Below are 121,626 nucleotides of genomic sequence, written 5' to 3' on the forward strand. Positions count from 1 at the left end.
GAGTCATACCGCAGACGGCTCTTGTAGACGCAACCTTTCCATACGAGACAGGTATGAGATCACCGAGCCGTAATTGAAGCAGAAGACATCAGACTCCCCCATCTAACTCTGGAGGGAGATGTGAAAGTCACACTCCACCAGAGGTTCACCGGCCTCGTAGCTCGCTAGCACACCACTCACAGAGAATGGAAAGGTATGTCTTAGATGTTCCGACCTCAGAGTGAAAGAAGAACTCACTCTGTGTACGCATTCTTGATAGTAGGATCTTAAGGTCCCATAAGAAATAGTTCAATGGTACATGGGATTTAGACGAACACGTCGAACATACAACATGTTAGATTATTACCACGTCCGTGGAGTTATGAAGTGTAAGCTCTTTGTGTTGACCTCTAAGGGAGTTGTCATGACCTAGTTTAAAATTCTCCCAGACTAGAGCATAGATTCATGGAAGGAACTGTGTGATTCATTCACCGCTCAAAAGCAGCAACCCACCATTATGATTGTACTCTGTGATGATCCAAAAAATAAAGAGACCTACATCGATCGGAAAATTATAGTAATTTCTTAATATGTAGTTTAGTTTAAGTAAAGCAAATACTACCAAGTAGGGCTGGACAAATTTGAACCGCCTGATTCAAACCGCTGACCGATTTTATTTTTTTGTACAAATGGATTGGATCGGGTGGATCCAATTACATAATATTGTCAGATTATTATCATTTTTATAATTTAATGGTGGCATTGTGTACTCAGAAGAATACAAGACGTGCACTATGAAATTTTGAGTATTATTTAGTTTGTGGTTTAAAATATGATAATAAGAAAATTAATGTCAAATGATATTAAAAATATTATGAAATAATAAAATTTAATAGTAAAAAAATAGTTCTTTATCTGATAATTTTTTTAAATAAAAAAATATATTTGTGAATTTTATAAAAAAATGGACTATCGGGTTTAGCGCAACAAATATTAAATCGATCAAATATATCTGATATATCTGCTAAATCAATTTAATCGAATCTATCAGAAATCAAAATTTTATCGGTCAAAATTTAATTTTTTTTAAAAAAAACTGCAGTTTGCGTTGAATTTAAGTTTTAGATCTGATATCGACCTAAACAGACGAATTGTCCATGTTAAAAATGCATGTTAAAGAATTAAACATGTTCTAGACTGGGCCTATGGCTGACCCACCTTCGAACATAGCCCAATCCATGTCCATGTCGAGGAAGGTCCAAAGTGTTAGCCCAATCTATTGGGACCAGTGGAGAACATGTTCCTCACGAGCTCCTCATTCGGGAATACGTCACCAACCGAACCCGCACACCTCGCGTGACTAGAGAAATTGTTTTGCCCTTCGTAATGGGCAAACTCACCCCTTGTCTGTGGAGTGCGGAGCGGTTGACCCAGGACAATGAGCACGAGATGTTCATCCCTACTTTCACGTGAGAATTCTGACAGTCATCCGTTGTGGGCCTGAACACTCAGTCCATAAGGGAGACCGTTAGCCAAGCGCTGAGGCTCACTGTAAAACTCTCATTTGCAGGATGGTCAGGTATTATATTCTTTATTCTTTCATATTTACCTCTTCACCTGAACTGACTTAAGCATTGAAGTGTTTGCAGGTACAATCTCTTTTTCTGTTGGTTGTTAAGAATCGCGGACCTGTCCACTCACCTACTTTGATACAGGTTAGATCAAAACATAAAAAATATAATCTCAGAAGTTATTATTCATTCTAAAAGTTAAAAATCAACACAATTTTTTTATTAATGACAACGTAATGATCAGAATGTTTCCAATTTTCATGATAAGTTTAAGCTGAGAGAGGGGGAGGAAGGGAATCTTGCTTGCTTGTTTTTCTTGTGATTTCTTTCTTCTTTTTATGACAAATTTCTCTCGTGATTTCTGGAAAAGCCAAATGCTATAAACAAAAATGTTTGTGCATATGATATGACCCATCATTACACAATTCACATGTATAGTTAGGACACTCTTGTAATTATTGCTTCCACACACACGCACAAATTAAATATCAACAATTTAATGATTGTGGATAAAATTATTAAACTTTGCCATCATATACAGTAGATATTTATCGACTATACACACATGCATAGTTTAATAATCAATCATCCAAGAAATATGTAATAGAAAAAATATTTTACAGAATAAAAATATGACATTGAATAATGTAAAAATTAGTCTCTAATTTTAATTGTGGTTAGGGAATCAATTGTCCCCACATTGTATACCCTACATAATCCCTAAACTGATACTCAACTTGTTTTCATCCCCAAATCACTCAACATCTTTGTAAGGTATGTGCTATGACAGATCCTTTTCTGTCTTTTAAATTTTCCTCTTTGTTTGCTTTCTTCATATTAAAGTTCTCTAACAATTATTTTATCACACAGTTAAAAAGTCACATAATAATTACTCAATGATTATTAATGTAGGTTGATCTAATTGGTAAGGATTTTCCTCATTTTACTTAGATCTGAATTTTAAGCCTTTCATTTATTCTAATGAATAATATAAAATAATAATGAATGATATATAGTATTCCCTCCGTTTTTTATTATAAGTCGGTTTGGAAAAATATTTTGTATTTAAATATACAATTCCAATGAATAATTAATGTTGTTTTTCCTATTATATCCTTAAATATTTATTATTCTCTCTCCTTTCAATTATATAAATTTATCTTCCACGTGTCATTAATGAAGGATAATTTTGTAAAAACCTTCATAATTTCTCATTTTCATATAACAATTATTATTTTTCTTAATCTGTGTGAAAAGTCTAAAACGACTTATAATAAAAAACGGAGGGAGTTTTTTTTTTTCCATAAATAACTCTTGCATTAAAGAATAGAGTACTAGGGGTACTCAACCCTTACAAGAGAAAAGAAATACAAACAGTATGCAACCCAACCATGAATGCTCTCTTCTTAATTACATAACGACGGGTTTTTGAACCATTCATAGAAGTTACACAAAATTCTCTCTTTAGCTACTATTGCCAACCACCACCAAGAATGCCACAGAATTGAATAGAACAGTTCAACGCTATCGAACTCCGCATTTTTGAAAATTATTGCATTACGGACCCTCCAAATGCACCACCAAACTGTCATCCAAATTGCTGCAGCTCTATTGCTCTTCATCTTTCCCTTCAAGTTCGAGACACCCAAACGAATTTGGCTACAACAGTCCACCGCCTCCACACTGTCCAGATCCAACCACTTCATAACAGCCAGCCAAACCCCTCGGATCTTATGACAAAGCATGAATAAATGGTTCGAGTCCTCGGTGATTAGTCCACAGAATGCACACAAAGCCTCGTGATTATGAACGATAATTCCTCTTCTAATTAATAGTTTCCTTGTCGGTAAGCCATTGTTCAATAATCTCCAGCCAAAGATTTTTATTTTGGATGGAACATGGGCCTCCCAAATCAGTTTCAGACCGTGACCTATTCCCGGATCCTCCACACCAGATTCTAGCTCTTGGATTAATAAATTATAACATGACTTTACTGTAAAACATTTGGACACAGCAAAGGGCCAGACAATAAGATCTGCAGAATTCAACTTAATCTCAATCCCTGCCAGCACATTTTGCAATTCTGACATTTGTAAAGATGCCTCCTGCCCTAGGACTTCAGAATGTCTACGCAGCTCCCACCACCATCGGCTACCTCTCCAGCATCCCAATCCGTTTACCGTGGAAGATTTGGAGGAGATCTCATGGTATAAATTCGGATACAGTGCAGCCAAGCAATCGTTACCGATCCACCGAGAATTCCAAAAGCTAGCCACATTACCATTTCCAATTTTGACGGTTATATTATGCAGAATTCCTCTAGGCTTGTCACACAACGCCACGAGATCCCTCCACCAAAAAACGGAGGGAGTAATAATACTAATTTTTTGAGACCAATAAAAATCCATGACCCAGATATCAAGAGCTACATCTCACCACAGGGTATGCACTAAAAAAACAATTAAATTCGCTTCACAATCTTCACTTTCATATCGTTAGAATTAAATCAATATTAGTAGTACTGTTTAAAATATCCATAGAATCGAACCGTTGTCAAATAATTGAACCATTCCATTTAAATTTCATGTTTCATCCTTAACTCTATTTTTAAAATAGAGTAGAAATTTCTTATTTTAACTTAAGAATATCATTTGTTTGAGTTTTTTAATAATTTAATTATAGTTCTGACTTATTATTCAAGTAACTTATAAATATTATAATTAAGAAATGTAAAATAACAAGAAGATCAAATATAAATGCAATAAAAAGTTAAATAAAAGATGTTTGAAATGTGGTTTTAATTAATTTTGAAGAAAAAATCTATCTAATCTAAAAAAAATTACACCCAATATAATTTGATTTTAGATGACTAATTTGAACATATAAACATATGAAATAGTAAAAAATTAAGTTAAATTAAAAACTAGTATTACAAGAATAAAAATATATGAAAAATAATTTTAAAAAAATTGGTTTTTTTTTTTTTTTTTGGTTTTAAAACATTGATCTAAAATTCAATATGAGCAATGACAGTCCAATAATATTTAATTTTCTATGATTTTTAATTTATTTTTAATAAACTTATTATTTTAATTTAAATACCTTTACATTAAATATTAGTGATAAAATAATGTAAAAATAAATTACTTATAAAATGTTTTAAAAAATCTAAAATAGTTTTTTTTTGAAAAAATATAAGGTAAATTCTATAAGAGAAGATTCTCTTAAATAAATTGTTTACTAAAGGTTTGGAATTCAGAACTGATATATTAAACCAAATGTTTAATTTGGTTTGGCTCCGAACAAATCGAAATAGTTTGGCTTTTTTTAATGAACCGTAGCATGAACAATCTTTATTATTAGTGTGAATGAAAGCAAGGTTCATGTATTTAACAAGTGCACTAACTGACTTTCATTATAAGAAATAATTCCATCAAATAGGTGATTTTGAGATCTTATCTTACTACCATGCACATATGAACAGAAAAGATTGAAGCTTTTTGTGGTTTCTACTACTTTCTAGTTTCTACCACTTTCCACTTATATATATGACTTCGACATTTGTTTATTTAACGATGCTTAGTCCTTCTCAATATTCGATTCTTATGCCAAGTTAGATGAACCATCATCATGAATGCTTACAAAATTCATAGCAACTTCTGTCACTTGCACCTAAAAAGAAAACAACAAAATTGAAAAAGAATTTAATACTTTCGGCAAATCCATCTTATTCCTTTTTTATAAAATTAAACTAAAACAAATGTATTACTCCAATCTCAAATATAAACAAAAATTGACGTATCAGATCTAAATTTGAACTAAATATATCAATTTCTCGAACCTTCGTTCCTTAGCAGGAGCTCGTTTACCATTCGAGTTCAAGTGTTTGGTTTAAAAGTTTTTTTATTATTATTAGGCAATTATGGAATAGAGATTTATGAGTTCATTTATTCTGTGAAAAATGATTAATATAAGGAAAATAGATAGGATGGGACTATAAACCACACTACCCTACAAGTTTGCTGAATAGTACATTTTTATGTGTCAATGTTTATGCACCATAAGAATGTTCCATCATATAATAGTAGTTTTTTTTTTTTCCTTTTGTATTGTCCCAATTGGTATCTCCATACAAATAACAGCACATGCAGAGGACCCATTAGATACTAAAAATGCCATTTCAGTCATTTTCATACATGATTTTTTATTTTATTTTTGCATTACATATATATTGTACACTGCATAATCTTGTATCAAGTTTGGTCAATTATTTGTTACAGAACTTGTTATAATTCCGTTTTAAATATAAAAGATAAATAATACGATGATTGAGGATAAAGGAACGGTCTACGTCTTCGTTGGTGAAACTTTAAATGAAGATACTACAATATCAATATATCCATGATACAGAGAAAAACTAGTGCTGGTTTTATGTTTAGATGAGATAGAAGAACAGTAACAGTAGCCGAACACCGATCTAGTCATGTCGAACAATGCATTAAATTTTCTTATCTTGTTTCTAAGTATCTCTTTGTTTCCATTCGTTTCTTCTCTTAACCAAGAAGGTCTCTCTTTACTTTCATGGCTTTCGACTTTCAATTCATCGAATCCGGATACTAGTACTGCTATTTTCTCGTCATGGGATCCAGCACACAGAAATCCTTGCAGATGGGACTATATAAAGTGTTCTGCAGAAGAGTTTGTTGAAGAGATCGTCATAACGTCTATCGATCTTCGTAGCGAGTTTCCTACACAGTTTCTTTCTTTTAACCACCTTAGAACTCTTGTTATCTCGAATGGAAATCTCACAGGTGAGATTCCGAGTTCTGTTGGAAACTTGTCGTCGTCACTGGTTACTCTTGATCTTAGTTTCAATAGTTTAACAGGAAAAATACCAGAAGAAATAGGAAAGTTATATGAACTGAGATGGTTGTCTTTGAATTCGAATTCGTTACGAGGTGGAATTCCAACAACGATTGGTAACTGTTCGAAGCTTCAGCACTTGGAACTGTTTGACAACCAGCTTTCTGGTATGATTCCTGGAGAGATAGGACAGTTGAAGGCTCTTGAGTCGCTGCGAGCCGGTGGAAACCAAGGTATTTTCGGAGAAATTCCAATGCAGATATCAGATTGTAAGGCTTTAGTTTTTCTCGGACTTGCGGTTACTGGAATTTCCGGTGAGATTCCGGCAAGTATAGGAGAACTTCAAAATCTGAAGACACTTTCAGTCTACACAGCACATCTCACAGGTCAAATTCCAGCAGAGATTCAAAACTGTTCAGCTTTGGAAGATTTGTTTCTGTATGAGAATCAGCTTTCTGGAAAAATTCCTTACGAATTCGGTTCCATGCAAAGCCTTAAGAGGGTATTGCTGTGGAAGAACAATTTAACTGGAACGATTCCGGAAAGCCTCGGAAACTGTACGAATCTGAAGGTGATTGATTTCTCTTTGAATTCTCTGATTGGTAAGTTACCTTTGACTCTAAGTAATCTTCTCTCATTGGAGGAATTTCTTTTGTCTGATAATAACATTTACGGCGAAATACCTTCATATGTTGGAAATTTTTCCATGCTAAAGCAACTTGAGCTCGATAATAACCGATTCTCTGGCGAGATTCCGTCTGTTATGGGGAACTTGAAGGAGCTCACTCTTTTCTATGCATGGCAGAATCAGCTTAATGGAAATATACCAACAGAATTATCTAACTGTCAGAAACTCGAAGCAGTTGATCTTTCGCACAATTTCCTCACCGGTCCAATTCCGAATTCTCTCTTTCATCTGCAGAATTTAACACAGTTTTTGCTGATATCAAACAGTCTTTCAGGTCAAATTCCACCCGATATTGGAAAATGCACAAGCTTGATCAGGTTAAGACTTGGATCAAACAATTTCACCGGTCAAATTCCGCGAGAAATAGGCCTTTTGAAAAGTTTAACCTTTCTGGAGCTGTCAGATAATCAACTCAGTGAAGATATTCCTAATGAGATAGGTAACTGTGCTCATTTAGAAATGCTTGACTTGCATAAAAATGAGCTTCAAGGAACCATTCCTTCATCATTAAAATTCTTAGTCGATCTCAACGTCTTGGATCTTTCATCAAACCAAATCACCGGAAGCATTCCCAAGAGCTTAGGCAAGCTTACGTCGTTAAATAAGTTGATTCTAAGCGGAAACCTTATCGCCGGTTCGATCCCTCAGTCGCTAGGACTTTGTAAGGATTTGCAGTTGCTTGATTTAAGTAACAATAAGATCATAGGTTCTATTCCCAATGAGATTGGTTACTTGCAAGGATTGGATATACTCTTGAACTTGAGTTGGAATTCTCTTACTGGTTCAATTCCAAAGACTTTTTCGAATCTCTCGAAACTTTCAATCTTGGACCTATCTTACAACAAGATCACAGGTACTCTTTTTGTACTTGGTAATCTTGATAATCTTGTGTCTCTAAATGTTTCATACAATAGATTCTCTGGTACTCTTCCCAACACGAAGTTCTTCGAAGATTTACCTTCTTCTGCGTTCGCCGGTAACCCTGATCTTTGCATTAACAGCAAGTGTCGTGCGACCGGAAGTCTCGAAGGAAACAAATCGATAAGAAATATTATCATCTACACTTTCCTTGGTGTTATTTTAACTTCTGCTATTGTCACTTGTGGAGTTATTTTAGCACTAAGGATTCAAGGGGACAGTTTTTATGGGAGAAATAATTTCGATGAAGTTGAAATGGAATGGTCTTTCACTCCATTCCAGAAGATTAACTTCAACATCAACGACGTGGTTTCAAAGTTGTCGGATTCAAATATCGTCGGAAAGGGTTGCTCGGGCGTTGTTTACCGCGTAGAGACTTCGACAAAACAGATTATTGCGGTGAAGAAGCTATGGCCTATAAAGAACGAAGAGCCACCAGAGCGAGATTTTTTTACAGCAGAAGTTCAGACGCTTGGATCGATAAGGCATAAGAATATAGTAAGACTTTTAGGATGCTGCAACAACGGAAGAACTAGATTGCTGTTGTTTGATTACATATGTAATGGAAGTTTGTTTGGATTGCTCCATGAAAAGAGATTGTTCTTGGATTGGGATGCAAGGTATAAGATCATACTTGGAACAGCTCATGGTTTGGAATATCTTCATCATGATTGTATCCCTCCAATCGTCCATCGCGACGTTAAGGCTAACAACATCTTGGTCGGTCCACAGTTTGAAGCTTTTCTTGCTGATTTCGGCCTTGCAAAATTGGTCATTTCCTCAGATTGCTCAAGAGCCTCGCATGTAGTTGCAGGTTCTTACGGATACATAGCTCCCGGTGAGTTTAAAAATTTTAAGATTCGAAAAAGACCATTTCATACGAGCTTATCAGTCTTGCATCAATTTTGTCAAAAAGAATTTAAAAAATCATGAATTAAGAATCAAGTATTATGCAGTTATTTTAAAAAAATATATGGTTATTGCATAGGTTTACAAGGCGATATGATGAGTTCTCATTGGACGTCGGTCTAATGAGAACTCAGAGCATGTTCTGTCAGTATAAATTAGTTTTATACCGATGTCTAATAAGAATAGAGCATTGCAGTTATTTTACATCCATTTTGGTTAATGACAGTATCATGTGTGAAACTGCAGAATATGGATACAGTTCAAGGATCACGGAAAAGAGCGACGTGTACAGTTACGGTGTCGTGCTTCTCGAGATGTTAACCGGAATGGAACCAACCGATAACAGGATTCCAGAGAGTGCTCACATTGTAACATGGGTTATCAGTGAAATCAGAGAGAAGAAAAGAGAATTCACATCCATTCTTGATCAGCAATTACTATTGCAATGTGGAACAAGAACACAAGAGATGCTTCAAGTCTTAGGAGTGGCTCTTCTCTGTGTGAATCCATCACCAGAAGAAAGACCAACAATGAAAGATGTAACAGCAATGCTCAAGGAGATTAGCCATGAAAATGATGATATGGATAAACCCAATCTTCTGCATAATAAAGGCATGGTTACCAATCCTAAAGCAGCAGTTCATTGTTCTAGTTTCTCAAGATCATGTGAACTTTTGATAGAATCATCATCTTCTTCTTCATAGTCAACAAATTAAATATTAATTTCTTAAGTCACAGATTATTTATTTGTATAGATTATAGTATTTATATTTTATGCAAATTCCATATTACAATTGTGTTATTTTTTTTAGATAAAATCTTTCTCCTATCACATGAATAAAAGCAATACATCTTTTCAATATGGAGTGCACTAAAATTCAGGAAGAAAATGATGCATTAGTCTCAGTCATACCAATCTAAGATCCTGCTTTTGCCGACATGAGTGGTCAGAAGAAGTAAACTAATCAAAAGTTCACAAAGGGCTTATCATTAATTGTGAATAATGTATGTATTTATTTTTTGAAAAATATTAGTTATTATTTTATCGTATTCTTTTAGTATAAATCAGATATTCTCTGCAGCGCGTGCAACTGCAGAGACTAACCCTTGAGCCGGGGAGTCTTATTTTGTTGTATTCTCTTCCTAAGTAGGTTTTGGAATACCTTTAATGTTCAATATTCCCTTGTTGAAAGAAGTTGTGGTTATGAGAAGTGGTACTAGTAAGAGGTGTAGGTTCAATTAACCTTGGGAATGAATGACTTGTTAGAGAAGGGATCTCATAAAAGGACATAGGTTTTCAAGGGACGGGGAGAGATGGGCAAGAGAAAAAGCAAGAATGAGTTGATGTTGTCTTCATTCGTGGCATTATAAGGTTATAGGGCACAAAAAAATATGAAGAGAAAAGAAGCAAAAATATGGGCCACAATCTTTTAGAATTATTAATGTAAAGATAAAGATAGGTCGTGCTCCATGTTATTGAAAAGATGTCTTGCTTTTATTCATGTGATAGGAGACCATCCCTGGTCCACACATAGTTTGATACATCTTATAATTCATTATATCTCCCCTAGGCCATAGTTAGAAAAACAAGCAACATCAATGTTAAGTAATCATTATCTTCCCATACAAGAAACATGAAAATCAAGAATTATTCATTTTGGAAGGTGTTATGTGATATGAGGTGGACCAAGATTGACAATAACATGGGTTGATGAAGTGCGGAAGAGGATGAAGGTTTGTGCTATATGGCAGGAGGTGGTGTACATGCAAACACTTCAACGTTTAAGTCAATTAATGAACAAGATGAATGAAAAGTTTTACATGAAAGAATGTGTACATTTTCTTGGTGCATGTGAACTTTTATAAGCGGGTTTCAGAAGAATGGGACGAAAACTACTCGAGTTCATTTTGAGATCCTCGACGTGATTCATAGATCGGCATTTGATGCTTACTAATGCAGTGATTGATCGACCAGATACACTAGGGTATGTTGGCATTGCATTTTCGTACACACATCTATGTAATAAAGTTCATTAAGAATCGGGCCTATGTCCGGCCCATAACAAAAGGTAAGAAGATTAATGCTCAATCTGCCCCTATATGCTCCTAAATAAATAAAAAAAAAAAACGCATATTAGGGAGTTGGATTTAGTAACTATCAAAAGGTAATGTATGTATCTAGTTCTTTTGCCCCAAAAATATTGTGTACTCAGTTCAGTTAACTTCATGTGTTTGCATTATCATCATACATACACCATGGTGAAAACAGGTTATAATTTTAGGATTTTAGATTTAACAATACAGTGGGAAGGAAAGGACAGTAGTGGCCATTCACGTTTTCAGTGTCATATTCCCCCTTTTAGTGATTTTCTTTTTCGTTTTTTCGGTTCTAACCAATACGAAAATTGGTCAGCCTTTACTTTAAATCTATTCTCAAACTTCAAATGTCACTGTCTTCATTCAGTTGCTTCACCAGTGTTAGGCCAAGCATGGAAAGAAGTTTGCATTTTCAAAAGAATTTTAGAATAATTTCTTATTATAACAACTTACAACATACAAGAAACAGAGAACGGGAAAACCAGAACCTCTTCTGACTAAATGCTTTCACATTACATATGTTTCTAATCATCAACCTATACAACTTAATGACATGACATATTCAGTAAATATAAGAATTACATATTACACCAGTTCCTTTCAAATGGCACTTTCGGAATTCAAGTTAACCGAGACCACTGAATGGAAGGAAAAGAATAAACAGGTGTATGTATTACATAAATATAGAACTAAAAGGAAAACTTGAACTCACTGATTGATATCTCGTACAAGATAGCTACAATGTACAGAACAAAACTTCTTTCATGGGTGCCACTTTATGCTGCATCCAACACTTCATACAAATAGGAAAAACATGACCATGACAGATACCATAAATTGAAAATTTCTCAAACATTCAAAAAGGGAACTATATGTACAAAGTACCTAGGTTTTTGCGCTGCTGGTACTGGCTGGCCACTCAGAACACGATCTATCGCCAAGCTCAAGTCTCTTTATAATTCAATAAACATATTAAATCAAAAGGTTAAACTACTTTGAAGAGATTAAAAATGTTCATATAAATGTAAAATGTTAATTCAGTTATAAGAAACTAACCTTCCAGTTACTGGTATGTTATTATTACTTGGCCTTGAATCATCAAACTGACCGTGATAAACCAGCTCAAACGGCCTTCGACCATCCTGTTACTATTTGATTAATGTATAGAAAATACAACATACCTCAACATTTAGAGGACAACAGTAACTGGTTGTAATTACCTTTTTGAAAACGTAAAATTCTGGTGTGCAAACTGCTCCGAAATCTCGTGCAACTTCCTGTGACTGCAATAAAGAGCATTCCATCAAAGAGTTTTACAATTACGGACATATATAACCTCAGAGTTTTAAAGGGAATCGTACCTCATCGTATAGGTATGGGAAAGGATAAGCAAACAATTTAGCATCTTCTGCCATAAATTCTGGTCCATCCTGTGACACGGAATCCCCAGTTGAACAAATCATTCAATAGTTTCAACGTAGCTATATTCAGGGATATGATTCATTTCATATATAGTTACTATTACCTGGGGGTGTGTAGCTGCAGAATTTGAAGATATAGCAACGACGGCAAGTCCTTTCTGCAGAGAGAGAGGATAAAAAAAACAATTTTATAATGGTTTTAACTTTACAATATGGACCTGCTACCAAAAAAAGAACGAAATTTCTACCAGGGTAATTTGTTTGGCTACCTTCATATAGAATTTAGTAAGCTTTACAATATCCTTTTTCAGGTACTTAACAAATGGACAGTGGTTGCATATAAACATAACCTGCATGACCACATAAAGAAGGAGAAAATACAAACACTATCACCATCGAGAACGATATAGTTTCCACTAAATAAGCAAAAACAAGAGAGAGGTCTTAATTAGAATTTCCAAAACACTAATGTTTTATGCATCATATAGTAGTTCATAGAGAATAAGCACAAGAACAATCCATAAAACTTACCCACATACAACAAAATAGTCCATGAAGTAAGGACATTTTGCACATTATAGCTGGACCTAAATAGCTTATATGCATGAAGACTTCGTGACACCGACATTGATTGATGGTTACATTCAAATTCAATCACTTTTCATTAGTGAATATGATTAGAGTATAATGGACATGCGTTGACGGTGTAAAATAGTTTTACGGTCAAATAAAAAATCCTACCAATAGAGCTGGATGAGCCTCAAAATCTTCCAATGTCCAAACCTTCCCAGTAAGAGGCTCTGGAAGCTATATCATTTTCAATCCATCCAAATAAAAAGAGTAATTAATCTCATATTTGAAAGAACAAATAAATTAATAAAAAGGGATAATCCAAGGCAAAAACCTGAAATTGAGGGGCTCTGAAACCCAAGGTGACACCTTTAGACTCGGTTCTGGCAGCTCTAATCACGAAGCCTGTTGGGTGTGAGTATTTTCTTTTAGTATTGAGTTTGAAGGGCAGAGGATGTTTGGAAAAAGAGCATGACTGAGAGAGTGAGAATCCAGAAGCATTAGAACCTAACTGAACAAACGGTGACGAAAAGGAAGTGATTCTCAGTCTCAGTGCCATAATGGATTTTACTCACTCCAATATTCACCTCAGCCTCAATTTTCCAGCATCATCTTCTTCGCCGGTCACCCCACCTATATATCCCACGCCCAAAAAAAAAAAAAAACAAAGTTAAATACATTTTTGTCTCATAAATAGACCATAATTAGACTTTAGTCCTTAAAAATTTCATCAAATAATAGTTTTTTTTTATGTTTTTGGAGTCCTCGTAAATATATCGCAACATTCAATTTAATTATTAAAAAAAAAAAAAATTAAAGAATGATCTTCTTAAAAGTTTTCATCCACAATTTTAGTCTCTACCATCTATTTGATCTAACGGAAGCTAACGTGACACGCTATGTTGTTTGCCACGTCATTTAAAATCAATATTGTGTTGGACTGCAAAAAAATGTGTTATAGTGCGGGGGTTAGAAACCTCCTTAATCACTTAAAAATTAGGGGTGTTCGCGGGCCGGTTTGGTTCGGTTTTGAGAAAATCCGATACCCAAACCGATTAAAATTACATGGATTGGTTTGGATTGGATTTACAAATTTTTTCGATAAAACTCAAACCGAACCGAACCGAGAAACAGCGGGTTGGTTTGGATTGGATTGATCGGGTAGATAAAAAATACAAAAATATTTGAAAATATAATTTATTTATGAAAATTAATTTTCCATAATAATATTATAAATATAGTATTAATAGTGTTCAAATGTAAATATTAGACTAACAATTTTTTCGTATTAGATTCAAAATATCTAACATAAAAGGTTTTGAATATATAATAGTATTAATAGTGTTCAAATATAAATATTAGACTAACAATTTTTTTCGTATTAGATTCAAAATATCTAACATAAAAGGTTTTGAATATATAATTAGTTATTTGAATTAGTATGGTAATGAATGTGTTTCATAACACTATGTTTATGTTTAGTTACCACAATACACTAACAATTTTCTAATAACAAATTAAAATAACATAACTTGTCCATATACTAGATTTCACTTTTTTCTTGTTGAAGTTAAATGTTTGGTAGTAATTTTTATGATAGTTACTTATGGTTGGTTTGGGTTGGGTTTGCGGGTAGAAATTTAAAAATCCGATGCCCGAACCAATTGACATTGGATTTCATTGGTTTGGTTCGGTTCTTGCCCGAACTGAAAAAAAAGCCCAACCCAAACACTATGGTTTGGTTTGGATTCCGGTTTGGTTCGGATTTACCCGAACCAATGAACACCCCTATTAAAAATTTAACAATTCTTAACACCATATTGTCTTTGTTAATTTCAATTATAGATTATGAATATTGTTATTGATATTTTTATGCACATAGTATGTTCCAATCCAACATCATGAACTACATCACTTGCTTCACCTTTTTTTTCACGAATGTCTTCATCACTTTCACGATCAACCCATTATAATTTAATTTCAACCTCTTCATGACTTTTATCTCAATTCCACTAATTATCTTCTTCAAATTTTGCACCTCTGCACAAAATATTCTCATGCATGTAAAGCTTTGGTTTCATTGTATAATTCAGTCAGTCAAATAGTTATCTCTCTACGTTGTTTTCTTTGCTACCAATGATACCAAAGCTTTACACATATGATATAGGGAATAAAATTAAATGTTGAGTTATTTATAAGGACGAAAAACATATTTAACCCAAGAATATATAGATTATATGTTGAATGCATTTTAATACACTACCCAAATATAGTATTTTTTTACCATTAATGTCAAATTTAACCCTTATCATATGTGTTATATATAGGACAATGGTTTATTTAAGGCGGTATTCTACATCAATGATTGTTTTGCAAAAGACCCTAAAGTTAAGATATGTATGTGATGAGGTTTATGCATATAATGGACAAGATTCTGATTATTGATTCTATTTTAAAGCATGTGACTTAATTAAGGGGATGGACACAGAGTTTGATGATGAGGTTGTAAAAATGATGTAGAAACATGAGGGTTGGAAGAAAATCTAAAACCCTTTAAGAATGATGGGGATACAACTCAACTATCTAATTTTAATGAGAAAAAATAAGTCTGATGTTGAAATATTCATTGAGCTCAAACCATCTACAAGTAACTCTACATTTATGGATAGGGTGGGAGAGAAAAATAAGGGAAATAAGTGTGATGAGGATGTGATAAGGTAAAAGAGAGGGTGAATGGATTTAATGAAGGTTTTGATGTATGGTTTAATGAAGGGTTTCACAAAACTCCTTCAACAAATTCATAATTTCCAAACCATTCATCCAGCTCCGATCATCATTTTCAACTTCATAAACTTCTTTTGCTTGCATCATGTCTTCATCTTATATAAATAAATAACATGTATCATCATCGTGTAAACAAAGGCAAACATGTTTAAATATAATATAAATAACAACCATCTACGTATGTTATACCTTCCAAATTAGAATCTTTAGAAAAGCCTCCCTCTCTTATGCATTTTCTTGCAATGGTAAAAAACCATACGAGCATGCCACCCACATAGTCTTTCAGATCGTCTTTTTATAGATGAAGAAGACATTAAAATGAGTTTGGTTCGCCTTGATTTGGAATAAGGCATTGAAACGAGTTTGGTTTGCCTTGGTGAGATGTTAGTCTGAGATGAAACAAAGATGTAAAAGAGCGAATGAGTTGTTTGTAGTCTGCGCACAAGTTTAAGACTTCTATAAATATAACACTACATTATCTCTCTCATACCCATTTCAAATTGTCTGAAAAGAAGAAAGGTAAAAGGCAAGTTTCATCATCATCTACTCATCTTCCATCATTTCCACAACGAAAAGTGAAAGTCAGCAAAGAGACTCCAAATGCTCGTGTGCATCATGCTCAGAGTAAGTAATTGAATGCTCAAGCATCTGCATCAATTGCTCAGAATCAGAAGTTGTTTGTAGTTTTTCACAAGGTTAGCCATTTGTTACTTGAGTACAAGCTTTAGAGGTAAGTTGATAACTTTTTGTATAAGCCTATAGAATTTGAATATTATGTTGGTAAGATTGTTGAGTCTAAGTTGAAGTTGAAGCATAAATTTCTTAATTCGTTTTAAAATCACAACTTGCTGAAATCTATTGGTGTAAATAAAAAGTTTAACTTGCATCATATCAAAGCTTTTTATTACAACTTTAAGTTCACTCTTGAGGATTTCGAGCATCACTTTGATCTTTAATACACAGGAAAAGAAGTTTGCATTCAAATGATACTAGTTTTGACAAGGAGGATTTTGTGAAGTCTATTTCAAAGTTTTTTTTCAAAAATTATTTGGATTTGGCTGATTTCCAAGTCAGTAAAGTTAAGTTAGAAATGATTGTTCTCCACTGGATCATTGTAAACATTTTCTACATAAAGCCTCGCAGTTGGGCTAGGGCTGATGACCTTGATCTGTACCTAATGTGGCTTCTCTTGGGTGAAATGAAAGGTAATTAGGTGAGGTTCATCATGGACAGAATTCATAATTATAGCAAAAGGTCGAAGATATCGTTGTTCTTTTCCTCTTTTATTTAGTTTAGCTTGGAAATGAATGGAATTCATTCATATGAGGTTGATTTGTATGAAGCTCCAAAGGTTTTTTATAAGTCAACAATCGAGTTGATGATATATTATCCCGATAACAATGGTGTTTACTGTTAGACGATGTGACGGATATAGAAAGGGGGTTGAATAGATCCCTTGTTTTAATTTTAGCGCTTTTTAAATTTCAAATGAAAGCACCTCGAATTTGAAATCGTCTACAAACAATCCGTTATTGGAAAACCAGATATGTTAAACTGAGTGATCAATGAAAAGCAAATCAATGCTTTTGCTTTATCAATTAGCTTACTTATGTCACTTTAGTGCTTATTACTACCAATGGACTATTTCAAAATTACGACAATAATTTGTGTGTTGGTTATTTTGTCAAACACTTGGTGTGCAAAATTTCACCAAATTCTAACAGCACACAACAACACAAATTATGATAAATGAAAGTAAAGTGCGATAAAGAAAAACAACACACGATTTGTTTAGGTAGTTCCCCTTATCGTCCTAGCGTAGGGTACGTCTTCCCCTAATTCTAAACTTAGAATTAGGATATATGATATTGAATTGCAAAGTGATTACAAGAGAGGAATAGTTACCAACACACAATTTTACAATTGCCGAAAATTGACCAATTACTCTTCTCTTCCCTTGATTCACGCTGAACGAAGTGTGTCACCGATATTTGATAAACCTCCGGTTATAGCTACCTTGTTGAGAACCAAATTCGTTTCTCAAACCCTCTGCTCGGTTGATTTCATCCCAAGATCGTGACCCCAAATCTTCCTTCTCTATCCTCCAATTGTTGCTACCTTGTAGAGCGAACCTATTATTCATCAATCCCTTAAGCACGGATGAATATTGATGAAGCGAAGAATTGTCAAACACCCCCAAATCACAATGATCTTGGAGGACAAAACCCTAAGGGTTTATTCAAGAAAAATCCACAATCTCTTAACTCGAACAAGATCGCAATCTTCTACTATCGGACGTTATCAACACACACTCCTCACCTTGATTAAAAAAATTGTTATGTGTAGTTATCAATGGATGAGAGAGAGGTTGAAGATGATAAGAGCCTTGTGTATCTATGTCACTTTTCTTGTTCTGATCAAATGAAAGAACCAACCAGACTTATATGTGTTATCCAAAGCCAAAGCAACAAGTGAAAAGCAAAAATCTAGTTTTCTGAGCGACGGGTCGACCTGAGCAGCTGAGGGGGTCAACCTGAGCATACCCGAGACTATTATGAGAGAAAATCTGCAAGCTATGCGTCGACCTATGGGTCAACATGAGCAAACCCGAGACTTTCCCAATTTAGTATGCGTCGACCTAAACAGGGCCATGCATCGACCTATGATTTGCAATTTTAATTTCCAGGATGCGTCGACCTATGGGTCGACCTGAGCATTCCCGAGGCTGCACCAAAAAACCATGAGTCAACCTGAACAATGTGTAGGTTGACCTGAGCTTATGAAATATTCAAAGTTGCCATTTTTTGTAACCATGAGTCGACCTGAACAATGTGTAGGTAGACCTATGCACCTGAGACATTCAAAAATGCTAATTTTTGTGATCCTTCATGCTTCCTTCTTTGTCCTATCGACTAGAGTCACTTCCAAACTCGAAAGAAACGTTTTGACATCATTGAAACACTTCATTGCCCTCACGTTTACTACTTCTTGGACAACCATGGAAGATATGTTTACGAAGATAGAATTGAATATTCATATGAAGTATTAGCAAGAAGGAAAAAAGTCTTCTTCTTCTCTTGATGATATTGTTTCATCATCAGATTCGTCTACTTCACCTGATGCGTTGTTATGTAGTGATGCTAAGGCTTATTTTGATGAGTGGTTTAGCAAGATCTTAGCTAAATCCCAGGCCAGAGATACCCGCAATCATAAATCTAAGGAATGGTAAGAAAATATTAGAGAGGAAGCAAAGGGGAGTGAAGCAAAGATTTTGGCAGAGCTCACTTCTTTGAAAGATGACATAGCTCACGTTTTGGGTTCGACTCTTCTTAACCTTGAAGTTGATCATGTTGCTACTCCTGATCCTTTCTCTACTTATTTAGCGTAGTTTAGCATGCATCACATTACATATAATCATTTTCATTTTTTTGTTGTTTATCTATTTACTGTTGAATATTATTTTCTATTATTTTTTGAATATTGCTTCTGGTGAAAGTTGTTTACTAATATATTTGGTGGCATATTTTGGCCATTTTCTGAGTATTTTGATCCTCTGTTACTTATCATAAATTTTATATCTTATCTTGTAAATTTTCTAAAACTGTGTATGTTGTTATCATGCTTGTTTGTAATTTTCTGGTGCTTGATTAGTTTGCTATTGTATTACATCGTGTTTTGGCTTTTGATTATCGTGGTTATCTGTTTGCGTATTATATTTTTTTCTTTTCTCTTTTTGATATTTGTCAAAGGGGGAGAAGATTTTCGAGATATTATTGATATATTTACATGCATTAAGTGTTTAATGCAGGGGAGCGTAAGAGCTCAAGAAATGTTATCTCAAGTATCAAAGTATTGTGCCACCATCTGTTGTGTATTGCTGGATAATAAAACCGGATTCCCTGATTTTTATTTCTCTTTCATATTCAAATAACTGATCAAATCAAATCAATAAATAATATCTCTAAATTTGCTATACGTTAAAAAGGGGGAGAGTGAAAGTATAGTAATCGGTATTACTTTATTTATGATTTTGTCAATTTGTGTGTATGAGCATTATTCGATTTATCGCACTTTGTAATTTGCTTTAATACGTTTGTATTTGTTCACCTCGGCTATGTTTATTATTGAACCTATGAGATCCTCCTCATTCAATAAATTGGTAATTAAATCCATGATAATGATCCCTTTTTTAGCCTAGCAATTTGATTCAAGTCAATGTATTGAGTGTAGTTTGAATCATAAGTTAGAATACTTAAATAAAAACTCTTGTGATTCTTGATTCGAATCATACATGTTGTGATTCGAATCATACATTTCCTTAACAGTTAGAATTTGGTACTGCCTCATTTGATTCGAATCATGAGAGTGTGTGATTTGAATTGCATCACTTTTTGACTCGAATCATAAGAAGTAGATGATTTGAATCATGATGTTGAATTGTGTATCGAATCATAACATCAAATTTCCTAATTTTCAACCTTTGATTCAAGTCATTTTTTCTTTGATTCAAATCATAAGCTCATGGCTTTGACAAAAAAAAATCCAATTATGTCTTGTTTTTCTTTTGTGTACCTACCCTCTAGCACCTCATTATTACTCTTAACTTTTGTCTATCATATAACATAGAGAAAGTGGGTGGGTGGGACTATATCAATCTTTTTACTACACAATTTGTGTGTGATTGTTGTAGAAAAAACATGAGAGGAAAGTTGATCAATCATGAATTAAATTGATCAATCTCAAGATATTCACCAAGAACCTTGAGAAAACCCAAGTTTGTGTTCTTCATTCACCAATACGTATTCCTTATTGATACCTTGTGATTTAACCTCCTAGAGTGTGGATTTGGTGAGAATTAATTGTGTGTGTGAGATTCTTTAAATACTATTCATCATCTTCGACCTTTTATCAAGAAACCATTATTATGGATCTCCAAATATAAAAATTTAATGTGAGAGGTATATTAAAGGTAAATTAGGGAATCTAATATATTTTTTGTGAAGTTTTTGTTGCATGTATCAAGTGGAAGAATCATTTTTTTACCATGGATATTGGTTATGTGTTATCTAGCAAGAGAAGAGTTTCTATATATCTCTCAATAGAGTGAAAGCTTAGAATAAGTGATAAGTTGGTTGAAGAAAATGATAAACTTAGAAAATGTAACTTAGACTTTCATAAATATTTAGGGATCCTTGAAGGAAGTAATAATTTAAGCTAGAAATAACTAAAATTAGAAACTCAAATGAATCTTGTGACACTTCTGTCTCTTTGAAAAAGGAAGTAGTTGAATTACATGAAACTCTATGTAAGTTTATCCAAGGGAAGGAAAAGCTTGACTTGATCCTATCAAGTCAAAGACCTTCCATAAATAAGAATGGACTAGAATTTAAAAAGGATAGAAAACCTAATATAGGTGTAGATCACATGAAGAAGAATCATCCTGTTTATAAATGCCCACATAGCAAAAAAACTTGGCCATCTAGTGCTCTTCTGTTTTGACAAATTGAAAAGGTTTAAAGGTAATTACCCTAGGCTTTATGGAGAAACTAACACACTTAGACCCAATAAAATTTAGGTACCAAAGGTGAAACCTTAGTATATTTTGCAAGTATGCTTTACAGCTCAACGTCTTAATCATCCATCATCACCTCAAATGGCACACAAGAGAACTCAATCCCGGAAAGTTGAGTTATATCACCACGGTTATGTAGTTAACCGTAATTATAGCCTTAAATTTTTTAATAAAAATAAAAAACAATCGTTAGCGTTTGAGTTTAGAAGTGTCACCACAGTTTTGGACAAACCGTGGCAACTTTGACGTTGTTGTTTGCACATTTTGTAGTAGTGAAGGAGTCACATCATTAAACCGATTACGAAACTTCAATTCATCATAGCTTCCGCAATCTTCTTCATTTCTGATTTTGGAACAAAATAATTCCAAAAAAGCGATAGATATTTTTTTAACAACGCATAACAGCTCTTAATGTCAGTAGCTTATTCTTCAATATTAATAAAACAATATAACTATAACACCAAAAACTTAAAACAAACACACAAAAACACCAAAATAATTATAAAAAAAAAAACTTGTTCTCATCATAATATAGATATAAATACTAACACAAATATAATTGTTACTTGTAAGAAATATTGAACCACATAGAAAAAGTGTCGTCACAAATATAATTGTAATTGCTATCTGCAGAATTATATTTTCATCTAAGCACATAAGTGGCCCTTTTAATGTATTAGGATTTGGTACATTTTTTATTGAATCACGTCTGAAAGCCTACTTGACATGTTACTCGTGCATGTTCTTTATTTATTGATAATCAATACCCCTCATGAATTTCTCGTAAAACAAATGTTTCAACTTTAGTGATAATGCAGGTGAGTTATAGTTGTTAAATAAAATCAAACAAGAAGTGCCTTTTAGGGAGAAATTACTAAGTCCAATTATAGTTTTTATGATCTTATTAAGGATTCGTTATGGTTTCTTTCGTAATTAAAATTGGTTGGTAATTTTTCTGTTTTGGGGGTTTTGGCCGCTTATTGTGTAAACAGGTTGGAGAACCTTTTGTTCTCCCTTTTAATAAATTTTTGATTACTCAAAAAAAAAAAAAAAAAAAAAGGAGGAGCCAGGAGTTTTTAAATGTGGGGCAAAATTTATACATTGGTTATGTTAAAAAAATAAATTATTTATAACTAAATATTATAATTTTTTAATTTCATTTTTATATTTTAAAATTATTAATAATTTTCTTATATTTTATTTATTATACAACGTATTTTATCTTCACGCATCAATTGATAGTTCATTGTTTTTTTTTTCTTTAATTCTAAGTATATAGAATAAAAGAAGATAAGATAAAAACATTTTTCATATTAAAAGCTTTTTATTTTGGAGTAAATTTTGAAGTGAAATAAAAAAATATTGAATGCAATATACATTATCATTACTATTACTATTAATATGGGAGTAGCATATTACCAATGAAATTTTAATGATCTAGTGGGGGCATGGTCTACATAGTGATGTATGTAGCTCTTGAATAAAATATTTATTTTATATTTTTTTAGATTTGTGTTAATCTTGTTATTCATTTTGATTTTTTAAGATAAAAAAAATATTTTTATTGGTATTTGGTTCTTAAATCTTCAAAACATATTATTTTAATTTTTTTTGTTATATTAACGACGAATTTAACGATTTATGAATTTTTTATTGCTAGTTAGACAAAAAAACTAAAATGATAAGTTTTTAAAAATTTAAAAATTAATATGAATTTTTTTAAATTAAGAGATCAAAATAAACAATAAAACTAACATACACGACCAAAAAGAATATTAAATTTAAATAAAAAAAATCAGGCTATGTTTTGTACACAAATAATAGTGGTATCTTCTAATTTAAAAAAATAATATGTTACACAAATAAATTTTATTTACAAGAATTATATTTGTACACAAATAAATTATATTTTAGAGATTTGACTTCCCGATACACTGTTTAATTTTTATTTTAAATAAAAAAAAATTTAACAAAAAATCTGCGGACAAAATCTATCCCGTTCTATTCCGTTTTGTTTTTGTAAGCGAGTTAGACAGGACAGAGCCAGCCCAAGGGTCAAACAATCTAGACTGAGATTTTAGGTTTAAAAAATTTGTGCTTTAAAAAGACCTCAGATTTTTTTATTTAATTATAAAAATATATAATGATCCATAAGTCACATATATTATTATGGTTAAGTTAGTAAAATGTAGTTTATTGAATCGAAAGCTTCAACTCAACATATAAAAAATAGTGGGTCAAATGGACCGGTTTGGATCCGTTTTCACCCCTATAAATATTATTTTTCAAAATATAAAATAAAATTAATTTTTTTAATCTATAACTACAACATAGTCTTAATGTCATGTATTTTTTTTTATATTAAATTATTTTAAATTGCTTTTGTCTAAGATATCAAATCGGTATCAAACAAAATTTTAAGAAAATTTTCAAGAGTATATTTATTGTGTCAGCTGTCTGATTATAGAAAGTATACTCTGACTATATAATTACTATAATATAGTTAGTTTTTTATTTAACTTTTAAATTGAAACTAGTGCCGTCTTCTTGTTAACGGGATCGAGTGTGAATCAATAAAACAGTAGAATATTAAGATTCTTTCAAAAGAATCTAGCACGTTCACACTTGATTATGTTTATAAAACAAATTTCTATTGAAGAAGATGAAGATAAAGATGAGTATTTCTTATATGAATTGTTGGTATCAACACTTCGGCAAGTTGTGTTATATTATATGTGAAATGTTTATGTTGATATCATGTACGATTTGATAATAACATGTTAACATTTTGGAGACTCACCTATAATAAAATAATAAGTAATTTTATTTAACTACAATTTGATTTAAAAGTGGTTTTTTTTTTTCAAAATTCTATTAGTTAAAGTTTATAACTCTTTTTATTTATATCATGAGTTGAATATCTCCTTTAATAAAAAAATTATGATAAATTTCGAATTTTGTATGCTAGTTTACTTTTTAAGTCCTAAAAAACAACCTTGTCCAAAACGATCAAATATAGATTTTTTTTTTTTTGGAAAGAATAGATGTTTTAGAAGTCATATTTTCTAAATGTTAGAATTTAAGTGTAAAAGGCTATATCAACATCATGGACTATCGATGGTTGAGAATAATAAGTTTGAGTTGAAGACTTTGAAAAATAAAGTGTGGGAAGTCTCACGTTAATTAAAAAAGAAGAGACTTGAACAATGAATTTTAAAAGTTTGTATGTTTGTCTCTAAATTTTTTTTACTAGGATTTCACATCTTCCATAATACCACAAAAAATGACAAAGAATCACTTTTATAAAGGCTTAAAACTAAGATGGATCATATTTCCATACATAATTCGCGACCTAGCACGCTCGACCTAATTGTGCTAAAAAAAAAAAAAAAACTTAATCATTTGAGATTTTGAGACATAATTCTACAATTTGGCGTTGTATGTTGTAAAACTGAATAGCTCAAACACATAAAGACCTTTTGATGTGTGGGACAAAGAACAACGACAACCAAAATAAATGGATTCAAGCGAAATTAATTTGTCAAACAATAAGAAAAACTGTATGTGTTGTGAAAATGATGCCAAGAACTAGGGGTGGCAAAACGGGCCGCCCGCCGCCCATCCTGCCTTAAGCCCGCAAAAAAACGAGCGGGGCGGGCATGCCCGCCAAGTGAAATGGGCATAAAAATCATGCCCGCCTATTTTTATTTATATTTTTTTAATAGATTAATAGGTTTTTTTACCTTTTAATTAACTTTTTCACTTATCTTTTAAAATAATTTTTTATAAAAGCAACTTTTTAACAAATTTTACTTAAAAAAATATTACATATATTTACGAATAAATATATAAAATATACCATGAAGAATTGGAATTACTAAAATTAACTAAAAAATAAGGAATTTTGGAGGAGGGGCAGGCTTTGGCGGGCGGCGGTCATTGGCGGGGCGGGTTATGGCGGACGACGGATTTTGGCGGGGAGGGCTATGGCGAGCGGCGGGCCTAAAATCCCAACCCAACCCGCCATTTATTGGCGGTGTGCGGGCCGGCCCGGCGGGCCACAGCCCGTTTTGCCACCCCTACCAAGAACATAGTATAATAGGGAACACAATGGGAAGCAAGAAGAACAACAAGGATTGATTATAACCACTATTCTTTACTTTCTCTTCTTCAAGATTATAAGTGTTACAAGAATAACAAATAATCCTCTCACCCTAAATTAGGATTTACAGTATGCAATGATGAGAGACTAGTATGGTATTTATAATAAACCTAACATACTAAATTAATAGGCTTTTTCACAAATACCCATTACAAGCTAACTTAGGGTACAAGCTAACTTAAACAGTTGGACATAACAAACAATCCCAATTTGAAATACTAACACCTTAGCATTTTGACCCTCCCCATACTAGAACACACTTCTACTACAATATGTAGGTCTTTGACACCAGCATGTGAGCGACCTTTGACTGCATGCTAACCTCTATTGAAAGCGAAGCTACTCTTCGACCCTCTAGAGTTTGATCCAATATCTCACAAATCTCCACCTTGGAACAAACTCTAACATCAAAGAACAAACTAGCTTTTGTCATGCAACTATATCAACTGCATACAGTGGAAAAAATTGCAACTCGACAATGTCTTAGTGATCATATCAACAACATTATGATCTGTCAAAACCTTCAGCACCTGGACTTCTCCGTGCTCGATTACTTCTTTGAAGAAATTCAACCTCACAATGATATGCTTGGTTCGCTCATGATATGATGAGTTCTTCGACAGGTGTATAGCACTTTGACTATCACATTTAACAATGATACCTTGACCTTGAAGTTTCAGCTCCTTCTCAAAGCTTTCAAGCCACAATGCTTCTTTCACAGCTTCAGTGAGGGCAATATATTCCGCTTCAGTGGTTGATAAAGCAACAACCTTATTGAGTTCAGGCTTCACCCTCATCACATCTTCGACATTGTTGTTTGCTATGAGAATATCATCCACATAAAGCAACAAAATAACAAATGAATTACCAGGTCGAAATTTGAAGTAAACGCAATGGTCGAACTGACTTCTAATGAAATTTATGCGTGTCATGAACTTGTCGAAACTCCTATTAAATTGTCGAGGAGATTGTTTCACTCCATATAAGGATCGCTTCAGCTTGCAAAAATATTTTTCTTTCCCCTTTTTGACATACCCTTCAGGTTGCCTCATCAGAATTGTTTCATCTAGATCACCATACAAGAACGCAGTCTTCACATCCAATTGTTCCAATTTAAGATCGAATTATGCCACCATGGAAAGAAACATTCGATTGGACCCGTGCTTCACGACAGGAGAAAACACATAATTGAAGTCCAAACCTTATTTTTGAGTGAAACCCCTTGCGACCAACCATGCCTTGTATCTCTTCGACGCCACTCATTCGATTCCTTCCTTAACTTTGAAAATCCATTTACAACTGACCAGCCTTGATCCAGAAGGTTTCTCGATCAGTTCCCAAGTGTGATTATAATGAAGAGATTTCATCTCATCATTCATGGTCTTCAGCCATTCAGTCTTATTTCGACTCCTCATAACTTCCTTACAGTCTCTAGATTCTTTGTCTAGAACCTCACATGCAGAGATTACGACATACACTATAAGATTTGCATACCCAAGTCTCTAAGGTGTCCTGATGAATCTTCTCAATCTATCTCTTGACAATAAGTAGTCATTGTCGCTACCGCGAAAATTAACAGAGTCGCCACTAACATATTTATCCTGAAAAGGAAGGGAATGCCAGCAAACCACAAAACAAAACAACGGTCTCACGACCAGAGAAAAAGGGTAAGGGAGTCGGTTACGCGAGGGGAAGGTGTTAGCACCCCTCGCGCCCATCGTACTCGATGGTATCCACGCTAGTGTCTAAATCTATGGGTGTGTAACAAATCTACGCTAATCTGGACTAAAATGAATGCAGAATGTAGGGAAAGGAAAGGATTATGCTCGCACGGGCCCTACCCCGCTGCCTACGTATCTGTTTTGCAGAATCAGAGCTACCGTAGCTCGGCTAACTAGTTTTTGTTTGTTTTGTATTTTTTAGGTGAACGAGTTACATTCGCACTCCGCTGCTCGACCTTTGGAGACTTATGCTGGGAATGGAGCGGAAATAACAAGCTCTTAAGAAAAGAAAAATCAAAGAGTGTGGTTTGTGTTTTAAAGAATGCATGAGGAAGACCTAAGCTAAGGGGGAAAGCTTGCTACCTAATGTTATCATACAAAGGGTACCAGTCTAAACTAAACTAAACAAACTACGGGGGAAAAGCGAATGCAAACAATATAGCACACAAACGAGCATCCACTCGTGAAGCAAACAAACCAAAGGCACTGGCCAAGTGGTAGAAAGGCGGTCCCGCCATAGCCAAGGGGAGCAGCTCAACCCAAGTCAACCAAGCATCAGACCTCGCGAAAATGATCGGGCCATAGACAAGAAGGCGGACCCTTCTCAGCAACCAAGCCGTCACGGATCATAAAGGAAAACGGTGCGTGCGTACACCGAGCATCAACGTCGAGTGACATGAGCTATAGGAAAGGCGGGGGTCCGACTGCATGAACCCTTTACCTGACATACTCGATAACAAGATCTTTTGCACGTTCGGAAGCAAACAACGCGAGGCGTGCGCATACCAAACAGACTCGATGAGACTAGGCGGGGGTTGATTACGAACCCTTGACCGCATGCCTTCCATGAGGACTTAACGGAGTGCCATATAGGACTTATTACACCGTGACTCCCTGCCGCAAAGCACAAATGTAAACACACCAACAAAAACAGAGCCTCTTTCGAGGGCTTGGCCAGATGCATGTCTAAGTCCTACTTCTCATGTTATAGGATGATGCGAGAAAGCGATAGAGTGCAAGAGAAATAAAATGAAACGGGAGACGATACCGAACGGATAGCAAATCCGCAATGAGCTAGCAAGCGTAAGCAGAGAAGAAACTTCACGTAATCTAACATCCATCAAAGCCAGGAGTCCAGCATAAGCGTCAAAGCGATGCGGTGTGAAAATAAATCACAACCGCTATGTAGTGCGTATCAAACACAACCACATAAGCAACCTGCAAGAGAAACACAATCCAGACAATACAGGAATATGCATCTCAATGAATGAGAGATCAGGTGACTCGCACTGGAAATAGGTTCGTGTCCCACAAATAAAGTGGAACACGACGCAAATCAATCGCACCGGAAGCGAACTCGTATCCCACAAGTAAAGTGGAACACGAAGCAAGTCGAATCGCAATCAAAGGCTCTCTCGAAGTACCTCGCACATCTCAACACCCAAATCAGTAATAACAAGGAGGCATGCACCCGCCATAGAAAATAATAGAAATTAAATTCTAAGTAAATTCTAAAACAACATCTAAAAAGAGAAAATTGTTTTTATGGCGTTTTATCAAAGAATAAGAACAAAACTATGTAAAAAAGCAATTAAATTCTAACAAGAAAAATACATGTTTTTGATTATCTTTTTTATCATCTAAAACAAATATAGAAAACAAAATTATTTCTAACAAGAAAAAAAACATGTTTTTATTCATATTTATCATGCAAAAATCTAATAAAAAAAAATCAATTATTTTTATACATTTTCTTACCTAAAAGAAATAGGAAATAAACTAGTGAAAACGATTAAATCTAATATGAAAAAAATGCACACAGGGGGGGGTTAATGCTGAAAAACCATGGTGCAGTCAACAAATGGGGCGCAGGGCCCAACCAGAGTTAGTCCAAATGTGTTTTTGTACAGATTTTTGAATTAGCACCAAACACATGGGATGCATTGGGCTCAAAGGGAGGTGTAGTATGCAGCAATTTCGTAGATCAGGCCCAACGTTATTCAATGGTTCTTGTCCAATTCAACTTAATCCAGATTTTATTTCAATTAGTCTAACTAATATCCATTAAGTTTGCAATAATCCATTAATCCAATTAAACAAACTAGGCAGAAAGAGGAATTAGGGTTAAAGTTTGGGACTAACTTTCTCACGTGAAAAAAAACTCAGAACTCCTCCCTTTCATGTCGGCACGACGGCGCGGCGGTGTGGCTCAGCCTCCATCTCCGGTTCTCCGAGCGGCCGGCGATCTCTCGTCTCCTCTCACTCTCAATCGATTCCCCTTCGTCTCAACCTCTCCCGTTCTCTCTCGATCTCGCTCTCGATCTTCAGTGATTCAACCATGGCGGAAAGTGAACACGAAATCAGGTTTGTCTTAGAAATTGCTTCTTCGTCCTTTTGCTCCTTCTTCTTCTACTCAATTTATATTCTCTTTGCGTTTCTTAGATGATGTTGATGATGTGAGTTGGCGATGATGAGATTGATGTTGATACGTTGATGTTTGCAGATGTGAATTTCAGAATCGATCAAGATTGAAGATGTGTGAACCGCGCGTATTGAAGCCATTCGGTGAAGATGATTGACGCTTGAAGGAGTGAAAGAGATGAAGGTTCTTTTTTCTGAGTTTCTTCGTATGTCCTCAAGATTGAAGAAGATGAAGGAGAATTGAAGGTGATCTTTCTGTGTGATTGATGAAGAGTTTGTGATTCGTTGAAGATTGAAGCGTGGTTGATGAATGGTTATGGTGAAGAGTTCTGTGATTTGCAGAAAGTGATGAAGAGATGATTGTTGAAGTATGAAGATGAATGAAGGACGGAGAAGATTGATGAGAGGAAGCGATTGGTGATTGAAGTTTGAAGGAGCAATGAAGATCCGAATCGGTGAGTTCCAATTCTGTTGCGTTTTTTCCTTCCCCCCCAATTCTGTTATGGTTTTCTCTTTTTATTATTTTCCGTTTCTCTGCTGAGCTGTGAAATCATCTTGCGGTTTATCTTTCAAACTCATTTATTCTTCTTTTTTTGGTTAATAGTTGCAAGCGGTTTCGGTTTGATTGTGACCAAGGAGTTTTATGCTGCTGGTTTTCTTTATGCAGCCAGATCTTGGCTTGGTGAATTGCAGGATATCACAATTGTGAAACTAGCGCAAGACCGTTTGTCATGTCGGTTTTGGATTTTCAGTCTGAATTGTAAGTCGATGAAGTGCAGCTTGTATTAGGCACGGTTCAAATTGTAAAAAATAATTGTTGAGTCAAATGTTCCAGTAAATTTCTTTGTATGGTTTCTTGTAATGGGCCTCAATTTGTTCTGTAATGAATATTTGGATCTTGGTATGTATGGACATTTGAGTATTTTTGTAATGGCTTTTGAATGAGAACTTGAATTTTTGGATGAATAATAAACGTCTTTTTTAGAGAATGAATAAATTGTTTTCAAATCGTTATTTCAATCCACACGACAAATTCCAACTACTCTAAGTAATCATCTCTTTCGAATTGATCTTTAAATTCCCATGAAGTTACTTTTGAATATTGAACAATGAATCTTTCACTTCCACAAGAAAATAAATCAAGATTAATCATGTATCCATTATCTTCGAAGCAACATACAAATCCATGAATGATTAGAGATGAATACTTGAACTTGAGACCTTGAACAATCAGTGAAGATGAATTTGACTTAATGCATAAAAGCAAACTCAACATACAATCCAATTAACCTCGGTTGGATCTTAACAAACTCAAACACTCAGATGAGAAACTCTTCATTATTTTTTTAATTTTTGGATGACGAAATAAACGTCTTTGATAACTTATAGTACAGTGAAGAGGGCAAATTTTGGGGTGCAACAGCTGTCCCTATTCAAACTTCTTGAACCTGACGAGTGAGAAACGAAAGTTTCGAACCGTTGAGGTGGAAGGAGATTGAATATCAGAATGAACTCGAAAATTTGCGCTCTTGATCAATAGAAGATTCCATCTTGCAATAAGAAGGAATGTACCACCCCGCAAGCAGGGAGAAAAAACTTCAATTGATCTGGATAATTAAATAAGCTCCCACTTGTGATAAGAAGGAACAGGCACCCACAGGCAGGGGAAACACTTCAAATGATCTGGGCATCAAGAGAAGGAACATCTCGAATGATCTGAGTATCAGACGTAGCAGATGTCTCCGAACATGCATCGGGACAGATGTCTTAGGTCGATCTGGGAATCGAGGGAGATACATCGGTTGAATCGGACATCAACGGGTAATAGGTATCTCTGATCTGGGAATCATGATCTGGGAATCTGGGCAGACATCTCTTCTGATGCAATTAAATCATCAGGTAGATATTCCTACTAATCTGGGAATTAGCGGCTAGCTCCTTCGTAAGACCACGGGGATCCGGAGGCGGTTCCTTCAACTGAACTGGTAATCAGGATAGGAACAATATCTCTTCCGAACTGTGTACGCCGGGGAAAGAATGCCTTTAAACTGATCTGGACATGATGCCAGAAAATAAGTAGGACAATCTTCATCTGAATGAAAAAGTCAATCAGGCAAACATCTCCATCTGATCTGATGATATCAGTGGCTTGCTCCTTCGTAAGACCACGGGGATCCGGAGGCGGTTCCTTCAACTAATCTGAATCTGAATATTAGGATAGGAACAGATGTTTCTTCCGAACTGTGTACGCCGGGTAAAGAAAACGTCCTCAACTGATAGTAAGGTATCAGGACTGGGCAAACGAGTTTCTTCTTCTGAACGAACTAAATCGTCAGGGAGTAGATATTTCCAACTGATCTGATGTATCAGAGGGCTTGCTCCTTCGGAAGATCTTGGGAGATCCGGAGGCGGTTCCTTCAACTAAAAGTCTGATTTATCAGGAATAGGAACAAATATCTTCCACCGATCTGGGGGCATCGGGAATAGGAATGTCTTTGAACTGATCTGAGCTGCGTCAGAAAATAAGTAGAACAATCCTCTTCTGATTCAAAACATCAGGATAAGCGTCTGTAATGACTAGGCGAATTGCTCTCTGGGAGGCATTTGTATCTTGATAACTTTCCTGTAGAAAGAAACAGATATGATATGATTTATGCATGATGCATGTATGAATGTTTGTGGAATAACGTTTCCGATAAGGAAGACGCTACACGCTTAAGGAATGCAATGCGAATGATGCATGGTTCGGACGCTGCTTAGGAGAACAGCGGAGGAGCACTGAATTGCTGAAGTAGTCCTAGAGAGAGTATGGAACTCTGCGGGGAGGACAAGATGAGTGACCAGAAGTCACAAACTGCGAGCTGACAAAGATGGATCGGAAATCTGCTGGAGATGATCAAATCTAGACGTGAGCTCTGATTGGGGAATAAATCCTGCTTGGGGATTAGAACATCCCAATTATCTGCTTAGGGAATACCCTGGCAACTTCACTGGAGAAGAAAATTCTCGACATTCTGGGGATGTGGAGATAAGAGCAAGTCATGGAGACAACTTTGATGGGGAGTAACCGACTTGCTTGTGTAGAACGCATTCCGCTGGGGAAATCCTTGAAGGACACAGATTCTGCTGAGGATGCAAGTGAAACTCTGCTGAGGAGAGACTCAGTGGAGAAGATGAATACTTCTGCATAGTGGTCCACTAGGGAGATGAGAGATCCTCTGGGGATAAGGAACTTAGCATAAGAATATTTTGTTAAGACAACTCCACTGGGGAATGAGATAACTCTCCTGGGGAAAACAGGTCAATCTGTTGGGGAGAGAAAGCCCTCTACTGGGGAAAATGAGGCATTCAGGCAAGGAACCTCATTAAGAGCTTGCTGGGGAATCAGACCATTCAATCATGATTCAACTGGGGAGAAGATATTCCACTGAGGAATAAGGCTTCTGAAGCACGGAGATTGCATTGAGATGTGCTTTGTTGAGGAGATGAGAATCTTGGAACAAAGAAAACCTCATCTAGATGCACTCAGCTGGGGAATGAGAATCTCTCACTCGGCTAGATCCGCCAATGTGTTGATATGATGCGCTCAAAAGGATGTACCCACGACGGGAAAATGCAAGAGCAAATAGGTTGTCAGACATCTGAGCTTTGAAACTTTCCATACAGGTGTTGGATTCGAAGAGTTGACAGGCAAGCACTGATTAGAACACCAAACAAGTATCGACCAGAGCATCCAACAGGCATTGGTTCTTCAAGAGAAAGCCACCAGGAAGTGGGATCAAGGGGTCAAGCAAGTGTTGACTTCAAAGGGACCAAACAGGCATTGGCTTTCATAGTGTTCGGCATATTCATATTGATTGTAAGGATGCCAACAAGTAATGTACTTTCAGCTTCTAACTGCTGAGGATGAAGACCCTGACGGTTCTCAAGTTCATAAGTTGTTTAGCTCACACCTGAACTTTAAACTGAACATCTCCTGATGAGGAAAGAATGCCACTGCATAGTGTTTTGCCCCAGCCTTAAGGACTTTGAAGAAATTTGTCTCGTAAAGACTTCTTGAGATTCGTGCTATCATAGAAAACTTGGCACAGTATCATGAACTTTGAAACCGTGCCCCTGATTGATAAGCGTTGTAGGTAGCTTCAAATGCACTTGGGTGAATGCCCCTGATTAATCAACGCTTTGAGAGATTAAATGAATCTTGACCTCATTGCCCCAGATTGAGTGAAAACTAACTCGATAGAGTATTCAAATGCTTCTGTGCCTTTGAAGGTGATCAGACTTTGAGATATTCTTGCTTCAACTCAACGGAGTTCGGAAGACAACCTGTCCTTCAGGAGGATAAAACTGTTCATCTGAAGTTCATGATGGAAACTTCCTTGATGTTAAGCACTTGTTCACATGCAAAGAATGTTTATTATGAGAAATATAATTCTAATGCAAAAAGTATGTTTATCTTGAAGTTTAAAGAAACTTTTTGAAAGGATGTCGTGACATCGAGTTTTTTGTTAAAGAAAGATGGTGTGATACCAACTCAAGCGTTTAGCGGATCTCCTAGGAGTCAGCTTACCGTATTCTCGTGTATAGTCTGCTTTCGAATTAACCCTGCTTCAATTAGGACTTTTGAGGGTTGTAACGTGGCCAGGTTCACGGTTTGAGAAAAAAAGATTTTTAGGCTCAAATTATTTAGTGCCCACCCCCTTCGCGATGTTCTCCAGTCCTAAGTTCAGTTAACTCGATGCGAGCATTCATCTTTCAAGAGGAGTTTGGAAATGATTGAGGAGTCAATGAGGTCTTCTGGACACGGCAGTCATTTTACCTTTTGTTTTTGGTGTCTGATCACACGACCTTGTTCTTTTGCTGAGGATTCTTAGTTCGTAATCCTTGTTTTTCGCCTTTGCTTTTCTTTTTTTCGTTTCCCTAACTTTTGCCTGGACAAATTCTTTTGAATTTTGATTTGGATGTCCAGCGGGATGCCCTAATTTTTGCCTAAGTCACATGTTCTCAAGTTGTTGACTTAGCGGGCTTTCTTTTTTTTTCATTTTTTTTCATTTTTTTTTTCTTTTTTTGAACAAGTCGTGTGATCCTGAATCTCTGATTTGTTGGAAGTGATTATGACTGCCTGAGTCCTGGATTGATGAAGAATTACCATTGTGGTATCGTCATATTTTGACCTCCTGATGTGAGGGATAAACCACAGCGGCTTTGATGTTGGTCTCGACCTCCTGATGTGAGGGATAAATTTGATGTCTCGACCTCTTAAGGTGAGGGATAATCGTTGTGGATTTGACTTTCCTCAATCTGTTGAAAGATAGCCATTGTTGTATCCTTAGATGTGCGCTCCTGATGAATTTTGAATGCTCGATCAGGTTAACTGAATACTACCCGCCCCTGGGTTGAACGTGAGGGTTTTTTTTATTTTGAGAAAAGAAACTCCTACTTCGAAGGCTCAGAGGGGTTATCGAGGGTTTCACTCCCTTATATCTCCAGTGTTTGGGAATTTGAAACAATGCCTGTACATCATCAACAGGGTTTTACTCAAAAGCATACCATTTGAGGTTCTTGGTATTATGTTCATCATTCTCCCTACGGAGTTATCATGCTTTATTAACAAGAGTTAGATATCACAAAAAGCATAGAAAAACATATAAGAGCAAAAGCGAATGGATTTTTTCAAGACAAACATATCCAATGCATTATGATTATAGTTCAAAAATAAACAAGTTTTACATACACATAGTATTGAACAAAACAAGAAAGCTTAAACATGAACATGCATGATGACTTAAGAACCGCCAACATTGAGGAGATCCTCTCCGTATGGACTTATTGCTTCCGAAGATCCGTTAAGTCAAATGAGAACTTCAATTCTGGCCTTCAAGTGCGAATATGATAGCCTTTGAGTCAATCAGGTCTTGAACCTTGTCTTTGAATGACTTACAGTCTCCAATCAGATAACCAAGTGTCCCCAGAGTGGACAGAACACCAAGCACTACGTCAGAACACTTTAGACCACTTCCTGGAAGAGGATTTCGGCAAAGTCATACAGAAGTTGCAAGTGCTCAACTTTAGGGATTTGAGCCATGCAAGTGGTGCACAAACTCAAGATACAAGGCGTCTTGCTTATCCCTCGGTCGGGAGCCCCAAATAACAGTAACGGGAGTTTGTGAACGCTTTAGGGATTTGAGTTGCCGATGATGCAAACTCAAGAACACAGAGTCTTGCTTATCCCTCGGTCGGGAGCCCTAAATATAGTTATTGAAACAGAAAACACCATCATGAATGGAGGAAACTTGTATTACTATCAGTGAACAACATTAACCTATGACTCTTGGCTATCAAAGTCCTAACTTGGAACACACAACAGTTGTTATGAAGGAAGCCTCTGGCGATACAAGTTGCAAGCGATTCTCATGAGTTACTTCCCCGAGGAAGAACAAACATTCTACTTACAGTAGATGAAATGGGATTGACCAGTAGCAACCATGATGAATAAACTCAAACATCTTTGCATCGAGCATGTCCTGGACTCTTTGAACTTCAACACCTTGTAAGGCTTGACATTATGATCAGGTGCCCCGAGAATGGAAGACACAAAGTATTATCATCGAAATTAGGAGAGCTATCTGTGGTGAGCAAGAACCAAAGCATGAATCTTAACCAACTGAAACTCCTACAAGCAAGGATGCAACTGATCATAAGGCATTGGGATTACATCAACTTACTTCTCACATTCTCTTTCCGTCTCTGTTGACAAGCAAAGGTTGTTGAAAAGGAAACTCCAGGAGGAGGTGACCCAGGATATGAAACAGAACCTTGAGAATGAGAGGTGTCTATGTAAACCACTTTTGATTACTGCTTTGCAGAAGATTCTGACGAAGTCACACGAAATTTGTAAGTGCTTTAGGGATTCGAGCAATGCGAATGGTGCAATGCTCAAGATAGACAATGTCTTGCTTATCCCTCGTGCGGGAGCCCCAAGCAATTTCAAAGACTTGTAGATCCTAACATCACGACCAGGTGTCCCAAGATAGAATTCACACCTAGTGTCATCGTCATCAAGCATAGAATCTGTAGATATCCACACAATACAGAGCTTAACCAGTTGCAAATAAAGCAAGCATGGAAGCAAATGAGCATAAGACAAGTCTTCAAAAAGAACCCCAACTGAGCTTTCTTATCGGTAGAATCCCCACAAAGTTGTTCCATGACCCATCTTTGAACACACAATAAGAACAAATCAAGTCTCTGAATCTGGTGAGAGTACCAAGTCTGAATAAGAGATCCTCGACCCTGAACACCTGTTATGCATGAAATGTATGAGATGCATGATATGAATGCAATGCCAAGTTCATTCAATTTCCAAGGAATCCTCGTATTTTTGATTTTTTTGCAAGCAAAAGATGGAAAAGCTCGACACGAGGCTTAAAGATATGATTCCTTTGAAATGGAAGGAACATGTATGCTAGTTATTTTTTGTACATCATTTTTTTCGAAAAGTAAATATGCAATGATGCAAAGTGGTGGGACTTTTGATGTCTCCCACCAGACAAGTCTGGATTTCCTCAAAGTTACACGATCCAGGTTCAAAGGTTCGGCACCAATTCAGAACTCCCCGTAGATCACGGGCCATAATCAATAGAAACAGAACCATAGTCACCCTCAAACAAGAACCACGGTAACTCTCGAACAGGAATAGCGGTAACCCACGAACGAGAACAGCGGTAACCCACGAACAAGAACAGCGGTCACCAACAATGTACCTGTTAAATGATCATTGATTCCCGCCCCACTCACGGGTGAATCTAGGCCAAGGTAGGTCAAAAAAGCCAACAGAGGATCGAATGTAGGCGTTATCATACGATATTGCCTCATTCCACCAAGCTCTGCCCGTGGATACGTGATCAGATCAATCAGGCATACGCCTTCTGTCCGTCACGGCCACTCTAGTCCTAGTTCCTATGGTATCACTCATAGCCTGGGTATTGGGCCTCTTACCTCTTGAAACACCCACCCACAGATAGAAATCCAGACAGTCCAGAATATGATGCAGAAAAGTAAAAGCGCACATAGAATGCAATGCAAACAGGTAAATATGCAAAGCAGTAAAGCACCCAAAGATAAACACACAAGCGCTAGGATCGACTCGCTGAGTCCGGACCAGCAACAGGTCGAGACGTCCCCAGCAGAGTCGCCAGCTGTCGCTACCGCGAAAATTAACAGAGTCGCCACTAACATATTTATCCTGAAAAGGAAGGGAATGCCAGCAAACCACAAAACAAAACAACGGTCTCACGACCAGAGAAAAAGGGTAAGGGAGTCGGTTACGCGAGGGGAAGGTGTTAGCACCCCTCGCGCCCATCGTACTCGATGGTATCCACGCTAGTGTCTAAATCTATGGGTGTGTAACAAATCTACGCTAATCTGGACTAAAATGAATGCAGAATGTAGGGAAAGGAAAGGATTATGCTCGCACGGGCCCTACCCCGCTGCCTACGTATCTGTTTTGCAGAATCAGAGCTACCGTAGCTCGGCTAACTAGTTTTTGTTTGTTTTGTATTTTTTAGGTGAACGAGTTACATTCGCACTCCGCTGCTCGACCTTTGGAGACTTATGCTGGGAATGGAGCGGAAATAACAAGCTCTTAAGAAAAGAAAATCAAAGAGTGTGGTTTGTGTTTTAAAGAATGCATGAGGAAGACCTAAGCTAAGGGGGAAAGCTTGCTACCTAATGTTATCATACAAAGGGTACCAGTCTAAACTAAACTAAACAAACTACGGGGGAAAAGCGAATGCAAACAATATAGCACACAAACGAGCATCCACTCGTGAAGCAAACAAACCAAAGGCACTGGCCAAGTGGTAGAAAGGCGGTCCCGCCATAGCCAAGGGGAGCAGCTCAACCCAAGTCAACCAAGCATCAGACCTCGCGAAAATGATCGGGCCATAGACAAGAAGGCGGACCCTTCTCAGCAACCAAGCCGTCACGGATCATAAAGGAAAACGGTGCGTGCGTACACCGAGCATCAACGTCGAGTGACATGAGCTATAGGAAAGGCGGGGTTCCGACTGCATGAACCCTTTACCTGACATACTCGATAACAAGATCTTTTGCACGTTCGGAAGCAAACAACGCGAGGCGTGCGCATACCAAACAGACTCGATGAGACTAGGCGGGGGTTGATTACGAACCCTTGACCGCATGCCTTCCATGAGGACTTAACGGAGTGCCATATAGGACTTATTACACCGTGACTCCCTGCCGCAAAGCACAAATGTAAACACACCAACAAAAACAGAGCCTCTTTCGAGGGCTTGGCCAGATGCATGTCTAAGTCCTACTTCTCATGTTATAGGATGATGCGAGAAAGCGATAGAGTGCAAGAGAAATAAAATGAAACGGGAGACGATACCGAACGGATAGCAAATCCGCAATGAGCTAGCAAGCGTAAGCAGAGAAGAAACTTCACGTAATCTAACATCCATCAAAGCCAGGAGTCCAGCATAAGCGTCAAAGCGATGCGGTGTGAAAATAAATCACAACCGCTATGTAGTGCGTATCAAACACAACCACATAAGCAACCTGCAAGAGAAACACAATCCAGACAATACAGGAATATACATCTCAATGAATGAGAGATCAGGTGACTCGCACTGGAAATAGGTTCGTGTCCCACAAATAAAGTGGAACACGACGCAAATCAATCGCACCGGAAGCGAACTCGTATCCCACAAGTAAAGTGGAACACGAAGCAAGTCGAATCGCAATCAAAGGCTCTCTCGAAGTACCTCGCACATCTCAACACCCAAATCAGTAATAACAAGGAGGCATGCACCCGCCATAGAAAATAATAGAAATTAAATTCTAAGTAAATTCTAAAACAACATCTAAAAAGAGAAAATTGTTTTTATGGCGTTTTATCAAAGAATAAGAACAAAACTATGTAAAAAAGCAATTAAATTCTAACAAGAAAAATACATGTTTTTGATTATCTTTTTTATCATCTAAAACAAATATAGAAAACAAAATTATTTCTAACAAGAAAAAAAACATGTTTTTATTCATATTTATCATGCAAAAATCTAATCAAAAAAATCAATTATTTTTATACATTTTCTTACCTAAAAGAAATAGGAAATAAACTAGTGAAAACGATTAAATCTAATATGAAAAAAATGCACACAGGGGGGGGGGGGGTTAATGCTGAAAAACCATGGTGCAGTCAACAAATGGGGCGCAGGGCCCAACCAGAGTTAGTCCAAATGTGTTTTTGTACAGATTTTTGAATTAGCACCAAACACATGGGATGCATTGGGCTCAAAGGGAGGTGTAGTATGCAGCAATTTTGTAGATCAGGCCCAACGTTATTCAATGGTTCTTGTCGAATTCAACTTAATCCAGATTTTATTTCAATTAGTCTAACTAATATCCATTAAGTTTGCAATAATCCATTAATCCAATTAAACAAACTAGGCAGAAAGAGGAATTAGGGTTAAAGTTTGGGACTAAATTTCTCACGTGAAAAAAAACTCAGAACTCCTCCCTTTCATGTCGGCACGACGGCGCGGCGGTGTGGCTCAGCCTCCATCTCCGGTTCTCCGAGCGGCCGGCGATCTCTCGTCTCCTCTCACTCTCAATCGATTCCCCTTCGTCTCAACCTCTCCTGTTCTCTCTCGATCTCGCTCTCGATCTTCAGTGATTCAACCATGGCGGAAAGTGAACACGAAATCAGGTTTGTCTTAGAAATTGCTTCTTCGTCCTTTTGCTCCTTCTTCTACTCAATTTATATTCTCTCTGCGTTTCTTAGATGATGTTGATGATGTGAGTTGGCGATGATGAGATTGATGTTGATACGTTGATGTTTGCAGATGTGAATTTCAGAATCGATCAAGATTGAAGATGTGTGAACCGCGCGTATTGAAGCCATTCGGTGAAGATGATTGACGCTTGAAGGAGTGAAAGAGATGAAGGTTCTTTTTTCTGAGTTTCTTCGTATGTCCTCAAGATTGAAGAAGATGAAGGAGAATTGAAGGTGATCTTTCTGTGTGATTGATGAAGAGTTTGTGATTCGTTGAAGATTGAAGCGTGGTTGATGAATGGTTATGGTGAAGAGTTCTGTGATTTGCAGAAAGTGATGAAGAGATGATTGTTGAAGTATGAAGATGAATGAAGGACGGAGAAGATTGATGAGAGGAAGCGATTGGTGATTGAAGTTTGAAGGAGCAATGAAGATTCGAATCGGTGAGTTCCAATTCTGTTGCGTTTTTTCCTTCCCCCCCAATTCTGTTATGGTTTTCTCTTTTTATTATTTTCCGTTTCTCTGCTGAGCTGTGAAATCATCTTGCGGTTTATCTTTCAAACTCATTTATTCTTCTTTTTTTGGTTAATAGTTGCAAGCGGTTTCGGTTTGATTGTGACCAAGGAGTTTTATGCTGCTGGTTTTCTTTATGCAGCCAGATCTTGGCTTGGTGAATTGCAGGATATCACAATTGTGAAACTAGCGCAAGACCGTTTGTCATGTCGGTTTTGGATTTTCAGTCTGAATTGTAAGTCGATGAAGTGCAGCTTGTATTAGGCACGGTTCAAATTGTAAAAAATAATTGTTGAGTCAAATGTTCCAGTAAATTTCTTTGTATGGTTTCTTGTAATGGGCCTCAATTTGTTCTGTAATGAATATTTGGATCTTGGTATGTATGGACATTTGAGTATTTTTGTAATGGCTTTTGAATGAGAACTTGAATTTTTGGATGAATAATAAACGTCTTTTTTAGAGAATGAATAAATTGTTTTCAAATCGTTATTTCAATCCACACGACAAATTCCAACTACTCTAAGTAATCATCTCTTTCGAATTGATCTTTAAATTCCCATGAAGTTACTTTTGAATATTGAACAATGAATCTTTCACTTCCACAAGAAAATAAATCAAGATTAATCATGTATCCATTATCTTCGAAGCAACATACAAATCCATGAATGATTAGAGATGAATACTTGAACTTGAGACCTTGAACAATCAGTGAAGATGAATTTGACTTAATGCATAAAAGCAAACTCAACATACAATCCAATTAACCTCGGTTGGATCTTAACAAACTCAAACACTCAGATGAGAAACTCTTCATTATTTTTTTAATTTTTGGATGACGAAATAAACGTCTTTGATAACTTATAGTACAGTGAAGAGGGCAAATTTTGGGGTGCAACAGTCATCGATAATTTCCTCAACTTCTTCAGCATCTTCTGCTTCTTCTTCGACTTCATCTGAGATATGTAATTCAGCATCAACATGCTCCACCTCAACAGGAATCTCTACCTGTTCCAGCTCTTCGTCAGAAATTTCTGCACTTTGACTAACATCATCAGTTTTCTTAAATTCCATTTCAGTTTCATTAAAAACTACATCTCGACTGGTGATACTCTTCTTGTGACCTGGATCTAGCCACCATAACCTATAAGCTTTGATTCCTTCAGGGTATCCCATGAGCATGCATTTCAGAGCTCTAGATTCGACCTTGTCTTGCCTAATGTGAGCATAAGCTACGCGTCCAAATACTCTCAGTTTGTCGAGATCTGGAAGATGTCCCAACCAAACTTCTTTAGGTGTTTTCATATCTAACACAGTCGAAGGACATCTATTTATCATATATGTTGCTGTCAAAACAGCCTCAACCCAAAACACCTTCTTTTACCCAGCACTAGTCAACATGCATCTGACTCTCTCCAAATCAGTTCGATTAAACCTTTCATCCAAACCATTTTGCTGTGGAGTACTTGTAGTAGTTCAGTGCCTTTCAATACTAGAGGCAGCACAAAAACTGTCAAACACCTCATTGCAAATTTCAAGGCCATTATCTGTTCTTAGCCTCTTAACCTTTCTGCCAGTTTGATTTTCGACCATAGTCTTCCAACTTTTGAAATTCTCAAAAGTTTTATCCTTAGTCTTTTGGATGAATACCCATAATTTTATGGAATGTTCATCTACTATGGATAGAAAATACCTTGCTCTAGAATGTAATGGACACCTTGTAGGCCCCTAAAGATCAACATGGATGTAATCAAGGGATCTGTGTGTTCTTTTTTTTTTTTTGCCTTTGTTGAACTTCATTCTGCAAGATTTTCCAAGTACACATGATTCACAAAATTTCAATTTTTCGAATTTGTTTCTACCAAGCAGATTTTGTTTTCCCAATTTGACCAGAACCCTTTCACTAACATGGCCCAATATCATGTGCCAAATTTCTGTCTTCGACAAAGGTTTCGTGGATGCAACATTTGTCAAAGCACTTACAACTTCAGCCTCAAGGGTATACAAGCCTTGTTTCTTCACGCCTCTCAAGGCTTCTTTCGACCCCTTCATGACTCTTAGAATACTTTTCCCTCCTTGGAAAACATATCCTTTCTTATCGAATTCACCAAGAGAAATCAGATTTCTCTTTAAATCAGGAACATACCTGACTTTAGTCAACAACCTTATTGACTCATCATGGAGCTTGAATCTCACAGATCCAACACCTACAATTTGGCAAGCTTTGCTGTTTCCCAGCAATACGGATCCACCATCTTGATCACATAATTCCTCGAACAAGTCTTTTTTTAGAGTCATGTACCAAGTGAAACCTAAATCCATAATCCACTCCTTACTCGAGTCACTGCTTGAAACCACAAAAACATCAGATGTTTCAAAATCATCTTGAACAATGGTTGCGTTGCCATTATCCTTACCTCTATGACCTTTCAGGTGTTCAGGGCACACCTTTCTTGGGTGGCCCTCCTTCTTACAATGATAGAATCAAATACCATATGCTTCGGCACTGTAAGACTTCTGCTGAATTTTACTTTTCTTCTTGTCGAACTTACCACCCTTTCGCAAGAATTTTTCCTTAACGGCCAAACCTTCACCAACCGTCGAAGGTTTATGCTCCTTTTGTTCGTTCAAGTTCTTAGAATACAAGACTGATTGAACTTCTCCGAAGGTTAGGGACTTCCTTCCATACAAGAGAGTTTCTTTAAAGTGAGCATGTGACCTAGGCAAAGCGCACAACAACAACAACGCTTGATCTTCATCATTGATCTACACATCAATATTTTCAAGGTCAAGAATCAGCTTGTTGAACATATCCAACTGCTCATCCAACACTTTATCTTCAATCATCTTGAATAAATACAAAGCTTACTTCAAGTAGAGTTGATTTACCAACGATTTGGTCATGTACAAACTTTCAAGTTTCACCCATAACCCTGATGCCGCTGTCTCCTTTGATATCTGTCAAAGAACCTTATCACCAAAGCTCAACAAAATTGCGTTGTGGGCTTTTTCTATCATGTCCGCCTTTTCTTTTTCTGTTAACGCAGCTTCCATAGCCGCCGCTCCTTTCAACGCTTCCAAACAACCATGCTGAACCAGTAGGGTTTTCATCTTCAGGTGCCACAGACCGAAATCGTTCACTGCGATGAAATTTTCAATCTCATACTTTGTTGAAGGCATCTTCTCCACGCTCACCGCACCAATTTGTTGTGAAAATGATGCCAAGAACAGAGTATAACAGGGAACACAATGGGAAGCAAGAAGAGCAACAAGGATTGGTTATAACTGCTATTCTTACTTTCTCTTCTTCAAGATTACAAGTGTTACAGGAATAACAAATAACTCTCTCACCCTGAATTAGGATTTTCAGTATGCAATGATGTGAGACTAGTATGCTATTTATAATAAACCTAACATACTAAACTAATGGGTTTCTTCACAAATACCCATTACAAGCTAACATAGGGTACCGACTAACTTAACAATTGGACAGAACAAACCAACCCAATTCGAAATACTAACACCCCTAGCATTTCGACCCCCCACATACTATAACACACTTCGACTACAGTATGTTGGTCTTCGACACCAGCATGTGAGCAACCTTCGACTGTATGCTAACCTCTGTCGAACCCGGAGCCACTCTTCGACCCACTAGAGTTCGATCCAATATCTCACAGTATGAGTAATAGTAAGATAAAAATAAGAACACAAATTTTGCTTACCTAGTTTGATCAAACCGATCTACCTATGGAAGAACATATCTCTGATTCACTATACTTCAAACATTATTACAAGAGATTACCAAAACAACTGTCTTTCAAGTTTACAAGAACATCTCATATTTTTTATCCATATACTTTTCAATCTTTCTTTCTTTTCTTCAATATGTGAATCACACTTATCCAATATATTTAGAAGTGATTTTCAATTCCTTTATTATCCTCAAAAGTCTCCCAATTCTTGAAACAATGAATCTCGAAAAATTCTACTCTTGTCTTTTTAAGTTTCTTTCACTATGATTTCACTTCTTTCTTTATACCACAATATGAGACAAAGAATCACTTTTAGAAGGTTTGGAATTAGGACCAAATTTCATGGTCTGATTCTCGACCCAGCGTGCCTGACTTGGCAAAACTAAAAGAAACAATTATAAATTTCTTAGATTTTAAAACATATTTCCAATATTTTGTCAAAAAGAAAAGAAGCATATTTCCAATATTATATATAGTTAAATGATGAAATTAATTGTGCATAATACATATGATGCATCATTTTTGCATGATACATATGATGCATGGTGCTTAATAATTCCTTTCATCTTTTAATTGGATTTGATTAATCCATATATGAGCTATAACTCATATAATGAACCCTTGACATATTGTTCTGGCCATTGGTTCCATTTGTAGAATGTTTATATTTATCACTTGGTGGAGGAGTTCCCACGGTATATGTGTGAATTAATAAATCTACTCTAAAGCTTTAAATTAATTGTGTATTATTATAAAATTAATTATCGACACATATACATCATCATATCCATCACTTATAGTACATGTTAGCTATTACTTCTATTTCTTACTAATTTTAAAATTTGTGAGCATATTACCGTTCATAATGTGATTTTGACTATTAATATTTCAGTACTATGGATCAATTTTTCTATTATAAGAAAATATGTGGATGATATGACAATTAAGTCCTTACTAGATAAAAACAAAACTGGAGACGAGGATAAAATATAAAAACTTATTTAAGTTATTTGTCATTGATTTCAATGAAGATATTTAAGAGACATTTTATGTTTTTTATCAATATCTTTTAATTACTTTTTTTTAAATAAGGATTTGGTTAAAAAAAATATTAAGGATACTCAATCCCAATTATAAAATCAAGACAAATTTGAAGAAAGAGAAATTACATTTCAAATAAAACTTAACTTATGAAATGCAAAGACTCCTTGCAAAATTTATAAAAATTACATTTGGCATAAATAATTTCATTATGGAAAGATCACTAAAACCTTAAGACTTCAAACCGTATCAGAGACACTCCAACTCTCTTTTCTAAAGACCACTGCGTTCCTCTTAGAGCACCCACATCCATGCCACCTAAATTGGTGGTATAAATAGACCCTACTCAATTAATTATATTTCTCCACACTTTTCAATTATTTAAACCATTTTACTATATTTTCTAAACATTTATATCACTCACTTAAAATTCTAAATTGGGTCCCACTAATTACAAAATATATTCCAACTCAATACATCACTAGATAAAATTGAAAAACTCTGCCATTACCACGTTGCTGCAGAAAGCAACGGTGCTTTATGAATATGTGTGCAATTGATTTAATTAATATTATTTTCTGACATCGGGTGGCTTTGCACAGTTAAGAAACCACCGATGTGTATGCTCTTAATCCGTATACTCCAACAGACCACAATTCAAATAATCCCTTCGAAACCCTTCTTCACTATTTTAGATTTAAAACCTTCAAAAGCTTGAAGGAAACTCCTCCATACATTGGGCTCCTTACCCAATTCCACCCCAATCTAATCTGAAATCAGCCCCTAAACTTCCTTCCCAAAGCCACAAGAAAAAAGAATTTGTTCTAAAGACTCCTCATTAGCATTACAAAAGACAAAATAATTCGGATTGAGTCGAAAAAATACCTCAAACAAAAAGCAAAATTTTCGTTGGAAGTCTGTTAATCACACTTCTCCAAGCAGAAACTTTAATTCTAAAAGGAATTAAAGCCTTCCAAACAAGCCCCACCGCCTTCTCCCTTTCGAAAATAAAAACATACTTAAGATGAAAATCAGTTAAAACCTCATAACAAAATTTGACTGAAAATCCTTCCTCAAGCCTCGGCTTCTAATCAACTGAATCCTCCATGTCTCGAATCGAAACCGCCTAACTCAAAGAATTCTTTAACACCTGCAATCGATTCCAAATTTTCGAATCCGGTGCAACCTACTCACCCAAATCACTATAAATCCAACAATTATTAACTCAAACCCCATGCCCTGCACTACCTCTTTCTTTAAAACAGATAAAAAATATAAATCCGGAAAAGTAATTCTAAGATTCACCTCTCTACACCAGTTTACCTCCCAGAACAAAATTGAATTCCCCTTTCCTAACACAAATTTGCACCTTGTTTCGAAATCTCCTTCTTTATGCCTTTTCTCCCCCCATGAGTTGGCCTAGTGGTTAAGGCTTGGGTTTTGAGAGTGTGCTCCTCTCAAGGTCTCAATTTTGAATCCTATTGAATGCAAATAATTCATGTGTTAGGCCAGTATATACAGAGCTTTGCTATGACTTTAAACGGGGCCCCTGCAAGTTGACGACGGGATTGATCCCCTTGGATTAGTCGGTCGTAAGGCCGAATACCAAGATTTTAAAAAAATATCTTTCCACCAGGTAGAAGAATATCTGCTAGGTATTTCGGAATACTCGAATAACACCTGCAAATTCGACATCCCATATCTAGCCCTTAGGATCTTCTTCCAAAAAGAATCCTTTCCTTGAAAAATTCTCCATCTCCATTTTAACAGCATAGCCACATTGAATTCTTCCACCAATTTCAAACCAAGGCCTCCCTTCTCAATAGGCAGACAAACTATCTCCAATCTCACCCAATAGATCTTTTTCTTTTCTTCAATGCTGCCCCACAAGAAGAAGTCTCCCAACAATATGGTGATAGGCCGCCCAATTGGGCTTGGTCTATCTTAGGTGACCCATTCACGCACTATATGTGGCTAATAAAGTCTGAAAGCACTAACCAATTGTAGGAAAGATTCAAAGAGGAATTGCTCCCCCACTATCCAAGGAAGAGACTTGTCTTCCAACGTTCCCACTCTGTTAACTAGAAAGATAAGGAAACCGCTCCTTTTGGTCATCCACACTAGGTCAAAGAATCCTTTTATATATACTCCAATCTTAGAGTGGGGAAATGGATCTCAAGCCTCTCTCCCAAAAAATCCATAACTGAGCTTCTCACAACCTCAAGTGAGTTAGTTCTAAACATTGCCAAATACCTTAACCACCACAAACAGTCCTACAAACACATGACTATCCTCATCGTACCAAAAAATTATTTACTTTGAAACGTTTCGGGCCCCAATTGGTATTTGAGTTTTTGAGCCAAACTAAGCAATGGTATGATATATCCTACTAACGTAGGCTTATCCTACTAAGTGGGATCGTTTACTTGGATTAACTTACACCATAATATTCTATCAAATACCATATTCCTATCCAAATTGTTAATCTCAAGATCATTTTTAATAACTTATCTTATAGTTTTTCTAGATCTTCTTTTACCTCTAGTTGTTTGACTCATCTCCATCTGATCTACTATCATTATCACAGAATCTACAAGTCTTCTCAATGACTTGAGTCTCTTTACTTAACCTTCGTTCAATCATTATTTTCCTTAACTTCATGGTATGCCTCGTAATTTTAATCTCCCTATAATTTGCACAATTTTGTACATCCTTATTGTTCTTATAGATTGAAACTAAAGTGATTCTTTTCCATTCATTCGATATTTGTTTTAACCTCATTATTTCATTAAAGAGTTTGGTGAGTCACTCAATGCCTTTATATCTAAGAATTTTCCATACTTCAATAGATATATTGTTTGACCCAATTACCTAACTATTACTCATTCTTTTCAACTCGTCTTTTACCTCTTGTTTATGAATCCGACGATAGTAATTATAATTTCGATCCTCTTTTCTAATGTTTAGTTTGCTAGAGTCCACTGAGATAATATATCCTTCATTAAATAAATAGTAAAAATATGTCTCCCTCGTATCATTTATACCTTTTTTCTGAATCAAAACTTCGCTTACTTTATCTTTAATACACTTCATTGGATTCAAATCTCTTATATTTCTTTCTCTTCTTTTAACAAACCTATATATAGATTGTTCTCCCTCTTTAATCCCTAAAAATTGATATAATCTGTCCAAAATTTGAGTTCTTGAAAAAAAAACACAACAAACTATATTAGCATGATCAAACAAAAAGCATTGAATGAGAGGATTGACTCCTATTCAACATCTAGGCATGTTATTGGAAATGCAACCACGTTACACTAAAGAATAAATTTATCTTCTATTGTGGTTTTTTCCAACTCAAATAAATTGTATTAGGGAGGGAAAAAAATAACATTAGGAGAACAAACAAAGCGACTAGTTAATGCCTGTTCAAGATAAAAAAAAAAGGTTAGATTGTTTGGCCCAGACAAGTTAAGTCATGGATAACATTGTTTCATTTCATTATTATTAAACAATTATGAAGATTCCCAGCCTGATATGTGACTGGGGGAGGGTGATTGATGATAACTATAAGGTCAAATATATTGTCACTATCATTTCAATGACCTACATAACACAATAATATTACTACAAGCAAACATTAATTACTTTAAAATACAAAGTACTCAAGTTAAGTTACTATATGTGATAAAACAATTAATAATTGGCATTGTTCCTTATGAATCTCTATCCCTCTTTCTCTCTCTCTTTCTGTCCTAAATATTTGAAACAATGAACAATAGGAATGAAAGTCAACGATGTTTCACTTATAAATAACATCTGTTGAGTTTTATGAGGTATGTGTGTTTGTATCAGAGAGCATATAGCATAAGAGAAATGAAGAGGAGTAGAGATACTGAGAAGAGATCAGAGATAAACTCTGCCATTGAAGAACTTTCAGTTCTTGTTATAGTCAAACCTGGAGAAAATCATGAAGCTGCACCTGCACGCATCCCAACCAAGCCTTTCCTATCTCTATGTTACATGATTCTACAATTTCTTGGTTATTTGTTGCTAACTTCTTCTCCTTATTTTCAAACATGATAATGATTAAAACCAAACAAATTATTGATTGTTTGTTTCTGTTGCAGATAAGGTAGGCCCAACAATGATTGTTATTAGACAAGACATTCACCAGAATATTAAGGTAACAAAAACAAAGCATGAGATAGTTACTTTTTTTCGGTTAAGACTTACACATTGAGTTGTGTGTCATTGTAGAGGTTGGAAGCTATGTATGAATCAAACCCTTTGATCAATTCAAATTTGGTTGAGATATTGAAATCAGAAACTAGCAAAGGCATTGCAAAGAAGAGGATTAGTGGCAGTAAATCCTTTGTTTGGCTTACTAGGTGAACAATCATTAATTTTTTCAAGAAAAATTTGATTGTATAATTTCCATATGAAAAAGTTTTTCTGTTGTATAATTTTTATTTAAAGATGTGCGATTATGCAGATCCATTGATTTCACATCAGCATTGTTACAAGCATTACTAGTAAAAGATCCTAAAAAGAGTATGGAACAAGCAGTTCAAGAGTCTTATGATGCAACTTTGAAACCGTGGCATGGATGGATTGCATCCGCGGCTTTCAGAGTAATAATAACCATTTCTTCCTTTTCTTTTCTTTCATTTTTCAATATTGAACTATTGAGTATAGCTCGTAGTTCTTGATGAGGAACTACAGTCGCAGACGTAGACACAATTGGCCGAACATCCTTAAACATGGTCATTGTTTGTGTTCTTCAGGTTGGTATAAAGCTAGTACCTGATACTAAAACTTTCATGGATCTCATCAGTGAAAAAGGCGAAGATTGTGACATCCTAATGGAGAAAATTCAGATTTTGGTTTCATTGCTAGTACCATTTCTGGAGGATATCCATTGTATTCTAGTAAGCTTGATTTCATCCTTTCTGACATAAGTTATGCTCATTGGATTTTCTGTCATATATTTATCTGATGAATATTTATTGATGTTGCAGAAAGTGTATAAATTGGACAAGCTTAAATCAAACTGAAGTTAACATAGAAAAGCTGATTTAGAACTAGAACTTTTCTTAGTGGATAATGTATAGTTTGGTTTCATGTAAAGTACTTGTACAGTAAAATTTTGTATCATCAAGCTTTGTAGTTACAAGTTTGCATCAGTGTAAGACTTTCAACATAGCCTAAAATCAAAATAAAATAAAAAAATTCAAACAATGAATCATGTCCATTCCCACAATGAGTTTTTCAAGTCATTTGAATTATTTGAAGGATCTTGAAGTGCAATCAATGCTGCAACTAAGCCAGCATTGCTTGCTATGGTTGGCTCAGTAAATCTTTGGTTGCTTCTTTGATCGATGAAATTGTCGTGTGTGTCTGGTCCTCCCACCATGGCTCCCAAAAGAACTTGCGGATTCGGATTTTTAGAGTTTAGCCATGTTTTACCATCATTGCAATTGTAGAGCCGTTTATCCCAAGGGATCGACGCACTTCTATGATGAACCTGGACTGGAAACTTGTCGCCGTATCCCACTAAATAACTCATTTTCATAGGATTTTGTCCTAAGATGTATTTAACCTGAAACACAAGGAATCTAAATTTTAGACTATTTCCAATTCATATGTGTTTCCATACAAAATGGTTAGAACTCAAGAAGGCTAGGAATTTGCCTGAGAATTAGCGAAATCACGAAGCATTGCAACTGAGAATTCATCGGTTTCGCAGCTTGCACCGGATATTTTGAGATGATCAATGTAATCACTATACAATTTACTGAGAAAAGATGCTGTTGCAGCATATTGGAGTAATGGCCCATTATCAGGTTTTGGAAGAATCAATCCACCTACAATCATGTTTTACATGAATCATATACTATTATAAATCATAATGTATATTTCATTTAATCAAAGAACTAATTAACTAATTACCAGCTGTTCTGCTCATATATTTTTTGAAAAGGTAAGAACACATGAGGGAGTGAGTAGAATTTGATGAAAGTTTCAAAACATCTTCATAAGGAAAGCCAGGATCACGGAAATATCGAATACCAGCAAGCAAAACCTGCAAATATTACATCAAAAAACATGAGACTACTAAGTTACTAACAACCTTTTTTACTCAAATTCGTCTAAAATTCATCTCGAGTGTCGGATTAAAGTTACCGCAACAGCATTGAGCTTGTTATTCCAGTAAAACACTCCTTTGTCTAACATTGTTTCATCACTCTTTGCTGATAAAAAAAACTGAGTTGCATTTGCAAGATAATCAGTGTTCTTAGTAGCAAGAAACAACCAAGTAGCTCCCCAAGCCAACTCATCTTTGTAACTAGATGAGTTATAAAGCATTCTTGCTTGTTTTCCACATGCATCAACATTGGTGTAGGTTCCTTGCTTCTTAGGATCTTCCTTTGTAACTACCTCATATAAACTTTCTGCTGCTTGAGCTAGTTTCCCTGAGTAATCTTTGTCTTCTTTGAATACCATCGACGCCGCAGATAATGCTGCAACAACTTCACCACCTAAATCTGTAGCTGAGCCATCACAAACCGAAACTGGTCTACCATAACTCATGTCTTCAGGTCTTTGCCAGCAATTTATATCATTTGGTTCATTATTAGTACTAATAGTACTTCCAACCTAATAAAATTGAAAAAAAAATGTACCAACTATTAGTAAATGATTCTTCGAGTCTTTATGTCAGTATATGATTCTGAATACGAAATAAACATGATACGAAATTTATATCTTGCCTGAGAATACAGTATAAGGTTGGATTCAGATGAAGTAATAAACACCTTAAGCAAATAGTCAGTACCCCATTTGATGATATCCTTAACATGATCAAGTTCGTCAATATCAGCGAATTTCGTTTGATATTCCATTGCAGTCCAACTCAACAAGGTCATAGTATAAGCTGTGGTGAAAGTAAACTTAATGTTGTTTCCTGAATCATAATATCCACCAATAAGATTAGTCTTCACCGAATTTCCATCTTGTAATCCTGAGTCTCCCCTATACTTCACTGAACTGTTCCTTGGATAATTCCCAGCTACAACATAATAAATATTAAAATTAAAATCACCAGACACAACACTGGCACAGACACATGCACCAGACACGACACTGACACAATGTGTGCAAAACAAAGAAAGCTATGAAGCACTGATACAGACACCAGAGACACTTATAGAAGAGAAGTAAGTAGTACATTTTTGAGCATCATAAAAAGTTAGAGCTTGGTTTATAGCCAACTTGAGGTTGATTGAAGAGTCTTGATGCTTATGCTTCTGAGGTAAAAAGTGTAAGAGCAAAGCCAGTCCTATGATAGCAAAGAACATTGCTACTGCAACAATAATAAAAAGATGGAAGTGTTTCTTATCAGTGATGACTAGATTGCAGTCAACAGATTTTGGATATTTGGAAGGGATGGATTCATAGGAAATAGATGATTTAGGAGTAAGGTTGAAATCAAGTGCTATGGAGTTCCAGCGGCTTGATGAAGGGAGAAGACGACCAGCTTCTGAAACTGTGTGCATATATGTCACAGGGTTCTTCTCTGGCTTTGTTGTTGGTGGCATGATTTGATTATAAATTCATGTTAGACTTCATTTTGTTGTTAGTTATAATGTGTTAAATTTGAATTGATTGAATTGGGTTGATATTTCAAAGCATGAGTTTGTCTTTTTGTTGGCCGTCCAAATTGTACCTTTGCATGGAAAGTTTAAATGTAAGTCATACAAATAAAGGCAAAAGTTTAGTGCTAAAATTGTTTAAAACAAGGGATTAAGATCAAAATCCATTGATGCTGCAAGGCGTCCGTGTAAAAATTCAGTATATTGCCGAATATAAGGTTAAAGTGCATCTTGAAATGAATCACTAGAGTATATATTTATAGTTTTGGTCTTCCTCTTCTTTTTTATACTAATTTAACATTTATATTTTAAACCAACACCAATAACCTACTCCTTAATTGAAAACGATATATCCATATCCATTGTCTACACAACCAATCATAATAATAAAAAAAACTATCATTCTCTACCATAAAGAGTATGATCACTTAAAATTATAAACTCCAAAATATTTAAAAATATTTTTATCAATAATCATATTTCAAAAATCTATAATACTCCATTATAAAATACACATTTCATTTGAAGTAAAACTACTCCAAGAATTTTATATTGTTATCACCGACAATCAGTGTTCAAAAGAACTAGTATATTCTATTATAAGGAATATATTTCACTTGAAAATAAACAACCCCAAAGATTTTAACATTATCTTCACCGATAATCATAGTTCAAAAGAATTAGCATACTCCACCATGAAGAGTTTAATTTTATTAGAAGTTAAATCATTCCAAAAAAATTTACATTGTCTTCACCAAAAATCATAGTTCAAAAGAACTATTATACTCCACCATCAGGAGAGTATGTTTCGTTTGAAGCTAACAGCTCTGAGAACTTTCGCATGTAAAAAATTAGGCTAAAAATTTATGGGGAAACTTCCTTATTGGTGTGAACCTCTTCATCCAACGATGTAATTTCACAACACACATTGCATCAATGTCAATCAATACTTCTGTACTAAACAACACCTTGTGTAATCTTGATTGTACCAATACACCCTTAAATTGAAATTTCCGTAAGTCAAAAATGATTCTTCCATCAATTTTTTCTAATCCAAATTCTCAGTCGAACTTGTGATTCTAGCTTAACAACACTTTCATAACACCACCCTTTTTTATGTGGAAGATATGGCAAAGATGTAATCACAAAACATACTAATTAAGAACTCTTATCCACCCACGGGTTGAATCAAAAGCTCTAATGTTAGTTGTTGGAAAAATTTTATCCTAGAGAAAATAAATAAGACAATCATAATAGATAATACATAACGTGGAAACTCTAAAATAGGAGAAACAACCACAGTCGTTGTCAAAAGACAATCGGAGAATAGCACTGTGCAAATTGTTATATCATATAAATTACTCACAATCACCCCATGACCCTCAGGACACCTACATTCTTCAAAGGAAATATATAACTACATCTCACGCCACTCTATCACTAGAGTATAAGAGAAAAAGAAAAGAAAAAGTTAAATATAAGTTTAAAGTGCTTCTACCGGAGGTAACTAGTAACAAAATACTATAGTAGATATATATATATATATATATATATATATATATATATATATATATATATATATATATATATATATATATATATATAGTTTTTATCTTCTTCTTCCTTTACAACATAAGTGATGTGAGAATTCTTCAACATTTATATTTATAGTCAACACTAATAAATCAAAAGATAAAAACATGATGAATTTTCAATTCTAGTGATACTCAATAGTGTTGAGAATCAAATGTGAAGAAGAAGTCCCACATTGGTTAGAAAAGGAAAGAATGAACACTTTATAAGTGAGAGAACACACACACCTATCACCTTAAGATTTTAGGTGGACAAGTAATGTGTATCTCACAAAGTGTGTCCCAAAATGTAAAAAGTGCTCCCTCATTGACCCCCTTGAAGTGCCTCTAATAGTGGTGACATGAGTCTGGTTTTGAGATAGAGACCGGCTCACTTATATCGAAACACTTCTCGTAGATGATGGGTAGAAGGTGTTCCGTTGAAGAGTGTCAATGGTGGTACAAGTGTATGTGGAAGAGAGAGCTTCCACGTGAGAGGGAGCATTATGTAAGACTCAAGTGTGAGGAAGAAGTCCCACATGGGTTAGAAAAGGGAAGAATTAACACTTTATAACTGAGGTAACCCACTCACCTATTATGTTAAGGTTTTAGGTGGACAAGTGGTGTGTCTCTCAAAATGTGTGTCCCAAGTGTAATATGCTCCCGTGTTGACCCCTTCGAGTAGCCTCTAACAGTGATATCATGAGCCTTTGGTTCGAGAAGGGACCGACTTACTTGTAGTTGAAGAAAGTCAACGGATACATGTAGTTGAAGAGAGTCAAGTGATACATGCTTCCACATGAGGGGGAACATTGTGTGTAGACTCACACTTGAGGGGGAGTGTTGAGAATCAAGTGTGAGAAAGAAGTCCCACATTGGTTAGAAAAGGAAAGAATTTAAACTTTATAAGTGAGAGAATCCACACACCTAACACCTTAAGATTTTAGATGGACAAGTGTTGTGTCTCTAACAAAATATGTCCCAAGTATAATATGCTCTCTCGTTGACCCCTTCGAATAGCCTCTAACAAATAATACTAGTATTTTTTAATAATGTTTTAACTTAATTTTTGATCAACACTACATGATTTTAGCAAATTATAGTAGGAGCCAATATTACAATGGAAAGTGTCATTTCATCTTGAATTTCTCTAACAAAACAACTCTAAAATGTTTATACATTGTAAAAACACATCTATATGCAATCAAAATTTCACTTCTCAAATTTATATTCACACTTACATTTTTCTATTGATAAATCTCCATCCTCCCTAAACCCTTTTATGACAAACAAGTTCATTGTAATATTTCAACTTTCTTGTTTTGAAGGGTCTTGCTTTTGCAAACTACAAAACCATTCATTTTAGCATGCTGGTTGGCTGTAGAATGCATAAGCCATATTTAGGCTTGAATATTGAAATTTTCTTGCAGGACTTAATCCTTTCAAGTCCTATGTACTATCAATATTTATATTTTTTAGTAGCTTCTACATCATTTCAAGAAGTTTATTTTGGAATAAAAAAAGAGGAAGGAGAGGTTAGAGTTGAAATTGGAGTTTTGGATTGCAAATATATTTTGGAAATAAATGAAATTAATAATAATTATCATGTGTTTATAAATAATTTGGTAATGTGTAAATATGGCTAAAGTAAATTGTGTTGTTGCTGGCTAATAAAGTAGAGAGAAAATGAGAGAAGTTTGGCCTAGTGATAAAAGAAGATGGAAGAACAAACAAATTCTAGAACTTGAGGAGAAATGAAAATGGATTTCACTTTGAATAAAAACAGATTTTAATTCATTTATTTTAATAATCAAATATAGTTGCAGATGAATATTTTTATTTAAAAGTAAGAAAACACTTCATCTGTTTTTTTATAAGTCGCTTTGAATACGAGTGAAGTGGATCTATGAGTGACTTGACCTATCAATCTTTTTAAGTCGCTTTTGGATACTGAGTGAAATGGATATAAGAGTGACTTAGTCTATGCTAACAACCATATGACATATTCTTACTTTTTGTATGTGTTATGATGTAGGAAGATTTTTTAAGCCATTTGAGTTTGTTTCATACTTAGAAATAGTGTTAATATTTTCTATAATTTTCTATTTTATTTTTGTTTTGGATTAAAAGTTTATTAGAGTTTCTTTTTAGGATTTCTTTGATTCTGTATTTAAACATTTTTGGTGTGAGTCACCGATCATCTTTTAATATAATAAAATTTAGTATTTTCTTTATTTGGAGAATTCTAGAGCTTATTTGTGGCGTGGAAACAATCACTATGTTGTTATTGCTGAAAATTCGAGTTCTGAAGAAGAAGAATCCTACGAGGAAGAGGTAGTTGAGCATGGGAATCGACATATCCATGATTATCGAGTGAAGGATGATATATACACTGTTATTCTATGGAACGATGGCTGATATATACACTGTTATTCTATGGAACGATGGGAGTGGATGAGTTTCTAGATTGACAGATCGACATCGACAGGTTCTTCAACGTCATGGATGTCCCTAAGAACAATCAAGTTAAGAAGGTAGCGATCAAACTACATTATACTACTGTTGTCTCGTGGGATAAATTTGTTGTTCAGAGGCAGAGGCAAAGGAAACAGCCAGTCAAAACTTGACTAAGAATGAACCAATTGATGTTGGAGCGATTTTTACTAGAGGATTATGAACAAATTGTTTAAAAGATGTATATTGAGTGTGTTCAGGAAAAGAGAACGGTGACTGAATATACATCTGAGTTTATGTGTTTTTGTGAGCGCAATGAATTGGGAGAATCAAAGATCCAGAAAGTGGATCAACACATTAGTCGTAAAAAGGGATCCTTGCAGGAGAAGATGGATTTACAAAACTGCATGAATCATAATTGAGACATCTAGTCTAGCTTTGAAGGAAGATTTAATAGAAAAGTCCCCTTGAAATTTCTTATCTTTGATGTATTCGCCCCAGAATAACTTTGAATTAGCAAGAGACAAGAAAAAGAGTGCATCAATCAAGGATTCCAACCTTGAGAATGAAAGGACTAGCATTCCTAGCGGTGTGCAGCAGGGTAAAACACCAGTCTAGAGGCAGAATAATCCATATGCTAAATCCACTAGAGACACGTGTTATCATTGTAATGGAAGAGGTCGCATATCAAATGTTTTTCTAACAATGTGAGTCGATGCTGTTGCGGAAGAAATGGAAGAGGAAGAAGAAAGAGAATGACATGCAGTTGAGAACAATGAATATGTAAAGGTTAAGGTTGTAGAGTAAGAATTTGATGAGAGGGTAAATTTTGTGTTGCAGAGAATTTTACTAGCATCTGAAGATTAAGAGAAGCGCAAGAATTTTTTTAAAACACATATTCCAATCTGATTGTGGATAGTGGCAGCACGGAAAATATGGTGTCGCAGAAATTGACTGAGTATTTGAAGTTACCCACAAAACCCCATGAGAAGCCATACACCCTCAGCTGGGTAAGTAAGGGCTCCAAAGTTCTCGAGTAACACTAGTTTGCAGAATTCCTATCTCCAGCAGAAAACATTACTTAAAAGAGGTACTTTATGATGTTCTTGATATGGATGTTTGTCATATTTTACTTGGTATACCTAGGTAGTTTGATAATGATATCATTTATAAAGGACAGAATAATGTGATGGTGTTTACATGGGGCACACATAAAGTTGCTATGGTTTTGCACTTTGATAAAAATCCACGAGGAAAAAAACCTAGTTTCTTGGTGATGACATAGAGTGAAAAGGAACTAGATGAGACTTTTAAAGAAACTTAATTTTTTTTGCCAAGTGATAAGTAAAGGGCTGATGAGTGTTGTAAAGGAGGAAACAACAGTTCCAAAAGAAGTGCTAAGGATCCCTAGAGAATTTCAAAGAATTAACCATAGATGAGCTACCAAACGATTTGCCTCCTATCTGAGATAAACGCCGAAAAGTTAATTCTTTTAAAATGAGAGACGATGTGATAATGTTTGTGCGTAAGGAGGGGTTTCCAGTTGGTACTTACAACAAGCTGCAGCCACACAATTATGACCCGTGACCTGAAGGATCAATGATAATGCTTATGTGGTAGCTCTCTCGAATTTCATTAATATATCAAATACTTTCAATGTTGTTGACATTCATGAATATTAAGTAAAAGAGACTTTTTATCAAGAAGAGAACTCGAGGTCGAGTTCTTCAGATATGGAGGAGACTGATATAAGAAAGACTTTTTAAGTCATCCGAGTTTGTTTCAAACTCAAAAACATAATTTTAATATTTTTCGCAATTTTCTATTTTATTTTGTTGGATTAAAAGTTTATTAAAGTGTTTTTTTTTTTTTAATTTCTGTTTTGGATTGAAAGTATATTAGAATTTTTTTTTTCTTCTCTATTTAAACATGAGTCTAAGATTATTCAAAAATTATTATTTTTATCTATCATTTCCGAATGCGTTATGATCAAAATCATTTATTTAATCTAGACGTCACCATACAATTGTGTATCAAGATAAAAAGTAAGCCCAGATAAGTCCTAAAAAATAATGTGGTCTTACTTTTTGTTTAAGTTCATTCCAAAGAAAACAACAGTACATCTAAATAAATTCATTTAAAAACCTTAAATATTATAGTTCTTCAAATAAGAACTAGGAAAGGACCCGTGCGTTCGCACGGGTCATACAAAGTCGATATAAATAATAAATAAATATATTACAATTATTAATAAATATATATAAAAGATACGCAAATTAAAATGAAAAAACATTTGAAATTATAATTGTCATATAAATATTAATTTAATCTATCATGATTAGTCATCTACCCGTGCGTTCGCACGGATAGCACAATGTTATAAATAATAAACAAATATAAGAAATTATGTATTCATCAATCATAATTGTCTCATGTTAAATTTAATTTTATAAGAAGTTTCGGCCCGTCGAAAATGTATGTTTTTCATAAAAAAATTTATGTATTTATCAATCATAATTTTATCATGTTTTTTTTTTATAAAAAAATAAATAACACTAGCAATTTCTTTAGTATAAATGTTAACATTTTATCATATAAAAGAAACCAATAATAATATTTAATCAATTTCTCACACATTTATTTCAATTGTTAAAAAGACTATAAAACCTAGATAATTAAATACTTTATATTTCACACATTCGCACGTCGCACAATGTGGTTTATTTTTTGTTTGAAATTATTAGCTTTTTGTTTTTGTATTTGAATGTGGATTTTAGAAATAAAGAAATATATAGTTCTATCTTTAACTTTATAATATTAATTATAACACGATTATTATAATTAATATTTATTGTAATTAATCCATTGTAGTTAGAGAATTTGAATAAATATTTTATGTTGAACATTTTATTCTATTTTTTTGAAATGTTATCGCGTATCACAACTTGTTAATAATTATGAACATACTAATTTGTACCGTTTAATTTGCGGATTTATGCCGATCGAGTTAAACGGACGGGTCGGTTTGTATACTTAGCTCTAATTATTATTCAAGTTAAATTAAAATAATAAAATAATTTTTAAAATTAAATATTATTATTATAGTTAGCATTTATCATAATTAATCCATTATAATTAGAGAAGTAGAATAAATATTTTGTGTTGCGTTAATAATTGCAGATAAATAAAGCTAAATTCGGTTAATTTACGGATTTATGTGGACCGAGTTAAACAGGGCGGTTTAGCCCACATACTCAACTCAAATTATATTTAGAGAAGTTTTTTATATGAAATAAAATAAACAAAGAAATAGTTTTATTTAATGGGAAGAAAAACGAAGAGTTAAACATTGTATGAAGAGTTTATTACCACCCAGTAGCACATGCACGCTATAGGTCATCATTACTATGGTATGGATAGCGATAGTTACTATAGATAATGGCTGGGTGGAATAACTTGCAATGAAAAAGGAAGAATTTATTGCAACTTATTTTCTTATGCAATTTAATTTCATGATTATTACCCTGAGCATGATTGGACAATTAAAAAGCGAAAGATATTAACAAATTAGACTACAAAAGGTTTATTTTGAGAAAATAAACTGGACAAAATATCATGACAGTAAATATGCAATAATTAATTCGTTATCTGATAAAAAAATAATAATATTGTTAATAACAAATTAATGGATCAAATTATGAGATTATTTCAAATGATGTGAATAACAAAATATCTACCCTGACATGTAATTTTTTCCAATCTTCAAAAAAATATTCAAAAAAATATTCATTATGTCAAATTACAAAATACTGTTTTATAATTTATTAGTTATTATTACCAACCTAGTGACATATGCACGCTATAGGCCATCATTACCATGGATAATGGCTGGGTGGAATAACGTGCAATGAAATGGAAAAATTTATTGCAAACCTATTTTCTTATGGAATTTAATTTCATCATTATTACCCTGAACATGATTGGACAGTTAAAAAGCGAAAATATTAACAAATGAGACTATAAAAGGGGTATTTTGAGATAATAAAGTGGGCAAAACATCATGACAGTAAATATGCAATAATTAATTCGTTATCTGATAAAAAATTATGTGGTACTTTTACAAATAAGAAAATTATTTTAGAATTAAGAATACGGTTTTAAAATATGCAGTATGCTCTCTTAATATAAACACATATAAACACATATAAACTATTTTATATATTTATACATTGTCTTAAATCGATCTAGGTTAATTAGTTTTAAACCGAAATACATACAAATATAAAGATTTATTATTGATTCATTTGATTTTTTTTCAATTTTTAAAAATAAATTGTAACAAAAATATAGAACATTTATTATTATTTAATCTGATTTTACTCATTTTCAATGAATTCAAATGATACGATTTTATAATCTTAGAAATGTTATAAAGCCAAAAAAAAATCTTTTTATCGTTGGCGAATACTTATATCTTTTAATTCTTTAAAATCATGGTTCAAAAATGTTATAGCTTTGTAGCCAATAAAAAAACTATAGCATTAATATTGTTTTAATACAATATGTTATCATTAATTTAAAAATAAATACTATTTTAAATATTACACTTAATTTTAATTTGTGAAATTTCTTCAAAATTATTTTTTTAAATTGAATCTCTTTAGTTTTAGAATTTTATATATATATATATATATATATATATATATATATATAGATATATAATTATAAAAAAGTAATTTATTTAATTATAAAAAAAAGTAATTTATTTAAATTTAATTTTTTTTAAAATAAGATTAAAAAAACATCTATCATATGAACACAATTAAGATGTCTGCATTGTAATGTTTTTGAATAAACCATTAGATATCACATCTTGATTCCTTGCATATTCTTCCATACCCTTTTGATTTGTTTCATCGTTCAATTATGCATTTCCAATCTGCAAAAAAATATTCATTATGTCAAATTACATACACTCTTTTATAATTTATTAGTTATTATTATTATTGATGATGATCATTTTGATTATATACCATGATCTCAAAATTTTGTTGTTTTATAATTTAGAGAGTTGTGTTGAAAACACGGTAACTTAAACATATTTATCTTCCTATCACAATATAGTCATAATAAATAAATAAAATAAAAATAATAATAATAATAATAATAATAAGTAAAATGGAAAAAAAAAACTAAGAAACAGTAAAAGTGGACGATGGTAACTGCCCCACTCCCTTAACCTATTTTTTAGAAGAAAAAAAAAGTAATTTGAAAGAATTAAAATTAAATAAAATATAAAAAGAAAAAAAATATTTTCATTTCTTCATTTTAAATGTCATTATTTCTTTTGCCCAGAAAAACTCAAACAACCAAAACTTACCTACACAAAAAATAACACACATTACATTTCCCCTTTCAGAAATTTTGCTCATAATAAACCAAAGTTCAAGAAGAAATTTGAAAATAGTCTGCATCTAACTAATTTAAAAACATATGACTAATCTAAAACAGTCTACATTTAAAATGAAAAACTCTTTTATGCATGGGGCGGAAAAAATCGATTTGTATTTTATGTCGGTTAGTTTTCTGGATGGGTATGGAACATATTGAAGATGCAGAACAACATTATCGTAATGCTTTTTTGGTGAGTAGGAAGTGTGAATTGGTGGACATAAAATGTCATAATATATAGACTTATGAGAGGAGTAAAGAACAATAATGGTGGCAATTGAAGGGTTTTGTAGCATTGAAAGAGGAGGAATAGTGAGAGAAACCAAATGATAAATGTTTAGTTTCAATGTAGATTTTCAAAAAATGTGGCTTAAATTTATTGTTTCAATGAAGTGTGAATTCAAATGGGTATAGAAAAATGGAATGTAATTATTAAAAGATAAAAAGTAATTATTAAGAGATAAGAAGTAATTAGGTGGATGTAATGACTTTTAGGGGCATGATAATCTCTCTCAAATTGGTTTTTATAAGGGTAATTAAGGTAATATGTATGTCTTCTACTTTATTATATTAAAAGTAGATAAGGGTAATTAAGGTAATATGTATGTCTTCTGCTTTATTATATTAAAAGTAGATTGGATTCTTTTTCGTTTTGTTTTCTTTCCACAGTCAACATAACAGAACAAATCTGAATTGAACTTCAAACAAACAAAAAAACTGATCGAGAGTCAGAAAATGGGGAACGTTACAGTTCCTTTTGTAGGGATGATAATTGCAGAGTGTGTTCAAGTCGCGTTAATCATATTAAGCAAACAAGTCATGGCACAAGGAATGACCAGTTTCATTTTCATTTTCTACTCCAATTCCATCGCTGCTCTTGTTCTTCTTCCATCTTCTTTCTACATCCACAGATTTCAACGTCCTCCAATTACGTTTTCTAGTCTCTCTGGATTCTTCTTACTTGGAGTACTTGGGTAAGTTCATCCCTCTTTTTCCACCAGCTGCATGTGCTAATACCAGAGGAGTTATGTTTTTTTTTTTCCAGGTATTTGGCGCAGGTTTTTGGATATGCTGGGATTTATTATAGCTCTTCAACACTTGCTACTGCGATGCTTAATCTTATTCCTGGTTTTACCTTCATACTTGCCGTTCTTTTTAGGTTCATACTCTTCCATTAACTTTAACTAATCATGATAAATGAAATACAAACATCAATTTTAAGTAGAAATCATGATTCTTTGAATACTGTCATTTAGCAGAAGGTTAACATCTCAAATGTGGAAAACTAAAATTAGGGTATATAATTTTTGCAAGTATTAGTCATTTTTGTTTTATGCCTTTGCCACTTGTTGCATCATTTTTGTTTTTTTAGTGGATGTTTGTTTCATTCGCCTATGGATGATATTCCTTGTTGTTTTATTGTTCATTATCTTTTGTTGCATTTCAACTCATATATCTGAATCTTAAAGAATTGAATCTATGTCCCTTCAATTTGGATCCTAATTTACAGTAAGCCAATATTGGAACCAACCAGACATGAAATGCTTTTTTTGACTTGTTTGTAACATCTTTGCTTTGAAGTCATAAAAAATTAGTATTACATTTGATAAGTTTGTCTACCATATTGAATGGTCTCCAGTAAGTAACCATTGTCTTAGCTGCAAAATTTGGATGATTTCATTGATCCTCATCAGTTCCCTTGCAAAGGCTTAATAATGGCTTTCCAAATACCATACACATGCACTTTAGATCACTTTAGAGAAAAAATTTACATATTTGTTCTCTCAATCAGATCTTCATTGCTATACATCTGTCTAAACTCATTTCATTTTGTGGTTTTAGAATGGAACAATTAGATTGGAAAAGCTATAGCAGCCTAGCAAAATCATTGGGAACAATAGTATCAATTGCCGGTGCTTTTATTGCGACTTTGTACAAGGGTGTTGCACTTCTCAAGACACCATCATCACCTGTAAACTTATCTCAGCAGCTAGCTTTCTCACAAGATACTAGTTGGATAATTGGAGGATCATTTCTAGCAGCTGATTGTGTAGTGGCTTCAGCATTTATAATAGTACAGGTGAAACAAACAAGCAATAGTAGAGATTTCACGATCTTCAATTTCAACTTGCTTCGAATGGCACCATTGTTTTGTGATAAGTTAATTATAATTGCCTAATTGGCCTTATTTCAGGCTTCTATTCTTAAGAAATATCCAGCAGGGCTGATTGTTGTATTCTTTTATTGTTTCTTCGTGGCCATTCTATCCGCCGTGACATGTTTGGTTGTGGAAAGAGACATCAATGCTTGGAGCTTGCAACCCAAGCTAAGGTTGCTATCAGTTTTATACTCGGTAATCAAGATGTATATTTTACTTGACGTACAAGTTAAGTAACAACTAGTAACTATGTATTGTATTTGTTTTGAAATCTGAAAGTTCACTGGTAAATATTTCCAGGGAGTGTTTGGCTCTGCATTTCAAGTTGGTGTGACTACTTGGTGTTTGCACCAGACAGGACCTGTTTTTGTTTCCATGTTCAAGCCAATAGGAATTGTCATATCGGTGGTTGTAGGTGTTGTCTTCCTCGGTGATGCATTCTATCTCGGAAGGTGGGTTGTGTGTCTGGTTTACCGTTGAGTTTATTGATGTAAACACGAATTTTAATGTTGTTTTTTAATGCAGTTTGATTGGTGCTACTGTGATTGTTATTGGGTTTTATTCTGTATTGTGGGGGAAATCCAAAGATATTGAAGCGATAAGCTTGGAATCAAGAGGCAACCAGGCTCCCCTTTTGAAGGAAAACAGCAGTGAAAACATATAAAGGTGTTACTTCATTTGAAAAGATGATGAAATTCTGCCAAGAAATTAGGCACAACTTCGATTGTCTTACGCGGAGAGTAAGGGAGACAATTCTGACTCCGAGAAGTATATATTTTTTCTCTTTTAATGGCGCTTGGATAGTTTCTCGATGAAAGTTATAGGTTAAATCATCAAGGATTATCTGAATGTAAATTGTTTTTTTAAACACGATTTATAATAATAAAACCTAAAGTTGTTAGTTGATTCATATTGACCACTCAGCAGCATAGTGATAAAAGTCTTGGATTATTGTTATTGTCATAAATTTTTTGAACTTTCCTTGTTACCTGTTTTGTGTACAAAATCCTGAAGAAAAACTATTGTTGTTATACTATATGTTCATTACAATTTGCTGTTCAATATAAGTACATGTTTGTGCTTGAGTTTTGGTTTATGTCCCTCCTTCCTTGTTCTAATATTTCCTTATTATGATATCATTTCCTTCAGAAAAACAACAATCTGAAGCATCTCCGAAAATAACCAAACTTAAGTCAATAAATATGATTCATCTCAGCATGATTTTTTGCCTTTGTTATGCTCTAGGAAGAAAGATTGGATTTTTATTCCTCTTAACTGTGACACCAACAACACTTAACTGTGACACCAACAACACTTGAATCCTATCTTCTAGGATGTTCAAAACCCAACCGACCCAATAGAAAACCGTAAAATCAAACCAAATTAAATTGGAACTGCAAAAAAACGCAAATGACTTAGATGTATTTGCGTCATTCTTTAACAAAACTGCACGGTTCAGTTCGGTTTGTAGTTTGTATTTTACAAACCAAACCAAACCGCATCATGATACAACTTACAACCCAAACTTCACTTAACCTACATTCAACCCAAACTCAAACCTATTATGTCTTAACCTTACGATTAAGACTGATTTTTTCTTCCTCACACTTAAGATTTCAGTTTAAGTCTTCTTAAATATCTCCTAGTGGTATCGCGCATTCTTCTCATCTTCTTTTCCAAGTATCGCATCTTCTTCTCTAGTCTTATCTTTTATGATCATATTGTTCTCTCTTTTAATTACGTTTTTAATGCACATCGTCTTCTCTAATCTCTCTTCTCTTATGTTATTTCTTTTGCATCTTCTCTAATATTACATCTCCACCTTTTCTATTTCATTTTAATGTTTTTTATATTTTTTTATGCTACTATTTTTTATTTTTTATTTCACTTTTGTCTAATTTTATTTTTGTATATTAAATGGAAAGTTGTTGTTTAAATATGATGAAATTTGTTTTTATTTAATAACTCATGAATAATTAAATACAAAGCTATGTTGTCATCTATATGTGTTTGTATGACTCAATAATTTTTTTTTAAAATCGAACCAACCCAAACAAAATTGTTTTGGTTTGGTTTGGTTTTACTTTTAAAAGTCAACCAACCCACACACTTTTTCTCTTGTAGTTTGAATGACTTTTTACGTCAAAACCGCCAAAATCACACCGCGAACACCTATACTATATTTAGTTTATGAGTTCTATGGAAGGATTTTCCATGTGGTTATAGGCAACGTTTTTTTTTTTAAGTTTCCCATAACATCTGCTATCACGGAGTTGGGTACTGAATCCATGCCTTCTTGCAACAGTCCAAGTTTAAGCCAAATTTAACCCGCCAGTCTGCACACATTTTTCATTCCGTCAAGGAATGATGAAAAGAAAGTGACAAGAATACTCCATGAAATTGCAAATGCTATTGATTATTGGAGCATACAAATGTGTCGGAAGCACATCATCTTCGATCAACACCAAAACAATTTTGTAATAAGATTCACACGTGACTCTTCTGAATTCTTTATTCCAAGCTACTTCAAGCCTGGAAAAGATAGCTTTCAACTCTGCATCTGTAGTAATATTAGTAGTGGTTGAATATGGCTCATATTACTTAGATAATTATGAAATGTTGAGATAATTATAAGTTGTTGAGAGAATGGTTCATATTGTTGAGATAATTGTGGGTAGATATAATTTTTTATTTAGGGAAACTAGGGATTAGAGTTTTAGATAATCTAAAACCTCATATTATATATATGGCTTGTAACACTGTAATCCATATGTAATTCACAAGACATAAATAAAGGGAACTATAACTACTCTATAGTCGCAGACGTAAGTAATTTGGTCGAACTACGTGAACAAAGCTTTTGAGTATTTTTCTTTACGCTGATTTGTATTCACATTTTTGTTCTAACAATTGGTATAAGATGACACTTAATCCTGGAAGTGCGAAATTCGAAGTGACTCAGATTGACGGAACGATAAATTTCAATTTAGGGCAAAGGAGGATTAAAGAATTGTTGGCTCAGCAAGGTTTACAAAAGACGCTTCATGATGAGAAATCGACAGACATCGTAACCGTTGATTGGAATGAGATGAAAGAGAAGGCCCGGGGTTTGATAAGACTTTGTGTTTCTGATGACGTGATGAATCATATCCTAGACCTCGCAACTCCGAAGGATAACTGGAATAAATTGGAAAATCAATACATGTCCAAGACATGAACAAATTCTTCGCGAAGCAACTTATCTATAACCTGAAGATGCAGGAAGGAGGCGATTTGCAGACTCGTGTCAATGAACAACATCCTTGCTGATTTGACACGACTTAGTGTGAAGGTTGACAATGAGGATAAAGCCAGTATTTTGATATGCTCTTTACAAGGCTCTTATGATCACTTGGTGACCACAATCACATACGGGAAGGAAAAAATCACGCTGAATTATATTTCTTTTACTCTTTTGCCACACGCACAACGTCACCAAAGTGTAGAGGAAAGTGGAGGAAGTTCAAATGAAGGTTTGTTTGTGAAGGAATGTTAAGACCCTGGTAGAGGCAAGGGTAAGGCAGTGAATTCTGGAAAGAGAATGAGGTTAAAGTCCAAGGACAGAAAAATAACATAATGTTATGGTTGCAAGAAAATTGGCCATTGGAAAAGGGACTGTCCAAACAAGTCAGAAAACTGTAGATCAACAAATGTAATTCAGCCTTATGGTTCTTGCACTGAAGAGGATTTGCTTTGCATTTCATCTGCAAAGTGCATCAATGCATGGATTCTTTATTCTAGGTGCTTCTACCATATGACGCTGCACTGGGAGTGGTTCAACTCTTTTAAACCAGGTGGTTTTGGTTTTGTCTATTTAGGTGATGATAAAACTTGTACCATCACTAAAAAGGGGCAAATTAAGATTACTTTAAATGATAATGGCGTGCGCATGTTGAGTGAGGTACGTTATGTTCCTGAATTGAGTAAGAATTTGATTTCTCTGGGTACTCTTCAAGCGAACGGTTATTCATTCCGGTCAGATGGCGATAGAGACATCATGAGGGTTAGCAAGGGTGCAATAAATGTGATGACGACAAGGAGGATTGTAGGCAACATTTATAAGTTGTTAGGGGCACAATTATGAGTGATGTAGAATCTGTTGAAACTGATAATGATGCAACCAAACAGTGGCACATGCGCTTAGTTCATCTCAGTGAATGTGGGATGACAAAACTACATAAGAGGAATTTGCTGAGGGGTGTTTGCAGTTGCCAATTGGATTGTGCAAGTATTGTGTTCTTGAGAAATAGTGTAGAGTTTGCTTCAAGACCGGGCAACACAAGACCAAAGGAATCTTATACTCTTTCCATTATGATTAAGGTAATGAGGGTACCTGGTAAAGCACAAGATGACGAGAAAACAAAGAGTAATGGAGAAAATGAAAGCTCTGTGTAAGGAACTCTGATAAGTGTCAAAATGTATTTATTTTGTGTATGTAAATAGTGGCACTTATCGATACTTTTGTTAATACCGTTTGAATAATTCCCCGTTTTGTGTATAAATACGTATACTTTGTGAATAGTTGTATTTTCATATACTTTTATACCATTTGATAGTTTTTCCTTTGTTTTTATAGGTATTCATGCTTATTGGAGCCTTTAGGAATAAAGTGTCAAAGGCACGACTTCGATTTCGCAGTTTTGGTGCAAGCCCGCTTAGCCACCATCAAGCGGACTTCCAAAGACTCAAAATAAGGATGATCAAAATCATCATGTTGGTTTCCATTCATTCATTATTGGATAGAGCAATGATTAAGCTTTCCAATGCTTCGAACCGGACGCAATTCGGAGTTACGGTTCTCAACTTATGGCGAAAACAAGATTTCACTTTTGCTGTCTTCCGCTAAGCGGAGCAAGGCAGAGGCTGTATGCAATTTTGGGTCCGCTGAGTGGACCTGCGCAGAATTTTGTTTATATTTCTTCATTCGAGACATTTTAGGGTGATGGTTTTGGGAAAGTTTTAGTCCCAACTCCATCATTTTCATTCTTAGAGTAGGATTGGCTTAGAAAACAACACCGGGTCATGCAATTGGAAGATCAGAGGTGGATCTCTCATCAACCGGAGCTGACAACCCGCGAGATGTTTGGTTTATCTCTTCTCTTCTTTGTGTATTTCTTTTGTGTTGGGTTTGTTTGTATAGTTACTCGAATCTTATGTATATTTACCGATTATAATGTTATATACATATTCGAAGATAAACAACAGATCAAATTAGTGGGAGCGGAAGGTTATAAAATTTACGTCTGGATTCTTTCTAAGGAACGTAAATCAACTCAAGTGCACTTGAGTACACTATAAGAGAGTCATGCCCTAACTTTTCACCTTAAGCCACACATCAAGAAAGAGCAGTGAAATGTTTCAATAATGGGAAAGCATTTAATGCGCATGTTCCCCATTATTTTTGTAACTAATCCAAGGCGTTTCCACTTCTTACTTAAAGTGAACGACGTCCTCAGAAGCCTACCACGACTCCTAAGACTTCCCTGGTATATAAATGCCCGACAAGCCTTGGGGGCAACTGTTATGGCCAACGCATACCCAAAAAAGCCAAGGCCCAATCCAACGCCAATCCACTCCTAATGACCTAATGTATAAAAACCTTCACTCACGAAATGTAAGGTACACTTTCTAATCTCCACTTTTTACTACTCGTCTTGAATTCTAAACTCACTTGGACTTTGGAGTACTAGCCTTGCAGGTACGCCCCCGTACTTCCTTATCGGAGATCAGCAAAATTGATTCATGATTCCTCAATATCAATGTACACCTAATTCTAGTTTCAGAACGGAACAAAATCCAATCGATCTTAACACTTCTCCTGATATTCATCATCTGATGTAGAACTTTACTCTCCCTCTAATCTTGTACAATTGGGATCTTTCTAAGGCGGCGATTTTCTCTTGATAGCTTCTGCACGATAGGTTTTCTTCTATAGAGAATTTGTTTAAGGGAAAATTCATTGTCGATCCTGATGGTGTCACTTGTATTTTATGTGTGAGTTTGTTATAATCAATTTCTCATATGGCTGTTACCTCTTATTTAACTTATTATGTGTGGTATATGATTTTTAAGTGGTTGGGGTGACAAATGGTTCTTCCTAAGAATCCCATAATTCATTTTGAATTTTCTATCTCTCTTTAGGTGATATGGCTAAGATGAGGATGAGATGATTTGCAATGATTTGATACAATGTGGTGTGGTCTATCTAGATAATGTGCAACAATAAACTTTTCTCTGATTTTTCAACAAACATGAAAGAGGTGGATGGAAAAAAGTGTTTTTTGGTTTATAACTGATTTCTTGCGAGATCAATGTTGAACTAATCATATTTTTATGATTGACATTTTGACATCAGAATCCTATTGTGTGTCTCAATCAATAGTGAATCAAGTGTTCAAACCTGCTTCATAGTTTGTGTTTTGACTTTAATATTTTTCCAGCGGAATCTCTGTTCTATATTGATGGTGGTCTTGACGGTCTAAGGTCTAGTTTGATTCTCTTTTGATTAAAGCTTTATAATTTGACGGTTTCATCGGGAGTGGTTTTTCTTTTTATTTTTGGAAGATTTTTATATCCTCATCTTATTATATATATTATTTTGCATTCACACAAAATAATTAATGACAGCACAATATATTTTGTAAAAAAAAAAAAACAAAGCTTAATTGCTTGCACATTTGTGGAAATGATTGTGAATGTAAAAAAAATATTGAAAGAGACTCAAATAAGTTGATTTTTTTTTTTTTTGTGTGTCAATCTTTGAATAAGGAAAAAAAATTTAAGTCTTCTTCTCTGTCTGAAAAACCTTTCAAATTATGAAGGAACAAATAGTTATGGGCTCAATTGGTTAGTTTACTTTCTCAATTCTATTGACTCTATCAGCCTCATCACATATCAGGCTTCACCAACAGGCCCACCAATTTATCATGCGCATCAACTCAAATTTCAACCAAAAAAAGTTGAATAAAATTGATAGAAAAACTCAGAAGATTCACAAAAAAAATAAAAAACAGATTCCATAGAGAAACATTAATTATCTCTGGATTCCAATCAAGTCTTTCTTAATCACACGTCATTGGTTAGGTAATACTTAAATCAGTAACGCCAAAAGATTCATATAATGGTGGAGCCACAAACACTGTCCACCACTAAGCCATTCACAAACATACTTAAAAGTTTCAAGCTATTGGCCCTTAATTATTCAAGCTTTATTCTATGGTAATTAATTAACCAAACTATAGAGAACATGTGTACAAGATCTAAATTCAAACAAAAACTAAAAGAGAAAAATGATTTAAAATTCAATGATACGTCATTTTTTTATCAATTGTTTATTAAATTAGAGACACTCGAGTTGCAACTTCTCTTACAAAGTAGCTTCACATTTCTATGAAAGGTTACTCACATATGCATGGCCCTCATTTCTTCTCCTCTTTATGTTTCTAACATCTACTTGCTTTTCATTCAAAAGAGTCTCTTGTTAGTGGTTGTGTTTTGTGGTTCCTATTCAACCTCCAAGTTTTGAGGAACACACATACACAAATAAAAAGACACATATAGCTTTTGCATATACTCAAATCAAATCAATTCTCTGTCTATTTATACATATAAGAAATATTAACATATTAGAGTTTTCTGAATTAAATTAAATGGAGGGTAAGATTAGGACTTCAGAGTTGATACCATTCATAGTGATGGTGATTATGGAAGGGTGCACTATTGGACTAACTATATTTGCAAAAACTGCAATAACTAATGGAATGAGTCCATTTGTATTCATTGTTTATACCAATGCTTTGGCCACTATAGTTTTGTTTCCTTCTTCCTTTTTATTAAACCACAAAAATAGGTACAAAATTTCTTTCTCATTCTCTATCTCTATCCATGTTCTTGTCTGTGTGTCTGTGTGTGCGCGCAAAGTTGTTTGCATGGATGGTTAATTTTAGTCCTAATATTGTTTTCACAGGAAGGAGAAGCCAGTTTTTACTTTCTCTTTGTTTATGAGATTCTTGCTTCTTGGTTTCACAGGGTAAATATTCTATATGTCTTATTATTATAATTTGTTACATGAATCAAAAGGTATCATAATATTTTATTTAATAATAATTTTTTGTTGTGATGGATGGATTTTGCAGAATAACTATGACTCAAACACTTTTATTTTTGGGTCTAAGTTACAGTTCTCCAATACTTGTATGTGCCATGAGCCACTTGATCCCAACCTTTACTTTTCTCCTCAATATCATTCACAGGTTCATCTTCAAAACTTGTACTCATTATTTTCTTCTTTAATATATTTTGTTAGATTAATATATAACTGAACTCGGCTCTGGACACGCACCAGTGTTAAATCTTTTGAGGTAGAGTTTTGCCGTCTAATGTGATTCTTTCTAGCTCGAAGTATTAGTCTCTGCCATTGCGTGCAGAAGATACCTAGTTTATAAAAAATAAATAATATATATGTGATGAATCAATTTAATTGATTTTTTTTTTAGGAAGGTAGAGTTGAATTTGAAAAACTCTGGTATACAAGTTCAAATAGTTGGTATAATGGTATCACTAATGGGAGCAATAGTTGCTGAATTCTTCAAAGGACCACTCATAAGACCTTCTTCTCACAACCTTAGATACACTAAGAAACTTTTTGTCTTTTCCTCAACACCTGAATTTTGGGTTTTTGGTGGCATTTTGCTTGCTGCTGCTGCTTTCTCAGTTTCAGTTGCCAACTTTATTCAGGTACTACTTTCTTTTTAACCACTTTTTCAACTTTCCTTTTGATCTTTAACTTGATTCAACTTAATTTTTTTTATTCTACTAGAAAGAAACTGTTAAGCAATATCAAGAACCAATGAAGATGGTTTCTTATTATACCTTGCTTGGGACAATTCTTAGTGCAATAGTTTCATGCATATTTGAAAGTGATGTAAATTCTTGGAAGCTAAAGAATAACATGGAGCTCATTCTCGTTGTTCTAACGGTAAGTGTCGAATTTTTACACAAATGATCTATATGATATTAACTTTTAATCCAACGACTAGTTTTACGCAAATGAATTATAAGATATAAACTTTCAATCGAGCTACTAGATTTATAAAATATATGAAAAAATAAAGTGATAATGATTATGTAAATATTTTAGGGCATATTTGGGGGTGTGATTCGTCCAAATATTCAAATTTGGTTGAGTAGAATGAAGGGTTCACTTTATGTGCCACAGTTCAAGCCTTTTGGTATTGCTTTTGCTACCACTTTTGGAGTTTGCTTCTTTCCTAATAGTCTTCATTATGGAAGGTAATAATACTTGGATTAATTCTCCTTTATATTTTGCTTATATGATTTATTTTTTTATGTTATGAAAAAAATTGTGCAGTGTGATAGGAGCAAGTGTGATTGGAATGGGGTATTATACAATATTGTATGGAGAATTCAAAGGAGAAGAAGATGATGAGAAAAGTAGTGAGGAAAGCTCAGATTCTTTGGACAAGAAGATTCCTCTTTTACAAGAAAATATGCAAGTGTAAATAAATTTATTTACAATGACATATTTTCTCATGTACAAATAAAATATAAGATGCATATCATCATTTCACTATGATTGTGATAGGTCTCTCCTTTAGTTTGAGATTGGTGAATTTTCCTTGTATCATAAATTTGAAACTGTATATGTTAGACAAAGACAAGTATCTCATTGATATATATTGATGATATATGCAATCATCATATTTTATTTAATGGCTAGTGGTTAAAATTTCCAATCATGGTTAAAAAGTTTTTTTCGTTAAAAAGTTTTTTTCTTTTGTGGTTCTATTAAAAAGTACTTATATTAGCTAAAGATTTGAAAAATCCTTTTTAGGGATTAGATAATTGAAAAATCATTCCTGATTTGCATATAAAATGAATAATTTATATCGATTGAATCACCATCACCAATGGGACACTTACAAAAAAAAGTAGGGTTGGGCATTTAAGTTCTGATTTTTTTTTCTTGGGTTGAGCATTTAACTTTGGATTTTTTTCTCTTTAAATGAACAAATAATTTTCTTACTTTGATTGTGTTAGATAAAAATGACAACTGCACTCATACTTGGTAGTACCCGTAGTTATTCGCAAAAAAATATACTTAGAATCGAAAAGGTAAAAATCGATAAAACGGTTTCAGATACGAGTACAAATAATTATCCACTAAAATAAATAATTATGAGTATGTTTATGAGAACATTAGTACTCACTCCGCCTTATACCCACATATATATTAATACATTTTAGTTTATATTATTATATAAAAATGTATGTTTACCACTTTAAAAAAAATTATTATTTAACTATCACACATTTTAATTTAAAATAGGTGTTTGGTTATTTTATAATTCAACAATTTTAAATTTTTTTGTTAACATTGTTAAAAATTTAAAATAATATAATCTTTTCTATTGATCGATTTCTTTTAGGAAAATACCCGTAAATTACAAATACGGGTATAAAAGTTGGTGTTCAAGAGGACATGAATTCGGGTATGGGGTATTGGATATTGTAGTTGAAAAGATGTTGTAGCATTAAAATAAAGGTGGGTGATAATTGCACTTAAAAAATTCAAAGTGTGTGAATTCACACTAACTAGGGGTGGCAAAACGGGCCCGGCCCGCGGAGAAAGGCTGTTTTACCCGCACTTTTTTGCGGGGCGGGGCAAGGTTTTAGGCCCGCTCTCTTTAATGTGCCCGCCCCGCCCCGCCCCATTTTTTTGTGGGTTTTTGCGGGCATTTGTTTTTTTTATAGAATTTTACTATTTTTAGGCCTAAAAAGTCGAATGCCCGCGGGCTTTCCCCGCCCTCACTTTTTTGCGGGGTGGGGCAAGGTTTTAGACCCGCACTCTTAAAAAGGCCCGCACCGCCCCGCCACGTTTTTTCGCGAGCTTTTGCGGGGCGGGCCTAAACGGGAGCGGGCATGCCCGTTTGCCACCCCTAACACTAACCTCTAGATAACCACCAATTATTATATATCAAATGCAATTGGAATTAACGATGAATATTTTTACGATACTATAAATACCTTAATGTAAATTGCACAAACACGCTAAGTTTATCTTTTGATAATAGATTACATAAAAATGTTTCATACACTAATGAGATAAATTGATTATAATAAGTTGTATTTCATGTATATATTTTTATTTTTGTGTCCTTTTTTTTTCAAATATCTCTATTTATAGAGACGTTTAGGTCACTTGAGAAAGAGAAACACGTTTTCAAAATGAAATTTGTACCTTGCCAATGAACATTTATAATATTTGACGTTCATATTTATTCCCTACAAGTGCATTGGTTTTGTTGGTAAAGGCGTCTATATGTAGGGATGAAATAGGTGGGGTCTTAGAAGGTATGAATCTGACCTAAAATAAATCTTTAATGCTTGAGTCAGGCCTATGGCCGATTGTAGTTTTTTTTTTGTCTGACATGGCCTAAAAGCTTGTTTCGTTTTAAGGATTTCAAATAGTTCATTTTACTTATTTTCTTGCATAGGCAACAATGTCTTTTATATACTATTTAGTCTATTTTCTAATAGATATACATATAGATCGATTTATAAAATTTCTTATGTTTTTTAATAACCTAAATTTGACTTATTTAATTAAATAGGTTTTTTTTAAAAGTCAAAGTTTAGTCTTTTTATTAAATAGACTAGGCTAGACCAAATCTTAAATAGGTCAGAGTATAGACCTTTTTAGGTCGATCTAACTTATACTCATCCATATATATCTGCTTGGAAAGATCGAGTGCTCGAACTATAAATAAAATGAACTTTATTAATAAATATATAAAAGTAAGATTTAAATCATGCACCTTTACTAGGAGATCAAATCACGTTGTTATTATTTGTGCTTGCAATTAATATACATAAAAATACAAACTTTCAAATAATATTCAGATAATGATATCTTACGATTTGAAATATTACTTAGTAAATTAAGTTGTCACTCATCCCTGAATAGAATGTTAGACAAGTTTTGAACCAATTATTCATTAAAAAAAATGTGTATAACTCACACATGAAATCTCGCAATTATCAAAAGAATTATAAAAATTGACACAATTAATAGAACATTGTGTTATGTGCCTTTTTCACGAGAATTTAAGAGGAAAATCATTTAACTCTATTAATTGGCTCCACTTCATTCTTGTATAGGTATACTATATCAGAAATGCAATACATTTCAGCAAATTCTTGATATATGTACATTAAGAGTAAAACTCAACCTTCTAATTTTTGTACTTATGGTCCTCCAAGTACTTTTGTCATTGGGATTTATTGGAATATGTACTTTTAAAATTGAATTCAAAACTTGTGTTAATCAAGTGTGAGTTGAGTTTCTATTATCGATTTCTTATATATGAGTTTGTATCACATTTTTACACGATTTCTTCAGCATTGTATCCTTATCAATCATTTTGTCAAATAATTATAACATATTTCTATTTTATTACTTTTGAATATTCAAACCATGTGTAACTATGTCTTTTATTTATTTTTTGTAGTTTAAACAACTATTACACAACGATAACAATGTAGTCAATGAGTTATTTTCTCATAACATTTTAAATCATTCAACATTCACTACTAGAAATACTCTGCTTTCCTGCGGATTTACCTGCGGATTTGAGCAAAATTTCCGTAGGAAATCTATTTCCTGCGGATTTTCCTGCGGTGTTTGGTCCCCAGCTAAAACCTTCGTGGGTAATAACTTCGGCAGGAAATTCCGCAGGAAAATCCGCAGGTGAATCCGCAGGAAAATATCCGCAGGTAAATCCGCTGTAAATTCCGCTGGTAATTCCGCAGATAAATCCCCAGGAACGTTATTCTGCAGGTAAATCCGCAGGTAATTTATTTCTAAATTTAAAAAAAAATCTAAATTATTATTTGCTTCTCTATCAGTATACAAAGGTAAAAATAAAGAAATAAAATACTCACCTATATATTATTGAATCACCAGTTTATCAGATTTTCATTTTTATTTGCTTTATGAACAACAACCGTGAAAATACTAGCCACCGTCGATTAGGAGAGGGAAAAAATCGAGTATAGAGCCACAATCCAAAGTAAAAAGTACAAACTAACACAGAAAATTAGGAATAGTTCATACTATGAACTTTTCTACTGTTATACATATCCAATGCCCTCATCTTGATTGTATTCTAATGTTGGAATAATACAAATCACAGATAAGTAGCAACTAGTAGCAACTGCTTAAGCTTTTTTTTTTTATGTAAGAAAAAAAAATCATAAATAACCTTTAGAAGGTGGGGGTGGAGTAAGAATTTACACTGTAGTTTACGTTTTTACTGTTGTCGATTGTCTTGATTCTGATCTACCTCATTAACAAGAGGCTGGCTGAGAAAACTACTTACAGGTTTGCTTCATCAACTGAACCACCATGAACTATTGAAGCAGCAACAAGAGGGTCTTTGATTTCGTTAACACGTCTGTCTTCTGTTATTTGCTTCATTAAGCTCTCCATTATCTGCCTATTCATTTTCTTTTCATGTACTAACTCTTTTTCTTGTGCTTGAGAAGAATCTAGTTCTTTTATCAGCACTTTCGCTGTTGCTATATTTGATGCCTGCTGTTCTTCAAGACGCCACATACGATCGAGAACCTTGACTAACTCTCTCGAAGATTTCGACTTGCAGCTCGACTCTCCTAAGGAACTTCTAGGATTTACATCATTTTCTGGTGTAACCTGTTTTAAGCAAATAACACGTTCATCTTATTACACTAAAACCGGCAGAGTCATAGAACATCTTGAGATGCAAATGAAATCTATCTATCTACTTCTTTACTTACTTCCAATGAACAACCGATTCTTGAACATGTTTTCTCGAGTCCCTAGCAGATGCTGACTATATTAACCAAAAAATTAAAAATTATCCTCAAACATAATCATCAGATGGTAACAGTATAGAATTGTGGTTGAGTCTAACTTAACTTTACAAAACCGGCCTAACCGGCTTATAAGGGGAAGATTATCCTAACTTGTAAGCCATATCTCATTCGATGTGAAACTCATTAACAAAGTGCATGATGCTAATAGATAACAATTGGTAGAGTGGAACTGTGAAATTATAATTTTATGCATACAGATCTACATCATTCTCATAATTGATACTAGAAGCCAAATCAAAGTGACGACCAACTTTTAAAGGTGAAACTGAAATTTCCAATTATAGGCATAAGAAAACAGTATACCAAAAATAGGAATAAATTTAATACATGAATAATTTATCAAAAAGGCTCATTGTCATGTGATGGAACTAAGTGTAACAAATTTTGATTATACTAATACAAAAAAATTGAAGAGATACAAGTCAGAACAAAAGTACTTACCTGGTGAGAGTGAAATTCCCAGAGTTTTGCACATAGGTTTTTTGCATAATCTTTGGGTTTAACCTGGCCATATCAAATTAGAATCGGAAGATACATTAAAATTCTCCCCACCATTATTTAAAAGTAAAACTAAAAAATGTGGATAGCAAGTAAAGTAGTAAATACATTTTTTAATAAACTTCCCACGAAGTACAAACAGATAGTAAAAAAATATATTGATTAAACGCAATCACAATTAATCACAATTGGCAATATCTATTTCTCATAGGTGATGTGTTACAGAGAGAGATCTGGCATAAGTGTGAAACTGAAACTATTCTAGTAAGATATAAATTCACCAACAGCCTACCTCAGTTATCAAGCAACGATTAAAATTCCAAACTAACTAACACCATGATGGCCCTCATATCTCTCTTTCAATCCACTAAGTATACTAACAGTATGGGCACACTAGGTTCAGCCATGTAAACCTGTTGAAACCTCCTTTCAAATGCTGCATCCTTTTCAACATACTTCCTATATTCATCAAGTGTTGTAGCCCCAATGTAATCGCGACCGTATTTTCAATCATTGTCTTGAAACGTACATTCGTTATTGTCAATGAAAAACCTCAACAATGGACTCGATTTCTTATCACTTCGCTATTAAGATGACTTCATTTGAAGCATTCTTCCACTACCCCTCTCTTCCTAACAAAATTTTCTTTGATGATTTTTTTTTCTTTCAGAAGAGAGATAATTCAACACTTAGACATAATTTAAAAAGAACAAGGCAACACACAATGGACTCGATTTCTTATCACTTCGCTATTAAGATGACTTTATTTGAAGCATTCTTCCACTACCCCTCTCTTCCTAACAGAATTTTCTTTGGTGATTTTTTTTTCTTTCAGAAAAGAGATAATTCAACACTTAGACATAATTTAAAAAGAACAAGGCACTTATATGTATCTTAAAAAGCTATCATAGCACACATAACAGAAGCTAAAATATTCATTTTCATCATGTTTTTTTCAAGTATGTGTATATTATTTATCACATGCAGAAAGTTAGCTGCCTAGCACTACTGAAGCAGGTGACAAGTAATAAATAACATATTGATACCACTAAACTTCATCACATCAATACAGACCTAAAAAGTTAATTTACCTTGTTGTTTGATGTAGCCATTTGGAGAAGAGATTTCATAGAACTAACAAGGAAATACAATTAATCGGACAAACCTCATACATGCTTTCTATAAGGCATATATGCAAAACTGTAACAACAATTATACTAGCTTTGAATAAGAGTACCAACTGTAACAACAATTATACTAGCTTTGAACAAGAGATTAATCTTTTGCTCACTGGATGAAAAATATTCTCAAGGGACACAAAAACATACATGAAGACTTCATCTCCTAAAATCATATGAATCACTCTTTATAACTAGTATTATAATATCTTTTTCAAAATTCGCAAAATTTAACCGAATTTGATCTCATGGAACCACCTTCTACGGTTACCCTGATTCAACAAAACAAACTACTGTTAACTAACAACCATCACCTTCAACAAATAATAACAACAACACAAAAATCCAGTGTCAAAAGAAAAGAAAGGACTTGGTTGAGAGCTTTTATCAAACACTATGTGTGCAAGATACAGATTATAATAAACCTTTGAAAATATTAGGTTTTATTTACCTCTTGTCATCTCACAATTGGATTATGTAAGGATCAAGTCTTCAATCATCTTTTCCTTCTGTCCTCTGTTTCGTCTAGATAACCTCATCACCATCAACATCGAATCTACTATTTATCAACTCTGAAACAAAGAACCCAGGGTTAAAATGGAGTGAAGTAGGGGAGAAGAATAAGTATTTACACTATAATCCGAGTAACAAAACGCGCAATAGAAAGTGAAACAACCGGATGAACGAAATGGATGTGACACAATCGATAACGATGATTCACGATGTTGCCGAAACGCTTGACGGAGATGATTCACGAAGGTGCAGGAGCATTCGAAGGAGAGGACTCACAATGGAGAATAGACGGAGACGGAGGACTCACGAAGATGCAGGAGCATTCTGGTGGCTGGAAACCCCGGTTAAGATTGGAACACACCATTAGGTTTTCCTTTATCTATTCTCTATGTTAATATATTTTAATTTTAATTTGTAACATCAATAATCAATAATCAATAATAAATGTTAAGGCAAAAATGATAAAATAAAATAGTTTAAGAAAAACTAATAATAGTAAAACTAAAATAATTTAATTTAATTAAATTCTCTTTGTACTAAAATATAAAATTAAATAAAATTATTTAGAGATAAATTAAAAAAAACATCATTTATTTTAATTCACAATAAAAAATTAAACATATAAATATTTTTTTATCAATCAATAAATTAAAAATATTAAGCAATATATATATATATATACATATATATATATATATATATATATATATATATATATATATATATATATATATATATATATGTTAGCTATTATTTATATTCAATTAGCTATAATTCTATCACATATTTTATAATTTTATTATTAAATTATAAAAATTTATATTCAATTTGTAACTTGAATTGAAAATGTATTTAGCCCACTCGTGCAGCAAACTCAACCACAAAGTCAAAATTTAAGCTACCAAAAATAGTAAAACTAATTTATAATTTTAAAATCCTATATAAAATTTGATATTTTAACAAGAGTTCCAATATAATTTCATATAACACATCATTATTATTAGAGTAGGATTTCTAAAATTAAAACTTTATAATAATTAACAATTGAACAAATATAATTTTAAATAAGATTAAATTTGAAATTTAGAAATAATTTTAAAACATATTAATTGACAGTATCAACCAAACAAGGGTTATTGAGATAATATTTTTGAAATATGAGTTATTTATATAATTTTTTTAAAAAATTGATTATTATAAAAGAATATCTGATATCCATTCTCAAAATTTTTAATACCTTTTATTAATTTTATTTTTAAAATTTTTTATACCTTTTATTTCGTCAAAAATTAAGATAAAAAATTTAAAAATGACACAATTCACATTAAAACATTAATTAATATAATAATATTAAATAATTAACCATTAAATATAATGATTCATTTTTTAAAAAATTAGACAAAAATTACTATTATTTTAAGAAAATAGTTAATTTTGCAGCAAAATCCGCAGGAAAGTTTCCTGCGGAATTACCTGCAGATTCTGTATAATAGTTTTGTTTTAATAAAATAGATATTCGCAGCAAAATCCGCAGGAAACATTCCTGCGAATTTACCTGCGGATTTTGCATTATAGTTTCGTTTTCTGTTTGAAATATAAGAACCGCAGAAAAATCCGCAGGTATTCCTGCGAAATTTTCTGCCAATTCTAAATCCACAGAAAAATTTAGTTTGTTTAAGAAAGTCCCAGCAAATTCCGCAGGTAAACCTGCGGAAATTTTTCCGCAGCAAATTTCGCAGGTAATACGTGTATTTCTAGTAGTGATTTTCAATTAAATTATTGAATAACAAATAATATGATTTAAAGTTTCACTTTTTATTCAATAAACACACAATATAATTTACTTAATAAAAGAAGTATGTAAAACAATAATAAACAATTAAACATGAGTACCAAATTTCTATAATCAAAAGAATCATGATCATAAATTTATCATATTCGATTTTTTTTTGTCATGTTAAGCATAAAACCGTATCCAAATTAAATCTAAGTTTTTAGAATTTGTACCAAAAAAAAAGTTTTTAGGATTAAATTTTATTCTCTAAAGAGACTTTTATTAATTATAGCATACAACGTACCTGTATACACTTAAAATTTATTATACAATTATGAGCCATTAAAATTTATATTATATCTTAAATAACATAAGTTTGAATTTTAAGTCATAACACTTAAGTGAATTTAATAATATAAAGAAAATTAATTTTTATTTTATAGATAAATCAAAAGACATTAATTCAAATATATTAAAATAATTATATATATGAGGAGGAATATTCTTACTTAAGTTATCAAGATTTATCATTGATTCTTTTCAATTTAATAGTTAAAAGTAATGAGTATTATTTTTCTCTATCCACATTTAATTACTTATTAATTTTAACCATTAGACAACTAAATTTTAATGAGTATATATATATATATATATATATATATATATATATATATATATATATATATATATATATATATATATATATATATATATATATATATATATATAACCAATTTTAATAAATAAAAGCTCAACATTTTATGACGATATTTATGAGAGGATTAACAAATAAATTTCATAGTAAATAACTTTTTAAATAAATACAAATCTCAATCTCAGTATAACACACAATAAATTATACAAATCAAATAAAAAATATATTTTATTATATACAATATACACTCAAGTATAATTTGATGGTCATGCTCCAATTATTTGTCCTGATCATGTATCCTTTTCCTGCACTCCTAGAAACTTCACGTGGATCACAATTGAAAATATAACATCATTGTTTAGTAGTTCTTTAATCTGACATCATTTGATCTTCCATAAGATTGAAGCTTCTATATAACTCCATTGAACTGGAACATGACCTCTGATCTTTTGTCCTGACTAAAACACCGACTAAGATGATAGATAGTATTGAATATCCGTGAAATCGTTATTCAAAATTGTTCCATGAGCAAGATAGTTTTCATTGGTGGACATGCCCAGTTTAAGAGATTGTTTATTTTATATTTTAAAAATTATTTTGATACTCTTGCTTTATTTATGTTATTCTCAAAAATATATATATTTTTAAAATAATTCTATGTTCAAATAAAAAACTAATTTAATTTAATTTTTGAAAAAATAATTTTTATTATGGAGAGAAAAACAATTTAATATCTACTCATTTGCACCAATATTAATAATATTTATGGAGAGAAAAACTATTTCTATTTTGAATGATTGTTCAACCATAATATATTTTGAAATGTCTTTAAACAATAATTAAAACACGCAGCTCCTAACATGACTGCCTTATATCGGTAAAATCATGTTAATATTCTCAACAGAATAACAAGGTTGATATACTTTTATTGTACTAAAAATGTCGAGTTTTCTTCTCAATTCATTCAATATATCCAAGGTTGTGTGGACAATAAAATCAGTCTCACCCTTTTATAACCGTGGGAATTTAGATCAGCCCTGTACATAACAATATCTCTTCCATTATATTTACACATCTTTAAAGACTCACTAGATTCTCAGCCCCCTATTTTGAGTTTTCCACCCTACACCAAAATCTAAAAGAACTTTTCTCTATGTGCAAAATTAAAGGTTGTTGAACTGATAAAATATTAAGTACTATCTTCTCATCCTGGAGGCTGACCCCTTGGATTGGATATGTCTCTTTCCGTTAGTCAAACCACTATCACTGACACTTCCTTCCACAAGTTTGTCATGAACATCAGAAAACTCTGTTCTCCATGAATGCAGGGGAACGAGGTCACAATCATCCTTGACCTTAGTGTTTTTCTTCCGCTCTTCATCATGTCGTTTTACATTTTCTGATATTTGATGAATGGTTTTGTTTATCTTTGAAATGCCCCTTTCAACCGGCTCTACCACATGTGAAACTGTAAATTTCATGTCATCAACAATCTGAAACAGAAAGACAGCAAAACAGAGCACAGATGAGTTTTACATAGAGATGAAAGAGAAAATTAAAATGTCTGAACTCTGAAGTAGAGTGCCAAATCTCACAATTTCACCACTTCCAAGAACCACATCACAGACGCTATGTGTAAACTTCATAGGTTTCTTATCTTTCTCATCTTGACGACCAAACCGCATTCTAGTTGAACGCTCACAGTCACGAACCTCTGCAGGATCAGGAGGTGTCCCCAGTGATGCATAGTCAGCCATCACCGCTGCATTGCGGACACATCGCTCTCCTCTTTTGTAAGGTACTGCAGGGAAAACATAAAGGTGCACAACAGCAGCAACGCCCATCTGTAAACAATGTTACGATGGGGAATCATTTAAAAAATGCCGATCTAGAACTTCATAATTGATTGAAAGCTTTTTTCATGTTGATGACAATCAGAAATTCCAATTCAAATAAGCATCACGGGACACGCAACATTTAACATAGAGAAAACCAATGTAAGATACTAAATACTCCCTCCGTCCTAAATTATAAGACGTTTTGGTCATTTCACATGAATTAAGAAATATGGTTATTACCTTATGGGATAGTGAAATGATGTATATAACTTTACAAAAATATCCTTCAATAGTTACAAGGAAATCGAAAATTAAAAGAATTGAAAGAAGGAGAAATAAATAGTACTAGTAGAGGATATATTAGGCAAAAAGTCATTAATGATATATTGGCATTGTAAAGTGGCTTATAATTTGGGACAAATAATTTTGGCAAATTGACTTATAATTTAGGATAAAGGGAGTAAAAAACAGATGACTCAGAGCTTAGAACCAAAATGAGTCCCAGTCCCTGTACAAAAACAAACCTGGCATGATCTTTTTGAAATGTTCAAGAAAATAGAGTAGAGAATGATCATCTCTCATGTGTACCCCCAGTCTTATGGAAGCAATCTTCCACAGTTCCATAATCCAGTTATGGATAGATCTAGAGAAGAGACTGTAGCCAAGCGCATTTGTCCCTCTCTAAACCTCACAGTCTCTCAACTCATGTAGATATTATATGTGCGTGTGTGTTCCTTGATAAGGTAGTATTAATAAATGCGTAGTATTAATAAATGACAAGCACAATCATCAAAAAGTTCTTATGCATTAGTTATATATTGGCAAAAAATGCAATATCCAAAGTCAGGTAATTTCAACAGTTTAACAAAACATAGCTTGAACTATTGGCCTGCATTAGTTATATACTAGTATTAACAAAAAATGCAATATCCAAACAGAAATAACACACCTCTATGCAGATGATATAGTCTTGTATACGTGTTTTCAGCTCTTGAGCAAGTGACCCCTGAAATGCTCCCATAGAAAAAAGAAATGCTACAGCCAATCCTTGCCACCACGTTAGAAAGACTATTGATTTAAATGTTAAAAATTTGGCTAATGGTTTAATTGGCTCCAGTTTATCTTTAATGACAGAATAGAATTGTACGAGGCAATACAGGGCCCAGGTCTGACTAAAATTAAGAATACTTGCCAAGTAGGGATACCTGCAAATACCAAAGAGAATCAGGATTCAGGCAGTATAATCGTCATGACAAATACAGATATGGAAATAGAAAAGTGGAAATAATAATACATGTACTGATTTCAATAGTCTTACCCATATCTCCATTCAAACTGCCCCTCTCCATAAACCCCAAAAGTCTGGAGGATCACTGCCAGCATTGCACAGATCATTTTCAGTATCATCTGGAATGAGGTTTTAGTCAACATTAACAATAAGAAAAACATGGATTCCAGTTTCCCAAAAAGAGAGAACAGTGGAACAAAAGCACAAATCACCAAAATCTAACATACATATTGAACGATGCCAATTTTCACAGATTGATAGAAGTCAGGGCCGAGATACCAGTCTCTTAAGATCCAATTTAAAGGAAATGGATGTTCTACAACTCCATATGCATATGCATCTTTCAGGAGAGGAGTGCTGGAGTCTGTTACGCTCATACTTTCCATAAATTGAATTGTTTTCTCCTCACCACCTAAAAGCAACCATAAACAAATTTGTACAAAACAACCATAAACAAATGTTTACAAAGAGCATGACCAATCCAACATAATTTAAAATTTAAGATGTAAATCTTTTAGCCATGTGTATAATAATAACATTCAAGCCTCACATAATAATAGATTTTAAATTAGACTTGACTGAAAGGATAATCTCTTAAAATATCATAATCCTTAAACTTTTTCCATGGAAAAACATATATATGAATAATAACTACAACTAGTGAAATTAGTAAGATAAGCAATCCATTTGACATACCTAGGCAAGCTATCAGGTATCTTTCAAAGCAATATAATGCAAAAGCCTCATAGCAGTCCCGGATAATTGCACAATTAAATGCCGCACTGGAATCCAATAGTGACAAAAACTGCATCATATAAACATCAGAACATAAAAATATACTATTAAAACTATTATTATATACACCAAGAAACTGATAATAATGTTGCAAGTCAGTACAGACGGTCCTTTCAGTAATGCATAACCCAAGTTTTTTCTTAATATAAGTTAAATAAGACTAAAATCTGTTATAAATGAAAAGGAGGCAGTTTTCCTATTCAGATTCAATTAACAATAAGATATAGTAACGATCGCTATTAGATGCCAGGAAATTCTCAAAAACCAACTAGCCTAACATGAATATGCAAGTGAAAAGAGGAGCGTTTTAGCCTGACTGTGGAAGAGAATGACATGAGAACTCTTTAGAATTAATAGACCCAATTAAATGATGGTATTATGATAAATAATGAGAAAGGAGAGCATCTGGCCATTTACTTGGCATCTCTTACCGATTCCAATGAATAGACAGGAACCATTAAAATGAGACCAATCAAAAACTTCTGCTCCTGATTAAAAAATATATAGAAAGTATTAGCTTTTGTTCATAAAAATTAGAAAATATTATGAAATGAAAGGAAGGTAATGCAGGAGGAAAAATAAGTAGGACTCAAAGTATAGGAGTGCATATATAAACCTCGGGCTGATTATAGGCAGCTAAATGCTCGAATATTAGGTACATGGAGAGGACAAGGGCAACAAGCACAAATATACTTGCACTGAAGACTGTCCAGCTAACAGTTCCTGTGGACTCCCCGCCTATATTGGGCCACATACTCCCAGATCTGCTAGTGGACTCAACGACAGTAAAAAGAAATATGCAAGAACATAGAACATCCATCAAACCCATTCTCCGGAAAACTAGAAAATGGTTGTAAAGAATGTTCTTCTCTTGATTTGATCAACCCTATGCTTTGCTATATTCCAGACAGTGTGAAGTATCTCCACTCCCACAAAACCTTATATTTTGTTTGATTTTCTCTCTTTCTTCCTTTCTATACTAAAAGTGGAAACCGGAACCCTTTAAGATATAGTATATAAAACAAGAAAACTGCCCTTTTGATGCATTATCAAACTTATCACGCAGCACACAGAACTAACAGTCCATCAACAGCAGCCAAAGAAATTTCCTTTTGATGTATGTAGAAAACCTGAATTGAGATAGGAAATCTATCATGCACTGACAATTGAATTATCTGAGAAATAGTGTTTACCTATTAAAAATATATTCATTAAGTCTTAGAAGCAATTACAGGTGGTTCAACTAGTAAGCATCTTCGAGATGATAAATATTTGGTAATACTAAACCTAAGAAATAAAATATCAAAAAACTCCAAAGCTCTAATAATGTCATTTGCACTGTAAAATTCAAAATTTAAAGCATCATTCAACATCTACATGTCAAGATAGTAATAACTCAAACTGTAAAGAGTTCCATAATATGATAGGGAAGAGAGATATAGAAAAAGCCTATCATCAGAGTAATGCAAGCTGGGTAAACTGGCGCCATTTTTTATCAATCACAAAATAGTTCAAAAACTTCCATATAGTAACAATTTCTAACTACAGTGCCATATATGCTCCTAACTATTTTCTGATTGCCATCGCATCAATTACCTTTACCTACATACAGGAATCACAGAGCACAAGGTACACGAATAGAAAATAAGTGCAAAAATCTCATATTGAAAGTTGATCTAAACAACAAATTGGACATAATCATCAGGCAACATTCATTCCATTTGAGTACAAGACATAGTCATACACTATTACAAACTATTTCTGCTATTCCACGAAGCAAGGACATGGTTCTATACTTATCCATTCTTTTCATTTTAGGCATAAGACATCATTATAAGCAGAAGCAGTACAAAGGGATTTTGAATTACATACAGACCGCAAACATCGAAAAGAAACCGATAGACAGTATGATAGACAAGACAATATGTGCATTTAGTAACATTGGTATTTACTATTCACAGCAGCTAAGGGTACTAATGGAAGACAATCATCACAGAATCTAAAAGCAATAATTTCACTTCTCACTAGCAATAAACGTTGACAGTACTTTACAAATTCAACCACGTCAAGGTTAACCTAACATAATTGCAATTCAATTCATCACACAAACAAGTTCAGCAAAACAAGGTAAACTCAAAAATCGATCATAACGAATTCAAAAACTATCACATAGATACATATTCCAGGCTTCTTTCAGATTTAATAACAGATAAGCGTTCAACGTTCAACAAACAATGATGAATTTTCAATACAAATATCAAACAATGGCCAAAACCCTAGACCTCGAGTAAACGGAGATGGTGAAGAAAAAACACCGTGAACCGAAACGAAAAACGGTGCAATAGGAACAATGAATCGCAGAAAGCAATGAAGAAAATTTTAGGGATAGGGTTTCGAACCTGTGTTCATCACGTGCTTTTCTCGAGAAAATTGAAATGAAATTTCCCAGGAGAATAGAGAGCAAGAAAAGGAAAGAGGAGCGGAAAAAATAATAATAATAATTAATAATAAAAAAATAAAGAAAGAAATGGAGAAACGGAATTTTGCTTCGGCAGTTGGAAAACAAAAATCTTTATTTTTTATTATTTTGGAGAAATGAGAAAAAGAGGAAGGAACTAATGTGATGCAGACACGTGGATGTTGTGGTCATGGATAGGATCAAAATCGTTCATTATGATGTCGGTTTTTCAATTTGGCATTTTGTGTAAAAAGTGTTTTTAGTTTTTAAATACTTTGAGAGTTTTTGAGTATTTTCTAAAATGAGAAAGTTTTTATGAAATTAAGCAAAATGAAGCTTCTTCAAAGTCACGAAGGTTTTGTGGTTTATATACCAAACAGTCAGAGGAAGAACGCAGTGTTTGGTAGTGCAAATATATTGTTTGGTACCTGTCAGTGTCACCATTGCTTTCTAAAATGGATGCACACCGACTTTTCATTATTTTCATATCATTGCTTAATATAATATCTCTTTTTTATTAAAAGTGTTGTATTACATTTTTATTAATCACAAGGTCAAACAAGAAACTGAAAAACCTTTTAATTGGTTTTTTACATAATAACGATATTGACTGAATAATGTAATTAGTGGATTTCTCAATACATTTCATAGATCTATTAGATATCACGTAAAATTTTAATTTTGTCTTTCATTTTATATATATATGTACATCCTGAAGCATCCTTATTTTGCAAAAAATGTGTTTTTTTCGTAAATCTATCTACAAAAGCATTAAAAAATAATATAGTATAGTTAAAATCAAGTGATTTCAGTCCAGCAAGTCTTCCGTAGTTGCATCTACGGAACATGGTAAAAACAAAGTCTTTCGTAGATGCACCTACGGAACAGACTACTATATTTTTAAACATGTTCATTTTATTCCAAAACTAAATTTTGGTTTAAAAATGTAAAATTAAAGTAATGCATTTTAAACACAATAGTAGGTAAACCAAAAAAAATAATACATCGTATAAATAATGTTGGTCATAATATAGAATTAGAATACATCATCAAAGTAACATAAGTAACATACATCATCAAAGAAATACAAACGTAAAAAAAGCCCAACATCACTACTGTGTGTGTCGGACACCATCATGCTGCTTTCATCTGTCTCTGGCTCCGCCTCCGCTTCTGCGTCCATCACGCCCTCTCTTGGCTTTGCCTCTAGCGTCAAGTGCCCCACCAGTCCTGGCACGGTTTCTACAGTACAGAAATACCTCCTCTGTTAGCCTAATCATAACATCCACCACACGCCTCTCCTCAGACCCCTCAGGGAATAAACCATCTGCAATGGCTCCTAGTCCCGTGTCAACTATCTGACGACACCAAGGAAGAAGATCTTGAGTGTGGTCCAACTCAGCCTGATGAGCCTGCAGAATCTCCTTGTGGGCTGGTCTAGGCGGATCTCCAGGTGCAGCGGAAAGCATGTACGGGTGTGACACTCTATACTACTAGGATATGCTCCTCGACGCAGCTCTAGACGCTCTCTGCTATTGTCGCCTGAGTCTCCTCAAGAACCATGTGATGCTCTCAATCTACAAAGACCTCATCTAACTGCCAATGGGTCATGGTGATAGGAGTGGAGACTATAGGGTCGTGAGGTATTGTCTGTGTGTAGCCAAACTGACGGATGACACGCTCCAGAAGATAATGTACAATGATGGTCGAGTGCTAAGCATAACAGTCATAACGTACGTCCTCGATAGCTATCCGATCAAGTTCGCGCTTGTAAGGATCTGGTACCTGGTTCCCTCTGAGGGAGTGAATGCACTGGCACGCTTGATCATACGTTTTACACATCAAACATCACCTACATTGTCTCTAAACTATATTTCTAAAACTATCGAATCATTTTTACAACTAAACATTGAATTCTAATTCAATTTTACAAATACTCTAAAATAACTCGAAATATCGAAAACTTACCGATTAAATAGAGATTTGAACTTGATGCAATGTGTTGATACTTGATGTTGACAATGTAGGTCGAATTTGGGAGAAATAAATTTGAAGTTTGATATTTGGGGTTGAGAGAGTTTGAGAGGTGAGAGTTTGAAATGAGGAAGGAGAAAGGTCTGACGCGAGTTATAACGTCAAACACTTCCGTAGATGCATCTACAGAAGTGTTCTGTATGTTCACGGAACAAAACAACACTAAACAAAAAAAAATGAATGATTCCGAAGATGTATCTACGAAAGCTGGAGAACATTTTTGTCAACTCAATGATGCGTAAGAGATGTATGGGATGGGATAGAAATTGATAGATCTTTTAGTTCTTCCCATAAAAAAATGTTTTAGTTCTTTATTATTTATTAAAAGAGTTGTGTTATTTTTATAAATTTAAAATTCCATTAACAATTTTTTAACCATACCTTTAGTTTTGTTTTAAATGAACCATACTTAGTTGTCTTAAATAGTAGGAAAAAAAGGTATAAAAACACATTAAAGTGATGTATGGTCACCTGAATTTTTAATATATATATATATATATATATATATATATATATATATATATATATATATATATATATATATATATATATATATATATATATATATATATATATATATATATATATATATATATATATATATTTGTTAACAATTAAAATAACTATACTTTTATTCATTATTCATTTGTCAATTATATTCTCATTATATTTAAAATTGATTGATGTAGGTTTAGAATTAAGTTAAAATTTAGGATCTTTGATTAATATTATATTTCTAACCATCTCACATAAATACTCTTTGATTATTGTATTTAATTATTTAAAATAAAATTATTGTATTTTTATTATCATTTCTTTTTTTAATAATAAAACCAAAATATTTTTTTAATATCATTTTAAGTAACTCAATAGAACATACAAAAATTTTATACCACAAGAATATGATCACCTCATAATTAACAAATAAATGTGAGGAAAACTTTTTTTTAGGTTAGTCGGTTGTAAGTTCGGATATCAAAAAAAAATTTTAAATAAGGGTGGCCAATACAAACCACAACAACTAGCTATCAAATCAAAAAGAATCCTCGAAACTTATCTAGTGGGGATTGTAAAGAAAAAACAACTATTTTTAATGGTGTCAAACTAGCCCAAATCAAGGGAAAGAACCGGCTCCACTAAAGATGAGGGAAACCTTAAATTCAAACTCAGCTCAAAGAGAATCTTATAAGCAGAGGTAATAGAGTAGTTATCGCCTGATCCGGGTATGGATCTTCTCCATTTCCTAAATGAAATAGAAATTTTCATTACTAATAGTTTTATGTGCATAAAGTTAAATAAATTATTGAATATATGTCACATGTATTATATATGTGTGTAGTTAACACATAAAACTATAGTAATGGAGAAAATGGAGAAAGACAAAAATGGAGAGGATCCTAACACGTCTGACCCATGATGCCACCACCAATGGTCGTCAACAATAAAGAAAATATTTTCATTAATAACTTGAATGGGATAAAAAATTAACTCATATACCTAGACAGACGGAGCTTTCCACCGCTAAAAACCCCAAACCAACCTATTATCTCCCAGACACTCTTTTCTTTCTGATCTAAAATGAGATACAATTTATCAAATCTAACTTTAAGGGGATTATCCATAACCCAAGGCCCGTCCCAAAAATGGCAAGAAGATCAGAGTCCACTTTCCTATGCATGCCCTCCATAAACTAATAAGAGGGATCCCTCACATTAGAACCTAAAAGATAACCACATTTCAACCAAGAAGAGGCAGGGGCGACACTAGTGAATTCCCCATCCCCTTCCTCTTCCATAAATTGAAGAAACTGCATGCTCTGATATCTAGCGGAGAGAATATCACACTACATACCTAGGGCCTTTGAGAAAAGCGTTCAACTCCATTCTCAAGCGAGGCAAGGCTAAACAAGTGAAGGTCACAAACCCCTTAACCTCTAACATCTTAGATTTACAAACATCAGACCATCTAACCCAAGGTATATTCCCTTCTTCTTTGACACCATCCCATAGAAACCTTATCTGAAACATTTGTGGTCTTATGTGTTCTGCATATTATGATGTTACCATTTGTGGTTTTGATGATAACAAAAGAACAAAGGTAAAATAATCATGAGCATCTCAATGTAGAAGATGTCAAAAACGAAGCTCTGAAGGTTTCAGTGTTAAGAGCAAAAGTAGTCAAATACAAATATCAACATTGAAAGGAACTGCATTTGTAAAAGCTTGACCGATCATGTGCCTTGTTTTCTATTTATTTTCTTTTGGATCAAAGTTATTCAATTAAGAAAGAGTAGCTCTCAAGGTACTAAGGAAATACACACATGCTAAAATGTTATAAAAAAAAATGTATATTTCAAAAACCTTCTAAAAACTACTTTTGGCCTCTAACTAATCAATTAGGAAGTGTCCTAACCAATTAGGAAAGAAAAATCTTGTTCTCTAATCATTTAGAACTTATATATAGTCAATTAAGAAGTAAAGTATCCGCCTAATTGAGTAGGAAACCTTTTAGTTGATTAGGAAGCAAACTTAGCTAGATGGTTTCCATATTTTCTCGGTTTAATTGGTTAGCATTGTAGGCTAATTGATTAGGGAGCGTCTAGAGCCCATGGATTAATTTTTTCGAGCCAATTTTTTCTCCTATATAAAGAAGTCTTGTGCACTATTCCAAAACACAAAAAATATGATATATCATTCTTCTTTCGCACTCACTTTATTTATATAAAAAAATTATACACTTGTCATTATCTCAGTGCTAATAGAGAATAAGTCTTAAGTAGAGATATGTAATTATATTGTTCTAATCGAATTGTGTTATAACTGTAATTCAAGAGCTTAGTTATCTTGTAACATTGTAAGTAATATAAAGGTTGCAAGCTCAACCTTCGTACAAGCTTGGCGTAAGAAGTTTATAGGTTTAACTTAATGTAAAAGCTCAAAGATGTCAGTGGAAATCTCAAAGAGAAACTTTTAGGAATGTTTGGATTAGTGGTATGGGATGGAATGGAATAGAATGGAGTAATAACTAATGAGATTTCATTATTTAGATTTGCAAAAATGGATGAAATGGAATGGAACATGATGGAATCCATTCCATCTCATTTCATCAAATTCTCCATTTTTTTTTCATCCAATTTGGAGTGTATGTGATGGAATGAGACAATTTTAATAAAATAAAATAATCAAATAATGGAGTGGGATCTATATTTCATTCTGCTCTGCTCAATTATGTTCCATTTCGCTATGTTTTGTTCCATTAATCCAAACTTTGCCTTAGGGGATTTTTTATGGTGAGTTGAAAATAAGAAGATCGAAAGATAATGTGTGAGAAGAGAGAAATATAAGAGAAATGCAATAGATTTGATGTGTTTGTTATAAAAGGTATAGGAGAAATAAAAGAGAGAAAAGTGTAATTATTTTTACAAAGACTAAAAACAAAGACTGAATCATGTAAAAGGAATAACAGGGCACGCGTCAGGGTATTCCACAAAGTACTTAAATCAAAAAATGTCTTCGACTTCTTTGCCTTTAGCCACTTCCAAAAGCAAAACATAAAATATACGACCTTGTCTATTAATCGAATGAGACTTGATTTTGTGTTGTTGAATATCAGTGAGTTTCTTTCTTTCCATATAAACCAAATGCTCGCCAACCATATGACATGAACACACTTTCGAGCATTCTTACTAAAATAATGGGATTCGTGGAATTGAAGGGCATAGGCCCTGGTGACCTTTGAATAAGCGCTTAGAATTCTCAACCAATGTTGTATAGTATTCCATTTTTTTCCAAAAAAAAAAATTCACACTCCATGTAAATATGTTGAAAGTTCTCCTCTTTTCTACATCCAGATATACATCTTGTCCAATTGGGAGAAATTATTCATCACCTCGTCATATGGTCTTTAGTAGGAATCTTATTGCTGATAAAATTCTACTTGAAAAGAGAAGTTTTAGCGATATAGTTTTTAGAGAAATTAATCAAAAAATGTCTTCAACTTCTTTGCCTTTAGCCACATCCAAAAACAAACATAAAAATATATGACCTTGTCTATTAATTGAATGAGACTTTATTTTTTGTTGTTGAATGTCTGCGAGTTTCTTTCTTTCCATATAACTCAAATGCTTGGCAATCATATGACATGAACACACTTTCGAGCATTCTTACTATAATAATGGGATTCGTGGAATTGAAGGGCATGTGCCTCAATGACCTTCAAATAAGCTTTTAGAATTCTCAGTCAATGTTGTATATTATTCCAATTTTTTCCAAAAAATTCACATTCCATGAAAATATGTTAAGTTCTCCTCTTTTCTACATACAGATGTACATCTTGTCCAACCGGAAGAAATTATTCATCACCTCGTAACATGGCCTTTAGTAGGAATCTACATGGCCTTTAGTAGGAATCTTATTGTTGATAAAATTTCACCTAAAAAGATACACTTTTAGCGATATAGTTTTGTTCCATACAATCTCCTAGGTCTGATTAGAATTAGGGACGTGCAAAAAAATCGGTTATCCTTAACTAAATTGGTATCCAAATTATTCTATTTTTTAAAATTTAATCCAAATGCTAAAATATAAAAATAGTTATCCATTTTGTTATCCAAATATAAACCGGTACCCATAATAATAATGTGGTTTAGTTATTGGATACCCACATTTCTGTATTAAATTTATATGTTTATTTTTTTTATGGTTATCATATGAAAGTTAAATTTCTCTAATAACATATTAATAAGTTATGCGTTTAAAATATAATTTTAATTTTACTGTCTAAAATTTATATACTTAGATTTACATTTCTATGTTTAATGATTAACTTTTCTAAATCAAAATGAACAACCTTAATTTAAAAAAAAAAAAAACTAAACTTTGTAACATAAACAAAATCGCTGTTGTTATAAAGTTTTGATTAATTGTTAACTTGTTATTCTATTGAGCTCTTTCTCATATATATATATATATATATATATATATATATATATATATATATATATATATATATATATATATATATATATATATATATATATATATAGGGGACGACTCAAGTAAGAACACTTGGTTATTATGAGAAATGAGAACAATGAATCACGACCATTAAATTTTGATTTTGTTGATTTTAATGGACTTGATTGGTTTCTCTTTCTATGTTGATTTAAAATAAATATTAAGGATCATCTCATCTTAAAAACTACATCTCATCTTCATCTTGATCAACATGCAACCTCCACCAACATTTTTCCATCAAGACTAAATTAAACTCCCCCTCCAAATCTACCTACTTCCCTACCTAAACACACTTTTTTTAGATTAGTTCAATGGATTTTACGCCCGTCTTCACTCCCCCAAAGGAAAGAGTTTAATAAGGGATTTAATAGAAAAAATAATACCAATAAGATGTGAGAAAGAAAATAAATCAGCAGAGATATCAAAAATTAGTTCTCATCTTTACAAGACATTCTCCATCAGACACAATGCCATAATCGTGTACATTACATAAAATAACATCAATCAAATTTCAGATTATGATCTGAACTTGGAAATTATAAAGCAGTGAATCTACAAATGGAATGTCATTTAGTATACAAAAGAATGGGACATTTTTTACAAAATTGTTCTTTCACCAGTAAGTGCCAATAAAACCTAACGCTAGATCAGCCAAACGACGATGAATCCATTTTGCTTAAAAAAAAAAAAGGTTTCTTTCATTGTACTGATATACTTTGAGTTTTTTTCCTGCGAACGAGAGGGATAGTCATAGGCAGTTTACTCTTGAAATTCTCATACTTCAATCTCAAATCGTACTCAACTGCATGGTGACGATAGCACCTAAGTTGATCAATGGTTGGTGATTGTCTTCTAGATCAAGAATGGATTGACTACCGAGTCTATATTCCAACATCATGCTCCTTTAGCAACTTTTTCTTTATACATATACATTGGCCAAAAACTAAAATTCGCAGCCTCAAGCTGTAAAAACTATATCTATGTGGTCCTCAAGATGTAAAATATGCCAGGATATAGTTCAAAGTTCAAACAACAGAGGTGCTAGAACGAGCTACCCTTTGAGCTTCTTCCAAGTCCCTGAAAAACCTGCAAATTCAGATAGTAAACTTCTGTTCTAAGAATCCAGAACGGTACGTGTGCAAAGCAATCTGGACGCTTTTGCAGCTAAGTCAACCCATGACCGATTAATAAACAACCAAGTATAACTAAATATATCAATCTGCAAAAGGCACGTTGAAGACCTACCCAAACCATCACTACTTAAAAATTTTCCGTCAATAACCTGGAACTATCAATTTTCAAAAATAAATATCATTGTTTGGGACTTGAATTTATTAAGTAAAATTGATTCCAATTAAAAGTGAGTTAAGGTAAAGTATTTTATGTTTGTATGTACATTCACGTGAAAGAGAATTGAACAATAAATTTAAGTATAAAGATCAATTCTAGAATCAAAAGCTACAATTCCTAACTTTAATGTAGAATCAATTTTGAAGACGAAATTAATTCAACTCGAAAGCAACCAAATATGTCAAAATCAACCAAATCAGTCAAAATCAACTCTAGAACTGATTTTGGCTCTTCCAAGAGTGGATCCAAACATACAAGTAGTTACCATGCCAACTTGAAAGTTGAATTGGAAAAGAAAAATTAACATTTCTCAATATTCAATCCGAATTATCTTTAGGTGTTGAACATACCTTTTAGAATTAAGAACAGAAGAGCCGCCAAGTATAAACCGAACGCCTGTATTGCTGGCATTTTGCAGAGCAACAGACCGTGACTCCTCATATGTTGTCCCACCAACAATGAAGATAATTACATCCTGAGGCCTGGTTTTCATTCAGTCATCAACATCACAACTCAGATTATTCCACAGATCTATGATAATTGTGTATATATATATTGAGAAACAGGCAACAATGTAGTGTCATCACAAATTTGGATATAAACCATGAGATCCCTAGAAGTCTACAAATAAAATTACAATGAAAAGTTTATATTCAATAGCAACAAACCTTCCTTGTTGGAAGTGATTCCCAAAAAATGGGTAGTCTACATCTCTCAACCGCCCTTTGACAATGCTTTCCATTATTTGGAACAGAAGTGGCTGATGCTGGGTGTAAACATTCTCAACACCCTGTAGCAAGAAAACAGTACTTTTGAGATTCAAGACTTGCATCATCAAGCATATGATGTGGTGGTAATCATAATAATTCAGTGTTTGGACATGTTTTTGGTCCCTGTAAACTTGGACACTAACGATTCCAGCCCCTATACAGTTTTTATTTAGTCCCTAAAAATACACAATTTGTGCACTTTTAGTCCCAGGAAAGGGCCTGTGAGAGACTAAAAACATACTATTTTTCTTGAATATAATTAAAAACTTATATGAATCATATCAAGTTTTACCAATATTATAATGATTAAAAAAACATATTAAACTCATAATTTAATGCATACCTTAAGTCCACGTGCCATGTTACGGGCAATATTCATTAGATCTCGATTTCCGTAAAGATCAGCAGTTCTCTTGTCAACACCTGCTTGCTTCAAAAGAAACTGGACAAGCTGTTGTGCCACAATGAAGATATCAATATCAGAAACTTTGTCATGTAGCCATGACAAAAGCAGCAAAATAATCCTTTAAATTCTATTCTTATGTTAATCAATCTTGTTGAACCCAAATTTCTATTTTATAATCCAAAGCCAAAGATATGACAAGACAATACAACCCAAAAAAATTCACCACCCCTACTATTCATATAAGGTTTAGAATTGGATAATATCTATTAAGGATGAAGGGATATTCAGACATTCATGCATCAGAGTATATGGATTTAAGGAGAAAGAGACCAGTTTAAAGTTGTTTACCCCGGGTTTGTATTTGGCAGATCTGGAAGACAGTTTGTTGAAAAGCTGCATTAATTGAACAGGGCTGTCCTTCTCATATCTCAAAGCATATAGCATGACCAAACGTAGTCGATCTAAATCTGATATGCTTTCATTATTTAGTAGATTTGTCACTGCCTGCAAATGAGCACATAGAGACAGAAGTTTCGATTATCACCCAAACCTTGTGTTAATAATTAGATATAATTATATGATTTGCTACTATTTCAGAAATTAGACTATGCACTAAACACACTCCAAGTGATATTACAAACATTGATACAAGTAATTAGCATGTTTCTTAGTTTAAATTTTATGGTCATAAATAAAACTTCTGAATTTTGAGAACAACCAGATGAGAATTTCAAATAATTAAGACTATATGATTAATGTATACCTCAAAAGCAGCTCCTTGCCCTCCATTGCAAGCCAACTCCTGTTCTGTTTGTGAAACTAACATAAGTTTTCGCTCTTCAACTATCTTGCTCATTTCTGTTACCAGAGTCACATGTTTTGTCACATTCCCATGCATTTTTCTGTACTCAGGGTAGTTATCAACAAATTTGGCCATGTCCTCTGCCAAGAGTTAAATCATGAAATCGGTGAGTATTAATAACATGTATCATGTTAATTACGTATAAATAAGTTTTTACATTTAGAACTTAACAGTTGAAAGGGATTTTAGTACTCTGAAATGTGAGAAAATAAAAAGTACAAACCTACTGTTTGGATGTTCTGATTGCTCTTTGCCACTTGTTGAAACTCATCAACCAATCGCTTGATATTCATACCAATGTCTCCAAAATTCTCATACATGTTTGCTTTGAAAAAGGAATCTTGTTCTGATGACAGCACAACCTCCTGCAACAAGAATTAGCAAAATACTACTTTTCAATGAGCACAAAATCAAGACTGCAGTATGCTTCTGACATATTACCCAGTGTAAGAAATGTATCCAACCTCCTGATCCTTCGGAAATTTACCAATGGATTTGACGTCCACTTTGTTATCCTGGATTCCTATCAATTCATGAACCATAGCCTGTACAATATAACACCACATATGAGCATCAGCTATGTAAAAAAAAAATCAGATCACTCAGCTGTAAGCTTGTTAGTAAGCACTAAACTTGTGTTTATATCACATATACCTGATAGGTCCATTGATTTAGCAACGGGGTTACAGGGTCATCCCTCCTGTCAATTACCAACAACAATGGAGAAACTTCCATTCGTCTAAAATCGAAAAGACCACTTTCCTCTTGGTACATCAGTTTCTGTTTTAAGCCCAATAAAGTTAATAAGTTTTGTTATGTATGCCAGCACAATCACTGATAATATAACATGACATCTTAGGGTGCACAAATTGCCAGCCAAATATCAAATAGATTGAATATTTAGAATTTGAGTTGGACACAACTCAACTCCTACAAAACCGGCCTGTAAGATGAAGATTGTCTTCATATATAAAATATTCAAACACTACATATCTCATCCAGTGTGGGACTCTTAACACACTTCAATTCATTGATACCATCACAAATTTTGGGTTGGACATAACTCAACCGCTACAAAACTAGCTTGTAAAGTGAGGATTAACCTATTTATAAACTTATACAAAGAGCGTATCTCATCCACTGTTGAACTTTTAACAACATAAATATGTAAATAAGTATACATATACTCGGAGACAAGCCCTGTGCAGTATGCAATTCAAAACCATACAAATGATGGAGGTATAAAAAATTAAACTCAAGAAACCATCAACCAAGTTGCTAAAATGCCACATCAATTATTAAAAACAAACTACAAAATACAGGTTAGACAATGTGGCTTGAACTCACAGCTGCTTCCTGTGCTATTCTTTTTGCAATGTCGGATGTTCTTTGATATCTAATTACAGGTCTCCGTTTTAATGCCAAAAAAACAGCAGCCAGACCTTCAACAACCCGATCACTGAAACGCTGCAATGCTGAAGGGTCTATGACAGCTGGGAGCATATAAATGTAATTTGAAGGCACGTGGAAAGTGAAATGATAAGGATCAATAGCAACAAAGTCTGCATAGAACTCCTGAATGATCAGAACAAAAACTACATAAGAATAAAACTTTGCAACATAAAACTCAGCATTTGAGATTGCAATACAAACAATGGGAGTTCAAAGCGTAAAGCTCGACAGTGTGAAAAGCCATTTGTCAGATAAAGAACAGGTTACTAATTATAAAAGTCACAATTATAGGAGGAAATAGAATGAAGAGGACACCCTTCTTCTCCGGACTTGTTTCATGAGAACTGATTTGTAATTTTCTTATCAATTTTTAAATAAACTAGCAAGTCCATATAGACTACAAACTTAAAATATAGAGATAATGCATCCCACAAGCAGTTACCTGAACTTGCTGGACAACTTCCTGTTCATCTGAATCAGCAAGTAAGTGAATATGATGGTCCTTCATTATGTTGGAGAAAACTGTAATTTTAGAATGGATTCAAAAAGTGTCTTCAAATCAATGAGAGAAAATCACTATTAACTTTGAGAATTACAAATTTAATTCGTAGTAAACAATTATACTATAGCTTATCTAAGTGTCAAGCAACAAAATTGAAGAACCTACAAAGGTGATACTCTCCAAATCTAGGACTAGCCAGCTGCCGGCGCATAAACTGAATATTCTCTGATGTAGGTCGAAGGAAGTAAATGGCTTTGAGATGCGACATTGGTTCGTTTGACTTGGAAATTGAATCCACCAATTCTACCAAAAATACTTCTTTCTGAAGAAGTTCTGACTGTGAGTACACAACACTCACAATACTGACCTGCATAAATTCGACAGAAAAAATGTATTTCCTTATAAACAACCAAAAATTAAATAATTGATCAAACAATTATAACTATCAAAATTAAGGAGTCTCATAATATTTTTCCTTAATCCTTTGAAACATAAATGAAAAAACATGTCCATATTTGACGGAGTCTCACCATCACTCTACATTAGTTTCAAACCTACAACCTCTTCCTGCCTTCCATTGTCGGACAAAATAGTTACATTTTTTTTAATATTTGGGGAAGGGGAAAATTATTATTAAGTATCAAGTATTCTTAGCAGATTAACAAAGGCAGTGATGTATTTTCATCTTTCAGAAAACATTCAAACCTCTTCCCCCCAATGACAATTTACTAATGACCCAAAAGAATCCTAAAAAAATTGAAGCCATTATATAATTGCAATTGCAATATTAAATGCTTGTGCACAGACACAGAAAACAATTTGCAGCCGAAATAGAACCATATGAAACTTGGAAATGAGTGATTTGAACTACCATAAGTGACAATTCATTGTCCGTAACTAACTCAAAGCAGCAAATTAAAAAATATATAAATAAAAATGATAAAAACAATGGAGTACACAAGTATCTTGATATTCATGCTTAGCACTCTGTAAGCTGAACATCAAATAAACACAACAACACGTCAAAAGAACAAAAAAGTAAAACGATTTGCTGATATATTGATCGGATTTGTTAGGAGTGTGGAAGATCATGATCGATGAATAAAGTGGCGTACCGTTTGGGAATCAAGGATTAGAACCTTCATGCCGGAGATGTCCTGCAAGATGCGGTTGAAGTAATCGCGCGCAGACGATGTGAGAACCATGTTGTGTGGAGGAATTGAATCTCGAGAAGAAGGTGAATTGATGAGAAAGATGAATTGAAGAGGTTGCGAATCGAGGAGTAGAGAGAGGTACAGAGACGAACGAAGGTTCAAAATTCAGAATTCAGATCCACCACCGGTGAGGACGACGAACGCAACGCACCGTTTTAGACTTATTTGCTTCTTTTGGTTTCTTTTTTTCAATATTTTCAATTTGTGCAAATTTTTATTGCAGCCTATTTTCTTTTACGAGATTAAACAATATAAAATAAAATAGAATAATAATTTTTTATTTTTTATTAATCATTTATGTATTCTAATTGCTATTAATATAAAATAAGATAATATAAATTTGAAGTATTAATTAAAAAAACAATTAAAAATATAATAATAAAAACTGATAATAAAAATAGTTTTACAATATCGTTTAAAAAAAACAGTTATATCATCAAAATAATTTTACAAAAATAATAAGTAATTAAATAAATCTATTATATATATATATATATATATATATATATATATATATATATATATATATATATATATATATATATATATATATATATATATATATATTACAAAAGTTAAATATAGGAATGATACACAATATATATTTTTTAAACAATATTGTAAAATTATCAGTTTTTACTTTTATACTTTTAATTATATTATATATAGATGAAAAAACTTCGATTACAAAATGATAATATTTAATTTATTTGAAAATTTAATTAATATTTTTTATATTTTTATCATTATTTTATTTTAAATATTTTAATTTTAAAAAAGTATTAAATTTTTTTGTACAGATAAAAAAGTACAGATGTGCATGTTCTCTTGCAAGGGCAGAGAGACTCAGAGGCATCTATAGGTATATAACATAGTTTGGTAGTGAGGGCTTGTTCACGGCAGCGAGAAGCCTTGTGCAATGGTTTTTGAAGGTGTTTAAGGGATCATGTCACGTAACTCTATTAGTGGTCAGCACTGCTAGGTGGCAGGCGGTTAGGTTAGTCGTGTATGTTATAATGGTGACGAGCGTGATGCTCTTTAAGTAGTGGAAATTGTGTATGACTTGGAGTCCTTCATTTTCCCTTTGAGGGGCAACATATTTATAGAGGTCTCTAGGGCCTACAGATCCCACGAAAAGGCCACCACCCACTTAGTCAAATGGTGGATAGTTGAATCCCTTTTTTCAACGTGAGTCAGTAATGACCTTGACTTTCTCTTTATCAAAGACACGTCTTATCCCATTTTTTCCCCATATATGTGAGGAAGGCTTAAGAGCGAGGAGATACCTCCCTCCGGTCGACCTAACATCATGACTTTCTCCTAGGGCATTGCCCTTGACAAGGCCTTTTGAAACTATAACACTACATAGTCCCCTAAGCACGAGGCCTTTGGTAGAAGGAAAAGATTTGCGATTAATGGGAGTATCCCGAGAACTTGTGCTTCCCATTGTGAGGTTTTAGTTGACCTTAGGAGTCCAAGCTTTTCTAGACACAATAAAGCGTATCTTGGCTGGCGAGAAACTAAATCCCTCGGGTGAGGTGTGTTAACTTTTCAGATGGGACTTCCATCGAGCCCTTTAGTAAGAATGGAAATCAAATCTCTATGGGCTTGATATAGGTCGCGCCTCTTATGCGTGAATTATTGCAAGTGATTTCGTCCGATGAGATACTAAGTCCATCATGCAAGAGTTTAATTAGTTTGAGGAACCTAAGTTCCTCAGACACTATAATGCATAGCCCCGCTGATGAGACATTAATCCCTCCGGCGAGACATGTTAACCTTTCAGACGGGATTTCCATCGAGCCCTCTAGCAAGATTGGATATCAAATCTCCAGGGCTTGATATAGGTCGCTCATCTTAGACGTGATTTATTGGAAGTGATCCCTCCCGAGGAGACACTAAGTCCCTTAGGCGAGCGTCTAATTAGTTTGAGAAACCTAAGTTCCTCAGACGCTGTAAAGCACCCTGAGTCCCTCAGGCGAGGCACGTTAACCTTTCAGGTGGGACTTCCATCGAGCCTCTAGCAAGACTAAAAATCAAGTCTCTAGGACTTAATGTAGGTCGTGCCTCTTAAGCGTGCATGTCATGGTAAGCTTAGCATAGCCCAGGAGGGCGGCAAGGATCCTCCAACGAAGGTCCAGCGTCCTAGTATTCTGCCTTGGGATGCGGTAAGGATCTTCATCAAAGTCTAACCTAGAAATCACCTCAAACCTCTTACATTCAAAAATATCGACCCATATATCACTTACGCTCTCAAATCAAAAAACCCCTTCATACCATAACCAGAAAATGTGTTTTTTTAACATATATAAAAATAGATCTAGCATAAATATTTTAAAAATAATTTATATTTTCACAAATAAGGTAGGTGTTGTTTAAGTATGCATGTTCATCTTCGTTTTGGTATATCTACAACCTAAAAAAAAAATAAAAGAAGTAAAAAAAATGTTAAGAAGATGAAAAGGAGAAAACTTTTATGTTAAAACTTACACTTTTAATATTGTTTTAAAGTCAATTTCCATCTTCGTATAGATCTATAACCTGAAAACACAAAAAAAAAAGGTTAAAATATACACTTTGATAAGTGTCAAAATATCGTTATTTTTAGTATATAAATGTGGCACTTGTCGATTCTATTCTTTTGGTTTTTGTAATAAAATCCCAACTTTTGTGTAAATATTCGTATTCTTGAGTTTTAATTTGTTTTGTATTTCGTTTGATAGTTTTTCTTTGTTTTATAGGTATTTATGCATATCGGAGTCTCGAGGAATAAAGTGTCGAAGGCACGGCTTCAAGTTTGCAGTTTTGGAGCAATAGAATGAAAATCATGCAGAAGCTCGCTTAGCCACCCTCAAGCGCGCTTCCATAGGCTCAAAATAAGGATGAGAAAAATCATCAATTTGGTTGCCATTTAGTCATTGTTAGATAGAGCATTAAATAAGTTTTCCAACGCTTTGAACCGAACGCAACTCGGAGTTACGGTTCTCAAGTTATGGAGAAAACAACATTTGATATTTTTTTGCTACTCGCTTAGCGAGCTAGGCGAGATTGCCTGAGACATCAGCTCGTTAAAAGGGGGCAAAAGTCACATTTTTTAGGTGATGTCTTGGGGTGTTTGTTCCCAACTCATTAAACTATCATTTTTAGGTTAGATTAGGTTAGAAAACAACTATGGAGCTTGCATTTGGATGATTGGAGGTGGATTGAGCGTCGAGCGGAACTGGCAAACCGGAATACTTTCGGTTCATTTCTCTTCCTCTTTGTGTTTTGTCTTATAGTTGGGTTTTGTGTGTGTATTTACTTTGAACTCATGTATATTTGTCGTCCATGGCGTTATATTTAATTTGCTTTATAAATCCGTGTTGATTGTTGTCTTAGATTTTTGCTCTGTGTTCAGGATTTGGGTTGCTTTAGAGATAAACTTCTTGAATCCTTATCTAGGATGATTATCTGTTAGTTTCTGAACTCTAGAGATATATTTAGAGCTGACAATCACTTGTGGGTATCCGTACTTAACGCTTTCATGATTAAGTGGCGCGCGAGAGATCACCGACGTGAGAATACGAATGTTGTCGCAGCTTTGCGTTAGAGATAACCTTGGTTTTGAATTAATCTTGTAGGTGCTCCAGATATGGATCTTATGTGAGAGATATATGATGATATAGACGAGTATAGTAAGTTAAGTATAACCGGTCGATAAGTTTAAATTTGTGAGAAGTAGATGATATGCAATACTTGATAAATCTTATCTTTCTGAAGAATGAATTCTTTTTGTGTTAATAATTACTTTTCTGTTTTTATATTTTTGTTCATTCAAACTCGAGTTCGAAACCGTAGCAACCGTTGAATGACATTCTCACCATCTCTGTGGACACAATACATCTTGGATCAATATTTTCAAATCTTTTGTTGCTTGCCATGTACTCGCATCAACAAAATGGCGTCGTTGTCGGGGATGATTTTGTTTAGGATTGCATCGCAATAGATTCCGTGGTTTTTCACTTGTATATGATTACTTCTCTATGTTCACCATATAGTTTACTTGTCTATAATGACATATAATTATACTTTTGTTTGGTGAAACAAGCTCAACTCGGATTAGCTCTTTAATTACAAATCTTCACTTTTCAACTTGCATATCCAACATTCACTAACTTTTCTCTTTTTTGTGTAATAATAGATGTATGTGTTCATACTTATATATATATATATATATATATATATATATATATATATGTGTGTGTGTGTGTGTGTGTGTGTGTGTGTGTGTGTGTGTGTGTGTGTGCGCGCGCGCTTGTTTGTGTATATATTTGTACCCGTAACGTTTGTTAAGTGGTTAGTTAAGACACTTTCTTTAGGTTTGTACGGTGAGACGTCACCATGACATGATGAAAGGAAGCTACTTTCCAAATACTAAAACAATAAAGACGTCGAGCTAACGATATAAAACAAGCGCTTGTTGGGAGGCACCCCAACGGTTGTAATTTTTGTTTATATTTCAGTATTTAAGGTGTTTAGGTGAAGTGGAGGTGGCTGAAAGATCATATTATATTCTGGTTTTTCTAGTTTTTGCTGTCATCACTTAGCAAGGTCTATCTCACTTAGCGAGCACAGAAAAATTCAGAATCTTTGCTTTGTACCAGTGGGGTTCCTATTCCATTTGGTTTCCTCTTTTCCCACTTTCACCAAGGCTATTTAGTAATAGATACTAGTTTTAACTTTCTAATTCTTTTGTTGGTTGTTTGTACTCACATTTTGTTCGTTAATCGAAGATTTTTGAGGTGATTCTCCAAAGCTTGAGTGTTTCAACTTGCGGATGCATGATAGGATATTGTTTTTAAAGTGTATCATTCAAGATACTCATTTATCACTTTCTATAGCATAGCATGTTTAGGAAACTTTTCATTTGTACAAATACCATGTCATTCATTCTTTTGCGTTACTTGCTTGTTGATTGAATCACTTTAGTTCTCAAACCATAAATGTGAGGAAGTTTTCCATTGTTCATATATGCTGGAGGGCATAATTTTTGTTGTAACTGAATTTTATTATGCTTAATCTTTTGTTTATGCTGATTTTATGAAAGCATGAAAAGGATCAAGGCATTTTGTTTCATTTTGAGCACAACCACCTTAGCCAAATAGTAAATTCACCTTGTGAGTGTGTGATCATTTGTTAACCCCTTTGAGCTTTTTGTCAACATCCATGTTATTTCTTGAACTTCTATGCTTGCATTTAGTTCACTTAATTTTGTATGGATGTTGATTTCTTTTTTCTTGAACCCTCAACTTTGTGTTGTTGTATGGATTTTTGCCTTGCCTTAGAAAGTATGGAGTATTCATATTATGATGTGGTTGAATTCAAGTTGAGGAGAGAAATGATTATGTACTTATTTTGTTGTTTCTATGAGGTTGAAAAGAAAAATAAAAGAAAATAAAAGGAAAAAATGCGAAAAAGAAAGAAAAGAAAAAGAAAGAAAAAAGTGAAAAAGTTTTGAAAAACAAAAAGAAAAGAGAAGCGAATAATTGTGCTAATAAGTATTGTGATTGGTTTGAGAAACTTGTGGTTAAGGAAGAAGTTTAATCGAGATTTTGTTGCGTGAAACTTTGTGGATTGATCACTGCCTTAGGTTTAGGCAAGGTTTTGTTTCTATTAGCCTTAGGACTTATCCCTTGTTTGTTAACCAAGCCACATTACAACCTTGAAAAGCCCTTGTAATTCTTGCTTTTGTATCTTCAATGTGATTTTTGGATGAATGCATAATTTAATCTTTTTTTTGCAAGATTGTTGGATGAGTGTTAAAAGCCCTCCACCTTTGTGTGTTCTTTATCCATTGAAGAATTTTTGCTAGGTGTGGTTCATGATGTGAGCTTGTATTGTTTTAGAATGTTTTACATGATTTTTGTACTTAGAATTCGTCTCGCTTACATGTTGTCGTTATAGGATAGTGGTAAGTGTTTACTTTGTTTATACGTTTTTGTGTTGAGCCATACATTTGATTTTGGTTTTTCTAAACTTGTTGATTCACAATTCATTGGTTTATTACTTTTGATTCTTTGATTTATTTGACATTGTTTGAGGACAAATAAAGTTTCAAGTTGGGGAGAGTTTGATAAGTGTCTAAATGTCGTTATTTTGAGTATATAATTGTGGCACTTGTCGATTCTATTCTTTTGGTTTTTGTAATAGAATCCCAACATTTGTGTAAATATTTGTATTCTTGAGTTTTGATTCATTTTGTGTTTCGTTTGATAGTTTTCCTTTGTTTTATAGGAATTTATGCATATCAGAGTCTCGAGGAATAAAGTGTCGAAGGCACGACTTCGAATTTGCAGTTTTGGAGCAATAAAATAAAAATCATGCAGAAGCTCGCTTAGCCACCTTCAAGCGCGCTACCATAGGCTCAAAATAAGGATGAGAAAAATCATCAATTTGGTTGCCATTTAGTCATTGTTAGATATAGCATTGAATAAGTTTTCCAACATTTTGAACCGGGCGCAATTTAGAGTTACGGCTCTCAAGTTATGGCAAAAACAAAATTTGATTTTTTCTACTACTCGCTTAGCAAGCTAAGCGAGATTGGCTGAGACAGCATCTCGTTAAAAGGGGAAAAAATCACATTTTTTAGGTTATGTTTTGGGGTATTTGTTCCCAACTCATCAAACTATCATTTTTAGGTTAGATTAGGTTAGAAAACAACTATGGAGCTTGCATTTGGATGATTGGAGGTGGATTGAGCATCGAACAAAGCTAACAAACCAAGAGATTTTCGGTTCATTTCTCTTCCTCTTTGTGTTTTATCTTATAGTTGGGTTTTGTGCATGTATTTGCTTCTAACTCATGTATATTTGTCGCCCATGGCGTTATATAAAACTTGCTTTATAAATCTGTGTTGATTGTTATCTTAGATTTTTTTCTCTGTGCTCGGGATTTAGGTTGCTTTAGAGATAAACTTCTTGAATCCTTATGTAGGATGACTATCTGTTAGTTTCTGAACTCTGGAGATAGATTTAGAGCTGACAATCACTTGTGTATCTGTCCTCAATGCTTTCGTGTTTGAGTGGCGCACGAGAGATAGCCGACGCGAGAATACAGATGTTCTCGCGACTTTGTGTTAGAGATAACCTTAGTTGTGAGTTGATCTCGTAGGTGCTCCAGAGATGGACATTGATGTGAGAGATACGTGATAACATAGACGAGTATTGTAGGTTGAGTATAACTGGTAAATAAGTTTAAGTTTTTGAGAAGTAGATTATGTGCAAAACTTGATAAATCTTATCTTTCCGAAGAATGAATTCTTTAGTGTTGATATTTACTTTTCTGTTTTTATACTTTTGTTCATTCAAACCCGAGTTTGAAACCGTAGAAACCATTGAATTGCATTCTAACGACCATATTTGTGGACACGATAATTCCCGGATAAATATTTTCAAATCTTTTGTTGCTTGCCTTGTACACGCATCAACATACTTAACGCTAATTTTTGTCTTTCTATAGATCTACAACTTAAAAGAAAAAAAATCGCATATGTATTGCAAAAGAGAAAAATGAATAATATACCTTTTTTTTAGAAACATTACTTTTCTTATATTATATATTACTAATATATAGGAAAGACAAAAAAATTATCTTTATTATTTTGAAAACAACTTACACTTGTGAATTTTTATCCAAATAACCCACTTTTTCAAAATAACCCACATTTCCATGTTTTTCCCTAACTAACCCATTTTCAAAAATAAATGAAACGCAATGGTGGTGTCTGGTGGTGTCAAGTGAGTTGGTAATTAAACCTTTATTTACAATGGTGGCACCCATTTGATTCACTACAACAAATAACACTTTTTATGATGAAGCTTTTCTCTCTTGGGCGGAGATTTTCCACTAGAAATTGAAACTAACATTTTCAATAGGGAGTAGAGAAGTAGGACTAGAGAGCTTGTTTTGTTTGGCATAAATTCGGTGAAGTTGGATTGAGTAGACATTATTATGTTCATAGTGTTCAACACATCTACATGTATCTTGACAGTTTGATTGTCGTAGCAATCAGTGATAGAGAAATGAAGAAATGAGAGTCATTGATATACGACTGGATGACTTCATCATGACTAGCTGGCACAACGGAGGCATTCATCCAGAACTCTTTAACGAAATTAGTGTATATGGGGCCATGAAGAATGTGAAAGTAACCATTCAACCTTCATTTGTTAATAACTTTCCTTAGTTCAAAATAATCAAAATCATTGAAATCTACATACTTTTCATTGATAACGAACAACATATTTGCATCCATTTTTGAAATAATAGAACTTTGAAACAAGGAAACAAGAAAAAATAGTTGGTAATGAGACGTTGAAAATAGGAAAAGACTTTGAAACAATGTTTCAAGACACAACGAGACATTTAAATAGCTCAAAAGCCTCCTTGATAATCCAAAAGAGACGTTACGACTTGAATATAAGTGATCATTGCTATTCTAGTGATATGATTTCAATCCATGTGTGCCATGTTGGTGTTCTAACCTCTCTTTTAATTCTATTTTTTATTTTTAAATAAATGTTCAAACCCGTCGATTTTATAAAAACTGAGAGAGCATTGGAACCTATTTTTTATTTTTAAATAAATGGCCAAACCCGTCGGTTTTACAAAAATCGAGGGAACATTGGAACCTATTTTTTATTTGTAAGTAAATATTCAAACCCGTCGGTTTTATAAAAAAAACGAGGGAACATTGAAACCTATTTTTTAATTGTATTTTTTATTTGTAAATAAATGTTGTAACATGTCCTTAATCAAATTCTTGTCGTCCATTTCATGACTATCAAGGCTCAAGACATTACCATTAGTGATCCGCGTGAAACATAAATAACTTCCATTATAAAAGCATTCTAAAACATCATAAAGCCCTTGAAATTATTCTCCACTTTAAGATTTGCAATAGTACTTAAGAAAAAATCATTTATTTATCTAACCCTTTTTTTGTTCCCCAGATTTATCTAGGATTTGAAAATCCAACATCATGAAGAGTTTAAGGTTTGCAAGAGTGTTTGTCATGAATAGTTCTCTATGATGGATTGCAAGAGCAGAAGATTATTGGGTTTAAGGTTTATGTTCTTAAGTATTTATTTGAGCATAAGTTTTTTTATTTATATATCTAACCATTTTTTTGTCTAACTCTTTTTTCCTTCATATCACTAACAAATGCAAGAAAAAGCCATAGAAAAAATACCTTTTTTTTTTGCTTGGAGAATATAAGGTATTGAAGATCCAACATATGATCTTCATAGACAACTAATTTTTTGTTGTATAAAAAATATAATATTCTAGATAAACACTGTAGTTTGTAAATAAATTATTTTATTAATGTTCTGTGTAAACACTATAAGAGATTTATTAAAAAAACTAATGACCCCTGATTTTTATGATAACCGAGATAAAAAAGGTGCGAAATTTTGTATATAATAAAAGTGCAGAAGCTGGAGTTTGAACCCATGCGATCATAAAATTAGACTTCAGTGTTTTAAACAACGAGGTGATGAGTCTTTACTTTTTATGACGATCTTGTTTATTTCGCTTCTAATGTCGAGGTAAAACACATTTTGTTGGGGAGTCCGAGAGATTCGGGAGAACCAACGCGACTAATGCTTCAGGACCACGAGAGATAGAGACATCACATTTCAACCCAAAACCTTTGGGTTGAGATGTGGTGTCTCCCACTCTTGTGGTCCTGGAGCATTGGTCCCGTTGGTGCTCCTGACTCTCTCGGACTCCCCAACAGTGTTGAGCGCAAGTGTGAGTGGTTAAAGTCCTACAGTTCCTATGAATGGTTGAAATGTTGGATTTATAAGAGAGAGGACCCATTTACCTAACACCTTAAGGTTTTGGGTTGAGATGTGATGTCTCCCTCTCTTGTGGTCTTGGAGCATTGATCTTGTTGGTGCTCCCGACTCTTCCGGACTCCCCAACAGTGGTATTAGAGTTGTGGTTCGGCTTGGTGTGGGAGAGGGAGCTGGATCCGGTGTTGGATCCTGTTATAGGATGTGGGGACTCACACTTGTGGTGGAGAATGTTGGGCGCAAGTGTGAGTGGTTAAAGTCCCATATTGCCTATGAATGGGTGGAATGTTGGATTTATAAGAGTGATGACCCATTTACCTAACACCTTAAGGTTTTGGGTTGAGATGTGGTGTCTCCCTCTCTTGTGGTCCTGGAGCATTGGTCCCGTTGGTGCTCTCGACTCTTCCGGACTTCCTAACAGTTGTTGGGAAAATAACAAACATAGAGAAAAAAAGAGGAACAAAATAACAACACAAGAGATTAACGTGGAAACTCCAAAACCGGAGAAAAAACCACGACCATTGTAAATAGACAACCAGAGAATAACACAATATGAAAATTGTTACAGCACATAATATACCCTCAAATAACCTAGGCCCCCAGTACACTTACACCCTCCAAAACAAATATTTAACTACATCTCACAACACTCTAATACAAGAGCATAAGAGAACAAAGAAAGTCAAATACAAGCTTAAAATGCTTTTGATTGGTGCCTCTTGTAAATGAGAACTTGAATCATATATATAGTCTTGAATTCTCTATTCCATCACTAAACTAAGAGATGTGGGACTCAGAAGAGCTTTTAATCCTATATATAGCCTTGGACTCCCTCTTCCTTCATAAAACTAAGCGATGTGGGACTTCTTCAAACATGTATATTTTCAACAACCCCAACAATCTCCACCTTGATTGAAAATAATACATAAGCTTTCATTGTCTTCACCGATAATCATACTCCACCATGAAGAGTATCGTCACCTGAAGCTACACCACTCCAAGAATTTTCACATTTTCTTCACCGAAAATCATAGTTTTAAAAATTATCATACTCCCTCATGAAAAATATATTCCAATTGAAGATAGATCACTTCAAGAATTTCACATTGTCATCACCGACAATAATATACTTTATCATGAAGAATAAATTTCACTTGAAGATAAACCACTCCAAGAATTTTCACATGCCGAAAACCAGGTTGAAAATTTATGGTGTAACTTCCTTGTTAGCATGAAGCTCTTCAACCACCGACATAATCTTGCACCTTATGTAATCTTGATTGTAGAAACACATCTTTGACTCGAACTGTCCACAAGTCAAAAATAATTCTTTCATCAATTTGCTCTAACCCAAACAACATAGCGGAACTTATGACTGCAACTCAACAACTTTTTAACAACACCACCCTTCTTTTCTGATGTGGAAGATCAGACAAAACTGCAACCAGAAAGCATACTAAGAACTCCTATCCCCAGATTGAACCAAAAGTTTTGATACCAGTTGTTGGGAAAATAACAAACATAGAGAAAAGCGAGGAACAAAATAACAACACAAGAGATTAACGTGGAAACTCCAAAACCGGAGAAAAAACCACGACTGTGGTCAATAGACAACTAGAGAATAACACTATGTGAAAATTGTTACAACACATAATATACCCTAAAATAACCTAGGCCCCCAGTACACCCACACCCTCAAAAATAAATATTTAACTACATCACACAACACTCTAATACAAGAGCATAAGAGAACAAAGAAAGTCAAATACAAGCTTAAAGTGCTTTTGACTGGTGCATCTTGTAACAAAGAAGTTGAATCCTATATCACTATATTAAAAAAGGTTTTACGCAGCGCCCCTTAGATAACGCTTATTTCAAAAAGCGCTGCTATAAGTTACAAAAAAAAATAAAACACAGAATGTACATAAAAAACTGTGTAAAAAAGTTGTCTAAAGGCCCACTTTAGAAAGCACTTCTCCAAAGCGCTGCTAAAAGCCCACGTAAAAAGCGCTGCTAAAGGCACTACGCCAAAAATGAAAAAAGAAAGCGCTGCTAAAGGACCCCCTTTAGAAAGTGCTGCTAAAGGACCCCTTTAGAAAGCGCTTTCTAAAAGCGCTGCCTAAAGTCAATTATAATTGAAATTAAAAAAAATACATTCTAGGTTTTCCTCGTCACTTTTCTATTTTCTTCTTCTCCCAAAAGCGCCGCTGCTGCTGCCCGTTTCATATTCTGTCCTCCGTTCACTCTTCTCCGCTGCTGCTGTCCTCCGCCACTGCTCTTCCGTTTTTGGCGAACTCCCTCCGCCCAATGCCCTATTTTCTTCTTCTCTCAAAAGCTTCGCCGTTGCTAGCCGTTTCATATTCTCTCCTCCGTTCACTCTTCTCCGTTGCTGCTGCCTTCTGCCGCCACTACGCCGCTGCTCTGCTGTTTCTGGAAAACTCCATCTGTCCGATACTAACACATTTCAAGCATCTGTCAGCTTCTTTTCTTGTTCTTGATTGGTAAGATATTCTTCCATTTTTGTTTCAGTACACGGTTTGGTAAACAAATATTGTTAAAGAAAAAAAATTAAACACCTTATTTCTTTTACTTTTTTGGTATTAGGGTTCCTTAGTAAATAATGTATTTGGTATTGAAGTTGGTAGTAAGGTTGAAGATGATAAATAGTCATATTTTGAGATATTTCGTGATATTTGATTTTGAGATAGTTGTTGTAATAAGGTTGAAGATGATAAATAGTGATATTTAGTGATATTTTGAGGTATTAGGGTTCCTTAGTAAACAATGTATTTAGTGATATTTGATTTTGAGATAGTTGTTTTAATAATAAGGTTGAAGATGATAAATAGTGATATTTGGTATTGAAGTTGGTAATGAACTAATGGTTGAATTGAATTTGATTCTGAAATAGTTGTTGTAGTAAGGTTGAAGATGATGAATTTGCGGTGAATTTATTTTGAAAATTTGTGATCTTAATTGTTAATTGTTAAGGTTGAAGATAATGAATATATATTACTTTTATAGTCATTGATGATGTTGTTAAAGTATACCATGCTATTTGAATATATGTGATTGAATTTGCATGTTTCTTTATTTCCGCGTTTGTGTTTGATTGTTTGAAAGTAATTTTATCGAGTGTTAATAGGTTGGTGTAGTGGCTGCCCGGGTTTTGGTTTGTGTGATTATGTGTTGTTGTGAACTTGATTTAATATGTTTCAAGTTTGAATTAAACAATGGCATGAGTTTTGGATTCCCGGTTTTGTTTGTGAATTGATAATCATGTTTGCCATTATGTTTACTTGACTTTGAATATCTAAATTGAGATGTGATATTTATGCTATTTATATCTAACTTAAACATATTTGAAATGGAATTAATGAACCTAATTGTTTATGTATAGTTGCTGCCCGGTTTCATCGTTGATGCTGCATCTCCGATTTCTCTTTTGAATCTTACAGTGCGTGGTTCCAGAAGTTGCTGACTATCTCTACAGGTAATTAGTTGTTTTTTTGATATAGTTACGTGACTAATTAGTGTTTTTGTTTAGCTTACATAGTAGTAAAACCATGGATACAAAATGGATGTATTCCAATCGATTGTCAAAAGAGTACGAGAATGGGGTATTGGAATTCGTTAAGTTTGTTGTTGAACACGTCGAAGACCCCAACCGAATGAAATGTCCTTGCTTGGGTTATTGTTTTGTGGGTCGGGTTGACGCATATGGGTTGAAATCGCATTTAATGAGGCATGGAATTGATCGAAGTTATACATGTTGGATATTCCATGGTGAGAAAAGTAACGACAATGTTGAACCGGGGAAAAAAAGAAATACGACCTATGCTTCAGACGACAATGACACGGATACATACGATTGTGATCGAGTCGAAGAGATTGCAGAAGCACTTGAAGAAGATCTTCAGGATTGTCCCAAAATGTTTGAAATGTTGGTAAGCGATGTAGAGAAACCGTTGTATAAAGGTTGCAGTAAATTTACAAGATTGTCTGCGGTATTAAATTTGTACAACTTAAAGGCGGAAAATGGATGGTCTGATAAAAGTTTCACAGAGTTATTAGCCCTTATGAGAGATATGCTTCCGGAGGATAATGTTCTTCCTAATCGAATCTATGAGGCCAAAAAAATGTTGTGCTCTATTAACATGAGCTATGATAAGATACATGTTTGTCCAAACGATTGCGTTTTGTTTCGAAACGAATATGCATCGTTAAATGAGTGCCTTAAATGCAGTTTATCTCGATATAAGAAAAATTGTCTCCAACAAAAGTCTTATGGTATTTTCCTATAATTCCGAGATTTAGACGCATGTTTCGTAGTGAAACCGATGCAAGACACTTGACTTGGCATGCAAATGAAAGAATTATTGATGGAAAGTTTCGACATCCGACAGATTCACCATAGTGGTCAAAAATTGATAATGAATATCTTGATTTTGGAGGAGAAGCAAGAAACCTTCTCTTGGCATTATCTACTGATGGAATGAACCCACACGGTCTTCAAAGTATCACACATACCACATGGCCTGTGATTCTTATGATTTATAACCTACCTCCATGGTTATGAATGAAGCGTAAGTACGTGATGTTATCTATGTTAATTTCCGGTCCTAAACAATCTGGGAATGACATAGACGTATACTTGACACCTTTGCTCGAAGATTTAAAGATTTTGTGGGAGAACGGTATGGAGGTTTATGATGGATATAGGAAACAAAGTTTCAATTTGAGGGTGGTGTTGTTTGGTACAATTAATGATTTTCCAGCATACGAGAATCTATCTAGATATAGCATTAAAGGTCAACGTGCGTGTCCTGTTTGTGAAGATGGAACTGATACGATGCGATTGGAATCTTGTCAGAAGAATGTCTTTTTTGGTCATCGTAGATTCTTAAATTCTAAACATCGCTACCGTGGATGTAGAAAAGCATTAAATGGAGATATTCCGGATGGAGAAAACCTACTACTCAGTATAGGACGTGCCTTCGGACATATCTAGGAATAACATATATTCTGGATGCTGGTACTCGTCTTGTACCTATGAATGCATACATTTTTGGTTTTGAATACATGGAAGCAATTAGTAGAGAGGATATGGATCAAGCTCTTAAACATTTGGAATTAGGCCTCGGTGTTATTGGTATATACATCAGGTATACTTCGACCAACTTTGTTTAATTAAATGAGCAATTTATTTACTCATTTCAATGAATATAGTCTAATGTTAATGATGTTTTTATTTAAGGTTTCTGTATGACAAAGTGATGTGCCCACATGGATTGGAAGAAAGATTCTCTTTCTTAGCTCCCAACACTGTCAACGTAGGGTTAATCAAATCAAAACCAGATGATGTCATAGCGTATGTACTTGATTTATTTGTTGGCCCGCAAAGATTCAGAAAAGTTATTCTTTTTTACCATATAGTATTGACAACGGATTATATTTTCATCCTAACTTCATCTATTATAATTTTTTATTTTTCGACGTTGTATATTATCTGGATTCGCTAGACAATGATTGGAGTACATACCCAGATTTGAAGACGATGATTGATACGTAATTGAGATTGTTCTAAATATTCGTGTGTATATTTATTTATCTATGTGAGATTATTCTAAATAGTCGTTTATATTTTATTATAACGCTCTACAAGCTTTTCGATCACAAAGAGATATTCAAGTACCAAAAAGTAGATCCAACAACATTACATGGATTAGAGTGCAGGTATATTTTCACAATTTTGATTATATTAATGATGATACTTGATGAAACAAGCTAAGGGGTATATCCTGATATATATATATATATATATATATATATATATATATATATATATATATATATATATATATATATATATATATATCCATATTTTCTTTCCATGTGTAGTGTCCTAGTCAGCGTAATGGTATAGATTGCGGTTATTTCATGTTGAGGTTTATGAAAGAAACTCTTCTTTTGGATCGAATTGAGATTCCATCCACGGTATGGATTTCTAATTTAGGAATTATTTTAATATTTCTCATAAAATGGCATAGTGTTTTAACTCAATCACATACTATGTTATATTATTATGTAGAATTTTAACGAATTCAAGTGTGCTCATTACTCAAAAGATCAATTGGATGGACTTATGAAGGAATTGTGTCAATTAATTATGGAGTTGAGAATTTTATAAGGTATATTGTCTTTCTTTCATTGATGAGAATTTTGAGTATAACTTCAGACTTTTTGGTATAGATTCGAATAAAGTTTTGTTTTATCATGGTATGAATTTCGATCTTTTGGTTTTGTTTCAGGTTATAGGTGCAAATGTAGAAGATAGAGCTAACAAGTTCATTGTGTTTGTTTTTTAAAAATTCTCGAAGATAGTAATATGTAGATTTAACATCAATTTAGAATTTTAGAATTTTCAAGTTGTTGTTATATATATATATATATATATATATATATATATATATATATATATATATATATATATATATATATATATATATATATATATATATATATATATATATATATATGTATGTATGTAGAATTTTAACGAATTCAAGTGTGCTCATTACTCAAAAGATCAATTGGATGAACTTATGGAGGAATTGTGTCAATTCATTATGGAGTTGAGAATTTTATAAGGTATATTGTCTTTCTTTCATTGATGAGAATTTTGAGTATAACTTCAGACTTTTTGGTATAGATTCGAATAAATTTTGTTTTATCATGGTATGAATTTCGATCTTTTGGTTTTGTTTTAGGTTATAGGTGCAAATGTAGAAGATAGAGCTAACAAGTTCATTGTGTTTGTTTTTTTAAAAATTCTCGAAGATAGTAATATGTAGATTTAACATCAATTTAGAATTTTAGAATTTTCAAGTTATATATATATATATATATATATATATATATATATATATATATATATATATATATATATATATATATATAGGGAGCGTATCTGGTGAGAACTAATAGATTTATGAGAAATGAGAACTATTAATATCAATCATTAGATTTAATTAACGTTTGAGATTTAAAGATTCCATATTAAGAACACCTTATTGAATTTTTTTTCTATGTAAAAATTCCATATTAAGAAATTCATACTCAAAATAATTTTATTGCAATGATTTTACACTGTTATTTAAATATTATTAAAATATTTGTTATAAACATAATATTATTAGTTAGGATATGAATATAAAATATTTGATATAAGCATACTTGAAACTTAGTTAGGATATTAACATAAAATGTAATTTAAATTTATTTAAAAAATTTATTTAAAATAAAAATGATCTAAACTATAAATATTTTTGAAAACTAAAAAAAAATCCAAATAAATTCCTGAAAATAATATTAAATTTAAAATAATCATAACCATATATTATTTACACATATTCCTAGTAATAAAAATAAATAAAATGAATTCATAAATTTCTTTAAAAAAATATTAACTCTTAGAAAATTAAATTGATTTTAATTTTTTTTTTAACGTTGTATCTCCCATTTTATATAGTTCTATATTTTTGCAAAATGTATTTTTATACATAAAATTTTCTAGACTTGCTTCTAAAATCAAATGAGACTTCCAATATTTTATTAACAATTTAGTCATTGCATTGTAGTAGAAATTACTAAGTAAAAAATTAACGTAAAATATACCGCTCTTGCATCGAATTATCATTATTTTTAAATTATTGTCTTTTAATATTAAATATGATTATAACAAATAGAAAAACATTTTTATAAAATTTGTAAATATTAAATATAGCAGAAAAATATTTAATAATCATAACTATTTTGAGTAAGAATATCTTTTTTATGGAATTTTTACATATTAATATTAACAAAATTAATTCAATAAGGTGTATCTTAACATGGAACTTCTAAATCTTGAACGTTAATTAAATCTGACGATTCGTATAAATAGTTCTCGTTTCTCATAATAGATATTAGTTCTCACCGGATACGCTCCCATATATATATATATATATATATATATATATATATATATATATATATATATATATATATATATATATATATATATATATATATATATATATATATATATATATATATATATATATATATATATATATATATATATATATATATATATATATTAAA

At 33.6% G+C, this 121,626-nt stretch overlaps 9 protein-coding genes and 1 long non-coding RNA gene across 10 annotated transcripts; 4 read left to right on the forward strand and 6 right to left on the reverse strand.

Moving 5' to 3' along the window:
• Window positions 1-2,956: 2,956 nt before the first annotated feature.
• LOC131658005 (uncharacterized) lies at window positions 2,957-3,958 on the reverse strand. The gene has a single exon (XM_058927344.1). The coding sequence runs from the start codon at window positions 3,956-3,958 to the stop codon at window positions 2,957-2,959; it is 1,002 nt and encodes a 333-aa protein (XP_058783327.1).
• A 1,864-nt stretch (window positions 3,959-5,822) lies between these two features.
• Window positions 5,823-10,125, forward strand: LOC131661335 (LRR receptor-like serine/threonine-protein kinase RGI1). The gene is made up of 2 exons (XM_058930845.1): window positions 5,823-8,857; window positions 9,175-10,125. Exons 1-2 carry the CDS (start codon window positions 6,034-6,036, stop codon window positions 9,630-9,632), a joined length of 3,282 nt encoding a protein of 1,093 aa, XP_058786828.1. The 5' UTR covers window positions 5,823-6,033; the 3' UTR covers window positions 9,633-10,125.
• A 1,370-nt stretch (window positions 10,126-11,495) lies between these two features.
• On the reverse strand, window positions 11,496-13,675 carry LOC131661336 (uncharacterized). Its single transcript, XM_058930846.1, has 9 exons — window positions 13,351-13,675; window positions 13,188-13,253; window positions 12,716-12,796; window positions 12,551-12,604; window positions 12,387-12,455; window positions 12,246-12,308; window positions 12,082-12,167; window positions 11,911-11,976; window positions 11,496-11,818 (listed from the first exon to the last, which is right to left on the reverse strand). The coding sequence occupies exons 1-9, from the start codon at window positions 13,573-13,575 to the stop codon at window positions 11,788-11,790; spliced, it is 741 nt and encodes a 246-aa protein (XP_058786829.1). The 5' UTR covers window positions 13,576-13,675; the 3' UTR covers window positions 11,496-11,787.
• Window positions 13,676-49,440: 35,765 nt separating this feature from the next.
• On the forward strand, window positions 49,441-51,147 carry LOC131655655 (glycolipid transfer protein 3-like). The gene is made up of 6 exons (XM_058925491.1): window positions 49,441-49,822; window positions 49,911-49,966; window positions 50,041-50,171; window positions 50,276-50,414; window positions 50,568-50,711; window positions 50,802-51,147. Exons 1-6 carry the CDS (start codon window positions 49,612-49,614, stop codon window positions 50,835-50,837), a joined length of 717 nt encoding a protein of 238 aa, XP_058781474.1. The 5' UTR covers window positions 49,441-49,611; the 3' UTR covers window positions 50,838-51,147.
• LOC131658006 (endoglucanase 25-like) lies at window positions 51,026-53,381 on the reverse strand. The gene is made up of 6 exons (XM_058927345.1): window positions 53,012-53,381; window positions 52,554-52,852; window positions 51,967-52,440; window positions 51,733-51,865; window positions 51,475-51,647; window positions 51,026-51,382 (listed from the first exon to the last, which is right to left on the reverse strand). The coding sequence occupies exons 1-6, from the start codon at window positions 53,379-53,381 to the stop codon at window positions 51,026-51,028; spliced, it is 1,806 nt and encodes a 601-aa protein (XP_058783328.1).
• A 10,172-nt stretch (window positions 53,382-63,553) lies between these two features.
• Window positions 63,554-65,985, forward strand: LOC131655658 (WAT1-related protein At3g28050-like). Its single transcript, XM_058925492.1, has 6 exons — window positions 63,554-63,885; window positions 63,957-64,070; window positions 64,754-64,991; window positions 65,106-65,264; window positions 65,370-65,521; window positions 65,595-65,985. The coding sequence occupies exons 1-6, from the start codon at window positions 63,647-63,649 to the stop codon at window positions 65,731-65,733; spliced, it is 1,041 nt and encodes a 346-aa protein (XP_058781475.1). The 5' UTR covers window positions 63,554-63,646; the 3' UTR covers window positions 65,734-65,985.
• Window positions 65,986-72,527: 6,542 nt separating this feature from the next.
• On the forward strand, window positions 72,528-74,730 carry LOC131655659 (WAT1-related protein At1g70260-like). Its single transcript, XM_058925493.1, has 7 exons — window positions 72,528-72,957; window positions 73,075-73,137; window positions 73,244-73,360; window positions 73,604-73,844; window positions 73,927-74,085; window positions 74,248-74,399; window positions 74,479-74,730. The coding sequence occupies exons 1-7, from the start codon at window positions 72,758-72,760 to the stop codon at window positions 74,627-74,629; spliced, it is 1,083 nt and encodes a 360-aa protein (XP_058781476.1). The 5' UTR covers window positions 72,528-72,757; the 3' UTR covers window positions 74,630-74,730.
• Window positions 74,731-78,034: 3,304 nt separating this feature from the next.
• On the reverse strand, window positions 78,035-81,570 carry LOC131655660 (uncharacterized). Its single transcript, XR_009299837.1, has 4 exons — window positions 81,171-81,570; window positions 79,485-79,547; window positions 78,945-79,000; window positions 78,035-78,840 (listed from the first exon to the last, which is right to left on the reverse strand). It is a non-coding gene; the product is annotated as an uncharacterized LOC131655660 (long non-coding RNA).
• Window positions 81,571-84,500: 2,930 nt separating this feature from the next.
• LOC131661337 (protein LAZ1 homolog 1-like) lies at window positions 84,501-90,132 on the reverse strand. Its single transcript, XM_058930847.1, has 9 exons — window positions 89,982-90,132; window positions 88,199-88,712; window positions 88,014-88,070; window positions 87,484-87,592; window positions 87,015-87,199; window positions 86,818-86,906; window positions 86,449-86,704; window positions 85,257-85,505; window positions 84,501-85,154 (listed from the first exon to the last, which is right to left on the reverse strand). The coding sequence occupies exons 2-9, from the start codon at window positions 88,409-88,411 to the stop codon at window positions 84,858-84,860; spliced, it is 1,455 nt and encodes a 484-aa protein (XP_058786830.1). The 5' UTR covers window positions 88,412-88,712; window positions 89,982-90,132; the 3' UTR covers window positions 84,501-84,857.
• A 7,376-nt stretch (window positions 90,133-97,508) lies between these two features.
• Window positions 97,509-103,847, reverse strand: LOC131661338 (vacuolar protein sorting-associated protein 45 homolog). The gene is made up of 13 exons (XM_058930848.1): window positions 103,547-103,847; window positions 102,597-102,798; window positions 102,372-102,451; window positions 101,825-102,052; window positions 101,132-101,257; window positions 100,942-101,022; window positions 100,701-100,842; window positions 100,379-100,557; window positions 99,964-100,119; window positions 99,553-99,660; window positions 99,108-99,229; window positions 98,790-98,921; window positions 97,509-98,175 (listed from the first exon to the last, which is right to left on the reverse strand). Exons 1-13 carry the CDS (start codon window positions 103,634-103,636, stop codon window positions 98,115-98,117), a joined length of 1,707 nt encoding a protein of 568 aa, XP_058786831.1. The 5' UTR covers window positions 103,637-103,847; the 3' UTR covers window positions 97,509-98,114.
• Between the last annotated feature and the right edge of the window lie 17,779 nt (window positions 103,848-121,626).

This window comes from Vicia villosa, linkage group LG3, assembly GCF_029867415.1.
Source record: "Vicia villosa cultivar HV-30 ecotype Madison, WI linkage group LG3, Vvil1.0, whole genome shotgun sequence".
Taxonomy (NCBI): Eukaryota; Viridiplantae; Streptophyta; class Magnoliopsida; order Fabales; family Fabaceae; genus Vicia; species Vicia villosa.

Coding starts and splice junctions, on each gene's coding strand:
- LOC131658005 (XM_058927344.1), bottom strand. CDS start 3,958: ATGGATTTTTATTGGTCTCAAAAAATTAGTATTATTACTCCCTCCGTT.
- LOC131661335 (XM_058930845.1), top strand. CDS start 6,034: ATGTCGAACAATGCATTAAATTTTCTTATCTTGTTTCTAAGTATCTCT. Junction 8,858..9,174: donor TTACGGATACATAGCTCCCG/GTGAGTTTAAAA, acceptor GTGAAACTGCAG/AATATGGATACAGTTCAAGG.
- LOC131661336 (XM_058930846.1), bottom strand. CDS start 13,575: ATGGCACTGAGACTGAGAATCACTTCCTTTTCGTCACCGTTTGTTCAG. Junction 12,797..13,187: donor AGGCTCATCCAGCTCTATTG/GTAGGATTTTTT, acceptor GTGGTCATGCAG/GTTATGTTTATATGCAACCA. Junction 12,605..12,715: donor TTACTAAATTCTATATGAAG/GTAGCCAAACAA, acceptor CTCTCTCTGCAG/AAAGGACTTGCCGTCGTTGC.
- LOC131655655 (XM_058925491.1), top strand. CDS start 49,612: ATGAGGTATGTGTGTTTGTATCAGAGAGCATATAGCATAAGAGAAATG. Junction 50,172..50,275: donor TCCTTTGTTTGGCTTACTAG/GTGAACAATCAT, acceptor GCGATTATGCAG/ATCCATTGATTTCACATCAG. Junction 50,415..50,567: donor TTGCATCCGCGGCTTTCAGA/GTAATAATAACC, acceptor TGTGTTCTTCAG/GTTGGTATAAAGCTAGTACC.
- LOC131658006 (XM_058927345.1), bottom strand. CDS start 53,381: ATGCCACCAACAACAAAGCCAGAGAAGAACCCTGTGACATATATGCAC. Junction 51,866..51,966: donor ACAAGCTCAATGCTGTTGCG/GTAACTTTAATC, acceptor TAATATTTGCAG/GTTTTGCTTGCTGGTATTCG. Junction 51,383..51,474: donor GTGATTTCGCTAATTCTCAG/GCAAATTCCTAG, acceptor CTTGTGTTTCAG/GTTAAATACATCTTAGGACA.
- LOC131655658 (XM_058925492.1), top strand. CDS start 63,647: ATGGGGAACGTTACAGTTCCTTTTGTAGGGATGATAATTGCAGAGTGT. Junction 65,265..65,369: donor TGCTATCAGTTTTATACTCG/GTAATCAAGATG, acceptor AAATATTTCCAG/GGAGTGTTTGGCTCTGCATT. Junction 65,522..65,594: donor GATGCATTCTATCTCGGAAG/GTGGGTTGTGTG, acceptor TTTTTAATGCAG/TTTGATTGGTGCTACTGTGA.
- LOC131655659 (XM_058925493.1), top strand. CDS start 72,758: ATGGAGGGTAAGATTAGGACTTCAGAGTTGATACCATTCATAGTGATG. Junction 74,086..74,247: donor TCATTCTCGTTGTTCTAACG/GTAAGTGTCGAA, acceptor TAAATATTTTAG/GGCATATTTGGGGGTGTGAT. Junction 74,400..74,478: donor AATAGTCTTCATTATGGAAG/GTAATAATACTT, acceptor AAAATTGTGCAG/TGTGATAGGAGCAAGTGTGA.
- LOC131661337 (XM_058930847.1), bottom strand. CDS start 88,411: ATGGGTTTGATGGATGTTCTATGTTCTTGCATATTTCTTTTTACTGTC. Junction 87,593..88,013: donor CTGTCTATTCATTGGAATCG/GTAAGAGATGCC, acceptor TATATGATGCAG/TTTTTGTCACTATTGGATTC. Junction 87,200..87,483: donor ATACCTGATAGCTTGCCTAG/GTATGTCAAATG, acceptor GGTTGCTTTTAG/GTGGTGAGGAGAAAACAATT.
- LOC131661338 (XM_058930848.1), bottom strand. CDS start 103,636: ATGGTTCTCACATCGTCTGCGCGCGATTACTTCAACCGCATCTTGCAG. Junction 100,558..100,700: donor TCAGAACATCCAAACAGTAG/GTTTGTACTTTT, acceptor AACTCTTGGCAG/AGGACATGGCCAAATTTGTT. Junction 100,120..100,378: donor GGCAAGGAGCTGCTTTTGAG/GTATACATTAAT, acceptor GCTCATTTGCAG/GCAGTGACAAATCTACTAAA.